This window comes from Hakea prostrata, chromosome 4, assembly GCF_041222555.1.
Source record: "Hakea prostrata isolate BN-2017 chromosome 4, UWA_Hpros_2, whole genome shotgun sequence".
In the NCBI taxonomy this organism is placed as follows: Eukaryota; Viridiplantae; Streptophyta; class Magnoliopsida; order Proteales; family Proteaceae; genus Hakea; species Hakea prostrata.
Window position 1 is genome coordinate 19382405 of NC_142603.1, and position 144179 is coordinate 19526583.

Consider the following 144179-nt stretch of genomic DNA (forward strand, 5'->3'; position numbering starts at 1 on the left):
CTCTCAAGGTGGCTAATTCATCCATTTGCTCAAAAAAGAATGGTGAAAAAGCAAGAAGTCTAATGTTTGGATACAAAAACCATATGACTAGTTAGCAATCTTTTTCCTGTGTAATGAATACGTGTTCTCCATGTGGAGGTTCACTCGGATTGCAAGGAATTAATCAAGTTTGTTGTGAATGAGTCCACTCCTTCACCATATATTCTCCATGTTCTTCAAGATATAAGATATATATAGCTTCAAAATTTTTGCATTTCAGTGCAAGACACATTTCTAGGAAATCCAATGTAATTGCAGATATCCTATCAAGGAACACATTCAACCTAACAAACAGGGTAGAATGACCTATTTCCAGTCAGTGGTTATTAGAGCTATGCTCGGCCACTTTTCAGGTTTCTGAATAAAGTACTATTTACCAAAAAAAATATGTAATAAATAGGTGTTAAAGGATAAAACCTAGGTGCAAAAATAAATATAGGTACATGCATCACTAGATAGCCTCCCTAGGTATGCTAACTCTCTGAAATTTTTGTTGCTTTATTTTATACTATAATATTTGTATTTGGGTATCTATTGACACACCACAAATCCTTAGTTATCTTTATTGGTGGGAATAAATCCTTAATAAAGTTTTGTGTGTGAGGTATACAAAACGATTAGGTCAGTTTAGGTTGCTGATAATATATTAAATAGGTCTTTTATTTGACCTTATTAGTTAATTAATGACAAAATAAATAAATAAATAAATTTTAATTTATGATCGAAAATTAGGGAAATGATTGACTCTATTTGCATCTTTACCAACAAATGATGACAGATTAGGTGGGAAACATCGGATTCAGAATGCAATCTTCAGGAGGAATAAAAATCTACGATAAGATCGAAGGTTTCATAAAGAATTAAGAAAAAATGGAGGTGGAAATTTGCTTTATTGGTTGTAGAAGATCCTTAATTAAACAATAAACGATTTGAGCCAGTAGACTAGAAAGTAGAAACCAACTTAATTCGTAACAATATTTATTGAAGTAAGAGACTAATTGGTGGAGTCTTGAATATAAATGGGGCCTTATTGTACTACAGCAAGGTGAATAATAGAAGGATTTAAGTCGAAATGATGAGGTTGCAGAGCAACAATGGTGACAGGTGAGTTTGCAAGATGATGAAGAAGAAGACAAGGAAAATGGCAAAGACAACTAATAAAAGCCATAGATATCGCTCCAAGCATAATGAATTCTCATTTGAATTTTGAAGATGATTCTTGGCAATGTTCTTTAAATAGTGGTTGCTGAAATGTTTTCTACCAAAAAAGCTGTCTTATGCTGCTCTTCTCCCATGAATTCTATGGGAGTGTTTCACTTGACATGATGGAAGTTTTTGTTCTATTGGGTTTTTAAGTTCCTCTGTATCTCTTTTTATTATGTTTGGAAAGCTAGAAATGAAATTCATTTGACAGGAAACAAATTATGCCTCATGTATAAGACTCTTCACTCCATTAGGTCTTGGTTATGTGAGATGGGAATCAATCCACTATTGTGTGTTCCAAACTTAATGATTCTTCCCCTTGTGAGGTATCTCTCAGTAGCAATTTAACCAGGCTTGCTTTCAGTGACTGGGGATTAATTTCCAAGTCTACTTTAGTTGTTGCAGGGTTAAGGAAATCACCTTTCGATGGCAGCAGTGGGAGTCTTTTATCGGTCGATCCTGGGGGAAGACGACCTAGGTCTTGAGTCCTGGCTTGTGTATGGGAAAGCAATTTCAGATTCAGTTGCCTCTTATGTTCTCCTTCCCTAATGAAAACCCAAAAAAATCCAGCCAAAATCATTTGTTCATAATCAATCAAAAAGAATGATACTTTGACCATAAAATCCAGATCTGGTTCTCTGACTTCCAGCCCTCACAGAAATTCCTTTGGGGCTAGTCATATTTCTTGAAAAAGTAAGAAAAAAAACATATAGTTTCAATTTTCCTCAACTGAAGGAAGAATGAGTAATCAACTCTCTTTTTATTTCATCCATAAATTGACAAATCAAGCAGAGGCTGTCTTCTTTTGTTGGAAGATGACAGTCCCAACAGGGACAGCCACGCCAAGGCTGAAGGCAGCAAGGACCCCAAGACTCATCTTCAACCCCTGGTTTGACATTTTGTCCAAGTTATACATGTGCTTAGCATGAATGTAGTATGGTTCATCATGGCCATGTCCACCGCTCATTCTCTTCGCCCCAGTTGAGTGGAACCCTCGACTGACTGTCCAGAAAACAGAAGTCGCTGCTTGTGAGGGCATATAAGGGTATAATATAGCAAGTATATGTAACAGAAGAATCATTGGACATAAGCCTTGAGATAAAAGGAAAATAAAATTATCAAATATTGAAAGCCTCTTTTAATCATTTTACAGGAGACAGAGTAAGTTGGGTTTGTCCTAGGAGAATTCCATCAATACTGATTTTCCACACCGAGACAAGTTATCTCAACCATTGAATCAAGCATGGTACATGAAATTGGTAAGTGCAGTGTGGCCTGAAAAAGGCTTCCAAAGCAAATGGCAGGAATCTGATCTAACATACTTCAATGAATTAGGAATGAATTGGGAATATAAGGTCAAAAGTATAAGCATTTATTAGGCAAAAATCTTTGGAAATCAGAAGAAGAGGGACCAACCATACACGAAGTGATTCTTTAAAAGGAATGAATTGTCAGAATCTCAAGCTTTCCGATGAAATGAGAAAAAGCACACACAGTGAAACCAGATGATCCTAATGCTATGAGAAGTACTTATTTTAATGGGATTTAAAATTCTTTTTTTTTTGGTAAATGGGATTTAAAATTCACAGCAGGTGTGTCAAAGGAGAAGCTGTACTTGACAAATCATACAATCCTTCTTTAAATGCATATTGTGTCTTAAGAGTAAAAATCAAAGGGTGTTAAAGATATAAAATCACACACTTGGTCCACAGAGTAGAGTATGCAAAGGAAAAGTACCAAATTAAACATATTGATGGTAAAGGAACACCTTGGAGGCGAGTTGGCAACCCATCATAAGCTGAATGGACCTGGGGCACCCTTCAGCCTACTTGTGGATTGAGGACAGAGCCCAATTAGAAAGACTATTCGAACTTATCAGGACTGCTCTTGTGGCATTCAATCAATTTATCAATCAAACACTGTGAGTTTGAGTGTGGCATCTTTTCAATTGATATTGAGGTTCTTGACAAATAGTTTGGAGGCTACGGGGTTGTGGTCTTTACCAAGGGTCTACCTACTCTATTAACAATGGGTCAAGATTCTTTCGCAGCCAAAGACCTTACTGCTTGGACTCACATCACTTAGTGATCTGCCGCCTTGCTCTCTTGTTGCTTGGAGAACCCTAGGGCAAAAAGGAGGGGGGGGGGATAAATTGGAATTGTAGGGTTTTTGCGATGCCATGGAAGAGGAATTCTGGTTGAAGATGACAGATGAGTGGGAATCAGGAGCAGTACTGCTTGGGCTTCTGTGTCTTGGGGGGAAACTGACAAACTGACGATTCTCTTTTGTCTCCCCCCCCCCCCCACCCCACCCCACCCCAACTTTTCTTCCTCCACTCTCACCCTTATCTTCTGATCGTTGTCACAGAGGGTCTTCTGGTTTGTACCACAGGGCAGTAACAAGGACAGAGTTTTGGGAAGGAGAAGAATGAGATTAGAGAGATTGACAGGTAGGGATTATTCATCTCTGACACCAAATTGGAAGAGTGCCAGCAAACCTGGGAAGAATCACAATTGCAAGGGGAGAAAGAAGTGGGGACACACATGCACAATCACTCTCTTGGCCATACTATCAATTTCAATATTATATTCTGAACTCCTTTCCATATTACAATGCATAAATATAGTCAAGACTTTCAGCCCTATACAGAAATCAAAAGAACCAAAAGTACAACCTAGCAAACTAAGCCATACCAAAGAAAGGAAACCATCCATCTATTCAAATAAAACAAAATAAAAGATTACATCCTAAGTAAACTACCAGCCTTTGCTGGGCCGGGTAGCTGGTTATGGACTTTCAAACAGAAGAGGATACAGCCAGGAATTGGATATCTTTAACATGGATCAATCCTTGGTTTGGGCCTCCACAGTAGGCAATGTTTGTCCAGCCAGGCTAAGGCAACTGCATCAAAATTTTATATCATGGTCAAAGACACGGGTTGGAGTTAACTAGATAATGCAATGATCCAGAGTCAAAGTTTCCAATTGGTTCTGCTTTATATAATTGTTCAAGCAACCTTTGGCAATTCTGGGGGTACAAATAAGCAACTCCAAGCATGCATTACCTCATACATTTTGCAGGAAGCAGAACAAAGCATGTATGAAATTTGCTTCAATTGTTCCCAACACTTTGTATTCGTAACAACCAACCTTCCCCAAAACAATTATAGTTCTTGTGTTGCTCATTGCTTTGGATGTAGATAATAAAAGTTTAACTATTCCATATGACCAATATTTGTAGTTTCTTTAAATCATCTAGTAGATGATGCTTCACCCTATTCCTCTTTAACGAAGGCCCTAATCACTTACTGCCATATTTGGATAGAGAGATTGGTGTTCTGCTTCTGTCTTAATAAGTGAAATCTCTTCATGATGGTTATTAATTGTAAGAGTATTTGCTGTTGTGTAAGAGATTTACCCTTGCCATAATCTATGAAAATACATGAGTGGTTGGCAGCTGAAAATACTATTAGCTGCTATAAATTAGTTGTTCACAAGACATCAATAGACCTTTTGTTCATCGAAATTTAACTAGCTATTGTAGATTAGACAATAAATAGATTAGCCTGCTAATTGCCAAGGCAGGAGACAGAAATTTTTCACAACTTAATCATAAATTATCCTGTGAATTTTCCTTCTTATATACTCACATAGGTACGTTACATCCCAAGCCAAAGTCTAGCTGGAAAACAGGAAAATGTTGCACGCAATCCTATTGTTGCTCAATTCTTGGCATGTTTGCCACACCGTTGAGATGCCCCCCATCAAACACACAAATTAAAGAAAGCAAATGGGCACAATATTCACAATGGTCAAAACGACAACAATCCCTCCACAAGATTCACCTCAAAAAGTAAAAGAGGGATGAATAGAAGATTATAACACATATACGCAAACATCAACTAGATGTGAACTAATTTCAATAAACCTATAAACCCACCAAAATCTATTTAGAGTTCATACATTAAAACGACAGAATTATAATAGTAAGATATTGAAATCAACTAGAACTTAGTATCGACTGTTGCGATTGTAATTAAGTCAGCAAGATCGGAGTTAGTTAGCCTGAGAACTCATTGTCAGTTCAGCATGTAATATGATCTGCAAAGTTTCGTAGTAACAGGTAATTACAAGATTCCCAAAGAAAATTTATGACATCATATAAAATTTCTTAAGAATCTGAAAGTCAAACAACAAAATTCCAACGAATCAGGTCTCAAATGATGGGCAAAGATTGAAATGGAATCCGAACTGGAGAAATTCTAACCTGATTTCGAAAGTAGAGATTCAGAAGAGGTCAATAGCTTTAAGCCTGATCTGAGTCCATTGTTCAAAGCCATGGATGAAAAACTTAAGCTCGATCGTTCTCTGCCAATCGCCGGCTCCTCCTCTTTTCCCTTGTCGTGTTAACGCCTTAACGGTAAGCTACCTTTTAGGAAATTTTTATATCATTCGTTATTGATCCCCTGCTCCGCAGAAGCTTTCTACTGAGTATCCACACTCTAGCTAGATACAGTTGGATTGGAATATGTTCTGTGATACACCTAAGGCATGGATCCTGTACGGTAGGGTGTCGATGGGCCGGGTTGGGTTGGGTTGGGTTGAACCGGCCTAAAGTCTAAACCCAATCTTATCCTACGGACCTAAACCCTAAACCCAAATCCTAATCAACCCTACCCGAACTTAAGAACTCTAAACCTGAACCTTCCTTGTAAGGATTCTTCTATGCCTGATTTGTGACCCATCGAAAGCAAAAGAAGCATAGTTAATGGTCCTAAGAAAATTTGAACTCTTGACTTCCAACTTAAAATGTAAGGAAAATTTCAAAGATGCTCGAAGATAATTTACAAAAAACATAAACACCCTAAAACTATGCCAATCAACAATCTGCCCCTTCTGTAGAACCATTGATTAGTTAGAGGAGATGACGCATATACCTTTAATTGTATTCTTCTACATTCTATAATTTAAAATGATGAATGGAGGAAGAAGGAACTTGTGGAGAAAGAAAGAAGATGTAATTTAGAAATCTATTTTATCAAGGGCACCATTGCAAAGTCGTAAGAGAATAATGGCAATGTAGGAATTATGAAATTATTTGACCATGACCATCGTGCAAATTTAAGAGGGGCTATTGCCAATTTGCCATAGTTTTGGGATGTCATACTTTTTGTCAATTATCTTGAAATATCCTTGAAATTTTTGCCAAAAAATATTATTCTTTACCAAGTAAGCTAATCCCATAAGTTGTTAGCAAGATACTTGATTGAATAGTAATTAAAACCAAGGTTTAAAATATTGTTATCGAGCATCAGATTGTTTAGGTGATTTTAAAAGACGTAACATTACGTATTGAGTATTGTATTTTACTAATCAATGTATTTTAGTGCAATCCAATAGAGATATGCATCAACATGTATCATCACATCATTTGTATCCAATATGCTACGTGTTGACTAATATCGTATTGTATTATAGGATACTTTAAACCTTGATTAAAATATAATGATAGCATAGGAATTTGTCAGATGAAAATTTATGATTTCACTGCCGAAAGTCCAGTAAATTCAATGATGCACCTTACAAATTTTGATGACCTTTAGCATCAGATTTCCAAAATCCTTAGATTGTAAAGATGCCTTTCCAACTACTTTTCAATGATGTAAAGAACAATCACATATCCTAATAAGAAAACATCCAAAATTGTAGGCACCAATGGTGCAATTATCACAGGTTAATAACAATCAGAAACTGCAGTGGCCCCCGAAGAGAGAGAAGTTGTCAAGGGCATTACACATTTACACATGATTAGGTTTTCCAGTTTCAATGAGTTGTTTCAGTAACATTGTGAAACAGCTTTCCCCAGAAGAAAAAGTGCTCCAAATGGATTCATTAAAATGGGGGAAAAAGAAAGAAACACACTCTTCTGATATTGTTTTATCAGGGGAAAAAGGAACACAAATGACTCTCAAAGAACATTTTTTCTTATCTGTCATTGCTTACAGCAGAAAAACCTGATAAATAGATTTCAAGAGAGTCCATAATACACGCCATAGATTACCTGGCTCTAGAAACTAATCTGTACATGCATATAATTTTCATACATAATTACAAAAGCTGCAAACTCTGTACACTTCATACACCGTATATCTACAAATTTGTGGCTGCTCACCAAAATGGACACCACCTGAAAGAAGCCACAGCACGCAAGTGAGCCACGAAAAATGGTGAAGGAAGTTGACAAAATAGCTTGCAAGGTAATGGATTTGCCAACAGAACAGAAGATTTGCCAACAGACAGACCCAAAAAAAAAAAAAAAAAGAAGAAAAATAATTTTAAACAATACAGAGGAGTGCAAGAGACAATCTTAGGCTACATCGACTTCGCATTCTTTTTTACTTTTTTTTTGGGCGGGGAGGAGTTGGTGGAGGTTTTTGCATTCTTGAATGATAGAAGATAACTGTTTCCATAATCTTAGAATGCAAAACCAATCCAGAATGCATACCAAATGCTGTGCTGGCTTAGTGTCTCAGAGAGAATGCATTACAAATGACATGGAATAATAAGTGCATAAAAAAAAAGTCATTGCAAAATACAGCCAGTAGTATGTGTTCTTTTCACATTCACATTTCAGAGCCCCATTTGGAGGGCCTGATATATAGCCTGCTCATTAGACATTATGTTTGCACTCCAACTAACAAGTTCGTCAACTTGAATAAGTGAGGAATTGCATTCTTAAACAGAAAAACTCAAGCCAGCAAAGTCTGTCAAGAGTTCAAGAGAAAAAACAAACTGGATCTTGAAAATTTTAAATAATCTTGAAACTCGTTACTCTCTCTAATAGAATTAATAAATGTATTTTGCTTATATGGAATAAGGGGGCAGGCCTAGGTGCAATGGTCCATGGACTATAGTCGTAGCCTAAGGTCAAGGTATGTATCAAAACAGTCAATGCTAGGGTATGGCTGCATATGAAAAGTGCCCCTGACTCTGCTTGTGTGGAAACCTTCGGCACTGGGTTCACCCTTATTTTGCTTCTAAGGAAACCATTAAACCAGCCAAGGTTTTCAAATTGTGATTCACACTCTAGTTCAATGTCTACACTGCTATACTTCTCATGCCAAGATTGGAAAGTGAAAGACTTGGCAAGTTAGTACTTGAAGTCTGACTAGAGGCCTTGACACAAATGAGTTTCACCTACTATGAACCCATAAGCTGGCTTGACTCCTTGAAAGGGTAGACTTTGATCAATGGCCAAGACTTGGAAACAGTCTCTGTTGAAGAGTGGCAAGGGCTGCATACATTATGACCCTCCTGATGCCAAGCGCCTCATCCATTGGATATGGCCTTTTTATTAAGCTGAGCTTGTAACGGGCCACCCCCAATTACGCCGACCGCTTAACAACCCCCCCCCCACCCCCCACCAAAAAAAAAAAAAAAAAGAGGAAGAAGAAGATCTGTCACCAAGTCCATATCCCGTTTTGGAAATTTATACCCTTGTTCGGGTAGGCTGGACTCAGCAGGCAAGCTGAACATAAATGACAACAGATATATGAAACAGTGACTATAAGAGGAAAGAGAGGTGGTGATTGGTACACACCCAACATAATTTTGACACAGATTCTCATGCGATGTGGCTTGGAGAATTAACTTCTGAACCTGCAACTTTACAGATAAACCATGATCCACTTCACGAGTATCTCCCAAATTCAAGGTACTGTGATCTACTGTGTGTTGGATGGCGCTGGTAGATCCTGACACGGAAGAACCAGTTGAAAAATCACGTCCTGTAAGTTTATTACTCATACGAGCCATGACAACCACAGCACGCTCATTTAGAACCTCATTGGCATCACCAAGATTATTAACAGCCTACAGAAAACCAATCAAAAGAAAGAATCAGCACTCAGAACAAGTAACAGAAGTATTAAATGTTAAGAATACAGTAATACATCAGCAGTCACCTGAAGAAGTTCTCTCTCACGAACGCCTCGTTGAGGTTGAGGAAGCTGTTCTCTACTTGTTGCAGATTCTTCACCATTTACAACAGGCTGGACATGAGTACTTGAATAATTTGCCATTTGAGGGACTTCATTAAAATTGAAAAGCCGCCAATTAATGAGGGGATCATGTACGAAGGCCTGAAAATAGAAGGAACTAAAAATTATCACCACCAGGGAGAAGAATATAAGAAAAAGGCACTTCTCAGCAACTGATTAAATAACTAAATTAAAAGGACACCATCAACAAGCAAGGTTAAGGTTTTTTTAATGCATCCGCCAATACTAACCCATGAGTATCAAATTTTTAGAGTACCACTATGGCACTATCATAACTAAGTAAATATCAGCTGTGAAGAGTTCATAAGTGACCCAATATGGCTGATACTCGAATACACTTGACATATCTCCTGAAAAATATCTAACTCAATCAACGGCTCAAAAACACTTGCCAAGAGGTCATGCACGGCATTGCCATAAATTTTGATTTGGAAAAATCTACTTAATTCATTGTTACCACTCCATCTAGTAGGGCTGATTTATCATCATTTTGGTAATTGAAAACCTATGCTCACAGATAGTAACCACTGGCCACAAGAACAGTTTTCTATTGACCTAATAATTTTTTGATCAGATGCTGATATTAAGTGTCACTTTATGCAATGGACCACTAGGCCAGTGGGAAACAACCTCAATGATTGTGGCAAACATGGTTTCTCTTGCAGTGAGGTATCTATCTATACCCTAAATCTTCTCCAAACTGAAAATGACTTTTTTTGGGTATTAGAATTTGAAACTTTACAGTTACACATGATCAATTAAATGCACTTGTCTGCTTGTACGGGATACATTTTTACATGTTACTAAAACAGAGTGTTATGTTTCAAAATTATATCTTCCATATATTCTATACATTCCTGTGTATTTTCAGTGAATTTCACCCCTCCAATATGATATATGATACATCTCTTCTTAAGTAGCCATTTTTTCCCCTTCTTATAAACTTTCGGAGTGTACATAAAAATAAGGGCAAAATACATATAGACCCCTGAATCTACAATCAATTCCAACTACCCCCCTACTGTTTAGTAGTAAAGCTGAATGATGATATTAGCAGTAAGGGGGTATTTGTAATTGATTTCTTTTTAGGGGTAGTAGATGTAATTGATTGCAAATTTAGGGGGTCTATATGTAATCTGCCAAAAATAAAGACGGCAGATGATTCTTGGATCAAGTGGCATATGGGGGCAACTGAATGACATGCAAAGCTTCAACGTCACTCCATGTGTGGAAATGTGTGTGTGTGAGAGAGAGAGAGAGAGAGGCTCAAAAAAAACTGATGCAGATCCAGCCCCTGATTAGGGACCTTAGAAACCGAGGTAAAGACCCTAACTTTATTTTTTCCACCAAGAATTAGCACTTTCAGTGGCAGCTTAGTAATTCTATGCAACTTTAAGCCAGGGTCAGCAAGGTCATTTAGGTTATTAGTCTAAGTGAGTCTTTTGTTTCAAATAAAAGCCCACAAGTTGGGCCTCTAGTCCGTATAAAGGTCTAATTAGAAAGACCTCTTCTAGTTTCTGTTTGTTTTTTTCAGTCCAAGTCTATTTCCAAGTCCTAATTCTAGTAGAACTTTCTTATGAAAGGCTGTAAATAGCCCAGTAGGGCTTTCTTATGTAAGGCTATAAATAGCCCCAAATTAATTGGAATGAGGCTATTCAGATTATTTCACCCAAAGAAAAACAGCTCAGACACTTAATGAAGTTACTCAGTTTTGAGTAAAATTTGTAACTGTTGCTGCTGCATCTGTGCTTGTCCAATTTGGAAGGTCCAAGATTGAAGAACCATTAGGCTGCGTTTGTTTGCTGGAAAAAAAGGGGTGGGAAAGTTGTACTTGTGGGTCCCATATGTTAGTGGGGTGGGAAACAGGATAGTAAAGTGTGGAAAAGTAATGGATAAATATACTTTTCCACTTTCAATACTTGTTTGGTTGGATGGGGTGGTAAAAGTATTTTAGGTTAAAATATATTATCATTATTAATTTTTTTTAATAAATAATATATTATCATTAGTCTCTCTCTCTCATTTGCAACGAAATGAAAAAGGAAGAAAACCCATGCTTTGTCTCTCTCTCTCTCTCTCTCACCTGCAACGAAATGAAAAATGGAAGAAAACGCATGCTTGCTCTTTCTCTCTCTCACCTGCAACGAAATGAAAAACAGAAGAAAACCCATGCTTTGCTCTCTCTCTCTCTCTCTCTCACACCTGCAACGAAATGAAAAAGGAGCGGAATCTCAGCACCTGCTCTCTCTCTCTCTCTCTCTCTCTCTCTCTCTCTCTCTCTCTCTCTCTCTCTCTCTCTCTCTGCTGTGCGCTCTCTCTCTGATGGTAGTGCCGACTGCCGCTGCTTGGTTCTCTTCTCTTTCTCTTCTTCTTCCTCCGATGCCGCCGGCCACTGGTGATTCCGAAGCTGCTACGTGGTGATTAGAGAAATCAAAGGTGAGATTTGCATCTGCCGCCGTTCTGCCCCTGTTCTGCCTCTGCCTCTGCCTCTACCGCCGGCCACTTCCTCCGTCATCTTCTATCTCCACCGAACTTCCCGCCAACAGTTGTAGATCTCCCGCCAGTCTTGTCAACTCTCCCTCATTTTCCCCTCAAAATCCCATCAAAATCGTGGGGTTTTGAGAGGGCCTGGGGTGGGGAAAATGAGCCTCGACAGGGATTCCACAGTGGCCAAAGTTAGGTGAGTTTCCCACCCCAAGCAACCAAACAGGTAAATATTCGGAATTTTGTGGTAATCAAGTACAACTTTCCCACCCCTTTTTACCCACCCCACTTTAACCCTGCAAACAAACGCAGCCTTAAGGTCCAAGGTGAAGTCAAGCTTGGACACTGGTTGAGGCTGAAAGGACAGCCTTCTACAACTCCAACTCCACTTGAATCAACCTTCTAATAAGGGACCCCATCCAGTTATGTAGCAGCCTATCCCATCCCTCCTCTTCCCTTTGTTTTCTGTTTTTAGCCCGCATCACCGGGTTGAATTACTTCAGAATTCTTCCAAACTAAAGCCACCATATCCCTACCATTCCCTCCTCCTTCGATCCCTGTTGCGGCTCCAAACAGTCAACTAATCCATAAATCTTCCCTTTCTTGATTTCAACACCCTCTTTTCTCTCCAAAATCCAAGATTCTTCATAACTTCAGATTGCACCATCCAAAATTTGATGAAACTTAGTGAGCATCTCCTAGGCAATCAGCACTAGGCTAAATCCAAGTCTCATTCCATTCCACAATAATCTTCCATTCTTTGACCAAATATTTTAAAACTCCTTGAAATCTAACCTAATCTACATGAAGCCTAACATAACTATCCCATATGAAATGACCAAGCTATCAATACATTACGCATATTCATTGTTAGTACCAAAATCATCCAATTATAGTCCATATCACAAAGAACCCCCATAATCTATAACTAAAATTATAAGAAACCCTTTCTCATCTTGCTGAAGTTGGTCTCCTAAAAATCATAGTTAACTGGCCCTCATTCATTTGAGGCTACACCGAAATCCTACCTGGAAAAGGATAAACCTCCTAGTAGTGCAGTATAAGCTGTGGAATGATTGTATAAAAATAGATCTCTGACGAGCAATTGAAAAGCCATTTGTCGGAACTCTCAAGTATACTACCACTTGACTGATAACTCTCATTGATTTTTAGCAAAATACATGTGCTATTGTGTTCTTTATTCTTTAAATAGATTAGATCGTTAGATGTGAAAATCCAGATTAAAAAAACCATGAAAAAAGGCCAAAGCCATCCATTGAATTGTCCTGGGAAAATTCCCAGGTTTTAACTGAGATGGTTGAAATTTCAACCTCATCTCGGTTTCAAGGCTGGTCAAAACCAGTCTTTGAAACCGAGATTTCAATCCACACCAACCAAACCATCAGATCTATCCCAAACTTTAAGCACCCCAACCCTGTCCATTTCAACAAGACAATGTCATGAAATACGCATTTTCTTGAATTTTGGTATTCCCTAAAGCCCTAAAAACAAGACACCTATCTCTTTGAATTTAGCCCTCCAAACCCAGCAAAATTTGGAGGATCATATCCCTGTCATCAACTATATACCTTCCAACTCGGAACATAATTGTCAAACCGGCAAGGCGACCAAAGCGATTGGGGCTCCGTCTAGGCAATTAGGCGACAAAGCGGCGCCTAGGCGGCAATAAGGCGACCAAAGCGGTTGGGTCAAAATTTTTCAATATAACTATTTTTCAATACAACTACTTTCTATAATAAGCTAACCAAATATTCAATAGTCACATTCATCCCAAAAAAAAAGCATTCAAGAATCATAATTATGAAAAATTATTCAAAAAAAGAAAACAAACATAAGTTCATCTCATCAAACCATGGTTGTCAAAGCGTTCGCCTAGGCTAATACTGATTCATTGATTCTTCATGTTGAGTATGGTTTATGCTTCACATTCTATTGCCAACGGGCATGGGGTCCCGCTCACTTTGGGCACGAGGGTCCCGCACACGAAGCAAAAAATAAGTTCTATGTCACTTTGGGCCTTGGAGTCCCTTTGCAGATTGGGCATCAATTAAGCGGTTCAAAACAAAGCGGTTGACAACTATGATGCCAAAGCAATCCCAAGAACTTCAAAGCTATTAACAACAAAAACAACAACAAGCCTTGTCCCAACTAAATGGGGTTGACTACATGGATTCTTGCCTTCCAATCAGTTCTGTTTGAGACCATGCTAGATACAAGGCCTAAGCTATGCATATCCTTTCTCACCACTTCTCTTAAGGTTATCTTAGGTCTACCCCAAGCTCTTCTAGTCCCTTCAATCTAGATTATATCATTTATATGTATAGGGGCATTTATAGGTCTCTGTTGATTGTGATCATGCCACCTCAAACGACTTTCTCAAAGCTTCACATTATGGGAGCAACTCCCAAACCAACTCTAATATGATCATTCATTATCATATTCTTACTAGTTTTGCCACTCATCCATCTTAGCATCCTCATTTCTGTTACACTGAGTTTATCCATATGATTCTTTTTAACAGCCCAACTCTCCACACCGTACATCATAGTTGGTCGAACAACGGTCCTATAAAATCCTTTAAGCTTTAATGGAATACGCCGATAACACAAGACCTTGAACATACCTCTCCACTTTATCCACCCTATTTTAATTCATTGGGAAACATCATTCTCTATATCACCTCTTTTATTTATGATTGAACCTAGGGACCTAAAACATCAAAGCTATTAACTGATGCATAAATCCGGAGTTATGTCTAGCAAAAATGCATGTTATTAATTGTCACTAGAGAGACAGACTTGAATTAGGCTGATGTAATTCTAGTTTGGTAGGAGACCAACTAGACGCAAATAAACTAGGATCTACTGCAAATAAGCAATTTAAATTGGTCAAGGTATTAGATCAAATTAGAATTAGGATTAGGGTTTCATGATGGGGGCTATGCCAAGTGAGTGCAGTGTAGTCTAACAACTAAGGTTTGATGATGTTTTAATGGTTGGAAGTAGCTGGAATTGATTTGAGAGCAACGTAGGGTTATGGTTTCAGGTTTCTAGATTGTTAAGATGGTGGTGGACTGGTGGGGAGAAGGGAAAATTGCTGAAGAAACAGGCAGAGGTTGCAGAAGTACACACTCTCAAAATGAACTCATATCTTCTATTCTAATATCTCCATCAATTTCTGGGTTACAAGCATGTGTTTAAAGAAAAATAGCACATATTCCAGTTGAACTATGTAACTGAAAGATAAAATGCAACTCAAGTTCCAACTCTAATAATTCCTGCGCAGGTCACCCAAGCAAATAGAATGCGAAATGATAAGATTATTTAACCCCTAGTTGGACAAAAAACCATTGGACCAACCAATCAAGTGATACTGCACCAGAAAACTGATGGAATCTATGGTTCAGGACGGGAATATGGGGAATGGATTTAGAATTACTACACCAGGGGTTGGGAGTGAAATTAGAACAAGGTTGCATGTTGTTCGGATGGTTGGTTTGATCTCAATGAAATCTAAGGGCTTCCAAGGAACTTTTTGGGATGAGGTATTTAGGGTTTCAATGAAGAGAATTTAGAGTGCATCCTCCGTATGGTCATGAGAGTATTCCAGGAAAAGGACGACCAATTTTGATGGTTAATATGGTCTCTGCAGATTTTAGGTCTTGGAAGACTGAAAACGAGGCGGTAGAAGTAATGGTTTAAGCTGTATGGGATTAGGAGAAAAGATATGTGGATGTGGACATTGAAAACTTACTGCAGCAGCGGAACAACCTTGGCAGCAGTTTTTTAGTGAACTTGAATAAGGCCAGATCTAGGTCAAGGGCTTGAACAAGATCTTTGAGGAATTGGAATCAAAGCCTCAACTAGAACCACCCCAGATTCACACTGCAGGTCCGCAAGGTGTTGGCTGCATCAAAAACCAATCCTACTAATGAACCACAACAAGCATCAGACCAGAAGGTGTTCCTGGATGAAACGCGAATCCCACCCACCAATACTGATCACAACCAAGACAAACCCCAATGGAGGAAACACTAGCAGAGCATCCTGGAAAGGTAATTCTAAAAATTCAGAGGAAGGTCTTCTTCCCCCACCTAACCTCCAAGTCCAAACCAACCCCCAACCCCCTGGGGAGCCCTTCTCTTTACCTCCTGCATGATTTCTCTGTCTCTTTTATAATCTGGCTTAAGGCCTTCTCCTAGGGAGAGAGGAGTATGATAGTTGATCCCCACCTTGCGGAGTTACATTGACGGTAAAATGAAAACAACTTAAAAAGGAACATTCCACAAACCAGAAAGGGAATTTCATTAAAAATAATAATAATAAATAAACAAATAAAATAGAAGCATTCAAACCAATAAATCTGGTTCAGTTTTAAACATAAATTAAAAACATGTATTCGTATGCTACCTAATTACCCCTAGTTTAGGACCACAAAGGAGGCCTCTTTCACAGGTAACCCTGGTTTAAAGGCGAACATGCATAGAATCCAACCCTAAACTTTTTCCTAAGAAACGGAACAATTTGGTGATGAAGCAGCCTCAAAGGCTTGAATTATCTTTTCTTGAATGTGTTACCTGTCACGCAAAACAGAGAAAATGAAATTACAGAACAGGTCAATCTTGTTTTCCCTACCTCCATCATAGCCATCACACTATCCTTATTTGCTCGGAGGACTTGCATCACATTCTCACAAGTTGAACGAAAGTTGCCTTCAATGCCACTGACCTCCATAGCTTTCACAAGCATTCTAGTCAAACGGAAGGGAACCTGTACAATATTTTAACGTTAGAAGCAGCTTCACACATCCAAGTTGAAACTAAGGAACCATAAATATGAAAGCTCAAAATGAAGTAATATTTGACATATTCCACACCTTCTCTGGAAATTTTTCCCTATTCATTGAAGCTTCAAAGCAGTCACCAAAATCAATATGCAAGATCTTCCCACTACAAAACAAAATAATAGTTAGCTAAACTATACACAGACCCAACCCCACACAGGCACTAAATAAAGGATTGATTAAAGATCTCAAGATACCTAAAGCGATGCAGCATAAGATTACTTGGATGTCGATCCCCCAACCCAAGAAGGTAACCAACCTGGAATGCACGCATCTCACCTGTAAGCCTTACGTACTGACATTTCAGACAAGACCAAAGAATATGTAGAAGTGAGGCAAATATACCATACTCATAACCGCCAAGCTTCTAGTGTAATTTGTCCTCCGGTCCAGCCAGACCTCTGATGTACGACTTTTTAACCATAGAACCTGCCAATGCTCAACATTACTCATCATAAGATACAGATTCTTGACAACACAGAGATCCTAGAACTAAGACTCATCACAAGATTTTTTTCCCACTAGATGGAGTGGCGTTTAAAAAAAATTGCATAAGAAGACATAGAAAGAGAACCACACCCTTGACAAATCATTTCCTTCAGTATTTGCCAAAGCATGCTCAAATACTTCCACTTTAGCTATGAGTGGCAAGTGGTCATAATCCGGTGCAAAGCCCAGCATAAGCTTGTGTTCTTGATTCAACGTGATCTGGAAAAAATGATGAATATAAATCAATAAGATTAACTGATGCAGTGTTACAAAATGATTAAAAATAAAAAAAAAAATAAAAAAAAAAAAAAAAAAAAAAAAGAAGAAGAAGAAGAAGAAGGAAGAAAGCAGCACATATATTTGAACAAACCTTTCTAGCATCCCTGTATTCACGGATAAGATGGTGCAGGGTGTCACAGTTTGGAACCCATCCAATTAAGCCACTGTTTGGAGATAATGGAATGACAGCATAACGCTGAATGGAGAGATCCTTTTCAGCAGTTTTCCTTGAGTTCTCCAGTAGTGTGTTTACCAGGCCAAAAAGCTACAAGTGAAAAAGAAAGCATAATTTTCATGGTAATGTTTATTTATACTGTCACAGTAACCAATCTTAAATAACTCAAATAATAAGGATTCTCTTTATCCATGCAAATGGCAAAATCTGTCTGACAAACCAAAAGATACCTGCATGACACGCTCGTCTTGACGCAAATCTTCATGTCCCTTTAACAAGAAAGCATGGTCCTCCCCATCACTTCCATGAATTGTCAATTTCCGAGGTCTCTGTTTAGATGTTATGACAACAAGCTGTGATGCAAATGAAGCAATTGTAACCACAGGTGATCCTGAAACACAACATATTGGTGCATATTTCAGTACCACAGAAACTGAGTTGTGAACCAAAAGGATATATGATCAGACACTAGGAAACATTACCAACACGGTACGTCCCAGGCACAGCAAGCTCTAGATTGCGACAATCTAATAACTCTGGGGAAACAGACTGTTATAGAATAATTGACGGTAAAGTCAGTACCAAGACTGTGAAGAGATTCAAGAAACTACATTCACCATAATTATTACATAATGATTCTTGCCTGCAAATCCAGTGTAGTAAGGCTAGGTAGCTGCTTGTCTATGCGTCTGAATACATGATAGTAAAGATCCCAAGCCTGGTTAAGAATTTTTAAATCATTAGTATCAGAATGTTGAAGCATCAACAAGGACTTGATTGACAACATCAACATCAACCTCCCATATATGTATACACATTAGTAAAAGGATGAAACAAATGGATAATTAGAAATTAAATAGATAAAATATAACTGGTTCAAATGTACAGAATTAGCAATTACTCTTGATGTCAATCCAATAGAAGCACAATGATAGAAAAGACTGTTAGAGCAGACAAATAATTAGCATTGGAATGATTTGAAACATTCTGTAACGTAAGCTTTTGAGTATATTTGTAATTCCTTATTGTGACGAGGTTCACTTGTAATACCTCACTTCTCTTATTATAAATAGAATCATGGCTGTGCTCTCGTTTGACCCAAGCTGTTATTTTTCTGAACTCCTATTGCTTTTCTTCCCAGTATCAGAGTGGTACTACAGTAAGGACTCTACACAGTATTTTGTCTCTGTTTAACTCCATGCAGCCCAATGTTACCTGAGGCTACCATCTTTTGCAGTTAGTTAAGAGGCCCTAGAAGACTGCAAAGGAAACATATTATTGACTTGGAAATGCAGCCTAGGTGTATGATCTACACAATTGCATTCACTACACTACTCAGCGTAAGCTAAATATTTCACCATATTACTCCAAGCAGTGTAGCTTGTTCCAGGATCTTGACTTCCATTTGACATTTCAGCACAAAATGGACTACTGATGTTGTAGGCTCCAAGTGCGAGGATGAGATCGTCTATGATTTCTTAGACGGTTTGAATATGGTGTATGATCATGTTAGATCCCAAGTGCTCAATCACAATCTAACCCCCTCTCTGAAGCAAGCTTTGGCTTTTGCTCAGCTTGAGGAGAGTCAATGGTCAGCCATGCTTCAGCCTCTTCTTCATGACCAATCATTTCTCTATATAGGGGCATGGAGTTCATCCAACAGAAGCACTATTCTCCCTGATGGCTGTCGTGCTGCTCCTGATCCAGTGAAATGTGAGTATTTTGGGAAGGGAAGGTAAGTCATGCAAGGATTACTTCTGGAAGTTATGTAGTCATCCTTCCTCCTCTCATATATGCGGCCAGGGCCAAGGCTGTTTGAGAACCGCTTTCTGCCCATGTCCATCACACTTAGGTGACACTCCAACAGCCCTCTTAGGCCAGTCCTCATGGGATGAGATGCTTATGCTTTGTCACATGTTGAGAAGGCCCGAGTGCCAAACTCTTCATCTTCTTTAATTGCCCAGTCTCCTACTTCTGGTTCGAATATGTATGCTTCAAATTTCCTGCACTCAAGCATAACATTTATTGTCCACTGAGTTCTGCTAATGTTGCATCTTGGACAATGGGCTTGGGTGGTAGATCATGTGACTGGCTCTTCTAGTCAATTCTCTAGCTCTATACTCAGCTCAAGTGAAGAAGTGTCAAGGTTGTTGAGGTTCCCTATCAAGTTCTCTCACAGAAAGCATCCATCTCTCTTTCTTCTTGTATCCCATTGTCATTCGCTCCATGTCCTAAATTTTTGACAAATCTCCAATCTATTAGTAGCATTACTTGAGGTTTGAACTATAATGTACCTTCTTTCCTTCTCATGGTGTGTTTCAGGATTTAGTGATAGAGCAAACATTGCTCCTAAAAAATGGAGTGATAGCTTAAATCTGAAGGAGGATTTGCTCCTTAAACACCAGCTGCTCTTTAACCTCATGCTCATAAATCAGATTCCTTTGCGCAAAATAGTGTTGCAGACGTAAGAACCGCCACCTATTGATGGTTGATAACATCCTCATAGTTGTAAAGACTTCCTCGTCAACTTGGATGCATTGATCACCTAGGCACTAAGACAACTATGTGTATCCTTATTTTTGAAATGCATGTCCCCAGACCCAGACACTACTAGAGTAAGGCAATCCTCAGAACTGTCTATTTCATCAAATGAATGCCTACTCATGTTTTGGTTTCTTGTTCATCTTTAGACATTCTTAAGCTGTGATACTCATTTGTCATTCTGGGCAGGTCATTGGCATGGGATAAGATCTGGCCAAGATCCCAGTGAGATCTCAATATCCATTGTACTCAATACTAGATCCCCAGTGAACCCACAAACACAGCAACTCAAGAGTGATCTCAGTATCTCACTCAGGACTAACTCAGTCTTGGTTCAACTTGGTTGAACCAGGCCCAAACTCAAAATTTCACCTTCTATTGCCTGCCTAGGTCCCGCTTTTTGAGGAAAACCCAACATTGGATTTTTGTTGGGGAGAAAATTAAAGTGGTAGATTCAATATTTCTTTGAAGGTATAAGTCACTGTTCATCGTCCTCAAAAACATTCTTTTTAAAAGAAACACGATCAAGTTTTGTTTGTTTACTAAAATTAATAGAAGCCATACAATATCCACCGATCTATGTTCATTGGAGGAAAATAAATGATTCACTTGTAAAAGAAAGTGGAAAAAAAAATATGGTTTCTACTAATTGTTTGGAACTTAATTTAATATGTTGGATACCATTGGCCAGCCTATAGACTCATAGTGCTGCTGTAGTTTGTTAGTATATTATTTATTTTAATTTCTGAATTCAAATCATACTTTACAAAATTACAGAAGAATCCAGAAACATAGCAAAAAGTATTGGTTTTGTTTTGCAACTCAAAACCAGTGTTTGTAGCTTTAAAGTTGTTGCACAACTGAAGGTGGAGATTGAGATATAGAGTGGCTGCATAGAGAACCAATGTCAAATATATGTGTGTGTGTGTGTGTATATATACATATATATACGTAACTGTAAAAAGCTTCTAAATCAATCTTTTCAACCCCAAGGACAAGTTTTATAATATTCAGCACAGATAAGAAAATTTACCAGAAAATTAATTAAACATGAATAATCAATGGAACAAAATGACCAATTAAAACTTTGGAAAAGTGAGAAGAGTTAAATTTTGAGATTCTCACAAACATCAATCCATTAGAAGTGGAAGGGAATAAATGACCACACAAGTAATGGAAATGCCCTGGTTAGATAATAATAACTCAGCAAATTTCTTCAATTCAAAGCGTTGCAATCAGACTAGAAAATAAAAGTTGCTTGGATCTGGGGTTAGATGGATACTATCTAGGCAAGACGAGCCGTTTATCATTACAATAGGTATCAACTATCAAGTGGAAGCGCAGTGATATATGCAGCTGAGGCCTCCTAATAGACCGACTCTAGACTTGAACCTTGTTCCTACATGACCCAATCCATTCAATCAGGCACTCACCATCCATTTTCATTGTTCAACTCTTTGACAATATAACATGAAAAATCCAAAAGTTTATTGATGCCAAAGTACATATAGTTGAAAATAATGTTTGGAAGTAGATAAAATCATGCAAATCCAATCATGAAGGACTTGGAGAGATGAAAGGAAAAAAGAGAAATATGGGTGTCATACAGAACTCTTTCATAAGATGGAAATAAAGAAAGTTTTACCTGAGTAAGTTCAGCATCTTTTCCAGTTCTCTTATACTTCATACAGCATTCATAAGCTTCTTGTAACTCACGACCATATGCCTGCATTCACAGTTGGTATTAGTCAAAACTCAAAAGTATTACAACACTCAAACGAATTATTATGCACTAGCTTTTTTGTGATCCATAGAGTTCATGAATGTCTGGCGAAGACTATCTTAATATTGTTCAGATTCATAATATATAAAAACTGTACTTTGAACAAATGATGGAGATGATGTCATACACTGTGGCATCACCATAGTTGGCACATGGGATGATATGACATACACACAACACCCTCTTTTGCATCATACTGCCATGCACATAAATTGGACGTTTTGGAATCATTACCCTAATTTATGGCATGAACGAGCCATGGGAACTGGGTCTAGTTAACAAGATAGTTACCTGAATAAAGGCTTTCTCCTTTATTGTGGTATCCCCCCTGCTAGCCCCTTCCTCAAGCATTTCATGCAATGGCTCCAACACCTTGAGCATTGCCTCAATGTTATGTTCACCAAAATACAACCTACTAGCTTCTTCTAATGCCTCATGCCACATTTCATGCCACAATATTGCAACCCGGATCAACTCCTTTGACACTAGTTGTGCCTGTAGAAAAGATAAAACAATCATGTGTAGCAATGAAACTATACATATAATGCAGGACAAGCAATCGAACTGAGATATTAATTTCACCTGATCAACTAGTGTGCCACTATGCTGCCTGACTTTATCAACCACTTCCTGAGCAGCAAACTTACGCAACTTGCTTATTGATTTGCATGCCACAAGAAGAGGGTACATAAGAGCCTGAAAAAGGATCACTAATGAATAAGTTTTAAATGGAAATACAGTTTAACCAAGATTTTTTTTTCGGTTAGGGGGGGGGCTGTAACCAACAATGCAGACATCAAATTTGGGGATGCAATGCATGTTGACATCAGCTGGGAATACTGCAATAAGCTCAGTCCAGCTGTGCTCAATGTCTACTACAAATGTGAGCTAATAGTGACACTGACAGTTTCAAATAGCATTGGTTGCATCATTCAACATGATAGCAGCATTGAACTGCTACCGTGTTTGACAGATGGTTGATCTCATGGATGTTTGATCATTTAAGATCATCAAAATAAGTCAGAGAGAGAAAAATCAGGGCAAAGACCTCCTAGAGCGAGACACAAGCTGAGGCATGAACTTGACTAACATGAATCATATTACATATGTAGCAAATTTGAGACCAACAACTGAAAATTATTAGGCAAATATGAGTGTCATTCATCATGTGTCTCCTACATAGATTGAGGCATCATTCATATGTTTCATATCTTAGAATGAGGAACATGAGTCATCCAACATTCCATGTTTGTAACCCCTTCTCCATCTATAAATACAGTGGCCCCCTCTATCACTGTTGACAAGCCAAGGGATTCTTTAATATATCAACTTGGTACCAGATATCAGAACCATAAGCAATTTTCTGGTTTCTTTTTTGTCCACTCCTACCATCAAGGTACCATTACCAGTTCCCAAGTCTTCGGCTGCCCTTGTCAATCATGGTTTATTGAACCATGTGACGGTAGGGGTGCAAGTTTGGCCCCGGGGGGCCGGCGGGGGGGGGGGGGGGGGGGGGGGGGGGGGGGGGGGGGGGGGGGGGGGGGGGGGGGGGGGGGGGGGGGGGGGGGGGGGGGGGGGGGGGGGGGGGGGGGGGGGGGGGGGGGGGGGGGGGGGGGGGGCGGGGGGGGGGGGGGGGGGGGGGGGGGGGGGGGGGGGGGGGTGGGGGGGGGGGGGGGGGTGGGGGGGGGGGGGGGGGGGGGGTTGGGGGTGGGGTTGGGGGGGGCGGCGGCCCCGCCCCCCGCCGCCCCTAAAGACTCTGGACCCTCCACCCACATGGAGAGGAATTAAATACATATAGGTGGATACTTGATGTGTCAAATTTTAAAAACATGATCATGTTTTGTAGAAAATTAATAAAAATAAACTATAACCTCATTACCAATGTAATAAGCATCTATTTGATTTTGGCCCTGATCCTGACCCTAATTTTGGCTCTAATCTTAATATTAATTTGACGATGATCATGTACTACAGTACTAGATTTTTACCCTGATCTTCATACTAACATTGATATGAGTCTTGATTTTGATATTTAGTCACTTTGATCATATTAGACTATAAATTCACTTTTTATATTATTTTTAAGGTAATTTTTATTTTTCCAACAAAGTCATTTTTAGTTCAATAAAATATGGATTTTGTTTTTTGACTAAGGCGAGATAATATATTATAAATAATAAAAACTATTACATAAAGAATTAATATCTAACAAATCTATACCCTAACTTCTCATCATGAATATCTAACAAATCTACTGTGATATTTCAAAAAAAAATTATTAAAAACATATAGCTATGTTTGTAACTAAAACATCATTTTCTTTAACTATGAAAAAAATACTTTTTTTTTGTTGAATACTAAATTATTGTCGATTTACTTGTTAACAAGGTTTTGAATATGATTTTTTTTGTATTGAATAAAGATATCAATTTATTGAACAGTTGTGAATGAAAACATACCTACCTACGGCTTAAATTCTTGACTTTGAAGATAAAATTTTCATTTATCAGATTCCTTTTGAATTATGAATCTCTGATGTTTCTAAGTTTACAAAAAGAGTTTGTGTGACATTCTCTATAATTGACTTGACTTTCAAATATGCCTAAATTTAATTACAATTCTTCTCTCTACTTATTCTATTTCATGAATAATTTTAACTCTTTGCTGCTTGGAGAAAACATCAAAGGAGAAAGAATTGGAATAAGGGGGGGGGGGGGGGGGGGGGGGGAGAGAGAGAGAGAGAGAGCAAATTAAAAAACCCTAGAAATTTGGATTTCTCTATTTCTCTAAAATCTAAATGGGTATAAATAGTTAAATACATATTGAATCTAAGTTTTGGATTATTTGTTGACATCTTTAATATTTTATTTTCCAGAATTGAGTTTGGAATTTAAGTATTTAATTACTTTAATATGTATTTTAATTACTACTGTCTTACATTTGATATTTACGACCAAAGATATGGCCAATTAAAGCTAGGGACAAGGCCAATTAGGGCTGGGCCCAGGGGGGGGCCAATCGGGGCCAGTCGGGGCCAAGGACGGGGCCGGGGACAGGGGGCCAATCAAGGCCAGGGACAGGGCCAATTAGGGCCAAGGACAGGGCCAATCAGGGCTAATCAGGGCCAATCAGGGCCAACCCATCCCGACCCGGCCCAATTAGGGCCAATTAGGGCGGGAATGGGCTTGGCTTGGCCCTATAGGGCTTAGGGCCAGGGACAATAATTATTGGCCCTAAACTAGTGCCAGGGCGGGAATGGGCTCAAATTATACCATATAGGGCTGGGCTTGGGATTGCAAAAGCCCGGCGGGGCGGGCGGCGGGGGGGGGGGGGGGGGGGCGCCGCCCGGGGGGGGGGGGGGGGGGGGGGGGGGGGGGGGGGGGGGGGGGGGAGGGAAGGGAGGGGGGGGGGGGGGGGGGGGGGGGAGGGGGACATCAAAAAAAAAGTTGTGGTGGTGGGAGGAGGGGGGGGTTGTTGTGTGGGGGGGGGGGGGGAAAATAATAAAAATGTATATGTGTATATTTAATACAATTGAAATCACTCTATGCTGAAGATCCAGTGATTGAAGTAATGCCTATATATAATAACAATGGAAATAATTCTAACAAAGAGAAAATCATACATTATGTACGCATTTGCTAATGTTTACATGATTTCTCATTTTGGAATCTAGATAAGATGCCCACCCCACCCCCCACCCACCCACCCCCCCCCCAAAAAAAAAAAAAGAACAACCACCACTACTACAAACCTGTGGATGTGATCGTCCTATCCGCACTAAAAGAGATTGTATCAGTTCTCGCACAGCGTGGTTATTTGAATGTATCCTGGCAATTATTTGAGGTAAAACAACAAGCCAAGTGTCGATTTTAACATGAGAAAACCCTTTCTGCAAAGCCGTTTGAACTTCTGTGGTAGCTCCATGGTTGAACCACAATGTAAGAAGCCGAAGAATATCCTAAAACCCAGATGTAGGAAAATAATGAATGTTGGAATAATACATAAACAAAATGTCTAAATAAAGATGTATCTAGAGATTTAGAGATTGCAACAAGAACAGAAAGAGTCATCAGATGAAAGATCAACTTGAAAAACTAAATTTCATAACAAATCGAATGCAAACAGAAATCTAGAATATATTCAAGATGGAAATTCAACTGTAACACATGATGAGACAATACAGGGATTGAGATTTCTAGTACTTTGGGTTTATTCGAAATGGGCCTAAAGATAGTATCCAAATACAGTCTGGAGAAAAATGAATTTCCTTTAGTCTAAATGTCTAGGCCTTGTAAGGCCCAGTAAGTAGCATCATTCCCTCTACCAAAAAAAAAAGTAGCATCATTCCTAAAAGGTTAGCTAGGTTCTCTTATTAAATAAAAGGTTCCACAATACAATGTGTGTGGTATTTAGAGGTTTGTAGCTTCTAAACATCTATTTTGTTAGTAGAACAATTCTACAGAGTTTCTGTTTCTGCCTGTCTTGATTTAAGGAAGTTGGTCTTTAATTCAAGTATATATTGTACTTGCAACTTGTAAGGTGTGATCGACTGGAGAACGAAAAGGCTTTAACATAGTCTTGACTGCCGATGTAATTCGTTAGCCGTCGCTTACTCTCTCTCTATTTATCAATACTCCCATATTCTTCCTTCTGCTTTCATCCCTCCTCACTAGAAGATCGGCAAGATAAAGAGTACAGTGCACGGTTATCAAGGCAACAAGGCAAGGTGAGGCGAGGCAACCGAGGGCAATGAAAACCAAGGCGACACCAAGATGCCTTGACCCAAAGAAGGACTAGGAATCCTAGGCATCACCTAGAGAACCCTTAGGCAACACCTTGACAACTATGGTACAGTGTATAGCAGCTGGAAAACCCAGACCTAAACAACTACAGAAAATAAGAGGAACGCCCCAACTTTTGGTGATGCCATCAACTGAGGGTGCCAAATGAGACTCAGGACCTACCTGGTCCAATTTTAGTTTCAGAACAAAAGCAACTGTTAAATATATGGACACTACATATAATCCACTCTATAATTGTTTTTTATTTAAAATAGAAAATGATGCCAAATAACAAATAAAATAGTTAACAACTGCCTAGTGCAGTTGGTGATGCTCAGGTGTAAGTCCAGGCTCACCAGAAGTTCTCAAGTTAAAACCTCCTGGTTGTTACCTAGTTATCATCTCCTTTACCCACCCCCCCCCCAAAAAAAAAAAAAACAGATAAAAGGTCTTATTTTTAGTCCTTATTAAGTTTTTATTTGACATTCTTTCCCTCTTAACTGACCTTAGTCGAGTTCCTTCAACAGATACCATCATTACCCCTAGTGCATTCCCTGCCTATCACTTAATCCCTTTCATATGTTAATGCCTATTTATAGTAAGGCTAATGTCCCTTTTCACTTCACTCCAATATCAAATTCCTAATACAGCATAGTGCAGACTGCAGTCTCTTCTCCTGTCTCTCCCAGACAAGGACGACTGGTGGACATGACAGAACTAAAGGGTACTGATGAAACTGGACGCAAATTGGTGCTACAAATCACATGTGAATTGATGGTTAATCAGACAACAAAAATCAAAGAGAAACTGCTAAAACCACATGCCTATAAAATAATTCTGATCTTGGCAGATCTTATCCAGCATGGTCTTGATATCCACCATAAAAAATATACACTGAGGTAGATCAAGACCATATATAACCAACACCACACAATTTTCATACCCTATCATCAACAAGGGGATCCCACCTTAAAAAAATTCAAGACTAACAGATGAAATGGTATGTTGGATGACCCATGATACTCACTCTGTCCGAAACATGAAAAGAACAAGATGCTCTTGGTAGTACACAGGATAAGCTAACTGCTTTGCGACAAAGTCAGGAATGGGATTTGCATCTAGGAAAGAGAGAAATTTTCCATGTAGTGTATCAGATAGATAACAGTAGAACAATAGCCATTGCAGCCATACAAACCATGCAAGAAATCTCTCTTAAGTAATACTAGTGCTCCCCACAATTTCCTTTTAAAGTAATACTAGTGCTGCCCACAATTTCCTTTTAATATCAGCAACTGGCACATGTTTCATTTCAATTTTATATAAATGTTCTGTCATCTGGTTTTAGTAACCTGCTTCTGCAATTATGTCATCTTCTGATATCCTCCATATTTGAATCAGATAACTCCCCCCCCCCTTTTAATACCATAGTGAATAACACCAAGTTTACTTCTCTAATCTGGATCTCATCTTCAATGTTTGATCTCTTTTAAATACATCTATTAAGTTTGTTATTTATGTTCTGGATCTATCAGCTGAACATGCGAGAAAAAAAACCAGGTTTGCCAGAAGAGCCTGGTTCAATAGAGCTGCCCACAAGACCTGATTTCTAGTCTTCATCAGAACTAGGGGTGAAATAAAACCTTAAAATCCAATCTTTAAAATTTCAAGAAGTTAGTTAACTTACGTGCTACCTACCTTCTCTATAATATTTTAAGTCCTAATCCCCACAGCCCATCAGCAGCAGGCTTTTTAGGGTCGTCTAATCTCAGACAGCATCATACTTAAAAAAGCAAAGTTACTTCCAACCTCATTAACTTAATATCACTGACCATAGGTGGAGATTTATAGATGATGTGAAGACTTCAATAGACAAATTACTCATTAAGAAATAAGATCTAAAACAAGGATTAGATCCCAAGAAAATCAATGAGCAGTCATCCAAGTCACCAACTAGAAGTGTAATACCCTAATCCTTTTTCCCCCTTCCCTCTATGTTTATGTTGAACTGGGTTCAACCATCAGACAATTAATAAGGTATTTAAAAGTTAAAACTACCTCAAATAGTTTTCTTGCACCTGCTTCCCCCTCTGTCATCTACGGGGTACACTTGTAAAATACAAAGGTAGGCCTGTTTCTAATAAGATTGACTTGACATATTTGTTTCCGAATCATTCATGAAACAAAGTGAGTGAAAAAGGAAGAGGATTCTAACCCCCAACAAAGAATATATATAATTGAAATACAAAAAGGACTATAGGAGATGTTTTTGAGCCATAATTGATGTAGTCACTAATTTCATAAGAAATATTGAAATAACAAGGGAAGTGGGTAATTTTAACAGCAGAGTCAAACTTACAAGAACGCCCCCAATCACACTGGCAACTTGACATTTAAATAGCAGACTCGAAGTTACAAGAGTGCAGCAATAACCCAAATTTGTGAAATGTTCAACTATCCCTAATGGTTAAAACTCTCTTAGACAAGACCAAGCAGCAGAGACGGAAGATTCTTAAACTTGGATACATTACCTGTAAACTATCATCTACGCCTTTAGAAGTTGCTGCACATGCAATCGAATGAAAATATCCAGTGACTGCCGCTACAACATATTGTCCTGTAATATTAGGGTAGCCTCTTAAAGTGTAATTAGACATCACCGCAGTATTGAATAAGGCCCATGTATGCCATGCTTTCGCCCAATCTTTTGCACACTGTGTGGCCTTCCGGAATGCCATAAGGATTTCTACAAATCATACCAATCCATATTCAGAAGAAACAACAACAGAAAATTGAAATCCAAAACTCCAAAAGATCAAACATCAACAACCTTGTATCGAATCATCATCCAGTCCTGGAGAGAGTGTCCACTGCCAACTGCCGAGCTCCAGATAGACACGAGCAAGTAGGGGAACACCTGGGCTTGAGGAACTAACTAATCCACTCGATGTCCCAGCTGATATGTTTGGCACAGAAGAAAACTCTCGGGCCAAGTCCTATTGTACAAAAAAGCCAGTAGATTATTTCGGCTAGCCATCTAGGCAGGTCATCACAGCAAAAAGTATAACTCCAAATACTTGTGGAGAAAAATATCTACATTGCATACCTGCAACCTAAGAAAGGCATCCTTTCTCTTCTGATCATCACCGAGAGACCACTGGTATTTCAAGTATGCAAACATCACTTGAGGTGGTCCACAATAAAGTGAATCCGGACAAGTTTCAGGATCATACTGAAAAATATATTTAGAAAAAACACTAATTAGCCAAGCAAACAGAAAAGTGACATAACTGAATCAAGAATGCAAATCATCTGCTGCAGGTAGACAAAACCACCAACCTGTAACAGCTTGATCAAAGTTGAACGAGCCTGACTGATCCGACCACTTTTCCGACAGAGCGAAGCAAACTTGAGCCAGGTTTCTACATCTTCTGTAGGAGGAAGGACTAGAGCTCGAACTATCAGAAGTGCTTGCCAAACCTGTATATAAAGAAAGAGTCAAAGAGAATCATATGAAACTACGCATTCCATGTTTAGACAGAATAATGCAACAACAAAGTCTGAATTCAGCAAACCTTCCCTGCCCCGCCCACATGAAAAAAAGTGTCAGCAAAAAACTTGTATTATTGTCACTTTAATCTTTGTTTAGCATATAAGTAGAATTATTTGAGCTTTAATATGCTATTTATGGCATATAAAATGATCGTATAAAAAAATGTACAATAGAGTGTTTTATTCGCTAAGGTGACACCATAAGGCCGCCTAATCGCCATGGTGCTAAAGGAAGCCCTCAGACTCTATGATTGTTTTACCACTTTGATGACTGATTATAAGTCAACAGACAAGAAATATCTTTTGAAATAATTATGAAAATCAGTCTATCAGCATATCCACCTCTACATTTCGCTTTGCTCCTTGAATGCGCTCAGTCCACATATTACGAATAAGGGCTCGCCTCCCCTCAGCAACAGGGTTTCCTACTGGAAGGGTACAGTAATCGATGACCTGTAACACATCAAAAAGTAGGTCTTCTCACCCATAAAAATGGTCCAAGTGTAGCAAGTTGACAACAGTTCAGTTAAACAAACCATACCTCTTCCAATTCAGACAGCTGCTGAACACGGACCATATTGCTATAGGCACGCTCATAGCTTTCAAGAACCTAAGCAACATTAATGTAAAACCTTAGCATACAAAACTGCCAGAAACAAAGATCCTATCTAGGACATGATATGCTGATATGACCAAGTTTCTGAACCAAGAGAAACCATCAAAAGAAAACAACTGAAGGTACAAATCAGTTTAAACAACCTAATATAGCATTGATATCGAATGACTTGCAATAAGAATATTTAATTATCAGCCACAACAACAGGAAGCAGTCATAGAGAGAACTCTGAATACAAAATACAGAAAAATGAAGAAAGAAGCATCACGAGCACGGATGAAGCAAAGGAAGGGAAAGAGCTATTGCAGAACTCAAATACTCCAGCACTCAACACCATAAATGGATAATAATTGCACTAAGATATCAACTGTAAACCCCAAAAAATAAAAAATCAGAAGAGGTGCCCTCAACTGTAATTATCCAAATAATTTCAAATCAATAATAATCTGTTTTGAAATGTTGGCTTTACATCACGGAAGAACAAGAGGAAAAACTGGACCACTATGTATGACTAAATAGGAAGACGATGCATGAAGATTTTAATTGTAACTTTGTACACAAATAAGGCTCATCAATAGAAGCAGTTACTTGAGTCAACCTCTGCATTTACACTTTGAAGACATGTTCCATGTATCCCTAAGAAAAATTGTAGACCAAGCAGTTCAATTAAAATGGCTTCATTAGTACTTATCACCAAGTGGGTAGTCATCATCTATTAGACAAAAATAGAAATGCATCACAAATCAAAGATCTCCCAGTAACTTTATAATGTAGTTTCGTATCATTTTACTTAGCAGTTAGTATTGCATTTCTTGAGGGTGTTACTAATAAATACAGCATGCTTTCTACCACTTTCCCATCCCCCCACCCCCCAAAACAAGGGAAAAGAAAAACTCTTCTATATGATATATGTTTGCACCCTTAGCAAAATAGAACCTGCCATGGGGATTCATGTTCAGTATTCAATAAATGGAAATTCCAGAACCTCTGTTCTGTACTTTATTATTATTTTTTTGTTGGAGTGTGAATTGGAGGAGGGCGAGTGTTGGGATGAGGATTGAGAATGTGGGATGGAGTGAGAAACTTGGATCAAAGTATTTTGCTCAACAGATAAAACAATTATACCACAGAATAATCCTACAGCAATTGGAGATCTAAGAAACTAACCAACGCCGCAAGCTCCGTTGCCAGACACTTCCTCGCTCTCTCTACAAACTCGCGTGCCTCATCATACTGAAAAGGATCAGAAAGATATAGTGTCAAAGAAAATGAGCCATACGACTGGAACGCAGATCGATATATAGGAAAAAACTTTACCTTTCCACGCCTAATTAGAAGAACTGCCCTGAAGAAAGTACCGTTGCTACTTCCATCACCAGTTGCAGCAGTATTTCCCAGAATACGAAGCTTGGTCTCATCACCATCATCAAGACGAGAGACATAGTCAGCCATTTGATCCCATTCCCCCATGTTCCAGGCAGCATTAGCAGCCTGTACAGGAGCATCCTGTATGTAAGAAATAGAAGCATATAAAAGAATAGTTGCATGGGGAACCAAAATTCAAAGACCAACCATTGGGGCCATTTCCAGTCGAGCTGCAGGCTCGGCAGGGGTCCAAAATTCCCTGCAAAGGTTGTTAAGCTCTTCCCAACGAGCCAATGCAGCAAGGCATCGCATTCTTCCTACAAGAATGATTAAAATAATAATAAATAAAACAAACAAAAATGCACTAAAACGTCTAGGATGAACAAACAAACTGCCAAAGACATACAACATGACCTTTATAATAATTCACTGCATGTGGATTGTTTTATTAACACAGTTATCAAGGCATCGTCTGGTGTCTGGGCAGGGATCAAGCCAAGATTCAACAAGGCGCAAATAATGAGAGTCCAAATCAACACCCCGTCAGGGGATAAGTGACGCTTTTTCACCACAAATATTGTGTGCGGCTCATGTGGGACAAATTGGGGGTCCCACCACTGAACTATTTATCATATATTCAGGCGTAGCCCACACATATCAAAAGTATAGGTAAATGATTGAGAATGACATTTTTACCCTTACAAAATATAGGCAATTGAAAGGATGGGGATTGCTAACAAAAAAGTATATTACAAAAACAAAAACAACTACCTAAAAAAAAGCACACACACACACACACACGATTTCAACTCTAAAAGGCTAACAAATCATGGTAGTTAGTTAAGCTACAAATTACAAGTATTCCATTCACAATATAGAATAAAATAAAAAGAATAAAGAAAGAGAGACAATATAAAAGCAAATAAAAAGGATAACAAAAAAATTGAGAAAGAGAAAGGGGGTAAAATTATATATATATATATAGAGAGAGAGAGAGAGAGAGAGAGAGAATACCTTATTATGGAGAAGATTTAGGAATAAACTCCTAGCCTTTAGCTTTTCCAAGTGGGATGAGAAAGAAAAAATAGGGTTTTAGAAAGAAGGAGAAGAGAATAAAGAGGGAGAAATTTTAGCGATTCATGAATTAGTTTTAATTGAGATTTGATTGTATCTTCCTTAAAAATAGGATTTTAATTGTAACCCTTGGATAATTATAGAGAATTACAGTTTTACCCGTTATATTTACCTTTAGAAATCATTTCTAATAAGTCTAGGGGGGGGGGGGGATAATGATATTTCACATGTGAAAATATAAAAAACTAAGAAGAATTTTTTTTAAATGGGTATGAAGCTTCACCCGCGTCCAGGCATTTTTCAAGGGTCAACCTATGCAATTGCTTTATTGTAATGGCACATTTTAATTATTTTACTAATTTTCTCGGTTTATCCTATATACTACTTTTATTGGTTGTGTACAAGCTTGTCATACTCCGCAATGCACAAAATAATAAAAACAAAAATAATAACAACAAAAAGTGGAACATTTTATTTCATTTTAATAGTAGTTTCATAAGCTTGTGTCCATTATGTGTGCATTGTCTAACATAGAACCATCCAAACAAACAAAATTTAAAGAGGAACTCTTCTCTTAATAAAACAAACCCTTGACTGAGAAACCCTGTATATACTGGTTTTGCTCCTGCTCAGCAAATTCTTATGGAAGGAGAAAATTAAACCACTATTTTTTTTGCTCTCCAGTTCCCTGTTCCATTTTCTTCCTACTTCTTTTAAATTTTTTTGCAGTCAACTGTTATGTTTCCAGATTCTTCCACCTGATTCTTTTTTTGTTTTTGTATTTTTTTTTAAGATTCTCCTTCTTTTCCCCCTTCCCTGCAAGCACTTCTCTGGAGCAGAAAGGAATCTTGTAACTGAAAGGGATGAACAATCGAAGGAATTGTCAATTAATATTGAACACTTTGTTGGTTCCCCTTCCCTGTTATACTTTGCCAGAGAAGAAAGTAATCAGGATCCAGATTTTGCAGAAAACAAAGGCATAAAGATTTATCACAAACAAAGGAATATACCTTTTTGAAAATTAAAAATTTATACTAGTGACAGAAGTTGTCTGCAGGGGGGATTGGCAAGTGGCTGGAATTCAGCTGTAATACTGTAGTATGCTGATCTATATAAATCAAATTGTGCAACTTAGTATAAGCCATTTAAGTTTACTGTATAGTGATTATTTGATTTTGTGTTTCCCTTATTCTGTGAAGTTGTAGTAATATGATTATACAATTCCTTGACTGTTGACTAATTTAGTGTTGCATGTATGGATTGTTGACTTCACTCAATTCATTGTAATGAGTCTAAGGATTGCTTCTAATGATTCTTAACCTTAGTCTGCAAGTAAAATTGTATTATTTTTTATATCCAATTTCTGCTAAATAAAATTCTTATATAAAAAAATACGACTAGAACGTCTTGTTCGCCAAGGTGACACCTTATGGTTGCCATATCACCAAGGTGCTTAAGGACCAACCTTGTGGTCATCACGACACTTTGATAACTATGTTTATTAGTGTACCAGAAAATGATGAAAATGCAAGACGTGAAAAATAAGTTTGGAGCCTAATGAGGCCATGATTTCTTGGTCTTCTTCCTCCGGATTTCCTCATGGATGTGAGCCTATGGGCCTGCATCACCTGTTGGGAGTCTTCACAGCATTTGCAATGGTCACAAGATAGCAGCAACACAAGAGAACTTGAGCGGGGTAGAAGAAGAAAAGCAATGGGATAAGGAGATCCGTCTCATACCAGCCAGGCCCTCTCAGGTGTAAGAATAATGGCTCAGACCAGCAAGGCCTCTCAGTTCTTTATTGTAACTCAATTTGGCATGGAGAATTTTCTTTCCTCAAACCAATGTTTCATTAAAGATCACACACAGTGCACAAGGCCCCACATTTGTCACAGTTTGGGAAGGGTCAGATGTACACAGCCTTACCCCTATTTCCAAGACTTGAACCCATGACCAAGCATTCAGCATGCAAGCACTTGACCAACAAGCCAAAAACGACTTCTCAAACCAACTTTTCATTCAACTTAATAAATTGTGTGGAGCCAATAGGGGAAAAAGAGGGAAGGGATAAAGAAATTAATCTAAGAATTAGAAACATAGCAAAACAAGGTTTCTTAAACTGACAGTAAAATAATAAAAAGAACAAACTTAATAACAATAAAAACTACGCTTACCTGCTAAATCAACATTCAGAAGCTAAACCAAATCCCTAAGCATAGACCCTTCTAAAAAAATCTTCACACTATCTGGTCTAGGACCCTAGAAGATCTTCTACTAATATCCCACCTCTGCAAAAAATGAGGGGATGTGACACTATTTTCAGCTCTTTTCTTCGTGTTTTGCCCTAAATCACTTTGTTATTTATTTGTAATTAAACTCTTACATATTTGTGAGGCTAGACCACTTTGTCGTGTGCAATATTGATGGATGTTATGGTTAAAACAAACCAACGAATTACATAAAACGATCAAGTGTTAATGACTCAATAAACTACAGTTAAACCAGTCAGGTATGCAAATTAGGCAATAAAACCATTAAATCTACTACAAACCTAACGTTGCATCCAAAACAAAATGTGTAGATGTCGCTTGAGATGCTTTAACAGTGTATGCCTTCAGAGCATCATCCCATCGCTGCAGTTTTTCATACCTAATAAAAATCCCAGATATGAACAATTAGTTTCACCTGAAAAGACAGAAGAAGAAGAAGCTACAACAGGATGGGAAAGATGCCACAAATGCACCATGTACTGATCACTCTATGTTTTATTTAAAGATAAACAAATATGAAGTATCCATCAGAAAACTTACCACGACTCCTTCAGTTGCACACCCAGATGTTGCTGGGCATATGTTAGTATCCCAACTGCTGCCTGAAAAAACAAATGTTCTTTAGGACATAAAGGGCACAAGCATAAGACCAATTGTTAATGCCAGAATTAATATATGTTTTACAAATCACTAGATTGTTAACTGAAAACAAACTGGTTCATACCATTTTTTCATGAAGTAGATGTACATTGGGAGGGTCATGATTTAGAAGTAATCAAAACCAAAAATCTCCCCTTGACCAAAACCCACACATAAGGGGAAGCCTCCCTAGGCTGGCTGAACCATAGGAGGGGCAATTTTGTCCTTAACCCCCCCCCCCCCAAAGACTAATTTAAATGTGTGTGTTTAGTTAATTAAGTTTTAATTTCAGCATGTGAGTCTTTAAATTTGTTTAATTCCAGCATGTCAATTAGAGTCATTCATTAAATAGAATTCAGCATGTGTCAATTAGAATCCATTAGATCTTCAATTATTTATTTGGTCGCTTGTGATTCATCGTAATGGGATCCTAATTTATAAAGGACTCCCACTTAGGTCTAAAGGCTTTTAGTAGGCTATAAATAGCCTATTCTTTCTTTGTAATTCTTCAAGTATGATTATTTGTATAAGAATATTGAGTTTGAGGACTGTGGTTCCATATTTGAGGGGGGCCAGGCAGATTTTGAGTCCAAGTTTTTTTTCAGATATCAGCAACTCTGTCTAGCACTCTTATTCAGAAAATACCAGCAAGTGTTCATAATTTCCCAAGTGAAGCATCCCCAGCCCCTTACCCCATCTCCCTACCATCACAAAGCTCCCCTACCCCTTCCCTTCAATCCCAGCAACCCATAGCCTGACCTCCCCTAGCCCTCATAAGATCTTCCCCCAGCCTCCCCTGTTCTGTGCAACATTCCTAGCCCCTCCCCTGCCCCTGTGCAACCCTAATTCCCCCTCCCCTTTGCTGCCGTACTCTGGCAGCAGCGTTACCCAAGCCCCATGACAACCTGTCCCTTTCCCCACCCCATGCAACCTCCCCTAGCCCCACCCCATACCCTGCGCCACCCCCCCCTCCAACACTCTCGACCCTCTCTCTCCCTCTGTGTGTCCTTTCTCCCTTGTGGCAGAACCAGAAAACAGAAAGAGAAAAGAAAGAAGAAAGAAAGGAAGGACAAGAAAAGAAGAGGAAAGAGCAAGGAAGAGAGAGAAAACATAATTTTCCCTTTTCCTTGAACCCACCCATATTGATCCAAATTAATCAGCCTTCTTTTCTACCAATCCTAGGAATAATATTAGATATCCAAGATCAACCCATAGAGAATTTGTTAAGGCTCCAACTTAATCCCCTTCCATCCGATATTAATTTTGGGCATCTCAGACCATCCCTAGGGAATTTGTCAAGTACCCATATCAATCCTAACTTGCCTCTAAGGCCTTTCCATAAATTCTTTAGACATCCACAAACATCCCATACTATTTTAGACTTATTCACTGGAAGATTCTAGGCACACCGTAAATTTTAGGAAATTCCATCCTAGAAACCCTAACCCTAAAATTGGGTTTTACATCAAGAGGGGTATATTTTGATGGCTGTAAAAGTAAGGGAACCATAAATGGGTCAGAAGTAGACTTTTTCTGGCCTTTCCATCTTCAGATCTCACTTCTTTGTATCCTCTCTTTATTCTTTTCTATACGTTCTTCCACTTTCTTGCCAACTGCCCCCCCCCCTTTTTTCCTCCAATATACAGAAAAAGAAAAAATTAAGAAAAAGATGAATATAGGACCTCATGCTGATGCAATTGATTATTTATGTGTATCAGAGCTTCCACCACAGCAACTGGATTTGCATCCATCTTTTTGGAGCGTGCACCTTCAAACTCCATTTCTTTGTAATGCAGAGCTTTAGCAAATGCTCGACACTGAAGGAAAGGGTGATTCAGTATGATAATAAACTCTTTTGAAGGCAAAATAACAGGCACTGAAATCCGAATACAAAAAACTTACTTTTTCTGCAAGAGCACCAAGCAGTCGAATATCTATGGGGAGTGGTTTCTCATCATGTTCCATGAATTCTGCCTGCAATGATACAGTAACAAATCACTTCATGCGGTCAAAATGTGATCCAGAGAAGCAAAGTCTGTGAATACTGTGAATCCTAGGGAATCTGTACCCCACAGACAGGGTCACAGAACAAAATTTATAATTCTCAATCCTCCAAATTTTAGTTTTAATAGTGTGATGTGAACCAAACCCAGGCCATCCCAATAGAGGACCAACGGCCAATACAGAGCCCAGGGTTGCTGCCCAGCACCCTACAGCCCTGAAGGAAAACCACAGCATGACACCATGTGAGGGGCATTTTGGTCATTTGGACCGCCCTAAACAAGTCCAATTAGGGTTAGTTGGATTCAGCATGTTATTAGATCCAACTCTATTTTTGTTTTGGTATTTGAATTAGTTTTGGTCAAGTTATGAAAGAGTACTAATCTAGTTAGTAGTTAGGAGTCCTACTGATAAAAGGATTCCTTTAGTTGTCATCCAAATTCTACTAGGAAACCAGTCCTACTCTTAATGTGTAATTTGAATCATTCCACACTGGGATAAGTGAGAGTCCTTAGTAGAATGGGAGTCCTAACTCCTAACTGAAGTCCTAGTATGATTAGTCTTCTAATTTAAGTCCTAGTAGGAATCCTTACATGTAAGCCTATAAATATAACCCCATACATGTAAACAAGACAGCTTAGGAATTATTGAATAAACATTGTTGAAGGTGAATTGACTTGAGTCATTGGTTTACAAGGAAGGAAGTCAACTGCTGATTGGTGTTCAGCACATAAATTTCTGTCTCCAAGAACAAGTAAACACCCCTACCTTACTCCTCCTTGGATGTGAACCAGTATCTAGCATTTAATTGTTCGAATGTTGCCCTAGAACCAAGCTCACTCCAGGATACTCTTTCCTGAGAATCAGCAGACTTTAGGGCTGAAAACACTTTGTTTGGATAGGCTTTGGAGAGCTTTAGGGTTTGTAAGGGTTAGGTTAGTGTTAGGGAAGTTTCGGCCAGGCTTAGGGGTCCCGGGTTTCAAGTTTCCAATTAATAAAGCTTGCTGTAATTGCAGTTTCAGATCTGTAATTGAAGTTAGGGTTTAGATAAAGTAGGGTTTGGAAGATTCTAGGGTTAACTAGAGAGGGTTTTTCTAGGTTTGGCTAGGCTAGAACTAATTCTGTTTATATTGTTACAGAATTTCATGGTTAAACCCAAAGGTTAGGATTTAGAAAATAGGTCCCTTCGTTGGAATAGGACCCTTCAGGTGTCAGCTAGAGTTAGGGTTTGGAGGGGAGGTAGTGATATAACCCAGGGTCTGGGCCAATCTTTAGGACCCTCTCTAAAAGCAGCTATATCACACTCAAAACTCTCAAAGTAACCCTGCAGCTAGGTCGATCTAGGTATGGGAAGGTCTAGGGCTACATATAGACCAGAATTAAGTCTGGAAATCTCAGAGAATTCTTCTGTTTTTGATAATCTGCAATTACAGAATTTTTCCAAGTCTAATTATGTCTCCTACGGGATTTAGGACTCTTAGTTGAGGCTACAGTTGGAATCGAAGGTAGGGTAGGGAGTACAGATACTCTTCCTAAAAGAATTAGACTTTGGGTTTGGGAGATATTAGTTTTTACAGGTTTAGGGTTTTAACGAAGAAGAAAATTCTACAATTTCAAATAAGGGACTGGTTGGGGTTTTAGAGGTAGAAGAAGAGAGAGGAGAGAGGTGCGATCCTAGTAGTAGGGTAATAGGGGAAAGGGGTGAAGAGTTTCTAAGGTTTAGAGAGAGGGTAGGGTGCTGCTGCCACCAGAAGGAGAGGGAGAGGGGAAAAGCTTTCAATGGGGTTAGGGAGGGAAAGTGGGTCGGGAATGGGGTTAGGGATTGTACTCAATTGTGGGAGAGTGGGCTGGTTCACTCTTGACTTGATGAAGGTGCTGGAACACAGCGGCCGCGAAGAGTAGAGGTCGCAGAAGAAGGTGAACACACACAGCCATGGGGATCCTCTTGAAACCCACAGCTCCAATTCCTTCAATGCTTTGCAATTTTATTAATCCAGTCTGAATCCCAATACAAGGTATGGGGGCTTTTTAATAGCCTCATTATGACTGAAATTAGGACTCTATATAATTAGGAAACAAACTTGGAACTTTAACTAAGGAATCCTCTTTAGATTGGGGTTCCCTTTACAACTCAATAACAAATTAAAAATGATCATCCAAAGATCCCCTAAAAATATCAGGGAAATTAACTTAAACCTTTTGGTGTTCAAAGGAGGTAGAGAAAAGACCAAAATACCCTCCTACAGGTTCAGCCAGCCCTTTGGTGCCCCACTTGGGCTTGGTTCTTGGTTCAATCTTTGGTTTTGTGGGGCCTCCGCTAGTTTACATCAGGTAGAGAAGGTGTAGGAGGAGGCATTCCTAAAAGGTTTTAGGGTTTGGTTGGGAGGTTAGGGAAATATCAGTGATTTAAGTGAAATTAGGGTTTAGAATTTCTAGAGGAAGAAGATGAATTGCAGAAAATTTCTAAACTAATGGAATGAAGGTTAATAATGGAACTAAAAGTAGGAATGAGGTTGACAGGGGTGCAATCCTATAGGGGGAAGGAGGAGGTGAGAGGGGTTGGGAATCTAGTCTCAGATGGGAGAAGGCTGCTGCTACCATCAGGAAGAAAGGGGAAAAGGGAGAGGGTTGCGTTGGGGTGCAAGAGGGTCAGAAGGGGTAGGGAAGGACTGGGCTATACTTACTTGAACAGGGACACTTGTGATTGCAGAATTCTTGAAGATGGGCGGCTGCCGCAGGCTTCCCTTAGGAAACCCACTACTTCTCTTGCCTTCAACACTCAAATCAATTTTTGTAATTCGATTCAACTAATTGAATACAAGGTATGAAGATTTATTTATAGCCTCTAAGAAAGAAAACATAAAAGGACTCAACTTAAGAAATCAACTTGGACTCTAACTTGCAATCCACTTCTAACTTAAACTCCTAATACTTCAACACGTACAAGAAACCTTCACAACTTACACTAGAGAGTTCCAATTTTGAATTTTGAGAGTAGATATTGGTTCCTTGCAAGGTTAGGACAACCTAAAGGACTTCTTCACAAACTCAGAATCCAACCCTAATCAGGACTCCTCACTAATTTACAAAATAAGGACTCAGATTCAAAATAAAAGCAGACCTGGGATCCCACTAACATGATGGACCCAATGACACCCTAACTTCAACTCAACGAAATTTTGCAAAAAAAAAAACTAAAATACCCCAGGTGGAATCATGGGCCATAGGATTCAGGGAGCAACCCAAAGCCCTGTGCTACCCCTGACTTTGCTACCCCTGAAAATGGTTTACATCATTATCTTTCTCCATCGCAGCCAAACACCTTTTCCACCTCCCCTAGCATGTGGCACCCATTCCCTTCCCGTAACCCTTTCTCCTACTCCCCCCATCACACCTTACCCTTTACCCCTCCTTTCTCTTCAACGACAGCCTTAGTTTCTTCCCCCTTCTTTCCATAACTCACAATACCCTCCCCTCAGCCCCGCCCCTTTAGGACTCATTATCTCATTCCCCTACCCAGCCTCAACTCTAAACCTCACATTTATTTGCCCACCCAAACCCAAATTTTCTGCACCTCATCTTCCTCCCCAAAACCTAGTAACCCTAACCACTTCTCACCTAGATCCCTCAACCCCTCACCCGAGTCCGATTTCCTTTTGGATTCATCATCCACTACCCCTCCTCTACCAATCCTAACCCTATCCACCCCCTAGAAACCTCAGAATTAGAGAACCCTAACTTCTAAATTCCCATAAACCCTGAAACTTGAATCTGAACTTGAAACTAATACAAATCAGCAATTAGATTTCAGTAAACCCTAGCTTCTAAACCACAACCGAACCTTGCCTACCCTTCCCCCCAGACCCTAGATCCTTCAAAACAACCCCTACACCAAACCACAGGGTTTATGGAACCCTAATTTGTACTGCTGAATTCAATTGATTGATCCTGTAACTGGCCCTCAGGTTGGGGACTACATCATATTGCCATTAATCAATCAGTTGCATTTTACTTAAATGACTGAAAGTAACTATTTTCTGTTACTATTTACAGCTGGCATTTTCTTTAAGACTGCAAGTCAATGCTAAAAATAATAACACCATAATGATGTGTCAGTAAATTACGTAGCAACTACAAATCAGCTTAAGTGCACTTTGCCATCTTTCATCCAACATAATATTTGGGTCCAAGTGACTTGGTACCTAGTTAACTCTCACAAACTTCCCGGGTAAGGGAAAAATATGACATGTAAACCCATTTTAAGAATGTGGCAAGATCTGTTTCTCTTTTTCAGCTTCCAGACCATTCTTCTTAGGGCTTGAGATTTTGTATTCCCCCACCCCCAACCCTCCCTCCCTCACTCTTTTCTTTCCTTTCTGTAGTTTTCCATCTCCTAATTCACCCCAGAAAACAAAGAATGCAGAAAGAAATACATTCAACTAGAACCAGATTTACCAAATTGAGCAGTGTCGCTAGAATTTCTGGAGGAATATTTGGAGAAGAAAATGCCATCTCTAAACTCCGAACTAGCTGTTGCTGATTACTTTCATTCAGTTGAGACCAACAACTCACAAAACCCGCAGCGAACAACTCCCGCCCAACAAGAGGCTGCAAATGTTTAAGACAAGAATTGAAGGCTCGAGGAAGATCTATCAAAGTAATAAAAGTGAAAACAGCTTGTTACACCTGCAACTGCGCAAGCCTAGCACAGGTCCGTAATGCGGGAGAAGGTGATTCTTTGAGAAGCTCAATGCTAAAATGCCTCATCCACTCTGCCCAATCTTCCTTAGTACTACGCTGAGAGGCCTCCCCAGCAGTCCGCAGGCGACCGTCATTAACCTATAAGAAACTCACAACCGATACAAATAATTCAGGATCCAAAGCAAGAAATAAGAAGACGAAATTAAACTAATCAAGCAATTGGCTAGCTGTATGCTACCTACAACGTGGGTCATATGAGATTACGTAAGAAGTTTAAGCAAACTAACCAGAAAATGCAGACACGACAAAGCTTAGGATTCAGTTTACACAGTAAATTCCTCTTACACATAGGAACCCAAAGGAGTACCCATAAGTTATCTACTTTACCCCTCATAAATGTTGCAAATATCATCAAACAGCAGCAATGTAAGATGGAAAAATAAGCCAGTTTCAATATATACTAGAAACAAAGCTAAACAGCAATACTTCACGATCGAATCAACAATAATGAAGCTTCCTAACCCCCTCCCCTTCCACCCGCAAAAGAAGGCAGAAAATTAGAGCGAGAGAGTGAGAGAGCCAACTAAGCAATATGATTCCATATATATGTATATGTATATGCACACACACACACACACACACATGATTTTGAAAACAATGAAACAATGAAAAGGGTCAACTCAGCAATATGATTTTTTTTTTTTTAAATCCAAGCTTCCCACCTTTACAATACTTATATAAGAACAATCCACTAAGAACCAATCATCACTGTTGATTCCGATGCAATCTGATTGCAAGTATGCAACTAAAAAACTAAAATAACCTTGCTAAAACTCTTAAAACTAACTAGGCTTCCAATTGAGGAATTTTGTTGCAAACTAACATCCCCTTCAAGAAGCCATCATAGCTTCCTAGATATAACTCGAAATTGGAATATACTAGTGATGCAGAAAAAATTTTAAAAAAAAATACAGATTTTTGTGGAAAATAAGCCTTGGGTTGGCATCTAAGTATTTGGGCCTTTTGCCCAAGGGATTTCATTGTAAAAGGCCACTTTACTGGATCCAGATTAATGTTAGGACTTAAAGAGGGGAAATGCTTGAAATCTAAAGGTTGAAAGAGAACAAAGAATAAAGAGAGAAAATATGGGTAGAAAGTTGTACAAGAAGAAAGGTGGGATAGAATGATATCTTCAAGAGTTAGTTCCTAAAACACATCTATATTGCCTCATTAATAATATCAATGACATTGCATATAACTCCCTAGGGAGTGAAGGTGAAAAAAGAAAAAATTAATTTAAGGCAAGTAGTTCAGAATTCCTCGAGTAACCTTAGGAATCAAGATACAAACTCTTAACAGACGTCACATTAAAAATTAATAGATGTTCAAAATTTGGGTAGAATAGGAGTTGTTTTAAGTCTTTTATTGGAAAATTAAATAGCTAGTCTGGTTACCAATTAGGTTAGGCTATTATTTATGCAGATAAAATGCCTTGGAATGACCCAACCAGTTGGTTTCCAGATAAAGATAAACCAGATCCGGTTCAATCATGGATGAACAGAATTTTATGAAATAATTTATTTGGGAAACTTAATGTTAATTATTTTGAAAGTTAGATGTGCAGGTTATTTGGTTTCTAATTATTTTTAGTTTCTTAGTTAGATTAGTTAAACAAGCAGCGTTATTTCAGGATTCCTTTGATTTTCTTATATAAGATATAATTCCCAATCTTAAGGAGAGATTAAAAATAATGGATTGAGTTTATGTTTGTGAGAACCTGCACTGCCAGTGTATGTGCGTGCACTCTTCCCCAACTCCCCTCACAACCCTACCCCCCCCCCCCAACCAAAACCCACCCAAAAAAAGGGAAAGAAAATCCTCTTACGCTTCTTCTCTTTTCACTGCAAAATCTGAATCTTCACGCTTCCCCTCCTACATATAGACCCACCAGTAATTTTCTGGTCACGTTACAAATCATTTTCTCAGAATTTACACTGAACTAATACTAATAATAATGCTAAAGCTAATACCAATTATAACAATAATGATAGTGATTGATGAAATATAACTTCAATTTATTTGAAATTTGGCTGCTGTGGATATAGTGCTTACTCCTGTGGATTCAGTGGGGTACTGGTGTTACTTGGTGGATTCCACTTGAAAACTAAAGAGGATTCCTTAGTGGAAGAGCAGATTCTCTTTATTAGTTTTTAATGGATTGTAGAACCATGGTTTACAAGTATTAAAATTCCTGCCCAATTATTCTAATATCCCACCGGTTTTTCTAATTTTTTTTGTTACTTCTTCATCGTCTAAGTAATTTCAGGTCAAAACTTTTAACCCCATTACTAGTCTACCTTTAGTTTCAGCATTCAGGTTTGCTTTTGATCATCAATTCTAGTTGCTGGCTGTCTTCTCCTCAAATCTGAGTACAAGTTGCCTCATTACTCCAGATTTAACATCAGTTTAGAAAAGTCTCAAACTTCAGGTCAAATTCTGGTTTTCCTAATTTAAAATAAAATTTAGCTTATTTTCAACTCTGATTATATGTTGCTGAATACGATCTGAAATTATGGCTATTACTTATGAATGAATGTCTCACTAAATTCGGTTTTGAATGCTCAGAAAACCCTTATCGGTTCAGTACCCTAGTTGCAGCAGATTTATATCAATTTTCTGATCAAACTCTGCAACCCTAATCTACATACTAAATTATCCCATCAACAATGATTTTCAGACCTATCCATCCCAAATCATCCATTAAATTCTCTTTATCCTGCTCCTATGACCTGTGATCCTGTTGGAGCTAAATTAAATGGGATTTTCAGTTTGAATTTAATCTTGAATGCACTACCTTGTTCTCATTGGATGGGTAAATAACATTCAGAACACCGAAGTCCCACAAAATAGGTCATCCTTTTACAACCAAAGCAAACACCAGAGACAAAATGACATGCTATTGCTGCTGTTACTTCAAATTATATTCCCTGCCATCGATCCGTATCCATTAGCCAGTTGGTCAAGATATTTCATTGACATCATTGAAACCAATTGTTTTTTTTCCCCCCTACTAATCAGACCAATCTCCACAAAATCGTTGACTTCTTAAACCATACATCAGATGTCAACCAATTGTGCTTCCTCGGAACCATCTAATGGATGTAGGTGCTATCTGGTTTGCTTCAATGATCTAATACATAGCAAAGAAAACTAGAAAAGTCACATTTTTCTCACCCCCTATATTGTCATGCCAAATGTCTCCGTCAAAAGCATACATGCTTGTTTGTGATGTCTGCACAGTTCGAAAGGATAGTGAAGAATGAAGTGATCTCCAAGTTTAAATAAGGTAAAGACTGAAGGGAACTAAATACGTAATGGATACTCTTCCAAGTAACTGCATATTTGTTCCCTTTTCTTTTCCCTTGAAACAAGACGTGGAAATAAATAAAAAGAATATATTATGTACAGCCTGAAGACCCAAACACGACCTACACAAGTGGAGGGAGATCACCAAGCTAAATATCTCCAATATCTCACGATAAGAATAATGTAGAAACATTTTTACTGTCATCAGAAGCAACTGCTGAATGAGTTACCAGGATGACATCAAGGTGCATGGGAAGAATAATTCCCAGAACAGATCCTTGTACTCATATGCCCTAACTCGGTCCTCAAAATGAGTTTATCCATCCATCAAAGGCATTCTTCCCCAAACAAGTGAGAGATGACCAAGCTCAATGTCCCCAATTTCTCACAATAAGAATGCCGTAAAAATATTTTTGTTGTCATTAGAAGCAATTGCCTAATCAGTTACCCACCAGCAAGATATTACGGTTCAAGGAACGAAAAAATTTCCTAAAGGTGCTCAAACTTCTTGCTTTCATTTCTTCCCACACCCACTGATTAGCATGAGGGAGAACTTCCACTTAGTACATACAAAATCACATACTATTTGACCCTGGGAAAGAATGAGCTTGAGTAGCAAGGGTTCAAATTTTGGGCTTGGCTCCACCCTACAACAATAACAAGCCATATCCCAACTAAATGGGATCAGCTACATGGACCCTTGCCTCCCAACCAGCTCTATTTTAGGGCATACTAGATACAAGGCCTAAGCCATGCACTCCTTTCTCACGACTTCTCCTAACGTTATTTTTAGGTCTGCCGCTAACTCTTCTAGTTCCTTAGACCTAGATCAAATCACTCCTCACTACAAGAACATTTAAAGGCCCTAATTGAACATGGTTGTGCCACCTCAAACAACCTTCTCGTAGCTTATTATTTATCAAAGCTATTACAAAACCAACTCTAATATGATCATTCCTTATTGTATCCATGGTTTTGCCACTAATCCATCTTAGCATCCTCATCTCTACAACACAGAGTTTATCTATATGATACTTCTAAACAGCCCAACACTCTACACTAAGATCATAGCTGGTTGTACAACAGTCCTATAGAACTTTTCTTTGAGCTTTAAAGGAATACATCGATCACACAAAACCCAAGATGTACATCTCCACTTCATCCACCCAATTTTAATTCTTTGGGGAACAGCATGGCCATCCCTAGATAAACATAAAATAGGGAAGGGCCACTGGAGTCAGAATCTATAACCATCCTCTCAAGTCCCAAGGTCTGGAGGAGCACAAAAGCAAACTACCTAATTACGATATTACTACGTTTCAAGTAGTAAACCATTGCCTAATATGTAATTGCAACAGCAATGAGAACGCATAATCCATATAGAACTGATGTAAACCCAGATATACAGGATCTTCTAATTCCAGTTGCAGCAGCAAATAGGGAATCTCAGAGGATTCGGCTAGGGTATAAAGGGTCCTAGAACTCTAGAAGGCTGTTGCACTCTAGTAAAAGGGTCTGAAAATAACAAGGTTTGAAACCCTAGCTCAAGAATTGAATTTGGAGGGAAACTTAGGGTTCGGCTTGGATGGAGGAGAGGGCTGTGGATGCAGGTTCAGAAGTGGTATGGTACTGTAATTGTGTTTCCAGGAGTCCAGAACAGGTCTGAGAAGATGGGGATAGGAAGTAGGAAGTTTCTGGAATTTTTGGAAATTTCTGCAACTCTTCCAAGGAAGAAGATGAAGTGCAGGTTTCCTTAACTCCAGAACTAGGGCTGTAATGGGTAAACTTAAGTTAGATGTCAATCCTATAGGCTAGGGCAACTCTATTAAGGGTGGAATGGGGCTAAATTGATAAAGGAATAGGTGAATCCTATTAGGGTTAGGACTGAGGACGTGGGGAAGAAAGAAGAGGGTTCCTAGGGCTGGGAAAGGGCCGAAGTTAGAGGATTTAATAGGGGAAGGGGCAGCAAGGGTCTGCAATGGGGTTAGGGTAGTAATCTATGTCAAACAAAGGGGAATTGGGGCAGGGAAGCTACTGTTGCAGGGGGCAAGGATTCTAGGGTTTCAGATCAAGGGAAAGGGAAGGAGAAGGCTGTGGAAGGGCGGGGGAATGGTCTGACTTACTTGTGGATTGTTGTTGAAGTGCTGGAAGCCTGGAACTGTAGTTGAAGGTTGTTGTTTGCTGGAATTTCTGAAAGCTTGTTTGAAGATGAAAAAGAAAGTTGACTATAGTAGACCCTCCTACCCAACCGCAGGTCACCCTCCTAGGGTAGGGATCCAACGACTCCCAAGTTGAATTTTCTCAAACTCTATTCATTCATCCATAATCCAATCTAAAAATTACAAACTGAAAGAGGCTATTTATAGCCTAAACAAAATACTCTGACTCGAAATAAGTTGCTTGATTGCCAAACAATCTAAACTTACTAAACTAGCCTAACAAATCAACTTGCAAACAAGAAGCAACTCGGACTCAATAAGTAAGACTCCCAACAAAAGGAAACAGAAATTTTTTTTAAAAAAAATCAGAATTTAAAGTAACCTAAGACTACTCGAACTTGGGGCTAAAATGACTATTTTGCCCCTAGATTAGATTCACCCCCCCCCCCCGGTTTGCCTTCGAACTTGGGCCCAATTTGGGCTCTTTTTTTTTTTTTTTTCTTTTTTTTGGCCGGGGTGTGGGGGGGGGGGTTTCCAACCCCCAGATACATCAAGAACCTAAGGCCAGTTCAAAGCTGGAAGCATGCATAAATTTTCAAAGAGAAGACATTTCATACCAACAATGACAGTAGGGATAGTATGGATTACAAAAATAACATAACTAACCACTTGACAAAGTAATTACACAACAGCACTAGGAATAAAATCATTACACCAGTAATAATAATCATGGACTTAGCTTAGACACTGAAGAAAATCCAATGGTTTGCTCAATGATTAAGTACAATCACTCCAAATCTCAGGACAAACATAAGGAAAGGGAAATTCCTATTTTGGTCATCCACACACTGATGACAGCACATCTTGAAGTCTATTTTTGACATGGCTGGCATCATTTCAACAGGATAACCAGAGAAACTGTTGGAAAAAATAAATAACAAAAATAAACCACCTGATGGCTTCTGAGTTGCTTGTGAGTCTCAGAACCTTCCTCATAGGGATCATGTTCTACATCATCCAAGGGATCACTAATAACATCAACAGGATGCCGACGAGTCAATTTTTGCACAGGGATACTCCCTGAAATGAGTGGCTGACGTCTCTGCAACCGACTTTCAATTTCCTCAAATTCCTTGTGCTAGAAAGAAAAATTATTTCATATTCAACACCTCCGCAATAAGCAGGAAGTCAACAAAAAATCAATAAAAATACAAATGATAAACTAAGGTAAAGTATAAGACCCGCAAACGATATTTCAACAATAATTTGTGGATTGATGGGATGAAAATTGTAAAATCCTCCCCAAGTGCATGAGCCAAACAGCAGAGGGAGTCAACAGCATCCTTTCGAAGCTCATCGTTCTTTCTGCAAATTGAAATACTAAAAAGTTGAATAGATTCTAAAAGAAGTAGAGAATAACAGGAAAACACAACCAAGAAATACCAGATTAAAGGAGACAAATAAACAGAGAATGTGTAGGATCAATAAACACAAATGCATTACCCACTAGTAATGCAATTTTTTCTTGACTAGATTCAGACTAACAGAAAACCACATTAAACATAAACAAAAGACTGCATTGATGGTAATTTCTAGACCATGAAAAGAGCCTGTTAGAGAACAAAAATAACTGACCCATCCAAGACAAGCTTCAAGTGATGCACAAGTGATGATACATGGCCAGCAACCTGAAACAGTCGAAGAGAATAATAATCATTAAAATAGAGAAACCCCCCCCCACCAAAAAAAAAATCTGATACCATAATCCTTGGTCAGTTCCTAAACTATAGAATTTCAGAATATCAAAGACAAATATCAACCTGCACACGAGGGATTAGACTTGTGAGAGTCTTAATTCCTGCACGTCGTATTTCAACCGAAGCATCCACCTTAAACAAACGTATAAGTGCAGGAAGCAGCAGATGCATGTGTTCATCCAAAGTTCCTATATTGTGGATGTTTTGTTAGAACTGCCAGACTGTTCACCGTACTTCACATATAGGAGAAATAGTATGCAAAATACTTCATATATAGGAGACACAAATCAAAGTTGAAGAATACAAACCACCAAACACTTCAATTGTATGCAAAATATGAGGAACATAAGTGTAATCATTGCACCGTTCTGCATCAATCAGCACTTGAATACAGCGGGGAAGAATTTCAGGAAGATATGTCCGGAATTCATCATTGAGAGCCAGACAAAGTTGTTCCAATAGGTGCAAAGTCTACAAGGAATATATTTTCCATGCAACCAGATATAAAAGAATCTCAATAACTTCAAACCAAAAACAGCCAGTCAGGGGAGAACAAAGTAACCATGCCACACTTACAGGAGAGCCATTGACAAGGCGGTTAGTGGCTGGCAAACTGAATGAAGACCACAGTTCACCTATAAGAGAAAGCAACTCCTCCAAATATTTACGGATATGCTGCAGATATAACAAAATAAATATTTTTGTAATGGCTCCAGCAATCAACTAATCAATGGTTAGCTGATACAAGCAACAATAACAATAATTAATACCTGGCGCACAATAGATACCAAAGTTCCTAGCTTCCACATTATAAACTCCTTCAACCCATCTTCACAATTGCGAACGGTGATGAAAAGATCAGGCAGTACCTAGAGAGATAGAGCTACTAATGTCAACCACGTTCAAGAGTAATACTGTCTCATCATGTGTAGTAACCACACCACAAACTGTAGCCAACCAATTGTGCACTAAGTAACTGAAAAGAAGGTCTACTATAACCATTCAGATAAAAGCAAATTGCATTATTTGCCAGCACTCAGATTCCTAGAACTTTTGCCAATGAAAGCTAAATTATTATAATAATCCATTAGGGAATCAGACAAGAACCTCCTCTTCATTCCTTGGCATCATCCATAACTTAAAACATCAGTGCAGCACCAGGGATAACCATAAGCCTCTTTGTTCCTACAGTTAGATTCATTGGACATCTCTGTTATATTGACTAGTATCTAGAAACTAGAATGACAATGACAGTTGCAACTTCTTGCTTTCTATTTTCGGTTGAAAATAGAAAAACCTAGTACTTATAATGCAATAACTTGTTCATAATAAGTTGCATCTTTGAATTAAAATGACTTCATTAGAAATAAGCAATATGAGCAATGGGGCCAGGAACCAGTAAAGATTAGTACCATTAGTATGGAGAATCATTTGTTTTGTTTTGTTTTTTTCTCATGCATATGCCATATAGACGGAGTACTCCCGGGAACAGATCTAGTGGAGACCAGGTGGGAACTGTAGTTCAGAGGATTAGAGCACATGGCTATAACCACGGTGTAGGGGTTCAAATCTCTACTCTCCCACAACTGGCCCAAAAGGGAAGGTTAAGGACCTTTCCCTTACTTATGGGGGTGGGAAAATCATGATCGGGATAGCCAAGTCCCAAAGCCGTGGAACTTGGGTGTGGCTCTTTTGCCGAAATGGAAAGCTTTGGTGCATGGGACAGAAGGAAAGCAATGACGATCGTTTATTCTTGGATCTCTGATATACAGTGCCCCCAAGTTCGGGAGACAATGCCCGCAGTCTTCTATCATGTCTCAAAGTTGAGATATGTAATAGGATGAATTCATATAGGGTGGCATGGTAGCAGGAGGGAGTCATTTTTTGTTGTGTAGAGAGTCCTTTAGACTGTAACATTTATGTTGGTATATTTGCTATATGCTGCTTTTTTAAATTAATAAAATACAATGCTTACTTTGAATGAAATAGAATCAATATAAACAGGAGAACCTAAACTTTATAGGGATAAACAAGCTCACCTTAGGCAAGTATGGAACACAACCGAGGCCCATTGACTAACCTCGCAAAAGACGAATTAAAAATTCATAAATTCACTTGTTAAAGAAATAATATAATAAAAACTGAAAATTAAAGAAACTAATACCTTGAATATGAACATAAGAGATGTAACCACTTTTTGATGATAACTTGATAGCGAGGGATCACGAAGGATACGCATAAGAGAATTGATGGCAACCTGCAAGAAAATATCAATACTAAAACAGTAAAGGACAAAAAGCTGTGCAATATCATAGTAAATACTTACTGTAGAGAAATAATCCTCAGACGTTGCAAAAGAGGGCCAAAGGTCTGTGGGTAGCTCATCCATAGACCGAATATGCTGACCAGTGTCACTGGCTGCACGTGTAACCTCTCCATGTGACCCTGGCAAGCTTTGCTGGTTTTGCTTGTGAACATGGGGATCCAAAGCACCCATAATTCCTAAAACCTAGTGAAGAGATGAAACAAATTACATATGGAACCAATATGAGGGAAGCAACACAAAAAATACCACCTCATAAATAGGTACCTTCAGTACTCCCCGTCTAGTAGACCATGCCAATTCACCATTCAATAATTTCAAAAGTAGACCAAGCAACTGTGGGTACTCATTATATGGAGCAATGACATAGCTGCCAAAATAGAGAAATCACTCCACAACCAAAAATCAAATACAATTCACTCCCCCCAACCCCCCTAAATCAATGTTCTGATAAAATAAAGCAGTTTGAAAAAAAAAATGAAAAAGAAAGGAAAAGAATTCATGATTGGGAAATTTCCGAATCAGTAGCTGATAATTCAGACTACCAGAACTCCCTCCTGATACAAAGTAATGCAGACAGATCATGTAATGAACATATCTGAAATCTGTCCTCGGTCAGGTTCTATAAATGTTGGAATCCTGAGCCAATGAAGTTTCATTATAATGGGCCGCTTTAATGCACATAAAATATGGGAAGAAGGGATGAATATATGGTTTATTACTTATACACTGCACATAGAAAATAATGAGCATGCTCTTGCAAAATCCAGCTTATACTTGATTGCATTAATTGGAAAGTTACATGATAACACAGAGATCTGCATATAAGTTATGCAACATACCCAGTGCTTTGGACAACTTGACCAAGAGTTCGTACAGCCACCTCACGTTTGGTAACAGCAGCACCATCCATCAAAGCATCAACAATTAATGGCATGAGTTCAGGAATATACTCCCTCATTGCAAAACCACCCTGGACCAAAGAAAAACCAGGTTGGTCAAGAAGCTTAAAGACAAGAATAATGACAAAAAAGTCCTATAATCAAGCTTCCTAAACATGGAGCAGCACAAACTTAAGCCATATCGAACCTTATCAGTCTTATCAGATTGGAACAGACAGTGGAATTTTTGTACTCACTAGTACGAAAATCATGAAGCTCAGAAATTCTTCTAGTAAAAAGATTTCCAGAAATAAGTTATAGAGGCTCAGATCCCAGTCACATGTTATATTGTGATTGGGATCGCAAACATAGTAGGATCAATGTTATAGAGGATGTAGATCATTTCATCAGTCAAGCTTAAGTACACTAAAGATATCTAGATGCAGAAAGAATTCAGTTCCTTGGTTTTTTTCTATCAGAAGAAAAGCTGGGTCACCTAGAAGCTGTCAGAGTAAAATGTCGTCCTCAATGGCATTCTAGTGCATTGTAGATTCTTACCAAAGCTTGTATCATCTGATGATCCCAAGTGAATTGGAAGAGACTCGAGTGAATAGAAATGAAAAAGACAGGAAAATTTCCAGTAACACCTCGAAAAGATTTCCAATAAAAATCATAGACACAATACAAATATAATTTTGAGGAAAGCCCTCATCTAATGAAAGTCATATGTATGGGTTGGAGGGAGATCTTTAGATATCTTATGAGTTCATCATAAAATATGGGTTCAAAATACAAATTTGCCAATATCATCTTTCCCTGGGTTTGTTTCTCCTCATCAACTAATTAATTTCCAGAATATCTCTTACTACAGATAAAACACTGCTGCACTGCCTGCACACATACACGATTTATTGTTATCCAAGCTGGAAACAATCGTATAGAAACCCTAAAATATTTTCTTTGTCAAATCCAAGTGGAAAACAAACCCGTGGAAACCCTAGCCTAACCCTACCTCCACCTTATCCCTTCACATCGTGGTCTCGGTCTTCCCCAGATCACTACCTCCTTTCCTTCTCTGGTCTCCAGCTCCTTCTTCATCCCATCCTTTCTCTTGTAAATCGAGTCCTAGACCACTGAGGGTCTTCCATTACTTTCAGGCTCTCAAATCTCTTCAAAGAAATGATCTAAGAGACCCATCTATAACCTTCCTAATTATTACTTGAGATCTCCTTTTCTACTTGTGGGGGAGTCCATTTTTTCAGAATTTTTTTTTTAAATCATGTTTTTTAGGCTCAGATCGTCTTTTTGGACCTTGTTCTTTCTTGTTTTTCAGGTGAACGCTTAATTGAATTGACAGAAGAACTAAAGCTCCAAAAGAGGAGAACAAACTCCAAGAAGACGTTACTCAAGGGACAAAAGGAGGAGACTCAAGGGAGATGCCCAGGCATTTAAAAATTAAAATGTGTCAATCCCTGAGGGAACCATTACAAAAGACAGCCATAGAGGAACATTTTTCTTTTGCATCAATAGAGAGGGGGTCCCAAATCTGACTAAAGGGTCAGAAGTTGGAGGTCCATTTCCTGAGATTCCTCTCCATCCAAAATTTCATTTATGGCAGCAGCAAAGATGAGTTTTCCACTTAGGTAACAAATGGAGGAGCCTTGGAAAGTCATGTCCACCTAAGTCCATTCCCTCTCAGAAAGGACTCTTCTCAGTCTGGGCATTTAACAAGGACACCCTTCCAGATAGAAGCAGCAATTGGACAAGCAAATAAGGGTGCTCTAGATCTTCAGTGCATTCCAACAAAGGGTATAGTTGAGAAGAACGCCAATGAGCAGACGCCTAAGAAAGGCTTGAGTAGGGAGGCAGCTCAAGAAGACTCTTAAGAGTGAAGGTGTGGCCATTATACGTGATTTTTTAACCAAACAAAATTCTTCCAGATGACATGACTTCTTCGCCTTATGAGCTGCCAAGCAGATCTGATGGGGAACAGCCAAGAGGTAGAGGCTTGCCAGGTGTATTTGTCACAGAAGGCGAGAGGGTTTCAGATGTAACCTGTATTACAATGCCAGGAGTAGGATATCTTCTAAGAAAGCAGAAGGCAATCTAGGGTTCAATACCTTGCTGTTTGGGGACAAATCTCAAAGGACAGTGTTAGGATTATAACCTTGCTGTCCAGGTCTGGAATTAGTGGGCAGCAACCAATCTTTCAAAGCCCTCACAACAGATCACTTTTATGTCTTGAATCCTTGTTGTTCATGTCTGATATAAGTCTATAACAATGGTCAGCAGCAACTCTACCCAAAACATTCTAAAAGCCTGGCGGATAGGGTTGGGTATGGATGCTAACCTTCAAGCGCTGAAAGAGGGGATTTAGGGTTAGGTTTAGGGGTTCGACCAGGCTAGGACTTGGTCTAAAACTGAGGAGGAATGTTGAGTTGTTGTAATTCTGTAATTTTAAAGATAATACTAACAGTAGGGTTTAGAAAATAGGCATCCTAATTGGTTTAGGACTCTTATGGTACTGCATAGGGTTAGGGCTGATAGGGGGAAATAGAGGGGTGTAGAAGAGCCTACTCCTAAAAGGGTTTCCAGTTTGGTTGAAAGGTTTAGGAGTGATGTAACCTAGGTTGGAAACCCCCCCCCCAAAACAAAAACCCAAAAAAAGGCCCAAAAAGCCAGACCCAAGAAGCTTCCTAATGCTGGCCAAACTACCCCAGGGGCATTTTGGTCATTTTTTAGTCCCCTTTTAGGGCTGAATATGGGTCTACTTTACTCCCACGATCGCAGGGTCATGCATCTACTTTTAAATTTTTATTTCCGTTAATCAATTGCAAGTGAAATTGGTAATTGAGTCCTGATTTAGTAAGTATTTGTTAACTTAGAGACCCAGTTTAGAGGTAGTTGGATCCCTATTAGTTAGGGAATCCTTAGTCGAATCAGTTACGTTTTGAAGGCTATAAATAGCCCAGTCAATGGTTGTAATTTCCAGAATGATTTGATGAATAAAGTTATGATTTGAAGAATGGACATGAGAGATGTCGTGGAATTCCGAGATGGGTGACCGGCGGCTGGGATTGGGATAGTTTTCTGCAATTATAGCATTCTTCTTCTCCTTCAATCATTCAAGCACAGTGCAGCAAGCTGCTACAGCTTACAAGTACAGAAGTGTCCCCACCCTTTTCCCACCTCCCCTAAGTCATCGAACCCCTACCCCACCCCCTTTCTAGCTTCTGCGCATAACGGTAGCACCATCCCCTCACCCCACAAGCCCTAGTAACCCCTACAGTTTCAGACCTGTTTGGAACCCTTTCCACCCAATTTTGGCAGTAGATAGGGAACCAGAACAGAAGTCAGAAGTTCCTGCACTGAGTTGAAAGATCCCAGATTCTGCAACCCTAAAATTCTGCAACCATTCAGGCCCTAACTAGTGCTGGTTCCTATCTAAGAATATGCTGGAAATCTAACCCAGACCCTCGGTTACATCAAGGTGTTATGACAAGTTTGGTGTAATTAGGATTTAAGGCTTCTAGGAAGAAGATGAAATGCAGGAATATTCTGCACAACTAGGGGAGGGACAGTATTAGGTTTTAGAATTAAAAAGTGAAGAAGGGGGGGTACAATCCAAGGGGAGGGTTAATGGGGAAGGGGGTAGAATATTTTGAACTTGTTGAAAGGGGGAATGGTGGTGCTGCCGCAAGAAGGACAGGGGGACGCTTGCAATAGGGGTTGGGAGAGGAATTGGGTAGGGGATGGAGTAAGGATTTAACTTGGATGGGGAAAGGAAGGATGTGTTGCTGCTGGATTTTAATGAAGCTTCAAGAATGCCGCAGGCTTGACAAAATGAGGGAGACAAGGAACTGCAGAATTTGAGGAAACACTTTTAATCCCTCAAACCCAGGTCATGGGCTAGCTTCCCACGACTCCAAGTCTCTGATTTTTAATCCATTCTCAATTGATTTGCTTACAATGAGGTTGGGGCTTTATATAGTCTTACACTTGAGGCAAACAGATTAAGACTCAGCCTAGGACTCAAAATATGGAATCCAGTTTGGATTGGGATTCCCTTTACAGCTCAATAACTTAAATACAACAACCAAAAAGGAGCCTTCTAGAGATCTCCTAATCAAAGGTAACTTGCAAAAATAAACAACCAACTTTCAGAAGGAATCATACTCGAAAATTGGATTCCAACTGGGGCTTACTCAGACAAGGACTCTACCACTAATCCAACTGAAAAACAAAACGTAGATTTTGGATCCTAAATTATTCTAGAATTAATTGGTGGACCCCTTTGATTCAAAGGCAGTGGAGAATGACCAAGTGCCCTTCTAAGGATTCGGCCAGCTCCTAGATGTGCCACTTGGACCCTGTTTTAGGTCCAAATTCTGAGGGAGCCTATGCTTGTTGGATCTGATTACATCAATTTCTTTGAATGTTGGGCAGCATGTTCCATGGATCAATCACTGCTGGGTGCCTAGAATGAGACTTCCATTCACCATTTAGGTCAACGATGTCCGCAACCTTGGCATGTGTATGAAGGCCACTGCAGTGGGAGGCATTTGAACTGATTTGATGGAGGATACATTTTGGGTGCCAGTGATTGAGCCATAAATCTGTACCAGAGCCATTTCCAATCTTTAGATTATGCCTTGTAGGGTAGCGGGTCTCAATAATAAGATCTTGCACCACATCTAGGAAACAACTGAAGTGATGGCAATGGTCCAGGTGGAATCATTTTTCAAATGGCCAGAGTGAAGCCAGGAGACCTAAATGCCATCCTCCCTCCTTCCAATCTTCGAGGGAAGCATTAGGATGCTAGTTATATTTACATCCTTGATTCTTCTAATACCCAGCCCTCCATTTTTTTGAGCAGCAGACTAAAGACCAAGAGGGAATCCTGCCTTTCCAAAGTTGAAATCTTTTCCAAAAATGATCGAGAAGGGGAGTGCAATAATGAGCAGAGAGCCTAGCAAGGACAAGAGGTAGCCTTAAATATTTGGCAAGGGGACTACCTAGAGTGAAACCAGAGATGTTGAGTAAGGATTCTTTGAGATCATTGTGCAATCCAGCCAGGAGCACAGTTGACTTGGCAGGGTAATACAAACTCATCATGTATTGGGTAAGCTCACCAGATGATTGCAGATCTACTTCGGGCATTTAGTCCTTTGTTGAAGGAAACTTTGTTTCCTAGTGCAGCAAGAAAGAAAGCCGTGGTTGCTCATTCTAGTGCTGAGGAAGAATTCTGAGTGACGCACATGTTACAAGAGAGTCGTTATCGCTCAAGGGCCTCCTACAAGATCTTGGTGTTGGCTCCACCTCTCCCATGACATCGTAATGTGAAACTAACTCTGCTATTACTATTGCCCACAATCAACAATCCTATCCAGCATGACAATACAAATCATGCAAAAGTTGGCCATCAATTCGTAAAGAAGAAGTTTGACCAAGGACTTTTCTATATCCCATTCATCCAGCCAAGCAATCATTTATCTAGTTCTTCACCAAAGAATTGAGTCGTATATTCTTCAATTCAATGTTATGCAAGTCGGGCACATGTGACATCTAGGCAACAACTTGAGGATTGTTGAAATGTAAGCTTTAGAGCATTTTGGGGTTTATGCATAAATGCAGTCAGTTCAGGTCCTACTTTATAAATTCCATAATATCTGTTACTATAAAAAGAACATTGTTATGCTAAAAAATATACACAAATCATTATTTCCCAAATCTATCTCTCTTCTCATTTCTCCAGGCACACTAATAACACATAACAAGTCCAGTTTGGATTGATATTTAACCAACAAAACGCAACCCTCTAAAATAGCATAAAGCCAAGTCACATATGATTTGAAGGTGCATGAACTTCAAAAAGTTCAATAAAATTTGTGAATGTCATAAGGATCCTTCAAAATACTAAACGGTATTAGAAATTTTGGTAGAAGTTTTGCAACTGAAACAATTTTCAAGTTTTACTTCTTCTTCAGCAAATTGGTCAACTTTAGGCCTTGACAAAAGAGCTCAGTATAAGCCACCTGTCAAGTTTGGTGGTCAAACTCGACCATATGGTCCACTTTGTACTAGTCTTTAGCTTGTGCACTTTTAAGTTTTAACTATCAACACTCACATGTATAACCATGTACCCTTATTGCAAATCCATTTTCAACCTTGTGTAAGGATGTTGATGAGAAAAGGTGGTACCAAATTATGCCCCATTTTCTGTGCCAAGTGGACCATCCAAGAGGCAGTGTTTTAGTGTTTGTGTGTGCACATGCGTGTATTGGGGTGGGGAGGGGGTAGAATGACAGGCAAGGAAGGAAGAGATTGCCCACCACTTTAGCAAGCTCCCCAACTGTTTCAAGAACTCCATTGATGACACCATTATTAGCATTTACCCCAGTGCCATCATTAAGCTTTGCCACGAGTGCCTGAAAAATTACAGCCAATGTCAGAAATATAGTTCACTAAACCAGCTAATGTAAAAACAACAACGCTGAACCTTGTGTATTGGAGCAATATATGGAAGTATCAAGCGTTCACAACTGCGAATTAAGCAACCCAGTAGTTTGGCACTTTCTTCCCTGCATTTACTATCTGCACTGTTGACAGAGCAAGATAAATCAATATCCTCAAGATATGAAGTAAAATATGCAAATGAAGAATAACTATTTCAATGTTATTACTACTACTGCAGTGCAGTCTTGTGGAAAGAGGAATCTAGCTCAGTATGAAAAACAATAATAATAACTTAGCATTATTAGAAAGTAAGATTTTTTATATTACCTATGCTGCAGGTAAGTCAACAATTGTATCAGATGACGACGAAGGGCTGGAAGAACATATGCTGGATTCTTCTCTGATAATCTCCCAGCCACTAATATAGCATACTCTCGAACGTCAAAGTCCTACAACCACAATAACAAAGCAAAACACAATGTAAGCATGTTAATAAATAGCTGTTAGTTAACATATTTCAATTGACATATAAAGTACAAGTGTTCATAATGTAAATCATTTCCAGGGGCCACAGGACCAAGATTGATTCCACAAACCCTAGGACGTCTAATTCGGCCCAGGAGTATTTTGGTAATTTTGCCCAAATTTTTTACAATTAGATATGGGTCCCATCAAGTCCAGGGTATTGTAAGACCGTAGATATATTTTTATTTTATTTTTCTGATTAGTACTTGCAAGCTATTTAAAAGTTCTTGTTCAGGTGTGAGCCCCAATTATGTTGGGATCCCCTAATTTGAGTCCATTTAATTCTCCTTATTTTTAGAAATCCATATCTCCTCTTAGAATTTGGAATGTAGTCTCTAGGCTAGAGTTTGTTATTGAGTTTTATGGTTTGGGTCAAAGTCTTACTCAAGCAGCAGTTGAGTTAATTTCCGAAAAGCCAATTAGAGTTCTATAATTGGTTTTCCAACTCACAGTTCTTTTTTATTTCTTTGTTTGAGGCTATAAATGTAAGCCTTCAAGCCATATAATCTTTAAGTTGAATTGAATTCAAATGTGAGTTTGGAGGAAAGCTAGGTCGTGGTCTTCTTGAGAGGGCCACCACGGAAGTATTAGCTCTTCTTACTCGAGACCTCAAGAAATGGGACTTAAACTGTGGTTCTGCATGTCCTCCCAAGTGAAAATTGAGTTGGGTTTCCAACATTGATCTTTAATCACCAGCAGCAATTCAGCATTCACAGCAGCCTCCAACCTTGAACCAAGTGAGTACAGGCCCTCCCCTCCCCTTCCCTTCTTCCTAGTTCACGCAAGCCCTTCCCAACCCTCCCCTCTATCGCAGGCATCCCCAACCCTAGTTCATCACCCACCTCCCTAACCCCAAACGGCAAGTACAGCCCTTCCCCCTTTCCTTTCTTTCTTCTTTTCCTCTTCTTTAACTTGCGGCAGCTCAGGGAATCAAGAAAACCCAAGTTGCAGAATTTTCCCTAACCCAAGAAGATATCAAGATTGCAAGAAAGAAAAGAAAGCAAGAACCCCTAGAAGGTTCAAGATTACAAGAAAATAAAGTAAAGAAAATCAAGATCCATTCAAGATCCTTAGTACAGAAGTTTTCTAACACCCCAACCATCTCTAAAACAACCAGACCCATCCACAAGACCCAATATTCAAGATCCTTAGGACAGCAGTCTTCCAACACCCCAACCATCTCTAGACACAACCAGACCCATCCGCAAGACCCAAGATCCCATAGCCCTGGGACGCAAGACCCTAAACCCTAATTACCCCTATCCTCAAGTTTGCAAACTCCTTTTACCCCATCCCTAATCCCTTTCCCAGGTCTGAAGTTGATGTGATAGCTAAACTACTAGTTCTTCAACCCAACCCCAACCCATCTTGGGTACTGTTTGGGCAGTTGAAACCCAAATTCCTCCAAGAAATCTCCCATAAGATAGCTGGTTCGCAAGAGTGGATCCTGGAGTGAACCAAATTTTAGGGTTTAATATCAAAATTATAACCCCTGTAATTTTATTAACAGCAGTTCAGGGAGGGAGAATGAAAACATATTCACAAACATTGAAGTGCAACGGAAGCCGATGAACAATGCAGAATAAAGGGCGAGCAAACTGATGAGTAGGCAGTTGTAGGCATATCTAGATTGGCATAACAAGTATGAAGTAACTACTAAGGGAAGCAGAAAAGAGGACGTGACATAACATTTTAATAAAGTATGCTAGAAACACTATCAATTCCTCCTAGACACCCCCCCTTTTCCCCAAGTCTCACTCATGTTTGGTCCAACCTTTCCTTTTTTCACCCCCTCGACCGTGAAGCATCACCTAGCTTCGCTTTAACTCTAGTATCTTACCTCCTCGGCCTGGAACCTCATCCAGTCCCCCTCCTCCGTCGCTTGGTCCCCCTTAGTTTGGTCTGAAAGACACATCCTAGGCCATGGCCATCCATTGACCACATGGAGAACCCTCAACCTTTGCCTCCCCACCCAATATTTCCTCATTCGCCGCCACCTAATTGTCAACCCCAACTATACCTTGTGTTGGAACAGTATTGAAGATGTTGACCACCGCTTCTTCTCTTGTCCCTTCTCGTGTGCCCTTTGGGCTAGAGCCATCCCCTCCATTTGGGCCCCGCTCAAGACGTCCATATGACTTCTCCAAGGATTGGGTTTGGATCCTAAGACACTTCACAAGCTCCTCTATTTGCAACATGGCACGCAAAATGGCTTTCAGTGCTCTGATCTATCACCTTTGGTGGGAGTGGAACCTTAGAAGGTGGACCTCCAAATCTAGGACACTAAACATGATTTGGAGAGCCACCTGCTTCAATGTTTCTGCTAGGCTACAAATGTTCCCCCATCCACATGTGTTGCACTCCCCAAGGAACAGAGTTATGGTTGTCTCCTAGGGCCTTGGTTCTACACTCTCGCCATCTAGTCGATTATAATCCCCCTCTCTCCCCCCTTTCTCTCTCCCTCTTCTCCTCTTGTATATGGTCTTTTCCTCATCTAGGGTCTTTTGTTAATGAATATTTCATTCATCCGGGGGGAAAGAGAAAAAAGAAAAAAAAAAAAAAAAAAGACAATTCCAAACATGGTAATACTTCTTGGCTATTGAGTAATACAAACTCATTCATGCACCAACATATTGACATGCACTCACTTGGTCATCTTTTTTCTGGCCTCAATAGGATGAGGGCCCAACGCCAAGATCTTTAAGCAAAATCAACCCAAATAAGTGAGACTTGGGTTTTTTGTTAGGGTGTATAAAGTGAAAAGGCAGTAATCTCACACGGGTAGTGGGGAATAGGTAGGTTTTGAAATTCAAGGATGAAAGGGGATGGGATTAAAGAGATGAGGAGTCAGGTTTGAAACCAATTTGATATTAAGAGGATGCGTTCCTTGACACCACAAGATTAAGGCTGATTTTTAGGGTTCTAGGGTTGGAGTGGAATTAAGGAGATGGGGATCTAGAGATCCAATGAATGGATAGCAATACTAGGATGAACAGGCTTCTTGAAGTTTGGGGCAAAACCAAAGGGTGATCTGATGGGAATTTAGATTGTTGATGTTAGGGTTTCAAACGCACTCATATTTTAAGAAGAGAGCTGTAACTTGGATTTGGCTGCTAGGAAAGAGCTGTAACAGGTACAGTCTAGTACCTAATGGGGGAATGGTTTTGGTGTAGTTCACACAAAACCCAATAGTTAATTTCCAGGAATTTTATGGTTACGATTTACTTGATGGTGCTTCATGGGTTCAAAAAAAACAAATTAACAGGAGAAGGAAGGGTGAGGGATCATTTGGATCTGCAGCCTACCTTCTAGTTGAATTTGATCTTCAATTGGGCAACTCATAGGATGGAACAAACACTGAATCCTCTACCACAGCAGGATACTTGAACTTTAAGCACTGAGATCCATAACCACCTTGACCTGAAACACCGATTATCCCAGCTCTTGGACTTTAAACACCTGGATTGGATCATCAGAGTTGAAAACTCAAAAGAGGAAATAACCTTGCTGAGCAAATATCACATTAAACCACTTGTATATTCTCCTCGCCCTTAAAGAGTCATATCCAGACTTACCCAACCCCCCCCCCCCAAAAAAAAAGGAGAGGAAGGGAACACCTAAAAAGACTTAATAGTGCTCCCTTAAATTGGACCGACAACTAAAATTGTTTCCTTTTTTTTTTTTTTTTTTTGGTTGGGGGTGGGGAGAACTTATGAACCATAGTTCAACTCAAAAACATAAAATAAACTAAGTAATCAACCCTAAATTCGTCTGTAGACCTTGTACCCCTATTTAGGCCCCTATAAAAGATCCACTGCTCATTAACCCTAAGAGAGTAAGGGCCCATAAACTCTACAACCCAATCTTAGGCCTGAATTAAGAAAGGAAGAAGAAAAAAAAGGCCTATTTTGGTGATATACCAACATCACCAGTTTCTATTCTTCACTATTTTGTTCTTAACTTATCCATACACTAGCGCATTGCAGCAAACAACTTGCATCATAATTCCTATTAGGGCTCTGGTGTCCCTCTAAAAATAACAGATTAGGCTTAATGATGTGGCTTGATGGTCAGATATTACTCTCCAGCAGCATGTGAAAATTACATTTATTATTCCATGTAAGACGGCTTTTCATACCTCATCATTCAGTGCAACAAAGACAGCACTCAGACTATCAGCCTGTGCTAAATACTCATCAAACCCTATATTTCCATGGAGTGATGAAAATACTGACTGACGAACACCAACATCAGCATCTGCCACAGCTGCAATCAGAAGTTTTTCCACAATCTGCATGCAACACCCAAGATTAAACATAACATACTGATTACGCATAATTCTGATTAAGTTCAATTTAAAACAAACAAAAGATAATAGCAAAAATTTCAGGGACACCCCAAGATATAAAGCAAAAACCAGAGAAACTCCACTAAGTATACCATATTGGCAAATCAACCCCTTTTTTGTTAGAACCATTAGTTGAACATAGGAAAAGAGTCAAAAGACCATTATACCCTTTACATTATTCCACTTCTAAATTTGAAATAACCATATTCACTTTTCAGTATCTCCATATAAACTGAAAAGACTATTGTACCCATGGTACAAATTTCGGTCAAAACATGCGAAACACCGAGATGAAACTCATTGGACATCGGACATTGAAAAAGTTCACCGATATGGATCGAAATTTTGACCGAAACTGGTCAAAACCAGGGTTTGACCAGTTTCCAACCATTTCTTTTAGAAAACTCACCACTGTTGATCAAAACCGGCGATATGTCACAGGTTTCAACCCTTTCAGCCTGGTTTTGCAGCAAGGGTTTCGACCTTCCCATTTGATTTTTCCTTGGTTTTTGCTGATTTCAACCTCATTATCACATTATTTCCACAACTCTTTTGCCTTCAAACACCTTTTTTGCTCCTCCTTTGGGGACTTTTGTATAGGAGATTCTTGCACGGTTTATTCCAAACTTCCCTCTTTTTTTTTATCTTTGTTTTGTTCATATTGCTTTGAAATTAATATATGCTTAGTCAAGGACCATGATCTATGATTGAGCGTTGCTAAACTAATTCTTTTATTAGTGCTACTATTTTTTTTTTTTTTTTAAAATCATCTTCTAAGTTATGTATTTAAAAAAAATACATACATATATAAAATGTATGGGCTTGAACTTGATGTATGTGAGACACCATCACTTGATCTATGATGCAATGGTGTTCAATTGAATTTATTGTCGTTAATTATTCATTTTAATTATTTAAAAATTCACAAAAAAAATACTACTTACCAGCAGAGAAAAAAATCAGAACTTACACATAAAGGTATTTTAGGAACTACAAAATTATAAAACCATGACTTACACAACTTTTGGTGCACTTGTTTGATGAGCTAAGCGCTCTTTTGTAAGGCAAACATTCGCAACCACCACTTTACTCTCTCTGACCGGGGCATATGGCCCTCATTGTCTTCTTGTTCGTTCTCTCTCTCTCCAGGATTCTAATGGTTGACTACCCGTTAGCCTCATATCTATGGGAGGTCCTCTCTCTCTCACGTTGTGTGGCGCAGAGCTCGGCCCCGGCGAGTAAGATCGTCGTGTTGGTCCAAAGTTTGTGTTTCAATGCTGGGCAACCCATATCAAAGCGTCCGCCTAGGCGGCAAGGTGATTTTTCAACCTCCTTGTTTTGAACCGCTTAATTAAGTGTTGTTTTCTTACCGCTTTATCGCCTTATGCGCCTTATTGCAGCCTAAACGCTAAAGCAGACGCTTTTTTGACATTTTGTACATAATACTTTTTTTTTCTCAATGGAGTGCAAAGCATGAGTTATTCTCAACATCGAGAATCAATGAATCATTAAATGGACAATGACTTGGAAATCGGAATAATGACATCTGAATGTTTCTTTAGCTTATTATAGAAAGCAGTTGTATTAAATAGTTTAAAAGTAGTCATATTGAAAAAAATTTACCCAACCACTTTGGTCGCATTATTGCTGCCTAAGCGCCACTTTGTAGCCTAAGTGGAGCCCAACCGTTTTGGTCGCCTTGTCGCCAAGGGAGTGAACTATTGTGTAATTGCATTGGTAACATTCGGGTGGCTTTGCCAGTTTGGCATACTTGTGGGACGTTTGTGCTTTTAGCCATTTATATTAGGGTGTCCCTAAAAGTTCCTTAGAATAATATTTATTAGAGTCCACTTAAGCAACCAAGATGGTGGAGAGGGTCAAAAAAAAATTAAAACCATTAAGGCAAGCAAGGTGCCTAGATGCATTGACAACTATGTCTAAGAACCACTGAACAGTAGGATCATTAACAGTTGCAACAGGTCATCAATAATAGAAGCAAATCAGAATTAGAAGGCGAACATAAAAATGGAAGGTAACAAATACTGGGCAATTCACTCAACAGTTTGGTCTCAAACTTAGATGAAAAAGGGATTAAGTAGGTCTTATGCTGCACCAAATCTTAGCAAATTGTGATGATTAATGACCAATTTATTAAGGGAATCCCAAAATAGAAGGTTCGTGAGAATTTGCAAACCAATAAGGATCTGGACTTCAAATCAAGGATCGAATGAAGCTCCTCACAATCCGAATCAATGCTTGAATTCTTAAGATCTCTGTTGGATCAGAGTTCTTACTGCTGACAAATTAGAGAACAAAGTTGAATGAGAAAACCAAGGCTGAATCAGATATGCAGGGTATAGAAGGTCTCTCTTTGATTGGTTGCTGCAGCATCAGCCTTTGGCTAATTGGTGGCTCTATTCTGATCTCCAAGAGACTCTCAACAGTAGCTTGTAGCAGTCACAGGCAGCAGTAACAACAGATATCAAATGGGAATTGAAAGGAGAGACAGAAGCAAGGTTTAATGGATTCATGGGTTTTACTGAAACAAAAAAAATTAAAAAAAGAAGGGGGGGAAAGGATGGATTTGATCTGGAACTCCTTACTGTAGAAGCAGCAGGTTGTATGGTATATCTATGGCAGAACCTTGTGGGGAAGATGAGTCTTCAATTTATTGTTGAAGGGGAGCTTTAATGAAATTTCCAAGGCTTCTCACTGAAAACTGAAGAGGTGTTGACTGATTCCAGTTACAACAGCAACTAGGATTGATAAACACCAAGAAGCCAATCAGCCTAGAGATGAAACATTAAGCAAACAAATCTCAAGCCAGAGACAAGGGCAGCAGTAATAGCAATTGCAACCAAAAATCGTTTAGTTCTCCTGATTCTACCGTCCAGATGGGGTGAATTTCTAAGCTTCAATCAGAGCCTATTTGCACAAGGCCTATTCTAATTAGAATGGGAAAAGAACAACTTAAAACAGAATACGACCTCCCTACCCATGGAGGTGTTATTCACCCGATCACATGCTAATAAAATCATGTGATTTAAAGTCATCAAGTGACAACTTAAAGTGAACCACTAATGAACCAATCGAACCAAGGATTGAACCATTGCTCAATAAAAATTAACAAATAAGTGGGAAAAGAATTGGCTAGGTATAACCAAAATTACTACTCAATTACTAATATTACTTCAGACAGCTTCTTCTTGGCAATTTTCTAGTGGATATTGGTCTCCAGATCTGCATCAGAATATTACCCACCTTGCAGAGAGGCTACTTCAGAACCCAAAACCCATTACCACTAGATCACAGTAGAGCATCCTTACCACTGCACCAAGGTCAGCTTATTGAGCCACCTCATTCTAATCCTCCTGATATCTAATTTCTAGAAATAAAACAAACCAACTTAGGAAATCCCATTAGGACTTGTAACTTGCTAAGCTATTGAACACCCAAAACAGTCACTAAATCTAATAGTACTAGTGTACTACTATTGCTGAGATAAAACAGTTAATTGGGCCCCCACAAGATCTCTATAACAACTACCATTCTACAAATCTCAAACTAATCATTAATGAGCCTCACAAACAATTAAAATGAGGACAAGAGATCACTGCCTGGTCGTGTAGCCCCTATACCACAGCATGGGGCCAGCAAGCTGTTAGTTTGTCCCAAAAAAATCACCGTTTCTCCAAGCCTTGGGCCAAGTGTCATGACAACTACTGCAGGGGCCAGTGATAGCATGTGAAGGGCATCTATCTGGATGTAATTTGTAATTTCACAGGGAGTTGAAATGGTAATTTTGTGCCTCTCTGAATCAGGGCGCAGAAATTCTGGCAAACTCAAGAACTTAGTAGCATAAAATAAACAGCAATAGCAAAGAAAGCATGTCAAATGAAAAATGGTGTAATTGGCAAACAACTGCACACTTTGTGCATCAGCACCTACCTTCCCACCCATCCACCCAACTATAGGTGCAAAAGCACAAAAAGAAATTTATAATATAAGAATAATTTCAAATACAAGTTGAATAGTTGTGACTAAACCTCCTCAATAAGGCGCCTCCTCTTTCCTCCTCCAGTTCGATTTGACCTAGTAGAACTAAACTGTGTAGAGACTATTCCAGAAAAGGAATTTGCAACTAATCTGCAACAACATAGGGCGGCATCCCTTCGAGTTGCACCGTCTTCATCTTCCAGATACGCAACAACAGAATCCTTTGCAAACTCAAGAAGTTCGTGGCCCTACACAATTATTTATTCCAAGGTGAATGGCAGGAACAGTTGTAAAGATCAAACAGAAAACCACAAACTAACCTTGAAATTAAAGCGAGCAAGAGTTTGCAAAGCAAGTTGCACAAGAGCAGAACCACTAAGGTCTGAAACTTGCTGAGGGTTATTGATCATACTTCCACGAACAGCTGCAACACTTGGCCTGGGCTGGGTATAATGGGCCCTTGATAGAGCTAATGATATGCAGTCAAGCAAGCGGTCTTGTATGGTAGGCAGCAAAGAGGGAATACTAAAAGGTCCATAGGAAAAAGAATATTACGATTCATTAAAGGTCTAATGAAAGAAACAGCGGACATAAACAAGAAGTATACCTGATGGTGATTTGCTCAAGGGCTTCCACAAGTGTAGGAGAAAGACCAGCAGAGAACATAGCATCCAAAAGGCTGCGAACATGAGGCTCCATCGCAAGCCCCATGGCTTTCGCAAAGCTTCCAACACAAGCCATTGCCTCAAGAGATGGTCTACCTCTACGAGGTGCAATCTACGAATTAACCACAAAGACCAGTAACATTATAAAAAGAAATAGAAATAAACAAATGGACAAAATATATTAACAATAACAACAATAAATAAATCAATCACAATAACAAGTTGGAGACAAAAATTCTTCAATAAAAACATACAGCATCACGCAAATGAGCAGTAATTGTTGGTAAATAGTGAATAAGTTCCCCATCCAAAGCACCAGCCATTTCTCCAAGAGCAATAAACCCACTAGCACGTTCCGCAGGTATTCGAAGAACGGCAAGAATGTGATCCATGCAAATCTGCAGAAGAAATCACAAGTACAATCGTTACGAGATCACAGTGATCAAGTATTAATATAACACTCGAGCAGAACCAAATTTTTCAATTGAGCAGCAGAAGCATAATATATCATCCAAAAGATATCCATACAAACCGTTAGGTAGTTTGTGACAAAACGGTCCCGTAAGAAATGAGCAATGCGAGGAAGCAGAGAAGTTATGCTGAGGCGAACAAGTTTATCCTTGTGCTCTAAGTATCTAAGAACAATCTCTGCCACTTCTCTATATCTTGACATCATAAACTCGCCAGTGTTCCTGGAAAGGAAGATAACTCCATCAGAGAATATACCACATATCACATAGCCTCCCACTGTTGAAAGCTAAAAGTGTTAAACAGAAAGGATCCTAAGATGCATAGCAGATTTTGTCAGATTGTTTCATCAATTTAATGACAAAACCTAATGAAATATTAACTTCAGGGTATGTTATGTCACCCATCTGGGCTCCCATGATGGACTACACCTCACATATGGATTCTCAAAATGCATACTGCACCTTCTATGACAAGTCCACATCCTAAAATGTTAGAAAGGCACTTCAATATAAATAGAGAACAGGTCTGCTCTACAGATATCACACAATTCACACCAACTGACCCAATATAGATGCCCTATAAAAGTTTCAAGTTGTACACTTAATCAGTGAAGAAAGGGTCAGAATCGGCAAGGAGCAGAACCAAACCCAGTTGGTGAAGAAACCAACAACAGAAGGGACCAGACAGTGCTGGTCAACGACACACACAGTATCACCACTTATATTTGTGGAAGAGAAGTAAAAGTATGCCGCTTTCAATATTGGATAAGACAACCAAAGACAAAGGCTCACATAAAGTTCAATGTATACAGAATATTCTTCCACCCTTACTACTATTCTAAGTCTCCCTGAAGATAGGGAATAGATATTGCCCAGCTTGCATATAAGAGTATGAAATAGTCAAAAATGAATCCATCAGCACACGTTTGATCTCTAGTCAATAGAGGTGATGTACAAATACACCCAGAGTCCATCTTTACCTCTATGAAGTGACAATCAACTTCAAAATGCTTTTTACACTCATGCTGAAGTCTATTCTGGGCTAAACCCATAGCAGCTTTATTAACAGAGCATAATCTCATTTGGCTATCAACTTTAAATCCCAGCTCTTTGCAGATTCATCACAAAAATAGGCTTATTTTTTAAGGAGTAAGTGTACATTGAATTGTATGCATGTCTGGCTTTTAACAGGTCACTTTTATGGACCTATAGTACGGGAAATTGGGAGATCAGATCCTTTGACATTCTGAAATTTGAATTCTATATCTTCTGGTCTGTCCCTATTCCTCTAACCCTGTTGCAAGCTAATCCAACAAATGTTACCCTGGTTCAACTTCAGTTCTACATCAGAAGTCAGAACACAGAAGACAGTAACCAAACCCATTCATGAACATAGATAAACTGCACTTGAATTACATCTTAAACGAAAAAATGAATTTTAACTTATAATTACTAAGAAACTCCCAGAGGAAAAAACCTTTAAAAAGAGATTTGTGGGCTACACGAGCCACAGAATCACAGATAGATATCTTTTATATTGACAAGCATGAGAGGATGAATGGATACACAGAGAGCATCTGGAGTTCTTTCTATTCCTTTATTGTATGTTATTCCATATGTTTTGAGCCTGAACCCCCACTCCCAATCAAGTAAAAACCATTAATCTCTAAGTACTAAGAAAGTAATTATTGGACTTTCTATAGCAAACCTTATTAAAGAAGATAGCAACTCAGCAGAATGGGCATGCTTGAACAACTGAGATGAAATCCAGAACAAACACATTGAATGAACAGGTCAAAAGAAAACATGACCGTCTCCTACAAACCTTAAGAGCTCGCCAACTGCAAGAAGTGAACCATGAATACTGTGAACAGGAGCATTTCTACCAAGTCCATCTTGTGTGGCTTCAAACATACGATAATACCTAAAGGAAAACAATGAATAAAAAGGTAGACAAAATTAACAGCAACACAGAGAGAAGACATGATTTAACTCTTCAACAACCAACATAATAATAAGGTAAATTCCATTTTCAAGATATAGCTGCATTGCTTTTCTTAAGGGATTAAACATAATGGAAAACATTGGCTTGAACTAGGAATATGCATTGAGACAGATGATATTGTACAAGTTCAGACAAAAGGACAAAAGAACATGTCTGCATGAATAAAGTGATTAGCCTCCAAAGAGCATAAGATAAATTCCCACGGAGTCATCCCCAGTAATAACAATATCATCAACATAGATACAAGAAACAATTTCCCAGCACTAGAATCATGAAAAATACAGAAAGGACACTGTCACTCCAAGTCAACCCAAAGTTGGCTACAACAAAAGTAAATCAACAAAACCATGCCCAAGGTGATTGCTTCTCCCATATAATGCTTTCTTAAGTTTACACACCAAACCACTCTCCCATTGAGCAACAAACCCAGAATGCTGATCCATGTAAACCTCTCCCTAGAGACCAACGCAAAGGAAAGCATTCTTTCACATCAAGCTGATACAATGCTGAACAGAAAGTGTTAGTCAAAGAAATCAAAATGTTAATATAGGTGAGCTTAACCACCAGTAAAAGTTGTCTAAGTAATCAATACCGTAAATCGGAGCATACGCCTTTGCCACAAGCTAGGCCTTCAATTGAGCAAGAGAGCCTTCAGGATTAACTTTGACTACAACACCCAACAACAACCAAAAGACGTTTTCCAAACAAGTCAAGGGACCAGATCCCAAGTGAGTTTCTCATCCAAACCAAGTCATTATCATGCATAGCAGCAGTACAAGCAGTATTAGATAAAAGTCCCTGAAACAGACTTACATTTTGGGTGATTCTCAATGGTAGCTAAGCGAGAATAAAAATGAGCAAAAAGGACAGAATAAGAAACAAAATTGGAAACAAGATGCTAAACACAACTCCCAGGACCTTTACAAAGAGCAATGAGAATACAAGATCAGAGGGACTTACTAGTTACTACCAGATCAATAGACAAAGGAGAAGAAGGTGGAGACTACATGGGTGGAAGGGGGAGTAGCAGTAGTCAGACACCTTATAAACTTTGGTGACATCAAGTTGAATAGGTCATAAGGGCATACGAGGGGCCTCTCTGGCCACATGATGAACTTTCGAAAAAGTGTCAGCTACAATAGGAATTTAATCACCACCAAGGATTTGTGAACGAGTCAAACTCCTTTCTAAGGCCACCCAAGAAACCCATCACTGAAAGTTGTTCCATTTGTCATTGCATTTTCCTTACATTAGAGAAAATAAGTAAAATAGAGTTCAGTTCTTCATACATTCGTTTAAAATCAGAAAAATACTTGGTTAAAGGTTTAGCCTTTCAATCAACATGATAGAACTCTTAAATTATAGACAAATTATTCTGGGCAAAATGTAACATGTTCAAGTATTCCCATAAGTTCTTCACCACATCCAAGTGAAATACAAGATCCACAATAGGGTTATCCATAGAATTAAGCCCCTGTCCAAGTATATGCACGTCAGTAATTCCCAAGCCTAATCACCTTTAGGGCTGGTGATGCAGAATTGGCAGCATATACAAGGAAGAGAAAAGCCCAATGGTCAAGCCCATCAAAGCCTAAAGATATGATCCAAAACAACCCATGGCTTGCATGGGCTAGGACTATTGTAGTGGGTTAAAATGAGCCCATGGTTTCATGGGCTTGGATTACTTTAGTGGGAGAAGACCAGCCCACATATTTTGAACTAAGCCAAAGTCTAACTTTGAAAAGTCAATAGTAGGTGATTGTTTCCATTATTGTTTTGACTAGTGGTGTTGTGTAGTTGAGTTATTAATAGGTAGGTGGTGTTAGCTAGTGGTTGGATGTTACCATTAGTGTTTATGCCTCCTTAGAATGCTATATAAAGAGACATATGTAAGAGGTGAGCACAACTTGTGAAATGAAATCAAATTGCTTGCTAGCATTCCTCCTCTTGGAGAACCCTTGTGTTTGATCAAGGTAGATTGGTGTTCGATCCAATCGATCCACCTTGCGGTGAGAAGCCCGGGTGTTAAGACTCCTTGTGTTTGATCAAGGAAGGTTGGTGTTTGATCCAATCGATCCACCTTGCGGTGAGAAGCCCGGGTGTTACATGTTACTTTGTTGTCCTTATTGTTCTCTTAATTCTCTTATATTGTTCCATCCATTCTTCTTTATAGCATACTGCTATTTTGAAGACTTAGTTAGTCCTTGTTCTTAAACCAATATCCTTGTTCTACCACTTCGGTTTTCAGCCTTCCATTATATCTGAATTTTATCTATCTTAAGTCTATCAAATCTAAAGTTGATTCCCTGTGAAAGGTCCTATTTGGCTACTGTTTTGATCATTCAAATACAGTACTACATTAGCTGGTTTAGTCAAGCGAGCTTGCCGCCCACATCTGGTAACAAAGGTTTTCCATTGATGAAAGTTGAAGGCACCCTTTAACCTCTTTTCAGTCAAATGATGGAAGATGAAGAGTTTATAGTAGACTTAGGATCATTAGAATGATGACAAGTTTATAGTAGACTTAGGAACCTTAGAATCTTTAGTTAAAGTCATAGTAATCAACAAATCAAACACAGCAAAGAGAATAAGAAAGTATCTTCAAACAGATCCACGAACCAGCACGGATATTTTCTATAACAGGAAGTAAGAGAACAGCAGAACTACAACACAAAAAAGGGATCAAGTGAATTCAGAAAAGGAACCCAAAAAAATCATCCACCAATCAGAAAATACCAAACCAGAATGGACAGCAATATCAATCTCCCAATCAAACACAGCTATATATCCTAAAGAAACCTTTAAAAATAGAGAGAACCAACAAAATCTCCTAAAACAGAAAATTATCCAAAATAATCAATCCAATTGACTCAAAATTCTGTAAAGGAATACTTGAAAATAGGATATATAGCTACCTCAAAGCAACTCACCAAGAAAATTCATTCCATTAACCAGTCTTCCACAATATTCAACAAAACATGAAGCATGCTGCTCCCTAACCAAGAAGATGTAGGACTTTATAATAAAAGAGCAGAAATCTAAGGGAGAACCATGATGGAAGCCTTCACACACCCTCTAGTGACCCAGTCCCAATACCATGTCAATTATAATAACCAAAAAAAAAAATCCAACTCTATGGGCTAATTCTTGGTTTGCTTGGAGCTTCGCTAGAAGCTGTGAAGTCTCCAAATTACAGCAGCTTTACTTAGCAATGTCGATTACAGGATTCAGAAACTGAAAAGAACTCATAGTCCTATTAATAATCCAACTCTATGGGCTAATTCTTGGTTTGCTTGGCCTGCCCTTTTTGCCATTCTTATTCTAACAAATCTAGGACTACGTTAGTTTCCCCACACCAAGAGGTTTTCTGCAGAAAGCTCAGCAACTTGTAACTCCAGATTAAGTCATTCATTCAATTGCATTATTAGTGAGCGTGATATCCTTCAAGTTCCCTTCAAAATTCAAATAAACTGTGATGTGAAATTTAGATTTTCTTTCTCTTTTTTTTCGGTTTTCTTTTTCTTTTCTTTTTTCTTTTTTTGGGAGGGGGGTTGGTGCTCTATAACAAATCTGGGTATTTGTGGGTTACAAAGTCGTGCCCAGGTCACATATCATATTTTATCGCACAATCCTATTAGACCAACACTCGATGAGAAATGGGAATATCAAACACAGTATTTATATTAAAAAAAAAAGTTGCAGTTCATATTTCTGAGGTCTATCAAATTTCTGGTGATTTACAAGATATCTGTCCTGAAATAGACGTGGAACTGGAGTTGCTTGAATCTATGGTGGTTGCCATCATCTTAAGACACTACAAGATTTTTTTTTTTTTTTTTTTTTTGGGGGGGGGGGGGGTGACCTCACCTTTGCTGTTTACCTGTCTAGGTTTTCCTGTTGTCTTTATTGCTGGGAACTAGATTGTAATGTTAGCAACATAGTTGTCAAGGCATCACCTAAGCATCAGGGTGGTCCTCAAGGGTGTGAGGCGACCGTTGCCATATATGGTGTGCATAAGCTGGCCACCTCAAGGTGTCGCCTTTAATTTAGCATTTTTGTTTGAAAAAAAGAAGATTACTCAAGGTGTTGCCTAGGACACCTTGAGGGTCAAGCTGACCACCATAATTTTTTAGTTATTTTTTTCAAACAAAAATGCTAAATTAAAAGCTATTAGTTTAGAAGCATATCTAACTACATTAATTGGATAATGTATCAAAAGTAAACATTGGGATCACTTGCCCCAAAAAAAAAAAAAAAACCCACTTTATCTTCTTCGTCACCTCACACACGATATAGAAAACAGTCAAAATCCCTAACCTAAAAACCCTTCTCAACCCTCACCTTCTTCCCATCACCCGATTCCCCTCGCACTTCTCCAACAGAAAGTATAGCTCCTGTGACCTCTGTTTACTTGCAAAGTCCTAGTCCGGAAGGTTCTTGATTATGAATTGAATAGTAGATGATAGTATAATACTTCATAGTAAATTATGAATTGCTGATGTCATAAAAAAAAATACGCAGTACAGGTACTTAAATATTTGTAACTTATTTAGGACCTAGTTAATCACTATATGTGGTTTTTCGCTACGTTAGATGACTTAAGGTAGCCTAATGTTAGTTTTTCTATTATATAAGATGTGACATATTTATGATGAACAGTACGCTAAAAATGTCATTTCAAACACCTTGGCAGGCGCCTCATCGCCTCAACTGGCCTTGCATCGCCTTGTCGCCATGACAACTATGGTTAGCAATGTTGGACCATCATATTGTGAACCAAGTTGATAATTACCTACTAGAGACCTAGCTATACATTAATAGAAATTAGTGAGACTACAGTTACTGAAATTTCTCCCCAATATCTCTATTAAAATGCAATTGCAGAGGAAAATCAGAAGAACCAATGGAACAAATATGTTCAAATTATATTGCTTAATTTGTTCTGAAGCTGATACTGTACCATTGCACACGCCACCGTGTTTCACGCTTTTCAATTACACGAAGACAAGCACGCAATGCTTCTACAGCTCGCTCCCGGACTGCCAATGTTGGATCCCTCAATGCAACCCAAATGGCATCCACAAATTCAGGAACATGAACATTGAACACTGTTGATGCATTTTCTGCCATTTCCTACAAGAGGTGAATGAAAATCACTTATCAAATCAAAGTGAAAAATTCAAGTTGAAGTAAACTAGGGGTTCCAAGAATGAAATGAACTTACTCTCATGCAAAACACTGCTTCATTTCTCAAAGCTGTAGACTATGAAAAGGATGTTTTAAGGACTAAACACCATATCAACACACCGTGAGTCCAAACGGGGTCTTGGCTGAGATACCCTGACCCTGAAGGTGGAACAGGGTCGAAAGTTTTTGGCCCTAAGTTAGGGTCCGGCCATGGGTTGAGCTGGCTTAGGCCAATCCGAATTTCTTCCTTGTTCTACTTCTTCTTCCTCCTCCTTTCAACACTTGATTACTAGACTAGATAGACTAGATACACCATACAGAAACAAAGATACAGCAGACCAGAACAGAATTCAGTCACCTATACCTGTTGCTTCATAGGTTGCACATTAAAAATATAATTGCCAATCAATCCTGACCAAGTAAGCTATGGACATTAAGTTAGATGGTTATCCAATTTTTTATTGAATGTCCATGTCTATCCCCTAATTGGAATGGTGATGCCACACCTCGGGAATTATGAACAGTAACCCCAAAATTATAAGAGAACGAAATAACCAAGCGAGCACAAAATCAAGAGAGAGCGCATAACAGAATCAGCCGATCACTTTGCCCCCAACCTGATGGGGATCAGGGTTGGATTATCAGGCCCTGAGTCAAGGCAGATATGGCCTTGGCCCAGTAAAGGGGAACTCAGGGTTAAGCTGAGGTTAAAGAAAGTGCAGCCTTTAAACCCAGCCCAACCCAATCCTGCTGCATCCCAAGTTACAGTGGTATTAGCTAATTCATTACCCAGTCTAGTCGACTGTGTTGAACCTAATGTATATCAACTCTATGGTTCTATGAGTTAGTAAATCTGTTGTCCGCATGTGCTGCGAAAACCTGGACCATAACCTTTCTGTGAACCACGGCCTTGGCCAGCAACAAAGATAAACCTTCCTAGAAGGTAAAGTGTCAGCTCCAGAAGGAATAACGATAAAAAGTTTAGCAAATGTCTCACTGAGAAAAGACAACCTCTCCCAAGTAAGAAGCTGACTCTTAACAAGCTGATAATCAGGATGTAGTCCAGCCAGAAGCTTAGAAACATGATTCAGCACTTTGAATCTTCAGTTGTTCCAGATCATTAGTAAGAGGTTAATGAATCTGACTGACTTTAAAAGTATTGAAATGCTTATGCAAGGTCTTGTCCCTAAGTTTGAAATTAAACATTGTCACACAAATCATAAGTCCATGACATATTCTTCTCTTGAGAGGAGCTTTCCTTTAACTTATCCCAAAATTCTTTTGTGGTTGTGAGGAATATGACGCTCTCTGCAGTTGCTCCACCCATACTATTCCAAAGGTATGTCTTAATAATGCAATTATCAACCATCCAGTCCTCATAAGCTGTAATAGTGGATACCTTAGGTCCTCAAATCAGATGAGAGTCGATCTGGAATTAAAATATTTCATCTTCCCCTTAGCACGAATTAAACCTGAACGGGTTGAGCCCTTACTAGATAATTGGAAACTCCATTATGTTTTACAGTCATAATCTGGACATAATGATGTCCATGAAAGATTTGGGATCGGCCAACATTCACAGCAGCAATGGCACCACAGGAAGTGAAAAATCTTGTAACAGAAGTCAATAAAATAACTCATAGATAAGTTTCCAAAGATGGAGAGAAAAATAGCAAACAAATAGGGAAAGAAAACCCACAAGATCGCAGCTGGATTGTGCACTTTTAAAACCTTAAAGTGAAAATAACCAAATCCGATACACAAGTCCAGATTTTAAGTGAGCTAAGTCATTGGAGATCAGATCAGATGAACCTCAGAAGAAGGCCAAAGGGCCTTCAATCAGAGGGCAATGATGCTCCAAGAATTAAGTGAATCTGCTGGTCAGGTCCTACTTTCAATTTTTTTTTTTTTCTCCAAAGACAAAATATCCTAGCCTGTAAGGCTGTAAGAGAAAATAAATTGAATCAGATCAAGGGCTTGTATGTACCATTCCAATACATGGATCAACTGTATCTTCCTCAAGGATGAAATATCCCTCAAACAAGAGAGGAGGATCCAGATGGCAAGATGAAATCATGAAATTGAAGTTAAACCTATCTACAGGTAAAACTTCTAGAATAAGAGCAAATAGCCGTTATATCATTATATGCACCTAACTGACTTCAGGCAGATAATAACTCCAAGAAGCAAGGAAAGGTAGTCGAAGGTCCTAATTTATCCTCGTAATATCATCCATATTTCAACAACTCAGCGAAGGTCTAAAGATATCTAGCCTTTTTGGCCCACTGAGAAAAGATAGCTTGCGAGTGAAGAAAAATACAATAGCTAGTTGGAACAAGATCTCAACTCGCTATTTTGGTTTGATCAAAACCAAGTCTAAAAAGCTCCTGTCTCAACTGAACTAGTTGGTTTCGACAGGTTTGGCTCAGAAGGCTTAAAATATGCTGTATACTGTTGTACTCGAATGGTCCACAATAATAAGTTGTATACTTAGTTTGATGCCCATCACAAATCCACCAATACAATAGCTTGCGAGTGAAGAAAAATACAATAGCTAGTCAGAAAAAGATCTCAACTCCCTATTTTGGTTTGATCAAAACCAAGTCTAAAAGGCTCCTGTCTCAACTGAACTAGTTGGTTTCGTCAGGTTTGGCTCAGAAGGCTTAAAATATGCTGTATACTGTTGTACTCGAAAGGTCCACAATAATAAGTTGTATACTTAGTTTGATGCCCATTACAAATCCACCAATATGACCAAATGAATTATCAGTCTGAAAAGCTGCACCAAGTCAACGATCTCAGAACTCAGTTTTTTGGCTTTGAAACCAAGTTCTCAATCTATGAACTATGATATCATCAACCAGACTTGTAGATAGACAGTGGGCAACACAGATTGCTTTGAGCCTGCAACCACACGAACTTACACCAATAGACTGACAAACAACAATTGTGTGTAAAGAACAATCACTGCTTATTAGAGCTCCGATGCCGTCTTACGAAAGATAACCTGGTAATCAGCAGTAACATAACTTGAAGTTCAGAGAGAAAAGTAAAAAGATATCCAGGAACCTTGATCGGCTCTGAGCCTCTGAATGCACTGCACCGTCTATTGAAGGCATTCCTTTATGTATGAAAGGCATTCCTTTATTAATGAAACACAGAAATATAAATTGTAATCAAAGTAGGAATGAAACTTAGAGTACAGTTTTACTTACAACTAAGACAGGACCGTAAAACAACAGCAACTAAATGAGACAAATCACAATAGGGACTCCCTTATTGCAATCACTATCAATCTACCACTAACTCGTAACTGCCGGCAATACCACAGCAAAAGACATATCTACCCATGCAGTATGTACAAAATGTAAAGAACTTCAAACAAAACCATCAGCAGGTGAAGAACAAAATGTAACCCAATGAATTACATATACAAAAGAAAATGATTGCTCTTACTTTCAGGATGAGGACAGCTGCAAAACGACGATACTCTATTCTGTCCCCATGAAGCCACTCCAGCGCAGTTTTTACCTGAAGGAACAAAGGACCAGATAATCTTTTTACACCAGCCTTTAGATAAATAAGTTACTAAAATAGAATCCAGTTAACTAAGAAAATATGCAGCAAACCTGACGCTCCACTTCATCAGCAGTCATTGCCCCACCAGCTCTAGCTAGATGTCCAAGAACCCTACTAGCAAGAACCAGGATTTCAGGGTCACGCTTCAGCTCGAACACAGAACGCATGTAACTAGAGAATTTTGAGACCTTGGAGGCGCTCTCCCCAAGATTCACATCTATCAGCTCATCAACAGCTCGTAGAGCTGCTAAATTTTCAGCAACATCGTTACTGTCTAGCAATCCAGAGATGCACTCATACAACTGATCCATGAAGCGAGAAAAAGCTTCTCCACTGAGATCCCGAGCTTCTTCCTCAACATGTTTCTTCAAAGATAATGGAAAACCATCCTGCCAAAGATAACAAATATCCAACAGAGAATTAGTAAAAGCAACTAGGGAGAAAGTAAAGCATAAAATAGAACCTTCTCATATCATGTGAGTAACAGAAATCAAAAAATTTACGTGTAAATTAAATTATTTCAAAAAAGATAACTTCCTTGAGTAAATTAAATTTGCACTATTGAGTGCACGCTGGGTCTCCATATGTATGTGGTCCAGCAAAGTCTAATTGTTTCTGTATCAAGTTCAACAAAATATCTAAGAACATGCAGTTCCCATTAATTTCATACCTACACTTATGTCTTCATAATCCTTTTTGTATCAAGTTCAACAAAATATTAAGAACATGCAGATGCCATTAATCCCATTCCTACTCCTAAATCAGGTGGAAATACTCACCTTCCTTAGATCAGTCCAACATAAGACAACATAGACATGGTGATGTAACCCAAGGAGGAAGGGATCCATGAGATTTCAAAATTTCCTTATTTTGGGTAATTTAAGGGTTTTGGGTTTGGCATGGGTAATTTAGGTAAGCCATGGCAGCTTCCAAAGGGGTAAGAAATTGGTCTAAAGGATCCAGGGATATGTGGAAAGGATTCAAAATTTCCATGGAATGAGAAGGAAACAGTTGAAGGGTTGGTTCTTCAAGACTCTCTCTTTTCTTGTTTGTTTTTTCTTTTATTTCTCTATCTTTTGATTATTCTTTTCACTCCTCCTTCTCTTTATTTCTTTTCAGTTTTTTTTTTCCCCTCTCTTTTTTCTTCTTTTATGCTGAACTTTCTTTTTGCTGCTTTTTCCGCCAGAAACAGAGGACCGAGAGAGAAGGGAAAGAATTTGGAAGGCTTCTGGGGGGCTGGGGAGGGAGGGAGTTAACTCCAGAGGGGTCGCAGGGGGTTGGGGAAGGGATTTCTAACCTGAACAGAGGGGGAAAGGGGCTCTAGAGGGGCTGCAAATGCCAGGGATTGGATTTCCTGGGTTGTGCAGGAGAAGGGGAAGAAAAGGGAGGGTCTGCGATCAGGGAAAAAGGGGGTCGGACTTACCTGGAAACTCTTGATCTGAAATTATGAAGATTGAAGTTGAGATCCCTTGCTGAATTTGATGCTTGAATGCCAGAATTTAGAACTGAATTTTGTAAAACCAGAATGCACTAACTTAGACACCGCAGGGTTTGGCTGTAAACTCTCAGATTCTTTATTCATTCAAAACTGAAAACTCTGTGGGAGGCTTGAGAATTTATAGCCTTTTACAACTTTGAAACACAATCAAACTCTAATCCTAACTGACCTTAACTTGGGTTCCTTATCTAGCTAGGAACCTTATCCAACTAACCCTATCCAGATAAGACTTATCTAACTAATCAAAATGCTCTAGTTTTTTTTTGGATGAATAAATGAATATATTAAAGAGCAAGAAAACAAGAAACAAGATCTTCAAGAAGGAGACCAAAACGAAGAACTAAGGCCCCAGGAGACAACAATAAGCATGTTCCTTGGGGTATCAACAACCGGGGGATAGCGAACAATCTAATGAAACATCAAAATATATGGCATTCCAAATCCTATCTATAGAGCGGGATTTGGAAGTCCATCTCCTAAGGTTGCACTCCCACCAAAGGTGATGAATAGATGCAAAAAAACTAGCTTGCCGATCCGATCACAGATAGAATTACCTGAAAAGGTTCTCAGAATCCAAGACCAACCACGAGAAAACCCGAAAGACCGTCTCGAACGGGGCCAAATGGAGGCAAGGGCTTTTCTCCAAATAGATCTGAAGAAAGGGCAAGAAAAAAATAGGTGCTCAAGATCCTCCAAACCATTCCAACATAGGATGCAATTGGGATTTGTAGAGATGTGGCGGCTAATAAGGAAGGACTGGGTAGGGAGGGCAAGGTTAAGGGCTCTCCAAAGGGTAAGGGAGTGACGAGGAATGAAGCCCTTGAACAAGACCAAAGGGATCCAGGGGGGCTTAGGGTTCTGGGCTCTGAGTATGATCCAGGCTAAGGCTGCAGAGATGGGTTTTAGTGGGGGAGGGGAGCCAAATGGGAATATCATTTGAGGAGCTAGAGAGAGAGGGAAGAGTTTCCCAAACCTGTGTGAGAAAGGGGAGAGGGGCAGGATTCCAGGATCTGTTTGAGATGAAAGTGGACAAGGGGGTGGACTTGGGGATACAGGAGTTGTAGACAGCGCGGGGGCCAAAAAGGTTATAGAGAATGCCCATCGGATGCCACGGGTCAAGCCAAAAGGAGGTAGAAGAGCCGGAGGAGATTGTGGTAGAAATTGCCGAGATGGCGTGGGGGCGCAGCAAGAGAATTTTCCTCCAAACCCAAGAGGCGTTGGAGGGCATGGGGAGAGTCCAGAGGGAATCAAATCAGAGATGAAAAGAATAAACCCATTTAATCTCAGATGGAATCATGTTTCGATGCAATTTTTCAGATGAGCTTGAATAGACAAGCAAGGTTAACATCAATGATCCGGCGGATTCCCAGGGCCTCCCTCGAAATAGGGCGACAGATGGTCGACCAGCTGATCGGATGAAGGAAACGCGAGGTTTCTAGTTGGGACTCTTAAATCATATTAGAATCCTAACCTAAACAAACAACCAAATCCTAGGACTAAGGCCTCTTGCGGCTTCTAGTGGGCCTCCTCTTCGTGTTCACATCACATGGACTAACATGAAAGAGTGTTTTTTTCTTTGGGTAAAAGAAGAGTGTTATTCTGGTGGATGAGTATAAACCCCCCCGGGGGGTAGAGTGCTCCATGTATTGGTACTGATGCAGGTCAAACAACAAATTGGCCTAGTTCCCTTTGAAATCAACTTAGGGTCGATAGATACGAGCATTGTGCATTCGTTAGCAGGTTTATGTGGTCATGGGCCTATTCTATGGTCCCATAAGTTTAGTGCGTAGGCCAATAACAAAAATAGGTTATTTATTTTGTTTAAATTAGTTCAGGTCTATTCAGAGAAATGTACCATAATTAAATAGACCTTATAAGGCCCTGATATACCTTCATTAAATAATCCTTATCAAGGGGCTGATCCACATGAGTAAATCCTTATTAGGTTAGTATTTAGTATTAAGAGTCCTGTTTCAAATTTCGTTTCCTTTTAGTACAGCTAGGAATTTGAGTAGAGGCTATAAATACAACCCCTGCGTATGTAATACCATTCAGAATTCAGATTTCAGATTACAAATTAATAGAGTGTTGTTGTTGCTGCCTAACAGTAAGGTGATAGAAAAGCCTCTCCATCAGTGGTAAGGTACCTCCAGATGATTGAGTAAGCAACACCACAGTTTCTACCTGAAGGATCCTCCCATGGCAGTGTTTGCAGCCTACCTTCACTACTCCATCATCTGAACCATTACATGACTTCTGCAACAGCAGCATATCCCATTCCCCTTTTCCTTCTCACCTTTTTGTTTTTTTTTTTCTCTTTTTTCCCCTTTTTCCAAATCAGATTTCCTAAAACCCAACACAGAAACACCTCATAGCTTCCAATTTAGCCGTCCAAAACTAAACTTGGAGGATCATATCCCTATATCATCATCTACATATTCTGACCAGCCAAACCTTAGAAACATCAAGCTCTAATTCCAAACCCTAATTTGAACCTCAAGCTAAGGTTTGCTTTGATAAGATCTTGGAAGATCTGGCCCTCATTCAATTAAGGCTACATCAGGTATATTTGGTGAAAGGAAAACTACATGCTCTTTGATTGTATCAGCAATGCTAAGGCTGTCAATAATCAAAAAGAGCTCAGCATTCTATTATCTGAGTCTGAACTAAGCGGAACCAGTCAAGCCTAAGCCTATCAACGTAGTACTCAATTTGAATGATCAAAACAATGGCAAATCAAGATCTTTTCACAGAGAATGAGTTCCAGATTTTATAGATTATAGATTAACTGACTAAGTATAATAAAATATACATGTGAAACAAAGCTGAAACCTAGAGTGATATCATAATGGTATTTTTTATTATTATTTAATTAGAGGATATCATAATAGTAACTGCAAGGGTGGTAAGACTAGAGTTTATTCTGCACAACTGCCTGCCAGGTGTTCTTTGCTAGTGGTGAATCAAGTAACCACCCATGATCCATACGCTAATTTTTGGCAAGGGCACTAGAACCCTCCTTGTCAACATTAATACTTGGGTTTTTATTGAGATCAATATTTCATGTGGCCATGTCCCTACATTAGCATCCATAACAGAGGAACAGGTTCAGTAGATGTTCCCTCAATAATATTATCTTGAACATCTAAGAGTTCAAAAGCAAGATTTTCAGGCCTATGCTCCCCCTCCCCACCCAAAAAAAAATAATCAACACAAGGGCAGTAAAACAGGTGACTAGTCCAACAATCACTGGAATACCTTGTATACATCATGACAATACATTAGTGATATTGGGCACATTAGATTCATTAGCTGGGGTCAATTTTCTCATCTTTTGGTTCTGTTATCGGGTAAACTGCAACAAATTCCACCTAGCAAGGTGAATGCATATCCTTCATCAGTTAGCTGGCTGTTTAAAAGACGTGAAAGTGGCTAAAGGGCTTTCAAGTTTCAACAATTACAAGTTATACAGAGTTTCACATGTCCAACAACATATCCTCCAAGAGGAGAGATGGTTCCACAAATTCTTGGCCTCCCAAATAAAATTTCGAATAGCCAGTGCACAAGGCTCCCACCATTGCACTGTCCTTGTAATGTGCACAGACTTACCTCCTCCTAAGGACTGTTTCTACACTGCATCCAATAATCACTTGGTAATAAAGGAGCAACATTCTGATGTAAATTATTTCCAGGGGTTCCACATGGCCTAGGGTTGCTTCCCCAAACCCCAGGACCCCGAATTCAATCTAAGTGTATTTTGGTAAATTTGCCTGAATTTGTGACCACTAGGTTTTGGGTCCCAATGAATCCAGGGTGTTGTCCAGACCTTAGATATCATTTTATTTTATTTTTGTAAATGTTATTATGCACGTTATTAAAGAGTACTTGTCCAGGTGAGATTCCCAGTTATTTGGGGATCCCCTTAGTTGAGTCCATTTTAATACTCCTTATTTTTTGGACTCCATGTCTACTCTTAGAATTTGGATTGGAGTCCTTTTTAATTAGTTATGGAGTTTTCTTGTTTAAGTCAAAGTCTTAGTCAATTAGTAGTCAAGTTAGAATTGGTTAGCCAGTTAGGAATTCTAATTGGTTTTCCAACTAGGAGTCCTTTTTATTTCTTTATTTAAGGCTACAAATAAAGCATTCAAACCATCTAACCACAAGTTGAATAGAATGAAATTAAATTTTAGTTTGAAGGCAAGTCAAGTGATGTAGCCTGGGTTGGAACCCCCAAAATTTGAGCCCAAGAATCCAAACCCAGGAAGCTTCCTAAAGCTGGCCGAACTACCCCAGGGGTACTTTGGTCATTCTCTAGCCCTTTTTGGGGCTGAATATGGGTCTTGATTTACTCCCCACGATCCCAAGGTCAGAGATCTACTTTTATTTTTTTATTTTGGTCAGTCAATTGTACGTATTTAAGAGTTTAGATGAAGTCAGTCAGTTAATTGGTTGGTCATGATAAGGTTGTTAGTTGGTTGGGACAAGGGATCCTTATCTTAAGGGACTTCATCTCTTAGAGTTGCTTTTATTCTGAAATTAGTATATGAATTTTTATTTACTAAGTATTTGTTAACTTAAAGTCCAAGTTTAGAGGTAGTTGGATCCCTATTAGTTAGGGAGTCCTTAGTGAAGGCAGTTTGGGTTATGAAGCTATAAACAGCCTAGTCGAAGGTTGTAATCTTCAGATTGACTTGATGAATAAAATTATGAATCAAAGAATGGACTTGAGAGAAGTCGTGGGATCCCAAGATAGGTGACCTGCGTCTGGGTTTGAGATAGTTTTCTGCAGTTTAGCTTTCTTCTTTCTCTCCTTCAAGCATTCAAGCACAGTCCAGCAAGCTGTTACAGTCCAGAAGTCTCTCCACCCCTTTCCCACCTTCCCTAAACTATTGCACACCTACCCCAGCCCCTCTCCAGCTTCTGTGCATAATAATAGCACCATCCCCTCACCCCGCAAGCCCTAGTAACCCCTCTTGCTGTCTCAGACCTATAGGAACCCCTCCCACCCCATTTGGTTATCAGTTTGGCAGTAAATAGGGAACCAAAACCATGGTTGTTAAAACGTCCGAGTAGGTGCCTAGGCGGCAAGGCGTTGAACCACTTAATTGGACATGCTTTTTTGCCTAAACGCTACCGCTTTGTCGCCTTGTGCGCCTTATTGCCACCTAGACGGTAAAGCAGCCGCTTTTTTTACATTTTTTACATACCGCTTTTTTTCTTAATTTTATTTTTAAATCAAAATTTATTCTACAAAACCGTATATAAATTTAATAATTAATCATTTTGAAATCAAGGCCCAAAGTGACATAGGACCTCTACAGGCTCTAGGGCCGCTGCACCCGCTAGGGTAGCCTCCTCGGACCCTGCCCGATCTCCGGGGAGCAGGACCCCTATGTTTGTCAACAACAGAATGTGAAGCATGAGCCATACTCAACATCAAGAATCAATGAATAATTAAATAAACAATGGCTTGGAAATCAGAATAATGAGATCTATTTTTTTTCAAATGAATGTGATTATTAAATGCTTGTTTAGCTTATTATAAAAAGCAATTGTATTGAAAAGTTGGTTAAAAGTAGTTGTATTAAAAAAATTTGACCCAATAGCTTTGGTAGCCTTATTGCCGCCAAGGCGCCGCTTTATTGCCTAATCGCCTAGGCAGAGCCCCAACCGCTTTGGTTGCCTTGCCACCTTAACAACCATGACCAAAACTGAAATCAGAAGTTTCTACACTTAGTTGGGGGGTACCAGATCCTGAAACCCAAAAAATTTGTTACCATTCGAGGCCTAATTAGTTCTGGTTCCTACCTAAGAAGATTCTGGAAATCTAACCCAGACCCTGGGTTACATCAGCAGGTCATGGCTTCTTGGGAAGACCACGGAGGTTGTGAGCTCTCCCTCTTCAATCTCCAACTTAGTCCTTCAATCTATAGCCACAATTCAACACAACAACAGCCAATTAAGCATCTCCAAGCGAACATCGTCCCCAATCCCATCCCTAGCTTACCCTCTTCTTCCCCCACCCATCGCACCCTTCTTTTTTATTTTCTTGAATTTTCAGACTTTTCTAGTGACCAAATTTCAAGGTCACAGCTGCACCAATCTAAGAGTTAAATATGTCCCAAACTTTAGAAGCCTCATCCCCCCAACCTTGGTGACCTTTTATCCCAATTTGACCCCATTCTAACTTTAATCAAGATAAAACTAGTTCCTTGAATTTTCATACTTCCCAAGACCTAAAACCAAAAACCTTAATATCTTTCAATTAAACCATCCAAACCCCCCCCCCCCAACAAAAAAACACCAAACCTTGAGGAATTATCTTCCTATATTATTACCACATTCCGTCCAAGTTTTAGCCCATTCTACACCTATAAACCAATGCTTCTATCTCAAGGACTTTACCCCATATCTCCCATGGGTTACGCTTTTGCATCTTTTTTACCATAAAACATTAACCTAGCATGTCCCTTAGGATAATGTTTTTCACAACCCCTTATCACCAAAGGAACCCCACATCCCCTAATTTCCCAAAACCCAACAGAACCTAACCTTAGACTTTTTCTAATGCTAGAACCCCACAACCAACCCATTCCCTTCAACCATAGGGTATTCTAAACCCCTAATGGAGTGTTAATTCTATTAAAGAGGATCATGGGTAAACCTACATCTATGACAACATCCCTACAAGGTAAACCCTAGAATTTCGGTTTACATCACCTCTATTGTTGAAACATGATGTAACCAGAAATGCCAAGCCAGGAGAAGCCCTCACCAAGGGCAAAACAAGGCATGAGTGACAGCTCAACACCCTAGGGCCCCATAGGAGATGGTGCAAGTTTAGGAGCAATATGGTAATTTTGCCTATTTGAATCAAATTAGGGCTTGATTGAATCCACTCGGCTAGTAGGATTCCAACCCTATGAGTCCCAATAAAAGAGGTATTCCCTTAGTTACAACCCACTCTTACAAAGAGTCTAGATCTACTATTATTTTGCAATTTGGATCATTCTAGGTTGTGTAACGATAAAATCCTTGTTGGAATGAGAGTCATTAGTATTAGAGTCCTAATTAGAATCACCTTCTAAGTTTGAGCCCTAGTGTGAGTTCATTCATGAAGGCTATAAATAAAGCCTCTCTAGCTTGTAAGAGAAGTTTGATGATTAATACATTTTGAGATTTGAAGGTGCAAAGGATTGCAGTTGTGGGTTCCCTAAGGAGAGGAGCTTACGGCTGTGCTGTGTTCATAAATTCTGCAACATAGAAGTTCTTCAAGCACCATCTTCTTCAAAAAGTAAGTCCAAGTAATATCCACCCAGCCCTACACCCTCTCTTCTTCTTTTTCTTACTTGCAGCCTTCCCCATACCTAAGACATAATTCTTCAAATTCAGCCCCACTTCCCTATCGCAAGCCCCCTCCCCCATCCTTGCTAATCCCTGTGGCAGCATTTCCCCATGCCTCCCTACCCTATTCCCTCCATCTCCTCCCATTCCCCAGCCCTTTTCCCCATTACAGCGCCCGCCCCCCTTTTGTATTTTTTTCTTCTTCTTTCCCTTCTCTCTCTTGCACAGTGCTGGAAATTCCAAAATTTTCCTAAACCCTAACCCTTAGATCTCCCAAACCTCTTACTCAATTCCCACCCCCTTTAGGAACTTAACTCCCCTCCCTCTTCCCTACTTTCAATCCCCATCTCAGCCCTTCCCCTTCTCCCTAAAACCTAGTAAAACCTAATTTCATCTTCTTCAATCAAACCCTAGAAACCCTAACCTTAATTTCAAACATACTTTTCAACCCCTCATCAAAACCCTATTCCACTTTAGAATCACCTTCCCCTCCCCCCACTCACCTTCAACCCTAGTCCTAAACTCCTAACCATAGCCATTCCACCAGAAACCCAAGAAAACTAGAAACTCTAACCTCTACTTAATATCTCAAACCCTAAAACCAGAATTTCAGTTCCTAAACTTTATATTACAACAGGGTTTTGAATTGAAGTTCTATAAACCCTAGTTTACTGCTGGTTCATTGGACTAAGATCCTGAAGAAGGACTTCTGGATTTTGGGTTCACATCAAACCAATACCAACCCTCTGGCCAACCAAATCACTAATTACAGAGAAATTGAGAGAGTAACGTGTTCTTAATTGCATCCTATGGTATAGCATGAGAACTATATCGCATTGTACTCTTTATGTTCTACGCAGGTTTATCCATATCCTAGGGTCATCAGTTGCTTACATTCTTGTGCAACAAAGGTGATTATCTATGCAGTTCCTCCCAAATAGAAATGCTTATCAATATCATCAAAGCATTTATTCTGTCATGTGGATGGATGATATGTCAATTTGATCGTTGGAAAATGGGACATGATGCATATGTACTGGCAGACTAGTATGCACTTTCCAACCCTGAGTAGGAACAAACAGTTTAAACTAATAGATGGTTCAGATTTGTTTTGTGGTTTTCAAAAACATTATCTCTTATTGTGATACAAATAACTGACCCCAACTTATGGAAGGAGCTGAGGAGACACCCAATAGACAATATGATCCAGTTTGTTTAGTGAAAGGCATTGAATGCGTTTGTGATAGATTACTTAGTTAAGTGACGGCTAAAAGAAATTATCTGAATATTAAAACATACACTAACATGCATCATTTTTTCATAGGATTATAAGACTGAAATCCCATCGCTCTATCTGCTCCATAGAACTAATACCTAACTAGATTAATACATGGGCCAATTATCATCTTTTTCCATCACCACGACAATATTTGGATTTTAAAACCAACCAATCATCTACCATCCAAACAAGTCCAATTACCCCATCTCTACAACCTGTATAATGGACAAGGAACCCAGAAAGGAGAAGGAAAAAAAAAACAGTTCTTCTACACCCAGCTTCACTGAATTCCAATTGAAATTAACCACCATCCCTTCCCCAGCAGCAAAGGAAAAGAAGGAAAGAAAAAAACCGCAAACCCAATGCTCAGTTAGAAATTCCAAGACCAACGATAATAAATGTATCAAAGTTCCACAAGACCATATAAACTCCAAACAGAGACTCAAAACACACACAAAACTGAGCCCAACCAAAATACTACAGCAAAAGACCAGGAAGGGAAGAGAAAGAGAAAAAAAAACATACCCAGCTGCCAAGCTCCCTGCACTTCCTAATCAAGCAGGGAATTTTCTCGAGACTCCCAGCTTTAGGATGAAATCCGTCTCCTACTCCTTTCATTTCCGCTCTTACGTGTGCCCTTCCTCCCTCCATCGGTCTCTCCCTCTACCAATCTATGTCTCGCCCTAAACCCCTAACCAATAACAGGTTTATCGTGGAAAATAAAGCTGCGGCTAATGCAGGTGGTGAGAACAAGGTAGTAGGGGGCCATAATCACAGCTGCGAGCTGCTTTTGGGGACTGCAAATCCCCCTCTCGTCGTCTCTCTTTCATTCGACCACTTTGATCGAAAGCAGCCACTAGGGGTTACTTCGTAATGGAATGGACAGACAAAAACACTGGTTACACGACTCACACCTAATTTGGGGAACCGTCGGAACGATATTATACATTTATACTCAGTTTAAAGTGTCGCCGTGTCGGTATCGGAGTCTCTCTGGTGAAATTTTTTTTTTTTTTTTTTTTTTCCTTTGACCCTCATAGGAAAGTAAGAATATTTTAGAGCAAGAGGAAAGTACAAAGATCTTGTTCTAAAATATAAGAAGTAAACCCTAAACTTCAGATCTACAGATGGTGGACGGTTCAAGTATTTGGTTGATGCACAATATGTTTGAATTCAATAAAATGGCTAATTCCGTTTAAGGGGATTTAATGAACACCTGCACAGATCGAATACTCATATTTATTATGGATTATATAATATAAATCTTAAAATAAATAAAAAATTAAATTAAATTAAACATATTATAAAATAAAGAATATATATCATAGACAATGTAGAAAATTATGACGAGATCAATCGAACTCTCACATTGAGTTAAGTGCATTATATATTTATAGTAGAAATACAATATTTCATGATATGAAAATATCAAAGTCTACAAATAAATATTATATATGATTCTTATACACAATAAGATGCTCTTAATATGGAATGATAGATTGTCATTCAATATAGAAAGTGCATAGAATGAAAATATTGACTGTCAACATTGTGTTTTAGGGGAAAGCAGATCCCAACGGACAACGCAGGAAGAAGAGGGAGAAAAAACAGCCCAAACGCCCGAGCCCGGACCGGAGCCCAAGGCCCGCAAGGCGAACGGACACCCGGACCAGGAGGACCGACCAAACATCGCAGCACCGAGCGGCGACGGCCGGATAGAATGTTCCAAAGCGACAGCCCGCGGCAGCTCCAGCAGAACACGCCACACCGACCCCGAAGAATCCCGATCCTCCGCCCCGCCAAGAGGAAACCCATGCAAGGGTACAAGGAGCAGGGTATGAACCTATATGCACCGATCTCACGGACAACCGGACATACTAGGGACCCGGACACCCGATCATATAATCGTAAAACACGGGGAGCCGCCCGAAAAGGTCCCCCAAGACGAGGAAAGCACCGAAGACCCCAAATCCCGGTTGTGATGAGGGGTCACTCTCCGATCTTCACTTGGCTAACCTGTATCGATAATCGTCCTCGCTTTGAATTCGCAAAAATAAATGGTCATGTGTTTTAAGATGGTTGTGATCTTTAATTAATATAGGAACGTGGATTGCCAAGATCGCATGTTGAAGTGGCTGAGATTTATAATTTGAAGTATTATCTCTTTGGGGGTAAGGACATTCACAACAATATTATTTATAACAATACACATTTTTATCGCTCAAGTCTAGAGTCTTTGCATGTTAAGATTACATAACAAAAGCACGTTAACAACATAGGATATTACGTGGTTCACCTAAAAGCTAGGTCCATGGTCGAGTAGATTTAGTGTTTAAGTGCAATGGGGGAAATAGAATATTACGACCTAGCTGTTCTTCTACCTCTTTTAACTTGGTAAGAAACTATATAGAAATATAAATGAAAAAAACTTACTTTGAGAAGGAAAACCACTAAAATGCCCATTGTTGTAGAAGCATTTAGAAAAAACAACATAGGACCTCCAAATAGTTAGGGGCCTATAACCAATCATTCCAAAGGATTTAGAAATCTATACAAGACCTAATCGTGATTGCCAAAGTTGAAAAATTACTATTTGAACACAAAGGAACCTTGAAACATTTTCACAAGGTGAAAATTGGTCTTCACCACAAGACTGTTTATATGTTTTCCTTGTGATTTATATTTACTAAATGATTCTCGTGGGCTCTTGTTGAGTTATCTCTTGCTTGAAGCATTGCCTCTGTAACTCCAAATCATTTTAGGCCATGTTAGATCTACCACTTCTCTCTCTGGTGTCTCTTTTTTTTTTTTTTTTTTTTTTTTTTTTTTTTGGGGGGGGGGGGGGGAGGTTTGCAAAATAATGAAAAAATGTTTACACCCTTGACAACCCCATTATTTTATATGAGATAAATCTTCCCATATTTTCCATAGGAAATATTAGATATAGAAGAGGAGACCTCAATGGAAAATGATATGTTTTATTGGTAATGAATTACATTGAAAACATTGGATCTAGAACTGAAAAATGTTAGTTTCTTTAAAGATTATTGATGACAACATAACTTTCTTTTAAGAACTCTCGGCCATGGGTTAAAAATATCAATATGACGTCCATGAGATCCAAAATCTTAAATTTCCTCTTTGTGGAAACAAAAATTCAGTCAAAGATCTCCATTGAAATCACTTTACATAGTCATTTTTGCACCTAAGCTTAAGCTACGAGGTTCTCTACGAAGGAAAAATGTAAGCTTCTTTATAAGGAATACTGCTGACAACAGAACTTTCTGACAAACTCTCAGCCATGGGTTAAAAACCCAATCTGTAACATGTCCATGACATCCAAAATCTTAAATATTCTGCTTTGTGAAAACAATAATTCAGTCAAAGGTCACCATTTTTGCACATGAGCTTAAGCTACAAGGTTCATTTCTCTATGAGGGAAGAAGCCACACTTTAAATTATTGAAGCATTTGTTACACAAAAAAGCTAAAATGATTAGTATGACAAATCAAATAGATATATACATTAAAAAAAAAAGTTTGATAAATTGGGGCCGACAAAAGCTGAATAAGGACTATTTGCCAATGTATGTCAAGTGAACAATATATACTATTTTTTTTTGGGGGAGACCTTGGGTTGTGTTTATTAATTTTATTAATACACTCGCTTCCGGTGGGGTGGGGCGGGGGGGAAGCAAGGAAGAGAAGGAAGGGAGGGCATTGGGTTTTTTGGGGGGGGGGGGTGGGGTGGGGGGGGGGGGGGGGGGGTCAAGCCCAAAATGGAACATGTCCAAAAAACCCTTAGAACGAAAACACCCAAAAAACACCAACACCCACATAGGGGGACAGACATACAACACCCTCATAGAAGAACATACAACACGCCATAAGGGCGGACACAAAACTTCTACAGTTGTGGTGATGATAGCAGCAAATGTGCGGAGAAGGTTCAGACCTGTCATCCGGCTCGTACATATCAAGCTCAACACAGAAGAACTTGTACCCAGAGCTGGAGTTGTTATGCGGTGTGCACCAAGGAAACGCTGCAACCAAAGGAGTTGTTATGTGAAAAATGAAGAAAGAAAGACAAAAAAAAAAGAAGTAATGCAACCGGATCTACAAAACAAGCAAGCATATCTAAGGGGAAATCCTAGATCTAGTTATTAATGAAGAGAGGGAAACAGAGGCGGGAAAGAGGGAAACGGAGAAAGGAAAGAGGGAGAATGAGAGGACGGAAAAAGAGGATCAGGGGAGGCAGGCAAAGGAGGCGGGAGGTGAGAAAGAAACAGAGCTGACGGGAGAGAGAAACAAAGATGACGGGAGAGAGAAACAAAGAAACGGGAGAGAGAACAAAGAGGACGAGAGAGAGAAACGGGAGAGAGGACAGGAGAGAGAACAGAGATGACGGGAAAGAGAGAGAACTGGAGGAAGTGAGATAAATAATAAATTAAAAAAATACCAAAATAATATCTTCTACAAAATAAATATTTAAAATTTTGTTCGACAAAAGAAAATGCTGACATATCAAAACCGACAATGAAACCACATGAGCAGAATACTTATATAGTTATTCCATAATTTTCAAAATCATTTTCCTTATTTGTTTCTAATTTTTTTAATCTTTTTTTTCTTCCATAATTGTTTATATTTTATATTAATATTTTAATAAAAAAAAAATATTTATTGGGTCAAAAAATATTCCAACTCCGTGAGTCTGTAGATCAGCCATGGAGATCTATTTTTTTTAATTAACATACAATACATGTATCATGAAAATAAATAAAATCCAAAAAGAAAATTATTAAGCAAATTTATAAGTAGAAAAATACGGAGTTTGTTGATTGGCCTAAAAAAACATTATGGTATGTATTTATGAAAAAAAAAAAGTTTGGAGAACAATAGTTATCTCTTAAATGAAAAAAATCCACAAAACACCTAGATATGTGTGAAATCTTCGTTTGATTGTGCAAATAATGCTATACTTATCCCGAATGAAGTAAGACACTCACAATTTTATGTCGAAAATTGAATGAAAATATGGCAAAAATGACTAGAATAAGAGAGAAGGTCTTTAACAAGTTTGGAGAGGAGAGAGAAAATCCAAAAAAATTCAAGTGATAATTAGCACGAAATATTTCATGATTATATGGTTGAAAATATTGATATTTTTCACGATATTTTGATTTTTCGAATTTCGGCCACAGTTTCGGTTATTCTTTCACCGAAACGACCTTAGGCGAAAGGCTGTTCCATGCTTTAGAAGAAAAAAAAAGGCTGGAGAAGACGGAATGACAGATGATTTGGAAAGTAAAAGAAAACTTTAAAACTTGAAACGGAAGCTAAACGGTGGGACGGATGGAACCGGGAGTGGATCCAAACGTTAAGGCGGTGGCGGGGAACCTTGTACTTAATTTGCCTTTGGGACTTTCCTTAGGCAGGTAATATCTTCAGAAGGTACGTCATTTGGCCCCCAAGCGAAGAAACCTGAATACAAGCGGCGTTACCCGCCATCAGTTTCTGAAAATTTCTTTGTGTATCCTTTCCCCCTTCATTGCGCGATTATTCGAGGGAGAATTAGAAATTTAGAATTAGAAATGTCGACTTGTGCGTGTTGCAGACCGGTAGACTTGGTGAGAACCGTGAAAAACCATTTCGCCCCATCAGTAAGAGCTAAATTTCATAAGGGAAGGGTACCCTTCTTAAGAGATGATGGTGAAAGGTCGATGGGTTTGGCTTGTGGCGTAAGAGCTTCCATGGTGGAATCTTCTGAAAGCTCTTCCAATTTTGCTAAGCGCATGGAACAGGCGTGGCTAATCTCTCAGGTATTCCTTTACCCGTTGCCTCTTGCTTTTGTTTTTTATTTTTAGAGGTTTGGATGGCGAGTATAGTGATTTCCTATTATGGGTTTTTACATTTCGTTGTTTTTGTTTCAAATTCAAGTATCTAGTGCTTAATGAAAAGGATGGAAAGAAGCAATTTCGCTTATTCAGATATTCTTTTACGAGTCTACAGATTTGATTTTTCTTCTTCACTTTTTGAAAGAGAAATCAGTCTTGATGCCAAACATAAAAGTAGTTTATGAAAAAGAAATTATCAACTTATCTAAACAGAAGTTCATATGATGAAGAACGTTTTTTCAAATGGGAATCTGTATCCTTATACAGATATATACTCTACTGACGAACAATTTCTTCAGTTTACTCAATTGGTAGAATTTTTCCTATTCAGAATGTTTTGGTATTTCTAGGCCACCATTTGGTTGTCTTGTTTTAGCCAAAGTCATTATTCTCTTTAATGGTTCGACTTGCTTGTACAATTTGGTTTTGCTTGGAAAATTTTGGTGAACTTTATAACTTCTCAATTTAGTTCTGCTGAAAACACATCTCAGGGATATAGGGTTGTGGATGCACGGTCTTAGAACTAAAAATCTTCCAAGATCAGGTGAATCGAGATTATAATATTGAAAAACCCAAACAAGATAAAAAAATTTGTTGACAATTGTAAATGCATAGTTATGAGTTCTCAAGCATACTTAAAAAGATCTAAGGGGGTAAAGAGAAGTAAGCAAGAGAGAACACAATATACGGTGGCTTGGGCAAGTCCCTGTGTCCATTACCAAGGCGGCTCTTTAAGCACTTGGATTTCCTCCGTCTTTGTTTCACTAGGTTGCGGTTAGATGCTAACACTTGTAGTTTATGTTTATGGTGGCTTGGACAATTCTTTGTGTCCGTTACCAAGGTGGCTCTTCAAGCACTTAGATTTCCTCTGTCTTTGTTTTACTAGGTCACAGTTAGATGCTACACTTGTAGTTTTAACATGGTTCACTACAATGCAAATTGGGTTTCCTTTCTTAATTAGGAGTTGTAATAGGCTGATTAGCCCCTTGTACCCCATAGTGGGAAGAATAGGGTTGATGTTGATCGAAAGCCCATTCATATCCATAAGAAAAAGCCCCCAAAATCAACCCAGCAAGATTGTGGGATGCAACTGCTGCAAACAGGGCCTGGTTTGATGACGTGGCGAGTTTTTGGTGGTCCAATGGAGCATCACATAAGCACCCCCACCTCCAAATGGGAAGTTGGATGAAGACCTAAAAAACCAAAACACTGTTCATGGGAACAGTGTCGCAGCCTATTATTTGGCATATGGGGAATATTTCATAAGGAGGATTTATGGGGCCCAAGATCAAATTACATGACGATCTTATTCTTTGGAGAATTAGGACCTCAATTTAGTTTTTATTTTGGTTATTTATGTATGGGGCTGAGATATAAAGCATAATAGTTTATATTTCCATAAGATTTGGTTGTCACTATTTACTAGGATATTAATTTCAATTTTCAGTCTACGAAGTTTCTATCCATTGTAAAGCTTTAGCCAAGTTAGAAAAGGCCCTTACATGTAATAGAAAGGATACTTCTGGAGAAATTGGTTTGTGGGAACAAAGGAGACTTCTGGAGAAATTGGATTGTGGCCTAGCACCCTCAGTTATGGAGTAAAATCGATGTTCAACAGCTGGATAGTTGCGGGTGAGATTAATGGGGGAGGGGATAGAGAAGAAAGAAGGATAAAGAAGATAGGGGGAAAGAAGGGGAAATTTGAGAAGAATCATTCATGAAGAAGGGGAGGAAGAAGAACACTCTTAAGAAGAAGAAAAGAAGAGGAAGAGAAGAGGGGGGGGGGGGGCTGCATTCCGCCACAGCTTAAGCTTGCATTTATCTTTTTCTATTCCATAAGTCTTCTTTTTATTGTATCATAATTTGTAAGGTCCTATTTATAGCTTGGCTAAAGCTTTTCAAGAATAGAAACTTAGTTGTCTAAAAATAGAAACTAATATCCTAGTAGCTAGTGATAATAGAATCTTATAAATATATAAACTAATTAAAATTAGAAACAACTAGGCTTTATATTTCAGCCACATGCATGAATAACTAAAATAGAAAATACTAGAAATTAATAAGGTCCTAGACTCCCAAAAAATAAAATCTTCATAAAATCTGATCTTGGGCCCCACAAATCTTCAATGATGCATTCCCATTTCCCAATATACCCAATAATGGGCCGTGACAATGTTCACGTGAACAGTGTTTTGGCCTTCATTCTTCATGTTATCTTCTATTGTTGCAGTCCTTGTTGATTGGTCAAAATTTTGGAGCAAGGGGACCTTCTATTTTGATTAGTTGGCTAGTTGAACTGGTATCCAATGCTGGTTTGCATTGGTTCTAGCTAGTTGTCCTGCATTAGAGAGGCCAAGGCTGAGGCAGCCCATCCACTATCCCTTTTCTTCTGTTTATCCTTTGTCTGTATCCCTTTCTTCTTCTTGTCCTTCCATGTTCAGATGTAAAACACCCCCCCCACACACACACCAAAAAAAAAAAAAAAAAAAAGAAAAAAAAAAAAAGAAAAAGGAATTTTATTTATTATATTTTTGTCTTCATTATTGTACTGGTCCTGGTTACGATTGATATGCCGCTGTTTTATCCGGTTTGAGGTTGACTCTTGCATTATGGGTGGATCCAGTTTGATCGGTTTCTGTTTACTAAGCTGCTACTGCCTTCTTTTCCATCTGAGATCCTTTTGCTTAGTGCTTCAAGCCTAGGCGGATTAGCTGCTTGCTGTTTAAAGTCCAAGCTGTCATTGAGATTCTGGAATCTGTTGACTCCTCGTCAGCAAGAATCCCCAAGATTTGGGTCAAGCTTCCCCCTTCAACTGGGTTGTAGTCCGTCCTCCTTCGTCAAGGTTTTCTTCAAGCTTCAGACTTAAAGAAGGTGATGCGATTAATGACTGCAACTCCAAAAGTGAATCTTCTTGGGGATACAAGTTGGTGTAGATCCTGGTCGGAAGAAGAAGAAAAAATGTCTGCCGAAATAGTTCAAAATGAGCCAGAACTGGACTAGGTTAAACCAGTCCAGCAGATTTTCTAGAACAACCCAAAAAAGAGGCCAAAACACTGTTCACAAGAACAATAACATGAACAATGTCACAACCCCTTTTAGCCTAGCTGGAATATAATTAGTACTTTATACTGTTTGGTAATGATTCCGTGCTGAGAACAGTGTTTATTGACAACAACAACAAGAAGCCTTGTCTCAACTATATGTGGTCGGCTACTTGGATTCTTGCCTTCCAATAGCTCTGTTTGAGGCTATGCTAGATAAAAGATGATCTTGTTCTTTTTATCTCTGAAGAGATCATCTTGAGCTTACTTGTGGCCATTTGGTAAATCTATTTTTAAACTGTATCAAGTATCATTTCGAGAAATTTGGCCTTCGGTAAAAACTGATCTCAAATCATAAAAGGTGAATGGAGATTATTTGGAGAAATCTTGCAGAGGTTATTCTCCTTCTGATCAGTTATTTTTAAACTCCAGTGCTGGTCTTGTGTGCAATTTTATTTATTTATTCATTTTTTGATAGATAAGCCAAGGTTGATGGCAGATACAGATTGACATGGCAAAGATTAAAACCCGCTCTTTCAACTTATACGGAAAATAGTTAGCCTTAAAATCTTGCTCTGCTGATATACCTTGCTGAAAAAATAAATTTATGCAGAGAAGGTTTACACTCACAGGGTGTAAACTCAAGTATAGGTTAGAAACGGAATGTAACAAACCTCTTGTCCCAATTCAACAAAACATTCATGAAATATTTAGTTGAAGCACCTAATCCGAGACCAATGCCAAAACTGTCTTCCCTAAGCTTAGACTTTTGAAAATGTTTCTTTGGTTAGCAGAGAATGCCATCACCCTTATATTGTCCACCTCTGACCCACAGGAGGAGATGTGATCCCTGGACTTTGTATTGTAGTAATGCTTTTTGCTTTTTCCCTGTCTTGGCTGTGAAAGTGAGATACATGGTTTCAAAGGTTGAACAGGAATTGGGTAGTAATGGATGCCTGGAGGTTGATCCCCTGCAAAGGCCATAATACTAAGGGCTTTCGGCATGTATCATCAGCATGCCACGTTGAAGGCAACAGAACGTCAGAACCTTAGTGAAGCATCCCAGGACATCCGTGGACCTTCTTCTAAGTCTCCATTAAGGATTCCAGTGTCCACAAGACAAAAAGAAGATGTTGTTGCACCTGAATTCTGGAAGATCCTCTGCTGTTGCCAATCCATCCCTGTTACCCTCCTTTCTTTCATTGTGAGTCATGCTGAAATCTCGTCACACTCACTGAAACAGTACCTTGTACAAGAAGCATGCAGAAGAATGCTAGGAACATATGACAATCCCCATTTACCACCAATTTTATAGCACCAGAAATATTTAGCACAAGAGGTACCTGGCGAGTTTTCTAAGTACATTGCCCTGTTCCTGGATGTACTTAAATACTTAGGTGCTGAGGAAATTAAGCATATTTAATACAGATGAGGGATGTACTTTAGGATCAGATGGGTTTATCGACTTCTGCTTGCGATTTACAGTTTTGCTGGTGAAAAGTTGGTGAAGAGGCAACCAACAGCATCTGAGACTTTTCTATGTTCTGATATGTCAAAGGACGGCAATGCCACTTCAATTACCCTAATTCCAAAGAATGAGCCCTGAAAACTTCTTAGATTTCAGATCTATTTCAGTTCTCAGTTTGTATTGTGAGATTAAGCTGAGGTCAAGATATGAGGGTATATGTTGTCTCAAATAAGTAAACCATATAGCAGTGACATTACCTTCCAAACTACATCCTGTTGGATACATAGAGAAGCACCTACCTATTGGAATTTCACTACCTTCTTTCCGGAGAGTATGTTATTCATCTGAACTAGGTTTGACAAGTGAGATGTTGCATAGGTTTAGCAAAAGAAGAAGAAAAAAAAAGGGGGGGGGGTTGTTTAGATAAGGTAATTTAAAGCTAATATTAAGGATGACTAAGCTCAACCCATAAGTTTGAGAATTAGAAAGAGGAACAGAAATTAAACTTAGTGTCTGAAATGTACCAGCCTCTAGAAGGGTGATCAGCCTTGGTTGGAATAAAGCTTTCCTGGTAGTAAACAACTGCTGCAAGTATCAATCAATTCCAAGAGTCTAATTGAGAGACATGAAGGTGGACTGAAGTTAGATGGTATAATGGTTGAATAAAGTGGTGGATGAATGAAGGGGAAAGTATGATGTAATGGAAGGTTTATAACCCAACGGGTTTTGTGAGATGGGAGGGGGAAGAAGAAGGTGGCAGTCCAATTCTTAGTCATTCAACTGGTTCATTTAGGGGATCAGCAACAGGCTTATAACAGCTATATGAAAATGGATTGTAAATAATTTAGTAGGGAACTTACGTAGCCTAAAATCATATTTATTGATGGAACACCCTTGCCCAACCAGATAATGCTGTTATAGTAGCTTGTGAAGCAGACTCTTACAACTTTGTTATGGGTTTATTTACAAGAAGGGACAATTAACGGTTGGCATTTTGGAGCCAGTTTCTTTCTTCTTTTGTCCATTTAATCCCTACTTATATTATGATGATGTGTGCAGCAACCTAGGCCTGTTGCTTGTTCAACTTGTAATTCAAATGGGCATGTCGAATGTAAATGGTGTGGAGGCACTGGGTTCTTCATGATTGGAGATAACATGCTCTGCCATGTGCATTCCAGGAACAGCAACTGCGTTATATGTGCTGGAAAGGTTTTTCATTCTAACTCTTCTAAGTCTTTAAATATACAATCTCTTGAATTCATAATCAAATTTGTTTTCATATCCCTGTAGGGATCAATGTGCTGCTCCGACTGTAAGGGAACAGGATTCCGTGCAAAATGGTTGGGAGAGCCTCCGATCCACAAATGACATCATCTGCTTGTATGAGTTGCTGATCAGGCATGTGTATCTTATGTAATGTAACTTCACTTCCTGTTATTTGGTTGTTTCCTATTTACCAGTGGGTCCTTTTGCCTAATATCAAAGCTATTACTGGCACAGGGCACAGCAACCATGCATGGATTCCTCCCCTGCAGGTTTCATATATCTAATCCAGTAAGGCAAAACCAACTGATTCTTTAAGGTCTTCATGTTTAACCAAGGACATGATATCTGGGGAGGAAGGAATAAGGCAATCATAAATCATTTTTTTAAATTTCTGATACTAGTGAGAAAATCTCATGAATGGTTTTATGTATATATTTCTATGTGATAGAATTTTCATACTATTAAATTTAAATAGGGAAAAGAAATTCAATTAGTAAGTGTAACTAACTGAATTGAAAATATATCAATATCTTGGAAGACCTGCGCGGGGCCCCGCCGATTGGGGATACACTTTCCGTTATCTAGGCGTCTCTTCACTTCATCTCTTTTATCAAATCTCTCCTCACATTATCTATCTTTTCTATAAAACTAAATGGATCTCCATTTGAGTATGTTGCCCTATCGAGAGGACTCTGGCAAGGTTGGTTGTTAAGTTCCTACATCTTCATTTACGTAATAGAAGTTCTATCCAGAATCTTAGCGTCTTGTAAGTTCTCTCCTATGTAGGTAGACAAACTCTTCTTAAATCAGTAACCTCCTCTATCCCTACCTTTTCTATGAATCCGGAGCACAAAGTGCTCCCCCCATTTTCGACCACGAAAAACCAGTGGGTCCCACCGGCTTTGTGGCAAGCAATGGAAGCCCAACAAACCAAAACCACCAAACACAGAAAAGGGCCACGGGGAAATCCCGCTCTCCTGGGGTCGCCTCTGATAACCGGATCCCTACCTTTTCTATGGGATGCCTCAAATTTCACATCATAACTCGTCAAAAGCTAGACCAAATTATGTATCACTTGTGGCATGGCAGCCCTAGCTCAACCAAAAAGTCATCACCAATTAAAAAAAAATCCCTTCTCTTTACCCCAACACTAAGTGGAGGGATTGGTCTCCGTCTCTCCAAAATCCATAACCAAGCCCTATTTTAAGAGAGGTTGGCGTCTATTATTGGAGCCCAACTCACTTTGGGCTAGGGTAATCCAAGGAGAATATTTCCCACATTCCTCTCTTTTCGATCCCAAAGTTAAAAAAAGATAGATTCTCAGATTTGGAACAATCTATCTTCTACCTTGCCCCATCTTAAGAAATAAGTGACAAGACAAATAGGAAATGGTAAAAATACTGATTTTTGGAATGACCCTTGGATTCCACTTTAATCACTAGAAGTATTCCTAAAGAACTCAATTATTGATCCTACATTAAGTGGATATCCCAGACAATCAATGGAGATAGGTAGAATACTCAACTATTATCATATTGTTACCCTCTTATTATGTGTCTGAGATGGTGTCTACCAGGGTATTCGGAGAGGAAGACAAGTGGAAATGTTCTTCCATTCAGGGTGCCAAATTCTTTAGACGGTTGGCTCCTCTTCATATTTCTTCTCTTGCTCATCCTATTGGAGTTAAGTGTCTAAAATGGTGGCATTTTTTATGTAAAAATTTGAAATTACACCCAACATTCAAATTATTCTTTTGGAGGACTATCTCAAATGGGCTAATGGTTAAGACATTCATTAGCAAATGATCTCCCCTTTCCCCTTTATGCCTTCGTGCAAATCTCATGATGAAACCATTTGGCATGCTTTTTTTTGGCTATGAAATCCCCAAACACCTGCTAGCAATAGGCCCCTTAGGGATCAAAGCATAATTTAAAAGGTTCCTCTTTGCTAGAAGTTTGCATAAATTGGAGCAATGGTCTCCATTCTCCAATGGAACACTTACCTGATGACTTGGTTCTTCTCAGTCTTAGAAGTTACCTTTTATTACATTTGGAATGCCTATAAACAATACCTCTTCAATGGGGGTAAAAATCAGACCTGAAGAAATTAACCACACTATACTTTACTGGATCATAGCACTTAAAGTTACACTCCCTTGGTCACATGGAAAGTGGGAATTGTGAAATCCCCTATGATCCTAAATGGGAATTCAGATTGTAGGTCTGAGAACCTGGAGTTCGGTTCAAAGGCAACTGTGGGCCATCCAAATAGAGACCATTGGATTGGACCTTGAACCAATGGAAATGGATGGTGAGGATGATGAAGCTAGAGAGTTGTTGAAGTACGGAAGAAGATCTCGCTCGAACGTTGACGGATATGGAAGGTGGATCAAAAGTTCATTAGAAGCATGTTTGGAGGGTCCCAGAGATCAGGTAAGACCTCCCTTAAGTGTCGATTAAGTGTTGGAGAAGAGCCAAGGGAAGAACCACCCCCAAAATTGCTCGTGGAGGAGTTCCACGGGTCAAGGTCGATTGGGGTATGGGTCTCTTGGGGCAACCCCTACCTCTTGCTCGCGAGTAAAAAGGGTAGAATGGGGATTTCAACGTTTTAAATCCCTATTTAATGATTTCTTCAACTTAAAATGAGTTATTTCACTCTTAAGCTGTCAGAGAATGTCAGAGAGCTCGTGGCAAAGAGGGAGGATATTGTGGAGACAATGTGGATAGCCTTTTGTTCACCAATTGAGTTTTTATGAGGTTAATATATCATTTCTTCTCATAGTTATCTTCTTTTAATTCTTCTTCACTGTTGGAGGATCCTTGATTGAAGAAGACCTAAACCTTACATTGCTATTGCTTCTGAGTGATTCCACAATCACTCTATTCTACTCTTTTTTTTCCGGGATAGATTTCAGAGAAGACCTATTTGTGATTCATTAGTTTTCGATTCAATTAGAGTATTTTAATGTTTTCTAATGATAGATCTTGCTCTTAGATGTTTTTAGAACTTCCTTTTCATTTTGAAAGTAATTTAGAACCAAATCCCGTAGCCAACTGAGTGTTAGATCAAATTCTATTTGTGCTTAGATAGGGGTCTATTATTCAAATGAACCCTATCCCTTAGATTGATTGGTCAGGGTCTCTTGGGGCAACCCCTACCTGTTACTATTCATGAGATCCCTACTTTCCAGTTTTGGTTTTCGCTTATATTTTAGGCATTGGATTTCTAGGGTTGTTTTTAATCATTAACCAATGTTTAAATAGGATTAATTGGGTCACAATAAAGCATGTTTTGGGTTTTTTTTTTAAGTACAACTCACTTGTATGGTGAGGGAATTCATTACCTATGTTTATCTTTATTTTTTAATGCGACATTGGACTTGTATATTCAATTACATGCTATTGTGTAGAGACTTTTAAATTCTTGAAATGTTCTAAAATTATAAATTATGGTTGTTTACATGAATTACGGGTGCTTTGTTGAGTAAGAATAAAAATGGACTTGATTTGAGGTTGTGGTTTAACCATTGACCTAGGAACGTTTAGATGGAACATGGTTAGGCATCCGTCATGTCATTACTCTATCGATAGGGGTATTGAGGCCGAGTGACTCGTGGTAGCAGTGTGGGGTGGTGGGTGCACAAGATCAATAACCAACATGTATAGAACACAATCACATTGTGGGGGCCATTCATTTGTACGGTTGCTTATAATAGGCTTGGGCTCATGGGCGCTCAAGACCGGTAACCAAACTATGAGAGGACATGGGAGCTTCCTGCCGATTATATGTGGATGACCAATAGGGTTAAGAGAAGGCACAATCTGAGTTGTTTGGGGCCATAGAATACGTTGACTCTAGATAGAGAAAGATACTGAACCAAATTGGTTGGTGCCATAAGAAAGGTATATGAACCCAAAATGATATGACATAGTAGACAGTGGCGGACCCAGGATGCAATAGTGGGGGGGGCCGAAGAATGAAAGCCAGTAACCTTCCTATTTGGGGTCCCACAGCTAAATTATTTTATTAAATTAAAGAATAGACCCACATATATTTTGTGGGGCCCACACATTTGAAAAAAAATGATAAATTATTAATAATGATATTTTTTTTTCGACAAAATATAGGTAAAATTAAAGCAACAATATAAAAAAATATACACATGACTTCAACCCTAAAAAGTTAAATGCAAACCAAAAAAATTTTTAGGTAAGAGATGCAAATCAATGGTAGTTAGTTACCTACTAATTATAGACATTTTATTCACAATACAAAATCAAATAACAAAAATTACAGAAGAAATAAATAAACATAGAATATAAAATCAAATTAAAAAGAATAACAAAAGAAAAGAGAAAAAAAAAAGAAACAATGAATAAATTGAGAAAGAGAAAGAAACTTAATTGTGGAGTAGATTTTTTTTCAAATTTTCTTAAGCCACGCTTATAGAAGGGGAAGAGAATAAATAGGAAAAAAAAGAGGATAGAAGAGAGGAGATAAGAGAATAAATAGGGATTGAAGAGTTAGTTTTTAATTAGAAATAACATTTTGATTTTTAAATACCTAATAAGATTTTTTTTTTTTTTTCAAAAATTGCCTTTAACCCACGTTTATAGAGAAGAGAATAAATAGGAATAAAAAATGAGAGAGAAGAGAGGGGAGAATAAATAGGGATTGATAGATTAGTTTTTTATTAGGAATGACATTTATACCCATCATTTTACTTTTTAAAATTGTTCACAATATTGGGGGGGGGGGGGGCCAAATAGTGACATTTCACATGTGGGAAGAGAAAAAACCGGAAAAATTAAAGGAATTAGGGGAATATGGATAAAATTTTAAAAAATCCGGGGGGGGCCATGGCCCCCTCCGGCCCCTTCATAGGTCCGCCCCTGATAGTAGATGACTTGCATTAGGCTAGGATTTTCTTTGTCACATGTTAGTACTCATGCCAATGGTGTGGTGAGAGAGTGATGACTTAAACTAGCCAAGGTGTGAAGTGATTGTACTCGTTTACCTGAGATCTCAATAGAGGTAAGCAGTCCGTGAGTGATTAGAGTGACAAGACCTACCCAGAAGAGGCTGGAGTTATATTTTAATGCATGTATACCTTGATAGAGACTTGCATTGGTTAGAGTATAGGAACATTATCATATCGCATTGCATAATCATGACACTTCATATCATCTTAGCATATTATTGTTATTACTTTTTGTATAAATGAAACATATGCATATTTATTACTTACTGAGTTCTTCGAAACTCGTCCCAAAATCAATTCTACACATTCTCATCATTCTCATATCATCATTCACAAAATTTGAAAATAGGAACACCATAATTTACCTTACCTTCAATTTGCGTAAAGTCACACACAATTTATTACAAAATACAAGATATCAAATGATGAAAGTTAAATAACACCATCAATCATACAAGATATGGTTAAGTATATTCCTTACTTTTTCAAGTTAGTAAAGCTCTCCAAAATCCCACAAAGTTCACCAAAGAGTGTGGAATTGGAAAGAAAAAAAAAAGAATGAAAAGAAGCTTAGTTAATATTGAAATGGAAATCCTATTATCCTATTCTACTTTTACTAAGGAAATAAAGTACCAGATTAACTAAAAAGCACGGATGTGCTTCTAACATGTTGGTGACAATTTCTCATGTAGAGGCAGTAAGTGCAAGGAACATTTGGGGTTCAAACTTCCATGTTGAGATTTAATGAAATCTATGTGGTGTTCATCCAAAGCTACTTAGATTAGTTGGAATGAAGCCTCCAATGAAGAATAGAGTCAGGCATTTGGTGATTGTAGTTGTTATGCATATGCTGGGGGGGGGGGGGATCAATGAAAGCTTGTTTTGCATCCTGCTGATATCTTTGTGGGTAGGATTTACACCTTTCATGGAATCAACACAAATGCTGAAGATTATTGTCCCTCTTAGCAATAATGCAATGGGATATAAATGGAAGGCAAACTTTCTTAAGGACATCACCAAAGACATGAAGAACTTTGCAGGAACCTAATATGTCTTAACCAAGGACTATAAGCCATTGCACTTGCATTGTGTTAATTACATTTTGATGTTGGATTAATCTTGTTTTGCCCATCTTATTGTCAAAGCCTCCTTAATTTGGAGGATCCTCATTTCTTAGGATTACATGAAATTGGGATCCTCATTCTTCATAAGTTGAGGATTATGCTCCCCTCACGCTCCTCACTATAGATTTACGAGGGGGTTCTACCTCTAGTCCACTTTGTCAATACTTAGAGGTGACTCACATCATAAATGTGTGGTGAAAGGGTAGGAGGGGAACACAAATCTCTACCTTTGCGACTAGAGGATCCATACTAGATATGCATGGGCTCATATATAGTGCATCTTGATTATGTATTCTCTCTAACGCTTGTCACGAGAGGTGGATCCTCTCCAAAATGTGTGATGAAAAGATTTCAAGGGAGGAGTTGAGATCTGTCTGTGCTCTTTTCAAACTTTTCTACCACATATTAAGAGAGATGTTCACTTCTATATTCTAATATGAGAGGAATCAGAGGTGAGATCCCAAATGAGTCTTATTCCGAATGTGTGGTGAAAAAGCCTAAATGAAACATTGACAAGTAGAGGATCTGGACTGTAAAGGGAGTACAATCTTCTACCTTCACGGATGGAGGATCTAGTCCAAACGTGTGCTTCTATATGAGACATCTTCCCTGCGTAGTACTTTTAATGCTCATCAATTGACTTAATTGGTAACTGAGCTAATGAGTCATTTTTCAGTGCATCAGGTCTCAAATCGAGCCCCGGAAATCGTTCAGTTTGAGTTGATTCGACTCGGTTACAGAGTTAAAACTGGGTCCGCAGATATTACCCACTGTAACCTTAACCTTTGAGGACTTATCTATAATCGGTTCTTGGATCCCTATTGGCTGTTGTTGGCATGTGAGATTTCCAGAACCCGAAACTCTCGCCCGACATTCTAGTGATAGAGAGAGAGAGAGAGAGAGAGCTGACGTGGTTAACCACAGCAAAAACGAGAGGCGGGAAATGGCTAACCTCATATCCTCTTTGTATAAAACGTAGAGAGAGAGAACGCGTGCTTACCTTATCTCCTATCTATCTGTCTATCTATCTATCTCCCTATCTGTTCAATTAAAACGCTCGCAATTTACACCCCACACTACCTTACCTTAAATCTCTCTCAATCTCTCTCTCCTCCTTCTTCCAACGTTAATTCGAGAAAAGAAGTGCTTCAGTTAAATATTGCTTTTATTGATTACTCACTCAATCAAATTCTCAAACACTGAGAAGAGATCGAAGCGAGGAACAGAAGAAATAGAAGGGGAAAAGGTGTGGTCATGCATCTTTGATTTTTTTTTTTTTTTTTCTCTATTGCTTGTTGAATCAATTTAGATGAAATGCAAAGCGAGTTCCGTCTCTGAATGAGCTTAATTCGATGCAGAATACGATAACGGTGGAGAAGCATTGCGGTTCTCTTCATTTCTGTTCGCTTTCGTTCTAATTCGCTGAAGATTGAGACTTCTGTATTGGAAGAATCCGTCTTTGAAGCTTATTTTCTTGTATATTAATTCCTCTTTCGGTTGCTGCGACGACCTATTTTGAGTTGACTTATGAGCAATGGCTCCAAAGGCAGGGAAAGCTAAACCTCATAAGACCAAAGGAGAGAAGAAGAAGAAGGAAGAGAAAGGTGAAGTAGTTCCTCTCTTGATCGATTTTGCTTCTATTCCTCTGCACTTGCAACTCTTTCAGTTCTTCGAGTCTATTATTGAAAGTGACTTTTAATTACAGTTTTGCCATTGGTTCTTGACATTACTGTTGAGACACCGGACTACTCGCAGGTCACGGTTAAGGTACGCTGCTTCTTCACTTGTAAGAAACGACTCAAGGCTAGAATCTTTCGCATGCATGTAGATTGGAGATTTCAAATATCTTAAAATTTCAAATCTTTGGATTCATCAATGATTGTCAATGCTCAAATCTTTAGTGTTTTTATAGTAGGAATGAAATATCTGAATTTCATACCATACTTATAAATATACAGATTCACATTTTTTTAGAGTAAAAAGATGAATATCTAGATTTTCACAATCGAATGTTTAGAGATCTCGATTCATGAATCCAAACGTGTAATCAAATATCTGAATTCATGTAACCAAATAGGCCCTTAAAGGCTTCTCATATTTTCAAATTCTAGTATTTCTATTTGTTTGTCTTTATTTTATTTATTTATTTTGGTTGAATGATGCTTAGTAAGATGATTTTTTTAAAGGCAAATATAATTTATTTATGTGCATTCCTGATTATAGGGAATCTCGACTGACAAGATCTTGGATGTTCGAAAACTTATAGCTGTTCATGTAGACACTTGCCACTTGACAAACTACTCCTTGTCTCATGAGGTATATATGCTATATTAATGCATTTCAATTTTTTACGTTCTCTAACAACTTGATCATATAGTAAAATAAGAAGTAGTAAATATGTTAAAATGATTTAATTTGATGGGAAATTTTCAATACATAGCTCATTTAAGTTATTGGTGTTTTGCATCTAATGATATACTTGAGCTATACCATAAAAACTTGAACTTTAGAAAACAAATGATATACAATTTGCATGTGTAAGACGATATGTAGGTTGCTTATAAATGCGCATGACAAAATTAGGTTCTTTTGCAACTTTAAATGTATAAATGATATTAGTGAGAGTAGGTGAAATTAAAATCCACCTGCAACTTTAAGTTGAAAGCACGAGAATGGTTATGGCTTAATTAAACTTTTTTTCTTTTTTGTTGAAAAAAGAATTAAAAAACTTGACCCAACCTCATATATGCATGCTTAACGTGTAATATCAATACAAGGGCAAAATTATTGGTACAACCCATAAATCAATAAATTATTACCTTTACTTCCCTTGTATATTTTATTTCAAATGTTTTCTTATGGTTAGCACAATGAGTTTTAACTTTTAAATCTTTGTTGAATCTTTTTGTACCTTGAGAAAAATATTAAAAAATACTGAAAAATAACTAAAATACTGTCACTACAAAATATGCTATCTTAAGCCTGGGTGAAGCAAGGAACAACTTATCGTTGAAATTCGGCGAAATATTGATGAATTATGGTGATATCGCTCCCTAGAGAACCGAAACCCTCCCTTGAAATAAGATTTGTGAGATAGGAAAAGTTTATCACCGAACCGGCGAATAAATGTAACGTTATTGCTGGAATATCAGCAATGGTCTAAAAATGGTCAAACTAATGTAAAAATCAGCTATAATCATATTGCTGAAATATGGCGATCATCGAAAAATGGTCGAACTAACGAAAAAATCGGCACTCCCTTTTAAAGAAAAATGCCACTTCTCTTTTGATCTCGCCGTTGCACGTGTTGAGCTTGTTGCTTATCTAAAATTAAACTTTCCGCCTTTCCGGTGATGGCGAAGAACAACCATTTGAGACTAAAGGTGACCAACAGAAGAATGGGAAGAAGATGAATTATTAAATTTATTTTGATATCTTTTGATTTACTTTTTTGGCATCTAAACTACATGTCCACACACGTGGCCTATATACAACTATGGAATTGTTTGAAAAAAACAAAAAACAAAAAATCAAACGTAAAGATGAGTATAGATTTGACTAATCGACTCATCAAATATTATTTTATATATATATTTTTAAACCGGATGCTTGAGTTGAGAAACTCGAGGTTATAAAACACAACCGGACGATATCACAATATTTGTTTTAAAAGCATTGGGACGAAATTTCGCCATGGGGTTAAAGGTTAACTGTTAAGCATTCATATATGATATATCCTTATGATTTAGAGAGAAAAAAAAGAAAAAAAAAAGCCCTCTTAAAGCAATGAAGTGATCGCCAACTTTTCGAGACGACGGATTTAGGGTTGAACCCGGTTCGCGTTGTGGTGGGTTAGCGGGATTCGCAACGACTAACGACTTTTTTTTTCTTCTTCTTTCATCGAGCAGGTCCGTGGAGCCAGGCTGAAAAACTCGGTGGATATTGTCTCATTAAAACCATGCCATCTGACCATCGTAGAAGGTAACAGAGAAAAAATTCTGATCGTTTGATTAGCATGTATGTTATGATCATCCACTCCGACGATTTAGAAGCCATTCCGGGTTTTTCTAACAGAGGATTACACGGAAGAACTAGCCGTTGCCCATGTCCGGCGACTGCTTGACATAGTTGCATGCACAACCTTCTTTGGTTCTTCTTCCAAACACAGCGGAAGATCGAGCCCAAAAGAATCCGGTGCAGCCGTTCCAAAGGAACCCAGTGCCGCGAACGATGCCGAACCGTCAGGCGATTCGCTTGCAGAGAATGGTGCTGGTGGTGAAAGCAATTCGAAAACCAAAGCAGGGAGCAAGAAATCTAACGTCACAGTCAATGGAAATGACAAAGTTGGAAGTGGCGATAAAGAAAGGAACTCTGAAGATAGTGTCGACACTGCGAAGGACGCGACGGACAAGGGTGATTTCGCTTCGATGTGCCCTCCACCAAAGCTGGGCCAGTTCTACGATTTCTTCTCGTTCTCGCACCTTACGCCGCCCTTACAATGTGGGTTTGTTTCCTCTTCGAATCTTGCGAATGCTTTCTTTTCTGTAGTTTGTTTTCCATATCGGTTTCTTTCATTGGTCGAAGTACTGGTATTGTTGTTTCTTTCGATAGACACCATTGTTTTAATATTTCTGTTTAGCTAATGATTGAATTTGAATTCTTTTGTTGCACTTTGTTTTGTGGTCTTTTATACAGACATCAGGAGATCTTCCCGTCCGTTTCTTCAGGATAAAACCGAAGATGATTTCTTCCAAATTGATGTAGGTTTTTCCTTTTAAGTTCTTAATAATGTCATTAATTTTGTGGTGGCTAATGTTAGTTATGTAATCGTATGTTCTCGGGGTTTAGTGTTGAGACTTCAGATGCTTGTGTGCAGGTTCGGGTTTGCAGTGGGAAACCAGTGACAATTGTTGCCTCTCGAAAAGGGTTTTACCCTGCAGGAAAACAGTTTCTTAGGAGTCACTCTTTGGTTGGTTTGCTGCTGCAAATCAGCAGGGCTTTTGATGCTGTAAGTTTGTAAACCTTTTGTATTGTTAGATGTTCTCTGTCTTGCTTCTAATTTCCTTTGTTGCTGATTTTCATTTCTTCCTGATTATTCCATTACTTCCGTCTCCTAATTATCTTTGAAGTTATTTTCGTTATAGGCTTACAATTCTCTCCTGAAAGCTTTCACAGTGCACAATAAGGTAAATAGAATTCATAAGTTATTATCATTATTTTTTTTTTCTGCCGAAGATATACCTTGAATATTTTTTCTGTACTCTCCCAGACCCTGCAGTAGTGGAAAACTGAAGTAATAGGATGCTCTTTTTGTTATACCTTTTCAGTTTTTATGTGAACTTTAGAGTAGACATATCCACTGACGTTTGCTTTCTTCAGTTTGGGAATCTTCCTTATGGTTTCCGAGCGAACACATGGGTTGTTCCTCCTGTTGCTGCAGATAATCCTTCTGCCTTTCCCAATTTTCCTGTGGAAGATGAGAACTGGGGAGGAAATGGAGGTGGTCAAGGCAGAGATGGGAAACATGATCACAGACAGTGGGCAAGGGAGTTTTCAGTTCTGTCCTCTATGCCTTGTAAAACAGCAGAGGAAAGACAAGTCCGAGACCGAAAAGCCTTCTTACTTCACAGCCTATTTGTTGACGTTTCAGTCTTTAAAGCTATAGCAGCTATACAGCATCTTATTGATAGCAATAAGTTCTATCCGACTTTCCCAGCTACTTTGCATGACGAACAGGTTGGTGATTTGAGGATTACAGTAACAAGAGATGTGCCTGATGCAAGCACAAAGTTGGCTGGAAAAATTGATGGTAGTCAGGCTCCAGGAATGACACTTGAGGAGCTTGCACAGAGAAACTTGTTAAAAGGGATAACAGCAGATGAGAGTGCAACAGTTCATGTAAGTAAAATTGTTAATTCCTATGTTCTAGAAAATTGATATTTTACTTTCTTAGTATGCTGTTATTTTGTCTGTTGAACAAGTTAGTGCTAAACCTTGAAATAGTGTTATTCTTTTTCAGGATATTGCTACTTTAGGCATTGTGATAGTTAGATATTGTGGATTCACGAGTGTTGTTAAAGTTCAAGGTGATGTTAATTGGGAGGATGGTCCTATGCCTCAAGACATTGAAATTGAGGATCAGCCTGATGGAGGTGCCAATGCCTTGAATGTTAACAGGTAGGCCCGTAGGACAACTTTGGCTTTGAAGTGCTTATGGACCACGATGGATATCATTGTGGGGCTTATACTTTGTATGGTGCAAGCAGATTCATGCAAATGAATATGTAGTATAGACTGAAACAACTTAGGAAACCACAGACCTCTTTGATTAATCTGTCATGGTTTGCTTTTGGTAATGCTTTTCAGCTTGAGAATGGTACTACACAAGTCACCTGCACCTCAAATATCTAGTGGAGGTCAACGATCACACATTTCAGATTCTGAAGATTTAAAATCTTCTAGACCTTTGGTAAGGAAAGTAATAGGGGACAGCCTGGAAAAGTTGCAATTAGAAGACAATAAACAGAGGAAGTCTATCAGATGGGAGCTTGGAGCATGCTGGGTGCAACATTTGCAAAATCAGGCTTCAGGGAAGACTGAGTCTACCAAAACTGAAGAAGCTAGGGTTGAGCCAGCTGTCAAAGGTCTAGGGAAACAAGGAGGGCTTCTCATGGAAATTAGGAAAAAGATAGATGACAGGAGCAGCAAAAGTGAATTAGCAAAGGAAACTACAATGTGTAATGGAGACATTAGCAAGAAATCAAATACCAGTGATCTTAAGGAAATAGAAAAGCAAGATTTGGAAAAAGAAACAATGTTGAAAAAGCTGCTCCCTGAATCAGCATTTCAACGTCTGAAAGAATCAGAAACTGGACTTCACCTTAAGGTTTGTTCTGCTTCTTATGTACCTAAGGACTCAGTTGTTTTTGGGAGCTTCAGAGACCGTTGTATTGTAATATGCAGTTTGATTCATGTATGATGACAGGCACCAAGTGAATTGATTGAGATGGCTCATAAATACTACGCTGATGTTGCACTTCCGAAATTGGTAAAATTAACTTTACAAAACATGAAAAGTTTCTTGCCTTTGATGTTTTATGGGGCCTAACATTTTGATTGGTGTTTCTTTGTTATCAGGTTGCAGATTTTGGGTCCCTCGAGCTTTCTCCAGTTGATGGGAGGACATTAACTGATTTTATGCATACCAGGGGTTTGCAAATTTGTTCATTGGGACAGGTGGTAAGTGCTTAGATGCCTTCTATTAGAATATTTCTTTTTCCACCTTTGTAGTCTAAAGATTCCATAACAGTTGAAGAAGGCTCACTTTCATGAACCAATCGTTTATCTCAAAATTCTGAAGAATTTGAAAATTGTCTTTTTACTGTTTTTGAGAACAAGTGAATTCTTGGGCTTCCAGTGTGAAGAGTGTGCTTTGAGTTTGAGGGGTGACAGCTTTGTGGAAGTAAATGCCAACTCCAGACTGCTCCTTCTGAGGCTCTGTAGCAGTTGAGATCTTTCCTGGTTACGGCCCTTCACTGTTCAGCTTGAACTGTGTAATGGCTAAACTTAATTGGGATATTTGTTGACTATGCTCAATGCCTCAGATAATTGGTTACTTCTATTGGTTCAAAGCACAGCATTTTTTAAAGGAAAAAAATCAAGTATTTTAATCTGATAGAAAACTTGTGGTCAATAACTAAGCGTTTTTTTCTTTCTTTCTTTCTCTGCTGTTTGAACTTTTGTTCCAACTTCATGGAATTCCTGTTCAATATCAGCACTGGACTGCTGAAACTCTGTAATAAATATTGCTTGCTTAAGGGGTTTGATTCTTTTGACTCGTCTGCCGTCCTTTTAACCTTAACCAAGTCTAATTGTAAGTTTCACATAACAGCCAGGTGTCTGTCCAGTTGTCCATTAACAGTTTGTTCTGTATTCTCAGAAACTACTTTTGACTTTTATCTTTCTGATTTAAAATTTATTTTTTTTTTGGTGACTTTTAATTGAAGTCAAATACTGGCAGTGGCACAATTTAATAGTATTAGCCCTTTCTGGTGGGTGCTCCTTCATTAGATAGCAGAGGAGGATACACAGGGGGTGAGCCATCACTTACATCCCAAAAGTATGCCATGCTCTAGGGTAAATCTCCAATACATGTTCCTGATAACCATGTACACAAATTTAACCACTTTGAGGATTTGAAGAATACATTTATGTGCTATAGGTTGGATTTTTTCGACTTCTATAATGTCGTTGCAACTACTCAGATAACTTCTATTTATAATTATCTTATCTCCTCTATCTCATGGTGCAAAAATAGCACATATTGATAACCGTGTCCCTGGGCCTTCCCTTGAAAGTTGAAGCATCAGGTAAGTGCCTGGATTTCTTACAGTGTAAGCATTCTATTGCCTACATCTGGTACCGACCCAGTTGCCTATGTACCTAGTTAACCAGCTCTTACAGCTCAGTGATTTTTAATTTTCTTGTTACTATTTACTACTGCACTTTTATGTTGAGAATGTTTATTTCTCTTCATCAGAAGTTTTCAGGTTTCAAAACAATCTTATCTGCATTTCTTGTTTTTCCCTTTTCCCCTGCATCACACCAGGTTGAACTTGCAGATAAGCTTCCTCATGTTCAATCGCTCTGTATACATGAGATGGTTGTTCGAGCTTATAAACACATATTACAAGCAGTTATTGCCACAGTTGACAATGTAGGTGACTTGGCTGGCTCTGTAGCCTCATGCTTGAATATTTTACTTGGGAAACCTTCCAATGGGAACGTTGATGCAGACATAAGTAATGATGATAGCCTCAAATGGCAATGGGTAGAGACCTACCTCTTGAAGAGGTTCGGATGGTGCTGGAAAAATGAAAATTGCCAGGGTTTGAGGAAGTTTTCCATTCTTCGTGGCTTGTGCCACAAGGTACCTTAGTTACTAGATTTAGAGTAGGTTTTCAGTTATTTCACCTTCTCCCTTTTTAGTTGATTGAACATGTCATATCAGGTTGGACTTGAGCTTGTTCCTAGAGATTATGATATGGACACTCCATCACCTTTTAGGAAATCGGATATTATTAGCATGGTCCCTGTATATAAGGTAATGTACATGGTTCTAACATATAATTCACAAGTGTTGAAAACATCAACTTTTTATGGATGATCTAATGCTGGTATTTGTAATACAGCATGTAGCATGCTCATCAGCGGATGGGCGTACATTGCTGGAGTCATCCAAGACATCATTGGATAAAGGAAAATTGGAAGATGCTGTTAACTATGGTACTAAGGTATTGCCACCTTTGTCTACTGATTTCCTGACAAAATAAATGGTTTTTCTGGCATAGAAAAGTTGATTGTCTGTGTTGTGTTTTGAAGGCACTCTCGAAGCTTGTGGCAGTGTGTGGTCCTTACCATCGAATGACTGCTGGAGCATATAGTCTTTTGGCTGTAGTGTTATACCACACTGGGGATTTTAACCAGGTGTGTGCTTTTTTATTCCTTTTTCCCCCTTCTTTTGGCTGTATTTCTATATGAGGTATTAAGGAATCAACCTTGGAAAAAAGTTTTAAGACAAGTAGAATAATGACAGACTATATGGTGTTTAACTTTAGTAACAATAGGGTTGATATTGAAGTGGTAAAAATCGATAGCAGTGAGATACCGCAAACTGAAAAAGGTGCACATTGGTTCAGTCATAAATAAAGGAGAAAGTGATGATGCTGTTGTACAAAGGATTAGAATAGGGTGGACAGAGTGGAGGGGGTGCATCTGGAGTATTCTGTGATTGATGTATTGCTTCCAAACTCAAAAGGAAATTTTTTTAAGGAGAATTGTAAGACCGACTGTGATGTATGGAGGTGAACAGTGGGCATTGAAGAAACATATAAAACTAGAAAACATAAAATAGGGAATGAGCAAGTTAAAGCTGATTTAGGTGCAGCCCCTTCTTTTATTTATAGAATTGTTTAAAAGAGAAAAAAAGAAGAAGGGAGAATTAGGTAACCTCTCAGGCTCTGTTAAGAAGTCCCCATCACGACTGTTCTTGAAAAGAGAAAGTATCTAGAAACCCAAGAGAGAGGAACCCCCCCCCTCCTAAATGGCTTATAAAATCGGCTGATTCAATAAAAACATAAAAAGGTTAAGCCAAGGCCATTTTGAGCAAATCCGTACCTGGTTTGCTGAATCAAGTTTTCCCATCTTGAAATTAGTGATGTTGAAATAGACTTGCATGATCATCCTTCGATCCAAGGTAGATTTCTGCAATCCTCGATATCATTTTGTCAAAATAGTGGGACTACTGTCCCTCCATGGCTCTGGCAATACTGATGTAGTATTAATCTTGAATGAGTGAAGTCCAAAGGGAGGTTCTTGCAATAGGATCACAGGTATGTCTATAGAATCCAAACTGAGAGAAAACCAAATAACTTATTGGAGGGGATCTACATGCTGCACAATACTGAAGTTTTATGCACTGCACAATAGCATGGAGTGAAATGGTCTGTGTAGCAAGAGAAAAAAGGCTCACCTATTTAATAAGAGAGAGTGAGAGAGAGTAGTATACACTGACAATATGGACTTCTTTATCCAGCTCTTTTTCTAAACAAAGTATCTTACTTTGATCTAGTGGTCAAAATTTGAAGATACTGGGGGGGGGGGGGGGGAGGGAGTTAGTCTCAATAATGAAAGTCAGCTCCAAGAGAGTTGTTGGAGGTGGCACTGTCACATTCAACGGAGACTTAGGGATGCTTGAGTAAGAAGTGGTATGATCCCAATTGAAAGAGACAAGACAGCTCAGGGAATGCCCACAATGACAATGACCACAGCAAAAGTTGTGAGGAAGGACACGTGTAGCCTGGGTCTTATCCCAAGTATGATGTTAGATAGAGCCTATTGGAGGGCAAGGATTCTCATGCTACTGAGATTATCCTGACTTGCAGGGATTTTTGTTACCTTCTGTCTTTCATCCTAAACTTGTATTTTCTACTGCTAGTTTATCATTTTTCCATTCTTTATTGCTTGTATCGTCTCCCTCTATAGTCTCTGCCTTTTTGCATTAGACCTTAGTTTTCCTTTGGGATCCATGTTGCTGACCCCATTAAGTTGGGATAATGCTGAGGCTTTTATTGATAACAACTAGGAACCAATAAATAGCAAGTCAAACTCAAACTAGAAACAAGACTAAAGAATAGGCTGTGTATTGCCAACAAGATATGCAATCAATTGAATGACTTGGTTGCTTTTTAAGCACCAGAATCTGGTCTGAAACTAGGAAGGTTTCTCAAGAGAAATTTGATGTGAACCAAATTCCAGGGTTTAGTTATTGGAATAATGCCCTAGAATCAAGCTCACTTCAGGATCCTCTCTCTTGAGAACCAGCAGTCTTCTAGGGATGTAATAGCCTTCAGTTGAAGGGGTTTAAGTGGGTATGGGGTTTCCAAGGGCCGGTCAAGGTTCTACAAGGGTTCAACAAGGGTCTACAAGGGTTCGATCAGGCTTAGGGTAGATGGATTTTAGGGTTTTAAGCTGGTAACCTTGCTGTAATTATGAATTCAGGTCTGAAACTGTAAATAGGCTTAGGTTTTAAAGGGATTTTAGGGATGGATTGAAGGCTACTGTTCTTATTTTAGAATTTTAGATTAGGTTCTATGGTTTAAAGCTCAATTTTAGGTATCCTATCTGGAGTAGAACTCTTGGAGAAGTCAACTAGGCTAGGATTTGGAAAGGGAAGTAGAGCAGGTGAAGGAGATGGTATTCCTAAGTGGATCTGGGTTTCAGTTGAGGGTTTAGGTTAGATAAGGTTTAGGTCTAGAGGTTGAGGATGAACTGCAGAATCTTAATGAAGAAGATGAAGTGCAGGAAATTGCAGTCTCAGGAATTATAGTTTATTCAAGAAAATAACAGTAGGGCTAAGGCCTAGGGTTGGGGCTATTCTACTAGGAAGTAAAAGGGGGTTAAGTGGTGGGAACTAAGGAGTTAAGAGGGGAAAGTCTAAGCTGCTGCTGCTAGGGATGGGGGAGGGTTGAGTGGGCTTTAGAAGGCAGGGGAAGAGCTGGTTTAACTTACTTGGACGGGAGGACTTTGGCTGCTGTGATGCTTGAGTATTCTTGCTGCCGCAAGCTTGGAAATAATGAAGAAGATGAAGATTTGCAGAAGTTGTTCACACACACAGCTGTGGGATCCTCCGAGGAACCCATGATTCCACTCTTTCCTTCAAATTCTGATTTTATTCATAACTCAAGACTGATTGTTACATTCTATTGTGGCTTATCTATTGCCTACATGAAGGAAAACATAAAATGAGTATTAAGTCTTACCTTCCTAAGAGAAAGCATATTAGGACTCTAACTTGTAATGTAAGTCAAACTTCAAGTCCTACTTGACTCAAGACAAACAAAGATTCCATCATATCTCATTCTAGAAAGATCCAATTTGGATTTTAAGAATATATATGGAATCCAAAGTTCCTAACTAGAAACAAACTGAAACTAGGGGATTCCTTCACAACTTAGGAATCATACCTAGACAGACTCTTCAATAACTTGCAAAATACTGACTCGAAGCAAAATACATAAGCAGATCTAGGGTCCTAATAACATGCTGGACCCAATGACCACCCTAACCATGGTATGACTAATGGTTTGGGGAAAGTAACCCTAGGTCCTGTGCTGCTCCTGGAAACAGTTTACATCAAAGTTACTGTACAGAAAAATATTGTTGCAAACTTGACCTTGATACTGTTCAGTGCCTGATATTATCAACCACACATGATATGCAATTCTTTGTGCAATATATTTGCAGCAATCAATTAATGTATTCATAAACAGGCAACCATCTATCAGCAAAAAGCTCTGGATATCAATGAGAGAGAACTTGGCCTTGATCATCCAGATACAATGAAGAGTTATGGAGATCTTTCTGTTTTCTACTACCGGCTTCAACATACAGAATTGGCCTTGCAGTAAGTCTGTTTTTATTGATGGCCCCAGTGTCAATTGGTTTCTTCACAATTTCTGTTGAAGACAGCATAGAGAGAAATCCTTTCTTAAGAGTAAAAATGATCAGGAGTAAAATATTCTTTCTAACTTGCCGTAGACTTGGAAAAATCCAACTCAACTCAGACTCTGCTGAACTAAAATGGGGTTGATTACATGGAATCATAGATCATCTTTCTCCAGTCAGCTCTAATGTTCTATTTACTAACATACTTGTTGCTAGTATAATAAGCCATGCATGTCTTTGGTTACTTCTTGTGTATCTCTACTTGACTCTTTTACCTCATCGAATTTGAAATTTGATCATGTCATGTTTCTTGTTGGAGCATTCAAAGATCTCCATTCTACATGCCTTTGTCACCTCAGACAAAAACATCTTTACTTATCATGTATCAAACTGACTCCTAAATTAGATCTAATTTGTTCATTCTTCACTGTATCTTTATTTTGTGCATGCTGCATGAGTTACTAGTATCTTTTGAAGGTATTATTTTAGCATTGGTCTGAACTAGGATTCCCTGGCCATCTCAAACTAACAAACCACCGAGCAAACTACAAATATGTTGGGAGCTCCAAACTCTCTTCTATGCAGCTTAAAGATATGATGAATCTGGCTCTAATAGTTTTATCTACTGGGATCACATATTAAACATGTCCTTCGGGTGTATTTTTCGAGTCGAACTGATTGATAGAATGATCTTAAACTGGGAAGATTTGTAGATTATCTGATCTTGATGAATATGATATTCCCATTAAAACAAATATCGGCTTCGTAGGTTAACGAGACTGGTTGAAAGGGGCATAAAAAAATGCAATATTTTGACCCTTTATTGACCATAGTTCGATAATTCAACAAGTTTCAACTTTAACCCCCTCTATAACTTACAACACACAGACAATAAAATGATTAATGGATGATGATATACACTTAAAATTACTCCAAATATGATTTAAGTGAATGCTTTTGGTTACAATATTGATCATAAATAAGCAGATACCCTGAGTTGAGTCCAATAAAAATAGTTAAAAGGACATTAAATTTTTAAAGGATAGTCAAAGAACATCAATTTTTTTAAGGATAATTAGTCAACTCCCCTCTCCCCCCAATTCAAGCTGGGATTTTTGGCAATTTTTAATTGCTGGGTTTTCCTTCAAATCTAAATCATGAACTTATGAAATATTGCTGAAAACCAAAAGAGCCCTATAATATTCACTTATTTGATATCTAATTTTTTCATTTCATTTAGAGCAATTTTAGAGAACATTCACACGCACCAATTTAAGTTTGATTGGAACATGGCTCCTTCAATATTAATCAGATTTAAACAATCTTAGATGTGTAGGGGGAAAGCTTTCAAACAAATTTGAAATTGCATTTGATTTATATTAAAATAATTATGTAATGGTCAAACCTTCTTCGGAACCATGTCTAAGATTAGTGTACAGCATCAAACTCTGGGTCAAAACCATGTATTAATTTGAGTTATCTATATGTGAAACTAGTGCATGGATTAGGTTCAAAATTTAAAAATAGGCAGCACAACAAGAATTAGGGAAAAAGCAATAACAGCCTCAAAACCAAGATTTGAGTTAGCCTAGAGATAAACTGGTTTTGACTAAGATATGGTCTAAACTGAGATCATGATGATCATCTCTCTCTCGCTCTCACTCTCTGAGTTTAAAATTCTCTTCGTCTGCACTTCAATCCAACCAAGAGATGTCTTAAGAGAGTAAAGTAATGTCACTCTAAGCGTTAACTCAACTGGGGTTGGCAACAGGAGTTTTATCTTTTTCCTCTTGTACTTCCACCTTGGAAAAGTAAGTTTTTAATTGCTTTTCAAATGTGTGTGCATGCTCACTTATGCATTTGTTTATGGCTGGATACAACCCCCCCTCTTGCTTCTTAAGCCAGTGCTGGCACTCATACATTGTAGACAAACAACTGGAAAAGGTCACAGGACAAGCGATTTCCAACCAATAATGGTTTATTGAACAGAATACTACCCTTGGTTTTTAAAATTGAATTCTTCTGTCTACAAACCATTAGAATATGTTATACTTCTGAACAGTAAGCAATTTTCTGTCTCAGAGAGCCAATGCTGTAGTTTCAAGTATGAAGACAAAGAAAAGATGTAATATCGTAATGTATAGTTTACATTTTTCTTCTTCCTTGTCCTAGGTATGTCAATCGTGCTTTGTATCTTCTACACTTAACTTGTGGACCCTCACATCCAAATACTGCTGCTACTTATATTAACATTGCAATGATGGAAGAAGGACTGGGAAATATTCATCTCGCTCTTAGATACCTACATGAGGCTCTCAAGTGTAACCAAAGACTGCTGGGAGCTGACCATATACAGGTCTTTCCCTTTCTCTAATGTGTGTATTGTAAAAATTGACCTAGAAGGCTGTACACAGACAATGTTGTTGATCTGTATTCTTGAATTTTATTTTTCAGACTGCTGCCAGTTATCATGCTATTGCAATTGCTCTCTCTTTGATGGAAGCATACTCATTAAGTGTTCAGCATGAACAAACCACCTTACACATACTGCAAGCCAAGCTTGGATCCGAGGATCTCCGCACTCAGGTACAGTTATTCATGTTCAACAGTGATAGCAGATATCAAACTTTAGCAAGCACCTTTCATGGGTAACCTTCACTTTGGTTGTTTCCAGGATGCTGCCGCATGGCTGGAATACTTTGAATCCAAGGCCCTTGAACAGCAAGAAGCTGCACGCAACGGTACCCCAAAGACTTACGCTTCTATAGCGAGCAAAGGCCACTTAAGGTAATGACTATATTGCCTGGTTCATATTTGAGAAGACAAAGAGTTTTGATGTCTACAATGATCAAGATTCTTTGTCCAGTCATGAAGTTGGTGGTTCTGGATAACTAAATTTTCGATTAGATATGCATGACTCATGTTGACCCGTTAGCGACAGATATTAAGCAGTTAACACCTTGATAGAGATTTGAGATTAATTTGGTTAGTGACACAAGGATTTAATGGTAAAACAAGATTTGCATAGCCAACTCCATTATGTTGGGAAAAGGCTTGTCTTGGTTGAGTTGCATTGTATTTTTTTCTGGTATTTTTGTCCATGGTTCCTGTTGAGAAACAGAAAACTTGGCCCCAGATAATGGGTTTTTGCAATCACTAGCTATTTTGATGGCCTAAACCATACCACCCCATCAATTTCATGAATCATAGCTATTATCAACTACCGTGTAGATGTTTAGTACTATCTATTATCTTTGTGTCACTCGTTGGATGGTCCACTGGTTCACACTAGTCAATTGTAATCCATTATGATAAATAGTGTCATAGTTGTACTGTAAGAGTTTCTGGCCCAGTTAACTGGCTTGTTCACTAGACCTTCCTTTTAGCTTCTTTTGTATTTTATTTTATTTATTATTATTATTATTTTTTAGCATTATCTCCATCCCCGTTAAATATTGACTTCAACCATAATTTTTCTTCATTTCTGGTCATGGACCTCATGGTTTAGAAAAAGAATGGGGCTATCTCATTTTAAAGAAAAACTTGAAACAGATAACAATTATCATTATTTCAGTGAATTTTGTTGTCATTGATATCTAATTTACCCTGCTTTTGGATCAGTGTGTCGGATCTTTTAGACTACATAAACCCAGATGCTGAATTGAAGGTCAGAGAAAATCAAAAGAAGCAAGCCCATGCAAAGGTTTGTTCATATTTTCTGCCTCAGAACCTTAATTTATTTTAATTTTCTAATGTTACATCAACATTATAATTCCTTACCTCTTCACTACAGATCAAAGGAAAACAAGGTCACAACCAATGGGATGCAGTAACAGATGAGTATCAAAAGGATGAATCGCTGTTGCTGACTAACCATGTGACAGAGACCTACAGTGACAAGGAAAACAAAACAGAAGCTCAGTTTGTGGAATCTAAAGATGAGAAACCTATAAACATTATTACATATGGGCCCACAGTGAACCAACAGGATGACTATCCAGCACAGGAAGATACTTCTGATGAAGGATGGCAAGAAGCCATTCCAAAAGGTCGACCTGCGGGTCGTAAGTCCTCTGGCTCAAGGAGGCCAAGCCTAGCAAAGCTGAATACAAATTCCATGAATGCCTCCGAATCTGCAGGATACAGAGCAAGGCCTACCAATTTCCAATCTCCAACAACTTCTCCAAATAAGACTACTGCTGCTCCTGCTCCTGCTCCTGCTCAGAAGAAGTTGGTCCAGAGTTCAAGCTTCAGCCCAAAGCTTAATAACCCTGCTACTTCAGTTACAGCTGGAGAAAAACCTCAGATCCAAAAATCAGCTCCATCTAGCCCTGCTCCCACAAAATCTGCCTCTTTAACAAGTGTAAACGTACAATCAGCTGGAAAGCTCTTATCATACAAAGAGGTCGCATTGGCTCCACCAGGAACAATAGTGAAAGCTGTAATGGAGCAGCTACCAAAGGAAAATTTGACCAATGAGCGTAACCCTGCAGAAAGCAAGGAAATTACTGTGACAGAAATGGTTCAAATTGAGGAGACAACAGTAAAGAATAAAGATGAGGGAAAGGTGCAGCTCATTGAAGGAGAGCATGAGGTACTTCCCAGTGAGGAAGTAAAGGAATCTGTGATTGAAAGCAAAAAAACAGAAGGGGGTGATGATTCAGTTACTGATCCTCCACAAGAAATGAAGTGTGTCTCTGTTGAAGAAAAAACTGAAGGTGGGGAAGTTGCAGAACTTTCTGATGATTCTGATTCTTTGAAGGATTCAAATACTGCTTTAGCTGAACCTGAAACTTCGGGTACAGTAGTTACCACGAGTGAACAATTAGCTGCTGCTTTATCTGATTTGGAACCTCAGTCTGTTTCAACAGATGTAATGAATTTACCAAGAGAAGATGCAAGCACTGTTGAAGAAAAGGTGGTAGATGAAAGTGAAAGTCCAGAAGCTATACCAAATGAAAGTGAAAATGTGAAGTCTTCAGTAACGGGAGAAAAGCAGGAGGACCCAGAACCTGGAAAAGAGACAAATAGTAAACTTTCTGCAGCAGCACCTCCATTCAACCCATCCATGGTCCCCGTCTTTGGGTCAGTTCCCATGCCAGGTTTCAAAGATTCAGGCGGAATTTTGCCTCCGCCGGTGACTGTTCCTTCCATGCTCACTGTTAATCCTGTTCGTAAATCTCATCAGTCAGCAATGGCCAGAGTTCCCTATGGTCCTCGTCTGTCGGGAGGCTATAACCGGTCTGGAAACCGGGTCCCACGCAACAGGCATGGTTTCCAGAATAGTGAACATGCAGGGGATGGGAATCAATTAAGCCCTCCCAGAATAATGAACCCAAATGCAGTTGAGTTCATACCAGGGCAACCATGGGCTTCTAATAGTTTTCCAGCAGCTTCGCTTGCTGTTCCATTGCCTCTAAATGGCCATCCATCATTCCCGCATGGTGTTTTGACCCCATGTAACTGCTTTCCAGCATCTCCTGATAGTAATCCAGTGTCTCCTAATGGTTTTTCAGCATCTCCAAATAGTTCGGTCGAGTCTCCAACAGTTGAAGTAGTGGAAAACAAAGTTGAAATTGTGAAGGAAGATAATGTGGATAAGCCTTCATTGGAAGGGGAGGAAGGGGAAAACACACGTGATGAGCAAAGCAAGCGGGAGCTTCCATCTGGAGATGCTGAGAAGGCAAATGTTGAACTGGAAGACGAACCTACAACAGTTGCAGTTTCGAATGATACTGTGGTTGCAAAAGAAATGTGCAACAAGGTAAGAGCCGAGGAAAAGCCAACTAAGCGTTGGGGAGATTATAGTGATAGTGAAACTGAGATCATTGAGGTCAGCAGTTAAAAAAGGAGGATCTAACCTTTCTTCAAATAGTTGAGCTCACTTGCTTTGCAACTTGAGAGAGATGTGAAGTGAATCAGTTGCAGGCAAACAGGCAGCATACAACTGAGAAAATTGATTTGGTTTTCTTTTTCTAAAGAGTTTTCTGGCAAGTTGAGCAATTTTAACAAAATTCGGTTGTAGAATGAGGAGCTCCGGCAATAAAAATGTTTCAAATTCAATAATGGTACATTAATGAAACACGCTGGACAGCAGAAGGCGCTGTTTGGTTAGTAATGCTGGCGGAATAACAAATTGTAGGAGATGAGATGTCTCTTTTCCTGACTGGGAAAATCTACAATTGAGGAGCTGTGAATTGAAGTGGGGCTCACTGTTAAGCGTGCGTTTTCTTGCCTTCAGAGCTGAAGATCAAATATGGCAAATACACGCAGATGAACAACTTCCTTGGTGTTTTTGGCCTTTTAATTGAACTAGGTGATTGATTATGGTTAGTCATTTAGTCCCTCTATCAGTCACTTATATACTCTGAATGCTTATGAAATTGCATATTCAGCATCAATTCGTCAAGGCTATATTGAGATGGAATATGTAGTAATAAATGCACCCCACAGAAAAAGAAAATCATAGAGTTCAATGACAAACTTCTTATGAAACTTCATTGTGTTCATATTTTTTTTTTTGGGGTGGGGCTGGGGGGAGGGGAGATGCCCAGACCCTCATACAACATGTAAAATACAGTTTGATTAACTACTCCCATCATCTGTCTCACAGGCAGGTAGGAGAACTCTTGCGAAAATCCAAGATGACCAGTGAGGCAGCATAATGAGCCAAAGCTCCGGCGACGACGAGCACATGAAAGATCTGATGGCTATGGCCAGCAATGTCAAATTTTCCAGGGTGCCACCGCTCCGGAATCCGGCTAACATAGAATGCAGCACCGGTGGCATAGGAGAGTGCCATGGCAAGCTCATATGCAAGAGACAGGAATATATGAGGTGCACCCCAATGCAAGGCAAGGGCATGGGCAGCTGGTATGATCCCTGAGAAGCCCATGGTGAGGAAAAGTGCTGCCCTGAATGGTCTAAAGCGAGGTGAGGAGAGTGAAGGAGCTAGTAAGGTGACTATGACGAGCACACCAAGTGATGTAATGGAGGATAGGTAGAGGAGTCTAGTGTAGGGATGGCAGAAGAAGACATAGTAAATTGGGGTGAAGAATGAGGAGACTATCATGATGGAGATACCAGCATAGTCAAGTCGCCAGAAGAAGAGATTAAGACGACGAGAATGACAGGCAAGGAGATGGGAAAGGGAGCTGCAAACCAAACAAGCCATGGCACCACCCAAGAACACAAACCAGGGCCAACGTGGGAGTATTGCAGTTGCAGCTGCATCAAATCTACCATTAACTTGGAGGAACATTGAGCCTGTTGATGCTACTTCTTCTCTTACTTCCATGTCCTACATTAACCATCATCACCGATCAGATTAGATTAGTTTTAGATTATTAGGAGACAAATATAGAATTGACTCTAGATCCTCTAGCCTCTTAAGAGAGAAAATTTTCAAATAATTTTAACAATCTACTAAATTGAATTTTTGAACATGTTCAACCTTAAAACAAGATTTTTCTTCTTCTTTAATAATGATAATTATTAATTCATTTAAAAAAAAATATCTTACTGTGTAAAAAAATGAGTTGAAAAAATTCATCCCACTCAACCAATTTTCACCATTAATTCTAGTTTACCATGAATGGGTCATGCACATGAATGACACATTTAAAATTTCTGATACACAACAGACTCGTTTGTTTCCCGCGTGACAATTGGCAAATAATAAAGATAAAATTATCGACAAGGGTCACTGTTAATCATCAAAAGGTGCGTTTGCGTGTCAGAGAAAAACTAACTTTCTGTTTCTGAGCGATAAAATTTAATTTTGACTGAAACAAACTGATTTCCATTTTAATATTTGCTGGTCCATGTTCATGGACCTCTCTAGGCGCAGAAGGGTTTGTAGGTTGAGATGGTAGGGGTTGACTCAGAGAATCTAGAGAGAGAAACAGATCAACCACTCTACTTGCCTTGCCCACCCTTCTGTTGCAGAATTCAGATTCTCAGGAGAAAACAGTTCTTATTTCTGCAGAAAACCCAAGTCACATTCTCGAACTTACCTGAAATGATTTGCCCGAGTCGTTCGCAGTGAAGAAATTCCCTGGAATTGACCTACCCAACATCAAAACAAGCAAAGAAATTAAATTCCAAGAGTATGCAAGTAATAATGGAGAAAACTTAATTTAAAATCCCTAATGCATGGCAAGAACAATTGGTTCACCTTGAGAAACCAAAGACAAAGCCACCAGCACCTTCTGGTATATCCATGGAGCTCATCACCGTAAGAGCAGCAAAAATTAGAAAACCCCCCAAATGCCTGAATTAGAAGTTCATCAAATTCACAATAAAAATAGAAATCTAAACTGAAAAAATGGAGAGAAAGAGAAAGAGAAAGAGAAAGAGAGAGAGAGAGAGGAGGAAATTACGTCCAAATATTGAGAGTTTCGTTGTGCCAAGAGAAAGCGCTGAGAATGGCGTGTTTGATGGGCCATTCAGACCTGTAATGGTCAAGTATAAACTCGTTGTCCTTGAGATAATCAGGCAAAGCTTCATATTTCACCAGCTTACGCTCGAATCTCATCTTCTCCTCCTCCTCCTCCTCCTCTATATCCATTTCTGAGCAAAACCCATTTCTGTTCTTCTGTGCCTGAGCTTTACTCATCTTCTCCTTCTTCATACCACCATAGCTTACCCCTCTCCGCTTCTTCACTCCTTCCCTAATCATTCCCCCCCTTACCTCTCTCGCTTGCTCTCTCGCTTGCTCTCTCGCTTGCTCTCTTCTCTCTATTTTGATCCTGATGAGATGTTGAGAGACACTGTAATTGTAATTGTAATTGGAATCTCTGATGAAGGGCTGAGCATCAAAGAACCCGTGAAATCTCGAATCTCTCAGCCCTTCTATCGTTTTCCCTTTTCCCAGAAAGGCAGTAAGGTACGGATATGCAATTTCTCTGGTGGGGAACGAATTTTAAGAAATACAGAGTGAGATGGTGGGGGAGAGAGAGAGAGAAATGAAGGCAATTTCACCAATCTCGGTAATCAAAATTTTGGATTCCAATCTAACGGATCAAAATGTATTAGTGTAGTTAAGGACAAGTTTGTTGAGATATTTGCGTGTAGGAACTCTTTCTTTTCTTAACGTTATGTCTGGTGGGGTCCACTTTGTCTTTTCGTGTCAAATGCGCGCCATAAGCCATTAATAAAAGAGGTGATTTCCCAATAAATTAAAAAAAAAAAAAAAAAAAAAAAAAAAAAGGTAAAAGAGGTGTGCTCATTACGCATACCGCTCAATGGAGCTAACAAGGTAGAATGTTTAGGTTCTCATTCATCTCTTGTGACATTGTTGTTAAGGATAAGACTCCACCGCCACATCCCCAAGAGCAAATGAAAAAGGAGAAAATTCTAAGATAGGATAACAGTAGTCACAAGGGGTATAACAGTATCAGATTCGGATGAGATGGTAGCAATACCATATCCATAGTTTATTATATAGATTCTGATAATATTTCTATAAATTCAGTTGAATTCGGATAATTATTTTTTTAAATAGATTCTTCTAAATGGGTATAAATACAAGGTTAAATACAGGTTTTTGAATAACTGGTGACATCTTCACCATTTTTTTTAAGTGGATTATGTTTTAAAAATTTAGTAACTTTTTTTTTTTCCTACTCATTTTAGTCTTTGATTTTCTAAAATTTCTTCACTATTGATTTTTTTTTTCTATATTTATTTCAATAGATAATCTAGAGAGTATTCAGATGGATAATAATCGAATAGAAAAGGGGTATACCATATCCACATCCTATTAGTGATTTGACAGATGCGAATTCGAAAGCAGTTTCTAGCTATCCGTCTAAAACCCTAGATAACACTCATGTTGATTAATGAGGGTAAGGATAATCTTATTCTGACATTTCTACTATTAAACATTCAAGAGGAGTACTTATCTTCGAACACTAAAATAATGATTCTTCCCCAAAATATTTGGCAGTTGACGATAATGTTGAGATTAAGGAAATTGAACTTAGAATAATATTTGATAAAGTTTGTCAATGCAGGGTTGGTAGAGTGGTAAGATCTATACTTCTTAGTGGAAGGTTATGGGTTGGACTCTTGTGAACGACAAAGCTCCCTCTGAAGATGTAATCAAGGTGCATGCAAGCTGGCATTGATAACCTTTGACAAAAAAATATTTGATGAAGAGTAAATCGTTTGACTTTGATTAATCATTTGTCATGATAATTGGGTTGCAGATTATCATTTATGGTGGTAAAATAATTTCTTTCTTATAGGGTTTAATGTGGATGTTAGTAGTTTACGAGAGAAAACATAATGAGAATTTACTATCATTGTATCAAATATTGTAACATTTCGATCCGGGGGCAATTTGAATTTGCCCAATGAATGGCATGGGATGCATACAGGCTCCTCTTTAGGTCAGCCGGATATAGTACCATAATCTATAATCTATGTATATTCAGAATATTCAATACAGAAGGAAGCATGAAAGTTTACCTTGCCTTAATATGAAAGTAATTGTGGAAAGAAGTGAAGTTATGTTAAGCTTTACAGTTATCCAAAGCTTAAGTTCAAGCCAAGTTTCTGATGTTTGTTCCTGAGTAGCCTATCTTGCATCAACCCCAACCCTTGGAGACCTATGACCTGTAACAACAACATATTTGTGAAATCTCTTGGACTTTCTTTTTACCAATGGTTTTAGGACCATGAACCTTGAGCTCAAGTAGACGACAACTGTAGACCGTTTGAGTTGAGCACAGAGGTTCGGAAATGGACCCCATGGAAATGGATGACCTTGTAGAAGACTCAACTATTCTATTAGAGTTTAAGAGAATTTAGAAGATCAATCAAGAAGGCTTAAAAAGAAGATTTTGGCAACATCTGGAAACCAATGGAAGAAGGCTCAAGTCTCAAGGTAAAATACATCATTGATTAGACATTGAAATGACCTTTCTACGCATCCAAGAATCACCAAAATCGGCCCCCGCATGAGAGATAGAGGGCCGGTTGATCAGACTAGTTCGACCGCCCCCTAGCCAAGTGTGGGGCAGACCTGATATTTCAGGCAAAAAAATATTATTTAAAGTTCCCAACTCCTCAAAAACGTATTTCTTATGGCTAGAGTGGGGCTGAGGGTTTGGAAGAGAAGAAATTCAAGAAGTTTGGTGAATTCCTTCCACGCAGTGTCGCGTCGAAGTTCGACTCATCGCAATAACACATAGAAATGTGGCATTCATGAAAACCCTCTTTTCTAACCTAGTTTTTATGGTATTTATTAGCTTTGAATGCTATGTGGTGGTTGTTGTTGGTGTTGTTGGATTGTATTGAATGTTCCCCTTTGTTTCTCTGTATCTCCCAACATCTTTGAGAGTTGGTTTGTGCAAATCTTTGCATTTGAAACCATTTCAAACCTCTATGAGACACTCGTGGGCAAACACAAAGAGCCAAAATTGGGGTTTTTCATTTGAGACCTAGTTGAGATGTTTTGATGGTACTTTGGGAACTTTAATACTGTTAGATTGAAGACCCCAAAGCCCCATTTTGATTTGATTTCAAAAATGAAGTCGAAATCGGAGAGTTTGCTCATGACCATGATAGCGCGGGGGGGGGTTGACTAGCCGGTCAACCGGTCCTGTAGACCTATCCAACTGCCCCTATGCTGGTGTGTGTTTTGGCCCCCTTTTGACCCCCAACCAATCCTCCATTGTTGCTCACTTACTTTCTTATGTACCTACGATTATTTTGGTCTAATTGTACTCTCTTTGGTGAATTTTTTGGGACTTTGAAGAGCATCATTCATTTTAACAGGTGAGGAAAACACTTAACCATATCTTGTGTACTTGCTAGTGTTATTTGAAGCTTCATTTATATTGCTATCATGTACTCTATTATAAATTGTGTGTGACTTTACACAAACGAAATGGAATGTTATTCTATGTTTGTTTCTACTTTCAAATTTCATGAATCACAAATATGGAAATGATGTGAATGTGTGGATTTGATGGTGAGACTGTCCTCTTGTAGGTACATGCCAACTAGGGTTGTGATTCGCCCATTACCTTGGTGACTCTATATGTATATTCATTTTGACCTAAGTACATGGATATTAGGTGTCTAGTTGTGTTGGCTAGGGAACCCCATGAGTGCTATTACCCCATAAGGTATCAAGTCACTTTCAGCGCGATGTGGATTTTCTCAGGGAAGCCACGAGAATGTCCACTTTTACATATGTGGATGACCATAGAGTTGAGGAATGGAATCCAATAGATGCCTCTTGTTGAGGATGTCATTCCTAGGTGGAAAAGGATATCGGACCAACAGATGCCTCCCGTTGAGGAATGATATTTGGACCATATGTAATACGGAACCATATGACCATGCATTGGGTTTACAGTTATCCTTGACATGTGCCAATCTCAAGCCAAATGGTGATTTGAGAGAGTGGTGACTTATCCCCCAACCATGGATTGGTGTGATTTGACCAATCACTCGTCCTTATTGATATTTAAATAATATTGATATTAATTAATTAACGATTTAAATAATATTGATATTTGATATGATATGTATAGTATGGTTTAGTTGTATCACATCGTCCTTATCAATATCATATCAAATATTACATGGACGGTTTTAATTTCTCTCACTATCCTTATGCCTGACTATTCTCATGGGACAATACTACCCGTTAGATTTTAATCTCTTTTAGTAAATTTCTTATGAAAGCTAAGACCAAATAGCTTAATTATATTGGGACTAACGCCTTATAATATGAGATTATTAAGAGTTTGAATCTTGTTGGGGTCAAAGTGAAGCCCCACTGTATATTTAAGTAGTCATAAAACTACCCCTAAATATGTAGTTGAGGCGCTTATAAATTGATCCAAATGAACCTCAGTTCCAAAAAAGGGGGGGGGGGAAGGAAAAAGAAAAAATGAGGTTGCACCCTTATAAGATACTTGGCGAGAGGTTTTTTCAAATTGATTTGTTGATCTCTTCAGATTGTTTATGTGAGTATTAAAGGCCATATCCTAGGTTATCAGTCTTGGCTAGGGGTGTCAATTTACCGTCCAAACCATTAAAACCGAACTGCACCGACCCGTTATAGCCCGAACCGGCCCAGACCGAACTTTAATGGGCTGAGGGTGGCAGTGCCCGCACCAGCCTGAACCCAAATCGCCACTTGTTATAACCCGTTTTACAACCCATTTTATAGTTTTATATTAAATATTGTTTGAATCATCATATTACCACTAGGTAGTTGGTATAAATTATCAGAAAAATTTAGCATGAATTTAAAAATCATATAGTCATTCTAGTACTTGTAAGGGACAACTATAAGGATTAAGTATGAATGTTCAATTGAATGTACCAAGTTTGTCTAATCAAGTAAATATTTATCCGATTCAGAGGTATTACTTTTACATATCAAACTAAATACCAAGCAAAAAAAAAAAAAAAAAGACGGATTTTATAAAAGGGGAAAAAAAGTCAACATCTTGCAAAACAAGAACCCAATTTCAAGACAATCTATCATAGCACAAGTTGGAATTTAAAAAGATTTTTGGTTTGAAGATTTGTTTCAGGAGGATTATACGATGGAGCTTGAGGAATGAACTTGCAGTTTCTATGTTACTACTTACTATCTGGGTTCCTGAATTCTATGAGGTGGGTAGGATTTGTACAACATGGAATGACTTTTCATTTTTTAATGGAAATTGATCAATCGTAATTTTTCTTTCTATAGAATTTTGGCTCTTGTTGGATGTTCAACAATTTTTTTTTGTTCTTTTTCTTACATACCACAAATTGTTAGCTCAAACCGTTAATTAACCCGAGTATAGACTGTTAGTACCAAACTGTTAGTTAGCACGAATCCAAACCACACCAAATCGAAACCGGCCCAAAACCATTATTTTGCTAACGGGCTTTGTTTGGGCTGGGTGTTTTTGAGTCCGAAACAGTTAAGCCCAGCCCAAAACCACTCCAAACCACACCATTAACATCCCTAGTCTCGGCCAAGGGAGGGAGGGATTAAACTCAATATTGATGGAAGCTCCCTCATAAATACAGGGTTTGTAAGTGTAGTGGGTATATTTAGGGATACTTCAGCAAGAGTGGGTATTAGCCTTTCAAGTCGGGCTAGGTGTGAAAACTAACTACAAAGCAGAGTTTGAGGCTTTGATCTTGGGTTGGAAGCTCCTCATGACTTACAGATACACAAAATTGGGATCCACCACCTGCGAGGTAGAGGACTTTGCTCCCCTCAAACTCTCCACATACATTTAACGAGGGGTCCACCTTATAGGTGCTCAGATATTGACCTCCCTTAATTGTGTCGTGAAAAGTGTGAGGAGAACATAATCCTTTACCCCTCTAGATTCGAACAGAAAAATTCCTCGTTGATTTATCAAAAGTGAGCACTTTGTAAGATTTCTTGATTGAGTTGAGTAAAAAATTACTCACCGGTTTCAACAACTTTGTCTCATGCTTTCAATGCACAACAACATCTTCAACCACAAGAAAGAACAAAAGTTGAAAAATTTTTCGAGGGCTAACATTGCATTCTCCAAAGGACAATAACCTTACTAAAAAAATAATAAAAAATTACAAAATCTTAGTCCCATAATTTTTTTTTTAAAATAAAAAATGTATCTCTTAAAAATAAACAAACAGAAAGTATAACCTCACAACAACTTTGATCAACCGCCAAAAAACAGTTGTACTATATAATTAAATCTCCTTTAGAAAGAAAGAAAAAAAAGACAGTTATACTAATTTTCTTTTTCAGTTGAGGACAGTTGTACTAATTATATCAACTTCATATCTATCACTATAATCCATCTTGAAATGTAATTTTAAGGTCAATGGTTAAACCTAACAATCCTAATATGTTAGGATATCATATGAGTCATACAGAAGGTGACTTGGGTCAATTTTTGATTACCTATGAAAACAATTTTGTGTGAGTTGTTGTTTTTCAAGTGGGATCTCTCTCAAGTTTTTTATGTTATTGATTAAAAAATTGTAAAAAAAAAAATTCTTGATGAAAGTAGATAGAGATGGAATGATTTTTGTTGATTAAACGTCAAGAATCTTGATGAATTCCCAAGAAATTGGTTCAATCTGTATTGACCAACACTTCATGAATATACAATTAAAAATTCAAATCTTCTTAGACTTTTCTCATATATATAAATTTTCTTATCAAAAAATTAATAGAGGATTTATTAAAGAGATAATAAAAATAAAAATGAAGAATATTTTCCCAATTAATAAACCTATTGGATAACTATTTTTATTATTATTTTTTTCTTCAAAAACTGTTTATTTAGTTTGGTGGAGGCCAATATGACTTGTAGTTTTCAAAACATATGGACAAGGGATGAGCTTGCTAGGGAACAAAAAAAAAAAATCCTGCTCATGATCCCTTCCCCATATGATAACAAGAAGAAAAATTACTAAATATAAAAAATAAAAATTCTGGAAAGTGATCTATTTTGTTATATATGATTGGGGGAAATAGAAAATTGGAAAGTGACCGACCTGTTTTGTTCTTTATAGTAGCTAAGCTAACTACATTCTCAAATTCAAACTCTGGATATGGTTAGGAATTTCTTGTTCCCATAGTTGATATTAGAAAGGTTATAACTTTTATTATTTACCAATCGGGTTGGTCCAAGTGGTAAGCAGCTTGGTCCGCTTAAGCGATCGAAACTTTATAGATGCAAAAAATCCCCACTGGGAGACTCACCCACCATAGCCAGGTGTGTGACCCGGGTCGAACGCCGGATTAGTCAAGGCAAAGCCTTGGAAACCTGGCAAATCAAAAAAAAAAAACCTTTATCATTTAATGGTGGACAACGGCATTGGAAATAAGTTGCTTGTATTGTATTAATAGTATAATTGTAGCATTCAAAATCAGTCTATGATTGTTGATTGAGACTGAGCAACCTTTCGATGATAGAAACCCTTTTCATTAGATCTATGAGTTAGTAACTCAATTTTAAAGTCTACACACGGCGGTGTTGGACGATCATCTCTTAGAGTAGAGTACCCGTATGGCAAGAATTTTTTTTTTTTAATACAAATGTGCCTTTTTATATATGGGGAATAGAGGTATTACATATGCCATCAGTAAGAGTTGATCACTCGACCTCTTTAACTGAGAGGTGTTGGTCTTACCAATCAAGCAACCCTATGTTGGAAATGCTTTCGCTAGATCAACAGAGAGAGAATGGATTTCAATAGTGCCAACTCAAACAATAATAGGAGGGCTTCCTCCCTTTGCTTTGGGTTTGAGAGCCCAAAATTTGTGGGCTTCTACACCCCACTATGCCTTGTGTTTTGGGCCCAATGTTTAAGCAAAGGAATTAGTTCAGTAGAAATCAATGGTGAAACAACAAGGCCCAATTTGAAAGCCCATCAGGTAATCCATCCAATTGCAGGTTTTCCAAGCTACAAATTGTTCTTTTTTTCATCATCAATATAGTGACAGGGACCAAGGCCAAGGGTTCATTTTCCGGGATGGAGGTTCAAATTCGAGACCTCCTTGGTCTTACTGCCTTTACAAATGACGACACTAGCACCACTGTGCCAGAACCAACAACCACATTTTTTAAATCTACACGTTACAAACGATAAATGGGAGAAATTATAAAATAATTACCAATAGGAGAAGAAAGATACACACTTGGACTCGTTGTATCATTTTGTCCATATAATTTTAATTTAATAGCGTATCGTCTTCAAAAGGAGGATTAAGAAGCACATTTGACATTTTTGAAATTCAGTTAGCTAGTGAGATGAGCTATAGTCATTTTCAAACAAGAGAGAGTAGTGACCCATGGACTATATTGATTAAAACTCTAGACTTGTAACAAGGATGAGATGATAACCATTTTTTTTAATAGATTCCTCTTTGGATTTTTTTGGGGTAGTAAAAATCATTCAAGTGAATCAATCCTACATGATTTTAATAGTTTCAACACTTCATATGCTGTATTCCAATGCAGAAAGTCAGTGATGCTCTTAGTAGAACCTAGTAAATCAACCAATATTTAAAGGCTCAAGATTCATATGATAAAATTTTATAACTCAAATTGTAAAAAAAAAAATTGTTTATAATCTTATCTCTAGATTTTTAGCTTGTTCTTCTTATTTTAATATTGTTAATTTTCTTTCAATGATACTAATGAGAATATTTTGTCAATATATGGCTACATGTGCATGAATTACGTATGCCGTTGCGTATGCTCAATTTCATTAAGAAAAATATATATATGTTTCAAACGATGTTTCACACATGTATACACATTAACATGTTTTCTGGAATTACTTCTTCTTCTATTAACATATATAAAGTGGGTCAAACACCTAAACACGAAGACAAACTACTAAACAACATGCTCGATGATTTCGCTTGCAAGATCACCCTTGACTCTAATGGCGGATTCGAAAAGAATACCAAAGACTCCTTGAACACCAAAAGCATCTTTGTCATCAAATTAACAACAAAGTTGGCATATCTAAGAATGTGAGAAATCAAAACCCATATCAAAGAATTAAGGACAATTTAATCTCATCTACTAAAAATTGTGTTTAAGGATGTAAGAAATTACTTTCATTAGTGCAACTATAATGAACTATAGATTTTTCATATAACTCTCCTAGTGTGTATGTATTTTGAAACTACACATTGTCTCGTTTAACTATTATTCTAAATCTATCAGCTAATAGATGAATTAAGATTTTATGATATTGTATGCACCACTCCTCTCACGTTCTATTATAATTACTTAATTTTGAAATCATTTTGGTTAAAATTTTCTCAAGACAAATTGAATAGATCAACATATTATGTAATATGATAAAATAAATTGTGTAAAGAAAGCCATCCATGAAACCTATTTATTAATTTATAACAACATGTGCAAGCATGCTCCTTAATATTTAAAACTTACAACTCTAAATCTTGGGTTTAGAACACTTATTTTCTAAGAGAAGTCATTTTTATAACTCTTTCAACATCTAGGTTTAATTATTCAAACCATTTATACAAATTATCTCATGGTCTTTCTTTTTTCACTATAAATTAAGAGATAATTATTATTGTTGTCCTATTAAACTATATATAGTTCGATTATTATTTTATTTCATATACTTTTTAAAATTATTAAACAAATTTCAAAGTTGGACTGAAATTACTCATGCTCCCTGCCATTAAAGCTCTATTAATTAACTGATGATGTGACATCTATATATTTCCAAAAATCCCAAATTAACTTTGAAGTTTATTATTATACATTTAGAGATAATTGCTTATACCCTTGCACTATAGCTTAATCAATGATTGTACCCAATTCTTTAGGAAATTATTATTACCCTTCTCATTTTTTTTCCGGTGTAAAGACGGGGTTAAACAACCCAAAGGAACAAATAGAAAACTTAACTTAAACAAGCTCTCTATCCACATGTTTGCCATTTACCCCTGGAGGATCTGGGAAGAAAGAGGCCAAGGGACAAAGTTGACCCTAGTCATTACATTCATTTCAGATGAACAAACTCACCCCATACGCTGAAAGGGTTTTTATTTTCAATGAGAAACCGTTGTGCAGCCTACTAGGGTGAGGAGAGCAACAATTTATAAGTTGAATTTGAGAAAACCCCAATCCAAGCAACCAAGGCCTCGATGATTGTTATAATCGCTTCAAGGACTAAACACAAATGAAACCTCCGCATGCTCTTGACAGCCCCTCTTGAAACATTTAGAAAAGAAGTCCCTATTAAGAGGAGCATCCACATTTACTTTATCCGGTAAGGGGCTTTCCACACGTCTAAAACCTTCCCATGCTCATATTTACACATTTAGAAAAAAGAAATTCTTGTGAAGGATACAAATGATATTTTTTGGGGTAAAATATAACAATTGATTTGGTCGTGCAAAATCAAGTTTGGCATACTATGTGATCATTTTCTTAATAAAATAATTTCACGTGTGACAAATTAGTCCTTCATAGCCTATTAAAATATCAACTGATCAAATCCTTTCCTACAATAAATAAATAATAAAATAAAATAAAAGTTAGTTAGATCACTAAATACAGGCATTGGATGACCTTTTCTACTCACTAACATTTCATGCTATATATTTTTGACCAAAAAAAAATCATGGTACATATCAAATATTGCGTGCAAGGAAATGGTCCTATGAAATGAAATATAATTTTGTAAATTTTTTTTTTCCTTCTTTTAAGAGAGACTAACAGCGTAGCTGACTCTCTGACACAGAAGGCTGTCTCCTTACTGGGGAGATTTGACTGACCTAGTTCCACTACTTGGATTACCAGGCTTTGTAATTCGGATGTTTCTCTTTGTTGCTTCTATTGAATGAATTGTGATTTACGAATGAAAAAAAAAAGAAAAAAAAGAAATATAATTAAAGAGAAAAAAACAAATTAAAAAAATCTTTAATGCTAATATTGTATTTAGACATCCAGTTTTGATTTGTCAATTTTGAAGAGCTGTAAGGTTGGTGATAGCTTAGATTATTGAACCATTTACCAGAAACATTAAATAGTGCATTAATAGATGAAGCACCTCGATGATCAATATTATGGATATCCCTGGAAGATGGATTATTGTATACTTTCAAGAGCTATATATATATATTAGGTTTACGAAAGTGACGTGGAGGACTCCATGGATACAACACAAGTGCTTCAGCTCTATCTATGAGCAGATAGAAACCCTAATGCACCAAAATCTCCTTCTCATGCATCTATAGATATGAAAGATTGAAAGTGATGTTGTGAGACTAGACAAAATCGTTTTAAGATGCTTAAGCAATGTCTTTTACTTGCATTAGTTAGTGTTGTAAAACCACTGTTGTTGCATCATTTATATATATATACGTTTCTGTTTCAGTTTCAGATTACTGAAGAAATCATCATCAACATCAATCAATATACAGATCTAAATTAAAGAGGGCCACCGAGAGAGTAGTGCAGCTGCATGCATATATCAAATCTACTATTGCCTTCTCGATCTCCTACTGTCTCCTATTTCCAAACCATACTTTTCACTTCTTCTTCTGATTCCTTTGCTTATATATATATCTATCTCTTTTGTCAAGGATGCATGGAGCTAGAAAAGGATGGTTACTTCTCTTTTGTTGACCCTCTTTATAATTAATTGGATAATAATAATAATAATTAGTCTCGATTGCTTCCCCGTCAGTCCGCTCCGGCCTCTGACGTTTCTAAATCACACACAGTGATCAGTGATGGGGTCCCACTTGTAAACTATTAAAAAGAATTAAAAATACAAATTTCACTGAATCTCCTATTGTGTGGTTAAAAAACATCAGGAGACCATACTGTATATTCTCTCCTGATGGGGAGCTGATTCGAACTCTAATAACCACACTTCCTTTTACTGACAAAATGTTCTTTCCAACAGTGTGGGATGCATCAAGTGGCAATGGTGGTCGAGGTCTGTCTTGTCTACTTTGGGACCAAAGAGAAAGTTTTATTGCTGCAAGATTGTAATATTGTGAGGAGGCTATATATTGTGCATGCTCTCTAGATGGGCTTGATCATTGATTAGATTGCTCCAGTTACAACTTATGTAATTTTATCTTATGGTATGAGCTAGCTCTCTCCATTTGAATCTCTTAAGTCTATATATATATATATATGATAGATCCATGTAGAATGTCCTAGCTGATTATTTGGCTAACGTTGAAAACAGTTTAGATACCACGAGAAGCTCCTCGTCAAGGATCGTTAAATCACAATCATTTTATTTTATATATAGATCTGTATATGTATGTGCTTCCTCTCTTGCTCTTGCTCTTGCTCTTGCTCTTGTTATCACCATCCATCCATCTCGGCCATGTTCATATAATTGAGTGACAATTTTGTTTATGAGAATATGACTTGTGAATGTGACTTGTGTGGACAATCTCTTACCCAAAATACTAAAACATTGATTAACATTAAAACCAACTAATCCTAATTCACCGTTTATAAGCCGTTACCTACTAATGTACGCAGGTGATCAACACACTGGGTCCCCTTCCCCTTCCCCTCCCTCCATTGAGCATGAATATATAACTTCTTAATTAAATGTTCTTCTTTTTCTTTTGGGCAGATTAAATTCTATGTGTTGATTGATGTTAGTTATGTGTCTGCACCCATTAAGCAGATGGCCAATTTAATTGGATTGTGATGGTGGAAACTAGAAAGCATCTCTCTCTCCCTCTTCCAGACAACTTCACCTTATTAAATTGTTGTTGTTTTTCATGGAAGATAATGAAGTTTGAGCAAGTTTGTTGGGTTTGGGTGTCTTGTATTCTGTGGGTTCATGTAATTATGGTTTTAGAATGTATTTGTAATTGAAACAGGATTTGGGTCAATTACTAGTACTGATATAAAATTGTAATTACATTGGGATTAGAGTTTTAGGTTTTCCTATAAATAGTTTTTGTGGGATAATCTATAGAAATCAATCCCTGTAAGAGATTGAAAAACCCATCTTGATGAGGATAAGAATGAGGGGCAAACAAAGGGTAGCACTTTGTGGGTGTGAGAGTAGTGTGTGGTTTCCTGAAAATAGTGAAACTTCTTTTCTCTCGGGTGGACGTAGGCAAGATTTTTCCGAACCATGTTAAATCCCCCTTGTGTGTTTTGCTTGTGTTCTTCTCTGTTCGTGATTGTGAATCCATTATCCTTTTAAAAGATAGGTGCATAGGAGAATATACCAATTCATGGAATGTGTTTTGATGGGAATTAATTAGCTATATGTAATTTCATTCCTAATCAATCTAAATCATCATGTATCACATTCACACCTACAACGAAACCATCTTTAATTTTTATTGGATTAACCATGCATAGGTGTAAGTAAGTCTTTCTGCATGTACAGTTGCACGGTTGGGCACGGGTACGTACTCTATAAAATAAAAAAAAAAAAAAAAAAAAAAACCATCTTTATTGGCTTGTAATTGTATGGTAGAAGAGAATGACATTAATTAATGTATCGCATGGAATTATGATTAATTTCTCAATTTAAACCTTTGCTGCATATGTAGAAAATGATATGAACTGATGACTGCAAATTAATGCAGACAAAACTTGAAGATGAATCAAGAATCTTATAGACCTTCTCACGCGGCATAAAAAAATACCAAGTGCAAACCATGAAATCTACAATGATTATTATTTTTCTTTGGTTAATAAATATATTATATAAATCGCATGTAACCTACGTGCATACATACACTAATAATAAATTTCAGTTCCATTTTGCCACAAAAAAATAAAAATAAAAATGCAGCTTCTGCTCGATTATGAATCTTAATGGTGGGATTTTTTTGGTCAAAATATATACCTTACATGAAACGCATGTATCTATATATATATTCCCCCATTTTTGGGTAGAACGCATGTAGTTAAAATAATAGAAAAAGATCAAACCATATATTAAAACGCATATAAATCTAATTAAAAAACAAGAATCAGGATCCATAATATGTGGTGGTTATCATCCTTAATTAAAACTCTTTAAGACCAAAAATCCAACCAATCATGTGGATAAAAATACACGCGAACCCCTCTCAATTAATGTGGGTCGACCCGCTCTTGGTTCGAATCTCCAACCGGTTCAATTTG

At 38.5% G+C, this 144179-nt stretch overlaps 5 protein-coding genes across 5 annotated transcripts; 2 read left to right on the forward strand and 3 right to left on the reverse strand.

The window, feature by feature from the left end:
• Positions 1-1579: 1579 nt before the first annotated feature.
• Positions 1580-5647, reverse strand: LOC149018360 (uncharacterized). Its single transcript, XM_089152643.1, has 2 exons — positions 5509-5647; positions 1580-2244 (listed from the first exon to the last, which is right to left on the reverse strand). The coding sequence occupies exons 1-2, from the start codon at positions 5579-5581 to the stop codon at positions 2027-2029; spliced, it is 291 nt and encodes a 96-aa protein (XP_089008769.1). The 5' UTR covers positions 5582-5647; the 3' UTR covers positions 1580-2026.
• Positions 5648-6720: 1073 nt separating this feature from the next.
• Positions 6721-91664, reverse strand: TOR (target of rapamycin). The gene is made up of 57 exons (XM_089152644.1): positions 91275-91664; positions 80679-81017; positions 80506-80580; positions 76823-76995; positions 71683-71781; positions 69920-70079; positions 69642-69785; positions 69330-69499; positions 69043-69247; positions 68773-68970; positions 64517-64669; positions 60181-60302; positions 59897-59996; positions 59730-59825; positions 53359-53489; positions 52784-52886; positions 52520-52702; positions 52358-52450; positions 52233-52268; positions 50964-51062; positions 50770-50868; positions 50502-50664; positions 50257-50381; positions 50072-50124; positions 49678-49801; positions 49389-49574; positions 42897-43049; positions 42666-42818; positions 38112-38183; positions 37892-38026; positions 36111-36172; positions 35852-35949; positions 32434-32543; positions 32179-32352; positions 32029-32094; positions 30787-30855; positions 30588-30698; positions 30033-30173; positions 29800-29925; positions 29524-29689; positions 29225-29439; positions 25667-25873; positions 22498-22611; positions 22207-22410; positions 21778-21858; positions 18235-18309; positions 18074-18140; positions 17822-17982; positions 17508-17681; positions 17228-17356; positions 16994-17077; positions 16846-16907; positions 16682-16754; positions 16441-16575; positions 9206-9382; positions 8842-9113; positions 6721-7428 (listed from the first exon to the last, which is right to left on the reverse strand). The coding sequence occupies exons 1-57, from the start codon at positions 91398-91400 to the stop codon at positions 7410-7412; spliced, it is 7440 nt and encodes a 2479-aa protein (XP_089008770.1). The 5' UTR covers positions 91401-91664; the 3' UTR covers positions 6721-7409.
• A 4678-nt stretch (positions 91665-96342) lies between these two features.
• Positions 96343-102522, forward strand: LOC149018362 (DnaJ/Hsp40 cysteine-rich domain superfamily protein). The gene is made up of 3 exons (XM_089153882.1): positions 96343-96570; positions 102214-102363; positions 102445-102522. Exons 1-3 carry the CDS (start codon positions 96343-96345, stop codon positions 102520-102522), a joined length of 456 nt encoding a protein of 151 aa, XP_089010008.1.
• Positions 102523-109540: 7018 nt separating this feature from the next.
• On the forward strand, positions 109541-127982 carry LOC149018363 (Tetratricopeptide repeat (TPR)-like superfamily protein). Its single transcript, XM_089152645.1, has 24 exons — positions 109541-109771; positions 109884-110129; positions 110231-110292; positions 110749-110841; positions 112434-112506; positions 112600-113025; positions 113221-113285; positions 113402-113533; positions 113670-113711; positions 113905-114423; positions 114545-114702; positions 114892-115411; positions 115511-115573; positions 115663-115764; positions 117134-117454; positions 117536-117628; positions 117717-117818; positions 117907-118011; positions 121356-121489; positions 123703-123886; positions 123985-124116; positions 124205-124317; positions 125152-125233; positions 125324-127982. The coding sequence occupies exons 2-24, from the start codon at positions 110060-110062 to the stop codon at positions 127373-127375; spliced, it is 5643 nt and encodes a 1880-aa protein (XP_089008771.1). The 5' UTR covers positions 109541-109771; positions 109884-110059; the 3' UTR covers positions 127376-127982.
• A 76-nt stretch (positions 127983-128058) lies between these two features.
• On the reverse strand, positions 128059-130446 carry HHP2 (heptahelical transmembrane protein2). Its single transcript, XM_089152646.1, has 4 exons — positions 129912-130446; positions 129707-129802; positions 129546-129597; positions 128059-128830 (listed from the first exon to the last, which is right to left on the reverse strand). The coding sequence occupies exons 1-4, from the start codon at positions 130208-130210 to the stop codon at positions 128138-128140; spliced, it is 1140 nt and encodes a 379-aa protein (XP_089008772.1). The 5' UTR covers positions 130211-130446; the 3' UTR covers positions 128059-128137.
• Between the last annotated feature and the right edge of the window lie 13733 nt (positions 130447-144179).

What these genes read in the sequence shown, in the direction of transcription:
- HHP2 (XM_089152646.1), bottom strand. Translation starts at nt 130,210, where the DNA reads ATGATTAGGGAAGGAGTGAAGAAGCGGAGAGGGGTAAGCTATGGTGGT. An exon ending in TTTGTCTTTGGTTTCTCAAG is followed by an intron (nt 129,598 to 129,706) that starts GTGAACCAATTG and finishes GATGTTGGGTAG; the next exon opens with GTCAATTCCAGGGAATTTCT. An exon ending in ACTCGGGCAAATCATTTCAG is followed by an intron (nt 128,831 to 129,545) that starts GTAAGTTCGAGA and finishes TGGTTAATGTAG; the next exon opens with GACATGGAAGTAAGAGAAGA.
- LOC149018363 (XM_089152645.1), top strand. Translation starts at nt 110,060, where the DNA reads ATGGCTCCAAAGGCAGGGAAAGCTAAACCTCATAAGACCAAAGGAGAG. An exon ending in TTCGTGGCTTGTGCCACAAG is followed by an intron (nt 117,455 to 117,535) that starts GTACCTTAGTTA and finishes ATGTCATATCAG; the next exon opens with GTTGGACTTGAGCTTGTTCC. An exon ending in AGAAGCAAGCCCATGCAAAG is followed by an intron (nt 125,234 to 125,323) that starts GTTTGTTCATAT and finishes TCTTCACTACAG; the next exon opens with ATCAAAGGAAAACAAGGTCA.
- LOC149018360 (XM_089152643.1), bottom strand. Translation starts at nt 5,581, where the DNA reads ATGGCTTTGAACAATGGACTCAGATCAGGCTTAAAGCTATTGACCTCT. An exon ending in ATCTCTACTTTCGAAATCAG is followed by an intron (nt 2,245 to 5,508) that starts GTTAGAATTTCT and finishes TTTTCTGGACAG; the next exon opens with TCAGTCGAGGGTTCCACTCA.
- TOR (XM_089152644.1), bottom strand. Translation starts at nt 91,400, where the DNA reads ATGGAGGGAGGAAGGGCACACGTAAGAGCGGAAATGAAAGGAGTAGGA. An exon ending in CAAGTTGTCCAAAGCACTGG is followed by an intron (nt 52,887 to 53,358) that starts GTATGTTGCATA and finishes CTATTTTGGCAG; the next exon opens with CTATGTCATTGCTCCATATA. An exon ending in TTCTAATTAGGCGTGGAAAG is followed by an intron (nt 32,095 to 32,178) that starts GTAAAGTTTTTT and finishes GATCCTTTTCAG; the next exon opens with TATGATGAGGCACGCGAGTT.
- LOC149018362 (XM_089153882.1), top strand. Translation starts at nt 96,343, where the DNA reads ATGTCGACTTGTGCGTGTTGCAGACCGGTAGACTTGGTGAGAACCGTG. An exon ending in AGGCGTGGCTAATCTCTCAG is followed by an intron (nt 96,571 to 102,213) that starts GTATTCCTTTAC and finishes TGATGTGTGCAG; the next exon opens with CAACCTAGGCCTGTTGCTTG. An exon ending in GCGTTATATGTGCTGGAAAG is followed by an intron (nt 102,364 to 102,444) that starts GTTTTTCATTCT and finishes ATATCCCTGTAG; the next exon opens with GGATCAATGTGCTGCTCCGA.